This window comes from Syngnathus acus, chromosome 5 (genome assembly GCF_901709675.1).
Source record: "Syngnathus acus chromosome 5, fSynAcu1.2, whole genome shotgun sequence".
In the NCBI taxonomy this organism is placed as follows: Eukaryota; Metazoa; Chordata; class Actinopteri; order Syngnathiformes; family Syngnathidae; genus Syngnathus; species Syngnathus acus.
This window is the reverse complement of record NC_051091.1, coordinates 3,658,485-3,785,250: the sequence shown is the minus strand read 5'-3', so window position 1 is coordinate 3,785,250 and position 126,766 is coordinate 3,658,485. Positions and strand designations below refer to the sequence as shown.

The window sequence follows — 126,766 nt, the reverse complement described above, 5'->3', positions numbered from 1 at the left end:
TGCCGTGGTGAGGAAACTTTCACCTGGATCATTTTCAGCACACGTGAAGCCCTTAGCAGTCACAACAGCTAGTACATAAAAAGCAAAGCTATTAGAGGGTACGCGAGCAGCGACTACGTCCCAGACAGAATATTCATGTGAATCTCTCCAGGTTCCAGCAAATGCATTTTAGTCCGACATAGTTGAGTCGTGTATTTACTTTGAGCTGGATAAGAGGCGGAGAGGCTATAATCACTGATTGAAATGTAAATGTGAGGAAGCTAGCTGAAGTATTAGCGCTGGTGAGCACTCAGAGTGGAGCTATGAATTACAATCCGCCGCGCAAATTTTTCTCATCGGCCATTATGTAAATGGCGGTATAAGTGACCGGTTGTATTTGAAACAAAAATCAATGCGGGAGGTGATAAGTGAGAGTGGCTGACAGAGTGGTTGTAGATATTTTAAATTCAGGGATGATAATTTTATCATGCAAAGTATATTCATTACAAAAGGCTCCCTGCTTGCTAATACAGGAAGTTCATATTTACCATAGTTTGGTTGGCTGTTGGCAATATGGGGTGTTTTTCGATACTTTGGCAACTAAGAGCTGAATTAAAATTCAAGAAGTAAATCCTTTTATACATTGTTGTCTGTTCAAATAACAGACCCGCTGTTTGAATGAAAACCATCCAACAAATTTATGGATTTATCATTTGAAGTATTTAAACACAAATTCAGTCTTTCATTACTTTGTTTTGTGGGCTGAACATGCTTTTTTCAAATGAAGATTCTAATGCTGACCTGAAATAACATCGACACTTTTATCGTTACTTTTTCCTCTCTTGTTTAGAAAAGCAGCGGCCTTGACAAAAGAAGTCAAGGGGTAGGAGGGTGGAGGTACGGCGGGGACTAATCGGTCTGGACTAGCCCAGTGGCGTGTACCCAGCCCAGTTCCCCGTCTGTAAACAATAGGGGTGTGGATTAGTTTGGAAACAATGTGTTTATTTAAAAAGGCCGCTTCCTGTATGCACTCAGCAAGTCTCCCATTAATTTTATTGGCGACAGCTCCGGTTTAGAAAAATCATTGTTTAGAAGGGGGAGAAAAATACAAAACACACCAAGCGAAAAGGTACAATTTGCATCCGGGCTCGGTTCCTGTGTGATAGGACATTGGCGTTAATAGAAGTGCTACCGTTTTTTGTTTAATCATTGGCAGGGATCTTAGACTGAGAGCGAGAACAACAAATGTTGACGTCTTGTTGTTTTTGTTGTTGGAGCTGCTTCAATAGACACTTTCTGCTCTGTTTTACATTAAAAAAAAGAAGAGAAATCACTTTGTGCTTAGTCTAAAGTGCCTTCAGCAGTCTGCACAATGTGCCTTGAGGGGCCGACACGGAGCGCGTGTTGCCAGCCGCCAGCCGTGCCCGCTCTCTGCAACCGCCCAAAGCCACATCCTGTTCAAAAGGAAAAGATTTGCACTTTTTCTTCAGGAGAAACAAATGCATTAACTCAAATCTCAATTACTCATAAAGCACCGCCGTGCTCTCACTCACTCCCCTGTCTCCCAAACACGTAAACTTGCAGCTGATCCGGTGTCAACGCAGCTGGAAACAAACAAAACATCTCACGGGCCGTCAAGCCCAGCCAATTTAGCCATACTGAGCGGCCCCGGCGGAGTTTACGAGTTCATTTCTTAGAGTGACAGATATGAGGGGGGATGAAAAGGCATTAAGAATAAGCGGCGCGACCTCGGCCCGTGCAGACGTGCGCCGCGAGGCCAAAGAGTAACAGGTAAAGTCGGGGGAGGGCGCTTAAGCTCTCGTTAGGCATGTAAATCCCACCCTTTACAGGCAACGCGCCCCAGTAGATCCCTGTCAATTTCCTGCAGCTGCGTCCGGATGGATTTACATGAATACACTCTATCACTAGCGCTTAACCTTCTCTATTAGACATTGACTTCTTTTTGGGAGGCTGATGAAATGACTTTGATTTCTTGCCCGGCATGGTGTTATTTACAAGGCACGCTGCGTGGCGTCCTTTGTACGGCAACACTCGGGTTTTGTTCCACACAAGAAGGTTAGCGGGCTGTTTGGCGATAAGCTGGCACAACCCCTGCAAGGAGATAGCGCTCCGTGTTTCTGTCAGGCTTTATCGTCAGCTGGAGTGAAACTAAACCGCTGCTAAGCGAGAGTAGAGGGACCATTTGCCTGGATTACGGGCGTCAACTTTAATTTCAAAGACCAGTGGTGTATCCAGGGAAGGTGCAGGCTTCGCTTGGCACAGATTGGCAGTCGTCCCGTGATAAGCACCCGCCGGCGCTGTTTGCATTCACCGTGGGGGCCAATTGATGGTCTTGACGTGTGCTCATTTCGTCAAACACAATACGAAGAGCAGCAGGGCTGCAGATGCACCGCGAGTTGAACAAGAGAGAAAAAGGGAAGCGGGAGAAAGAGCTGCAAATTTTCATGCTTTTTGCTTTGTGTTGTAATCCCACCGGGCCATAAAGTCTCATTTTAATTACATGAGGTAGCAATGTGTGCATGAAGGATTTTGTTACGCTTGGGTCATGGCCGTTTACCTGTAAGCAGCCCGGTAACCGTGCAGCTGGTAAAATGATCTGCTTAGACATAAAAGACATACGAGTTTGGCTTACATTGGCAATATTCAATGAATTACCAATGTGAGCCAATTTTGGTTGGGTTGCACCCAGAAGGTTTTAAAACTGAGCTGAGCACTATTTAAAATTAATCCCAGTTAAGCAGAATTTAAAGTGATAGGGATAAGTGTGGATGAAAATTAAAATTGATTGTGTAATTAAATGTAAAGGATACACCACCGAAACCCGAGCCTGTTTCAACTTTTTCGATTAAACATTATGTTGTTGGTAGCTAGCAAAATTAGCTTGATCTGCGACGTTATGATTCGGCAGAGAAGCTCGACATTTTTTGCCTTTGACAAAAAAAAGTTAATGGAGGGATATGGGCATACAAGACGAGCATTTTGAATTTTGAATATGCTCTTCTGCACGATGGAACAAAATGTTTTCAGAGGATTCCTGCATCTCAGCACGAGTCCTTTTCACAGGACAGATTGAGATGAGAGCAGCCGACTCGTTCTCGTAATGTTAACCATCATGAACCTTTTTGCCAAATGTCTGACAGCAGCAAAATATTGTGCTCCTGCTTTTTGTTTTCAAAGATTTTTATGAAGCATAATCCCAACATGAGGGCCTTCTTGTTTCATTGTGTGTTATTATTTGGAAAAAACATTTCAAAGGAGCTGTCACATGGGAGCAAATATCATTTACAAACCACTAATGACTTGCAAACAGTCTTCTCGCCGCTGGTGTAAAATGCCGCCTCCTCGCAGCGGCTTCTCCGCTCGCCTCTCGACAGGGACGAGCAGTGGGACGCTGCGCGTTTCACAGTCAAACAGAAAATCTCCCCCCTCCTTTTTTGTCTTCCTTTAACTCTGCCTATAACCGTGCTGCTAACACATGAATTCTTAAAAAAAAAAAAAAAAGTCAGTCCATTTAAATCTGTCATCACTGTGTCCTTCTAATGGTTTTAAGGTGTGTGTGTTTGTTGCAAAAATTCAAATGAGACACTAAAATATGCACATATTCTCTGCCGAGATGGATTAGGGTTTGTGTATTAATAATAAAGCAGGTTTTAATATTATTACACTTTGCATTTTCGGAGTGGATCACACTTACCCGCCCTGCTAGTGGACTGCTAATAATGAGCTATCAATAAAACATTCTCATGTCACAAAGACATTGGTGGACTCTAATTGTACACAGGTCGAATTCGTCATTTGTCTCACACACACACACACACACACACACACACACACACACACACACACACACACACACACACACACACACACACACGAGACTTACAGAGGTAGGCTGATGCGGGCTGACAGTTGGCGCATCAAGCCTCAGCTTCATTAATGTTAATCATCAGATGATTTTCAATAAGCAAATCAACACACCTATGCAAATAGATGAACCTGTTTACTCTTTAATGAAATGTTCTCTTTCCAACACCGTGTAATGTTTTTTTTAGCCTTGGACTCCCCCCCCTTACATGCCTCTGTCATTAAATTGGCTAAAAGTCTGCAAGGACAAAAATGACATTAGATTCTTGTTAAAACTCAATGCAAAAGTTTTCTGCTTTAACTCGGAATGATTATTTTTTTAGCCTCATCCGGCTGTAATGAGAAACGGAACAAAGGGAGCCCAGGATGCTTTATTGCGATCCACATGGAATCAGTTAATGCAAATTGTAACTAGTTAAGCACCGCAAAATAATATGACACCATTGTCTGCAGCCGATTAGTATTATAATGTTAGGATGAGCAAATAATCATATTTCCTCGGTGATACAATTACATTATTTGTTCGGGTTGTATTATACACCAATAAAAGCAAACATCATATTAGGATTCATGGCACTTTCCGCATTATCTTATCAATATGCGGAAATAATTGTCTGCCGAGCGATTAAATTACATTATTGTGTATCTTTTTCATGCCTAATAAATAATGATGGATGGCTCTTATTTTCATCAGCACCTGCAACCATTTTGTCTTCTTCCCGCCACCAGTTAAAAATGAGAAGATAAATAAAGAAATCAGGTGATGGAGTGGGGAAAAAAAACAAACGCTTGAGTGATGCCATCACCGCAGGTTCTTCCCGATAAACTTTTCAGTGGCTGACTAAAGCAAAAACAGAGCAAACACGGATGCCAGACAGACACCCTAAAAGTCAACACACAATTGTTTATTCGTTGATTCATCTAACATTTATTTAACATTGAGATGAAAAATAAGTGACTGACTTGCTGACAAAACCTCCACAGCTTGACGTGCGTGTTGGCGTGTTGGCAAAACTCAAAAGTAAATACGAGTCGGCAAGTATTAAATCTTCAAGTTGGTAGGAATCGTCACGTCACTTCCAAAACACGTGTTGCTGGAGCTTTGCTGGAGCTTTGCCCAAGCCTTGCGCATTATCCGTTTGTGTATAAATGATGCGGCAGTTGTTTGTCTCCATATGTCAGATTCTACAATGAATTATTTGATGGTACATGCTTGTAAATGATAATAATAAAAAACGTAGGTGAGTAAGAAAAGAGCAAGTTGGCAGAGGCCCTACTGAATTAATCATCTACTGTGTCACCAGTCAACATAGTGCATAAAGTTCCTGTTGCATGTGCTGCATTTGTTGGCGTTCCCGCGTGGTGATAAAACAAGGTAAGCACTTTGCACCCCCCCACCCCTTGTTAATTGACATCAGAAAGAGAAATGCTGTTATAAGTTCATAACTCAGCAAGTCATGCCTTGTGCACAGCTAGCCGTACAGCCTTGTCGAAAAATTTACATTTTAATGAAATATTTGAATAAGCTCTTGAAATTCACTCTACCGGGTCTCCCCGTACTAAAACCAACATTTCATGTTTGTGTTTTGAATGGCAGCGTCAGAGAAATTAACATGCCAATCATATAGATTAGGGGTGCACCAATGTAAAGGCAAAAGCTTCTTTAATCAAGCTTCACTGCGGGTAAACACTGCTCAGGACAGGCTGGAAAAATAGCTCATTTTTCTCTCTGAAAGAAAAATATCATTAAATTCACAGAGGAAAAAAAAAAACGGTGCTAAGAGGAATGTATTTTATTTATTTATTTACTTATTTAAAACAACAATTAATATAAAATAGCAGAACCGATTTTCTCTCAAATTTACATTTAAAACTGTCTCTATATGAAACCGTCCCTCGATAGTTCAAAATGGGGTTTCAACATAGGGTCAGGTTTTAAAAGTAGGGTTTGAAAGTGTTGGGGTTTTAATTAAATTCATTAATTAAATTAAAAAAAGCCTTACTATACATGGTCATTTTTTTTCAACAAAAAAAAAGCCTTATATATGGTCATTTTTCATTAAATGTTAACCCTCATCTTGCAAGTAAAGAGACGTGAGAGCATGAAACCTCCAGCATTCACCCAATGAGGGTAATTATCCCTGCTTACACACACCATCACTGCTAACTGACGTGATAAGCACCTTTATACCCCCCCAATCCTCTTTTTTTTAATTGCCTGAACTCGCTTTGAGACCTGCCTGCACCTTCTAATAATGCAAAACACTTGGCCGGCTATGAATGAGTGAACGTTGTGCTGGCCTTGCCGTATTGTTGTGTGTGTGTGTGTGCAGGGGCGGACGCAGCGATGCATGCCTTTTGAACAGCAGGTGGTAATTGAAAGAAAACAAGGGCTGATTAGGGAAGCGTCTGGCAACTCATGATCCAAACAGCGAGCCGCAGAGGAGCCCAAACACAAGAGCCCTGGAATAAAGTGGTCATCATCTCATTAACAGAACACGTTTTAATTACAGAGTAAACCAAGCCTCGCACTGTGTCAATTTAACTGATGTGCTAAGTAGCGGTTTACAATATCCGAGACGGACAAATAATTGGAATGTAATTACGTGCAGGTCTATTGCGCAGCGGCGCGTGCCTGCAGCCCGTCTCAATAAACACATTTTCACACCAAACCACAAAAAGCAAACACGGCAGCACTGTTAATTGCCGGACTACAATGTTGGGATTCGGTCAGTGTTGGCTGCTGGAGGACACGGTGTTTCTTTTCAAATTATGTAAACAGTGACATGTAATTCAAAATGTACGTTTGAATTGCTTGTATAGATTCTTTTAGTCTGACATGACACCGGGCTTTTAAACTAGATTTCTAGGGTTGCACATTTGTCTATCAACGTAGGGTTGAAGTTGAAAACTTGGGTCAGGGTTCTTATGTGAAGACTCAAGGCCTCTGTGTTGTGTTCATGTCTTATTGCATCAAGGTTATATTTCAATTGTTTTGCGTAATTAGTATTTATCTTTGGAATAAATCGCACTTTTTGTTTCATTTATTTGAAATCTTTTTGGATCCTTCTATGACTCCGGCGATTGTCATGGAAACAACACGGCGTCGGGTACACAATTGCGCTGCCTGCACCGTGGCAGCGCCTCCAGCAAGGTTGCTCGGGATTTTATATTGTTTCCATTAAATCTTCTTGCTCAAAAGCCCTAATTAATAATCCCGTGACATTTATGTCTTCCAGCTGTAAGCTAAGCAAGAAACAATTTATGTCACCTAAAGCTTTTTAACAAATCAATGCAAGTATTTGTAATTGCTTGTTTCACAAGATTAAAAGTACTTAGACTTGATCTTTGCCTCCTGTTTAGCGGCCAGCCTGACCCGTGCCCTGCTCGTAAAAACACAAGTCGTGGTCATCAGCATTAGCCCTCAGCAAAATGCACGCGCTATTATATTATTCCGACACTTTTTTATGCCGCAACAATTTACAACTTATCAAATGCAGTTACCTAAATTGCTATGGGCAAAAGACCGTATAACTGTCTCTTTTTAATTATGATATCATTTAATGTCGAGCCAGATATTCGGAGTCGTGATGACAAACACAAGTCGCTATTAAATTGCATCGGATAGAGAAAAATAACGGCAAATCTAAACCCTTGTGGCACTATCGCGGTATTTCTGATCCTCCTACAACCAATTGTGTATTGGCGACTTTAAAACCTTCCCGTCGTATAAAATCTTTCACCTGCGGACCTGCATGATATCTCATGTTGGTGCCGGTCGGTGTTTCTTATGGTTTAGGGCCCAAAATGGGCTGTGGGTTATAATTAAGGGTTACAAACTCGAGTAAACAAGTGTTAGGGTTTCAAAGTAGAAAAATAAAATATGGAAAAAAAAAAAAAACGCTTGAACTCATCGTAATATGTAATCCCTGAAATAAAGCCAAGTGCAGGAAAAACAGATCGAGCCAGAAGAAGCGGACTTTACAACCAGCATTTTATTGCATGTTTAGAACGCTCACGTCAGTAGTTGGCACTGACTACAACAGAGTGGTCTGCATCGGTTAGATGAGGAATGAGGAGGTGACACATTCGTGGAAGCGATGCGCAAAAAAAAAAAAAACAACATAGTTCATCCTCCAATAAATAAAAGAAAAGAAAGACCGAGCGGCAAGATGAGAACGTGGCCCCGTGACCCACCAAAAAAGTGCACGGTAAGAGAGGCTGAAATCCAAGAAGCGGACTGAATGTTTGGCGGCGATGGAACTATGCGACAAGATTCTATAATAACCTCTGCCCACCGACAATGAAACTTTAAATCAGAAAATAAACAACAACGATAAAGGCTGATGAGGAGGGCAAATCTGATGCACCACTGATAATTCTCCTTTAAAAAATAAAAACAAAGAAGACATTATTTAACAATAGTCTTTACATCTTTTACATCTTGGCACTGCATATTTGTCTTTTTCCTATTAACTCCATATAAAATTATCATTGTTTTATTTTTAGGGGCCACTTCCACCATAAGACCCTTCCTTCTACACGAGCCGAGAGTTTGTCATGCAACACGTCTCCGTTTAAAGAGAAAGCTTCCTTTTGCACGTTTCACATAGAAGGCAGTGGTTGGACCATTCAAAGGAAGTATCAAAAACACAACAAAGGGAAAGTCTGTACAAAAAAATTCAAAAGTCAACCAAAACAGAGAAAATTCTGTTCCTATATTACAGTTGAAAATCCCAAATTGGGAGGAGGATCCTGCCCAGCTAGCCAGCCAGCCCCCAAATCTGCCATGATGATTTTTTGATTTGTTTAAATTAAGAGTTACGAAGTTGAATTCATGTGCGGCACAATTTGATATCCCAATACTGTTGAGAACGCACAAATCTATCTCTTGACAGAAGGGGAAAAAAATAAAAATTCAACTGAGTCATCAGAAAGCTAATTGTTTAAAATCGTTCTTTTGCTTCATCTCACACACACACCTACATACACACACACACGCACACGCACACGAGCGCAACCGAGTGCTTGATGCATGAGCAAATCAAAGACCGAACCACGAAGATATCCTCCACATGATTTTTGCCTTTTACTAAACACCAAAAATATTTTTTGTTGAATTTGCTCAATTTTATTTTGTCAAATGATTGCAAAAAACTGAACAAAATGTATCTGGATCCAGATGTTTTTATTTTTTACAACCATTTGACAAAATAAAATTAAGTAAATTCCACTCAACAATTTTCTTCACTTGTAGGCTGGGACTAGAGGTTGTCGGGCAAATCGGACTGCTCTCACCATCTGCCAGACTGGTACTGACACTGTGATGCCTCGTTTGGACAAATTGGCCTCTTCTACTTTTTTTTTTTGGGGGGGGTGGGGGGGATGAGCATTAAACGCATCTGTCACAAAGTACCTTCTGCCCATCTTAAATTGAATTGAGTGCTTTGTTTTTAATATAAAAAGTAATACAGAAACTTAAAAACAATCAGAACGTCTCATCTGTGTTAGGGTACATTGGAAGCCAGTCGGGAAGCAAAAACAGGCATAGAATCATTCAAAAACAGAGACATGAACATGGAATATCGAAACAAAACATGGCATGATTTCCGTGGTCCACTTGAAGTCAAGAAAGTTGTCTAAAATGGTCTTAGCAAAGATTTCGTAATTTTGTTCCTCTCCTTTCCTCTATAATATTAATAATATTATTTACCGCACTTACGTAGACAAAATGTTTCCCTAATTTGGTCGGAATGGCTGGTCAAAGCCTCTGGCTCATTATTTTTTGGTTATTGCAGTAGCCCATTTTGTGACACCTCCTTTAGTTCACAAATCGCAGTGGACTGAGCGATTTGAGAAAACTGGAGGAGGAAGCCATTTTGGGCCTGATCCACTTGCTGCATGGTTATTGATTTTGTATCTCTTTGGTAGTGTCAGAACACAATTTTTAGCACCCGATGATTCCCCAAAAGCCACATACAACTGCGAGAATAAATAAGAAACAAAAGTGGGATTCATAAAAGACCAATTTTTCTAACTGTGTCGATAAGTTGTCGGAAATGTGCATTTTCAGACCTTTCTCATTGGTGTGAAAATCTGGAACGGGCAAAGTTAATTGCAAATATTTAGACTCTTTCCCTTCCTGAAGTAAACCTTCTTCTGCTGTGAAATGATCAACACCCAGGTCAGAACAAAATCACAGCGAAAGAAAGTTTATCTGGACTCAAGTTAGAAATGACAGCGAGGAGAAACCCACACTTGATCAACAACGGTGGCTATGTTCAGGAATTAGTCCAAATCATTATCTTGCTGGTGCACGCCTGACATTTTCATTTTTCCCCCCTCACTAAACTGCTTGCAAGTGATCAAAAATTGTGTTGCAGCCCAACGTGCTCGGGTCTGTTTCAAAGTGTAATGTCATAAGGATAAATCAGAACCTGTATAATTTCTCTGTCATTTATTCACATCTTAAATTAAACTTCACGGATGCACGGAGAGTGCCTTCATCATAGGAATGCTGCAATGCCAGTGGACTTCATTAAAAGGGGTGGCGAAGGGGCGCTGAGGTGATGAATAGCTAGGCTACATTTTTTTTTCTTTTCGGCAGAGTAAATGACAGAAAAATGATACATTGTCAGACATTTTTTTTTTTTTTTAAAACAACATTAGAGGAAATCATAAACATTCAAGTGCGGAACACACACAAAATCTCCACAGCATGGACATGAGGTCTGATGAGTTTATAGAAAAGACCCAAACAAAAAAAAAAAGACAACATCAATAACAGCATTGGCTGATGGAAAGACATTGTGTTGATAAAATTGAACTGTCCCCCAACCGAAAAAAAACCAAAAACAAAAAACACCCCTCTCACAGTAGATGGACTCATCGTGATGCAAAGTATTGAAGGCAGTGAAAGCACATCCCCCGATTTGACATGTCAGTCACTTGGTCTCTGTCAATATGTGTCCTCACACAGGCAAGATGTGGGGAGAGGGCATAGAGTGGGGGTGGGGAGGAGCAGGAGGGCAAGATGTAACCCCGTCACAGTCCGCCGTCCTGCCCGAGTGCTGAGGGTCTTCGTCCCCTTCTGGTCTCTCATCGGTGAGGCGAGCGTGTCGCCGCGTACCAAACTCATCTATCCGTCCGTCGCTGGGTAGAAATCAAAGTTGCTCTGACTTCAAATGTCAAAAGAGGCCGGGGAAGGAAAAGAACCCATGTTTTTGTGAGTCACAATATGTTTTTATGGCACTATTCAAGAGGGACTTGGCGACGGCGGCAATCAAGCGTCCGAGACGGACGGCTATTCGCTGTGCGTCTCCCAGACGGATGCGCGGCTTTCACAGCATGTCATCGTGGCCCTGGTCGTCGTCGTAATCTCTGTGGTGGTCAAAATCGGGACTGTGATGGACAGTCGTTACCAGGGAGAGAGGTCCTTCGTGCTCCTCGAGGTCCAGTGGTTCCTCTTTGACGCTGATGTGATGCCTTGACCAGCAGAGGAGTTCAAAAATGAGAATATGCTTTGCTTTGTATCATAAAGCAGAGGTGCCAACCGAGAGAAATGTACTTCCAGAAATCTACAAACTCTTTTGGATTGTTGACAATTTGTTTGCGAGATTATGCGACGCAGGAGTTTTGAATTACGGGCGAAACGAGCTAGCGTTCAGTGATACGGACAAAACGTAACGGTTGGCAGCTGTGTAACCTTTCAGGGTGACTGTAAAGAAACGGGAACAAAAACAAATGTCTGGCATCATTTGGGGACCCCCCCCCCCCCCGCTGGAGCCAATGATCATTTCAGTTTTCTTTTCAGGTATTCTAATGCGGGAACGTGTTTTATTTTCATGGCAACCAAGAACCAGGTATTCACTCAGAATTGATAAATGAGGAAGATTAACCGCGAGAGACGGGAATGGGAGAGAATGGACTCCGCCGAGCGAGCGAGCGAGCGAGCGAGCGAGCTGTTGTCAGCCTTGCGGTGGCGCGCCACGTGTTCCCCCTTCCTGCTCGTTAACATGCACAACCTGCGAGACGGGTCTCCGGAGGATGACCCCGAGCCGGCTTCTATCATTAATCAACTTCAAGCAAACACAGCCCTCAGACACCACCGCGCGCGCTTTAAACCCCGCAATTAATGCATATTTTCAAGCAAGTGTCAATAAAGGAAGAAAAGCGCTGGCAGGGAAGGCGTGCAAAGAGAGCAGCAGCCCGCCCGCCCGGCCGGCCAGCGCAACTCTGCGATAAGAAACGTGGCCCTTAGGAGAATAATAACGCTGTCACTTGTAAACAAGGCAAAAACATGAGCGCCACCCCCCTCCAGCTCACAGTTTGGCCAAAAGAGGCACTAAAGAGATGAGATGTGCCAAATTTCTCATTACGCAAACAGAGCAGGAATAAAGCGTGAGGGGCGACGGTGAGTGTGGCAGAACGCAGGCGATAAACATTAAAAGCAGCTGCGGGAGACTCGCCGCGCCGCGCCAGGCCGCCGTCGTGGGGGCTGAGCGGCCCACTGCCGAGCGCTGGGCTCATTTACCCGCGCTGACAAGGGACTAACTGGCACTTGCTTCTTTTCTCAAGCTCGTGTTTGACAATCAGACCGTATGCTAATAAGCTGACATATTTTGTTGCAAATGTGGAAAAAAGGGGAGGGGCGGGGAGAGTAAAGTCAGGTTTTCTATCATTTTCACATCAAAGTAACCCCACAAGCGCTGTAGCCTGAGGCACGAGTCTGTGGCTGCAAGGCAGACATGAAATTGTTATCACTCGGCTATTGAACAGCATGCTGATTCAACACTTTGCTTATAATTAGCCTTCTCTGGATACCTGACGTTCATTTGGCTAGTTTAGAAAAATGCTCGTTGCTTGACTTTCAAATGTTAAGCTTGAACACATCTTGACTTTGGAACGTATGAATTTGTTGCACATTTTGACGTCAAGCAGTTTAATAAATACACATTTCAGGATGGGTTTAAACATTTCCCAAGTGTTTGTTTTTAATATTCAAAGTGTGCTCGTGGACTATAATATAATGTTATGGGTCTTGAATACCTTTTGGAAATGTTAATTGAATATAGACCAAGTCGGGTTCTCCAGACTACTTTTTATTTCTTGCCTTTAAATATTTTGTTGCCCACGTCATAACGACTGAAACTACTTGAGTTCTCTTTGCTTTGTGCGCTCCAAATACAGTTGCCTTGCCTTTAACTGACAAAAAAAAAAAAATCCATATTTATTTTCAGCAAACGTACTACATAGAGCTAATGCCAACGTGGATCGAATAAAAATCAAAAGAAAAGCGCTGAAACTACTTTTGTCTTGGCATAAAGCATATACACTTAATTATGAAAAGAAAGAGTGAGAGTGTTGAGCCTAAAGCGAGACGCGGAGGGGCAGAAGGGAGAAGCAGGCTGCCTTTAGGCCAGCACACCCATCCTGTCTCTGCCTTTCCTGTTCCACGGCCATGCTCACAGCTACAGTATGTTCTCTGTGATAAGGGATGGCACTTTCCTCTAGTTGGCCCTGAGCTTTTTTTTTTTTTTTTTTTTTCTTTCCGCGTGCGTTTTGTTTGCAGGCAAAATTTCGGGAGGCCATCCTCGAGTGCTGTGCCCTCACATCTGGAAAGCATGCGTGGCGCTGTATTATTTTAAGCTTCAAACAACTTAGTAGACACTCCTACTCAACAAGTGAATTGGGAACTGCGGTTGGCAGGCCAACCGCAACTTTCCAACACAAGAGCTTTGAATCCCCCAGACTAATTTTGCTTTTCGTGTTGTTTTTCTTTAGGCGGCTCCTCCGCACTGTTTAATGTGTCGGAGCTCATGTTTCACGATATCTGAGCCGACGGTTAACTCACTTTGCGCTCTGTCATTTGGAAAGTGTTACATTATTCTGAGTTTTAAAACGCAGTTTATAAATTGTTAAAATAACAAAGGGGGGGCGACTTCCTTTTTCTTCCTTGTTGGTTTCGACAGAAGCTCGTCAAAGTTTCAATTTCCCTTTTCTACTGGCACCATTCAATTTTGTTCATTGACAACATTTGCGGAATGGAAGATAGAAAATATTTTCAAGGGAATAGTATATGCCACTCACATAGTTGGCAGCGGCGAGCGTCCTGGGCTGCTGTCACTGCCGTTGCTGTTTCCATGGTCCATTGCTCCATTCATCTCTTCTCGGATGGCGTTTGCCAAAGAGTTGAGGGTGGGACTTCCAATGGAAGCAGTTGTGTATAGAGGTATGTTGTTCTCTGCCATCGAAGCCTGAAATGCAGGCAGGCCCCGAGCATTACACCGGGAACGGAAGAGAGTTGTCAGCACCTTCTCAGTCGCCCATCATTCTTTTTAGACAAATACATCGAGCCATGACTTTAGGTGACTGAGGAAATCAAACCGAGAGGCGTGTTTTGCTTCCCAGAGGTTGTTTTTCTATTTTCACCTGGAATGCAGCGGAGAGGGCCGGCCCATAGCCAAGGCTTGTCTGAATATTCTTCACCAATGCTGGACTCCTACAAACATAAAAATTGAATTACCGCCACTTGCTTGCACCTCAGTTACGGTATCATATTTGCTAAGAAGAAATCAATGCACTTGGCGGGAGAGCAAAATACATTTAGTGGTGGAGGAATGACAAAGTATCTTTCAACACACTGAAGTGCATGGCAAGCGAGAACAAGTTGAAGACAAAAGCGTGACGGTTGACCGCATTCACAGCAACACTGATGGGGGAGCATGCATGGTTGGGTGGGGGGGGGGGGGGGGGTGGCTTACTGTACAAGCAGCTCATCAAAGTTCACGTCAGCGGCGTATTTCCGAGGGCGGCCTCGCTGTACGTGTCGGCCGCGCTTAAACTCCTCATCATCAACGGTCCAATAGGACCCAAACTCATCTTCTACTCTCACAAAGCACTTATGCAGGGAAAGGTTGGTGCGAACGGCACCCTGGCAAAGCCGACCGGTGGGGGGACAGCCAGATGCGGATGCAGTGTGTGACGACACAGACCACGGACGGACACACACACAAACACAGGGGGGGGGAAGAGGATCACAATGAAAACAAGCCAAAGCCGCGGTGGGTTACGGTGCATCACCAAAAGCCTTCTGAGAGCATGGAGGGGAGGCACGTCCAAGCAAGCGGGGACTTTGGACGATGTGGCACACAGACAATGAGATGGAGCAGCAACAGCGGCAGCAGCGGCAGCAGCGGCCCTTTCCCATCGAGGAACTCAAGCAAACAAACCTACCCACTGATCTTTTGAGGCCGTCTCTTTTGGAACTCTATTTCGTCCACTGTCCACACAGCCCCTTTTACGTTTTCTACCCGCACAAAACACTTGTGTAGACTAAGATTATGCCGGACTGCATTCTGCAGTTGTGTAAAAACAAAGAGACAAAAAGGTTCTATCAGTAAACATCTCTGCATGAGGAACACCATTAAAAAAAAAAAATAAAATAAAAATACACAATTTGCAATCTTTGTCACGAGTAAAACTGGGCATTGATAATTTGCCTTTTTTTGGTCATGTCTTCTTTTTAAATTTGGTTTGGTTTTAGATTGTGCGTCTATGAGCTCATTTGTGGTTTATTGGAAAGTGGAGTGAAGCCACCCACCAAGTGAGCATCCCGACAAATTACAGCAAGATTGTTTATGGTCCATTTAAATGCAATAAGGAGGTCATTATCAGGCATTTGGTAAAAGTAAGGATCAAAGTTAATAAATCATTCTTGGGCGAAATTTCATTGTGGCAATATGTCATGTAACAGCTTGAATACGTCAAATGATGAACAGAAACGTTACCTTCCACGTCGCCGCATTGCGTCTGAAATATGCAAACATTCGTGTGAACCAGTTGTAGATTTCGTTTAGCGTTAGCTGCTTTTCTGGAGATTCGAGGATCGCCTGGGTAAGGAACAGTGACAGAAACAAATATTTCAAATGTTGCCTCCTTCACAAAGTAATAAATAAATCATAAGAAGCCGTGTGTGTGTGTGTCTGCAACAGACAATGCCCCCCCATCCACTTTTCATTCAAATAGCAGATTTGAATACATTTTCTTTTGTGGGTGTACATGAAGGGCATGGAAAAAAAAAAACATTTCTCAGGCAGATTACAGGGCAGCAATTATGGCCAGCTCAGATTAATTCCTGAGATTCCAGATTAGTGGGAGCAAGCCATAATTGACTGGCATTCTTAAAACAGGTTCATCCCTACTCTTGTGTGAAATGAATTTGCTTATAATCACCCAAATGCTTAATCACATGAAATTTTCATCTGCATGTTTTTGGAATCTCGTATGCATGCAATCACTTGAGGTTGACTAATCAGTTAAGTCTACATCCAATCAAATTTGAACATGAAACACAGAGAAACTAAAATGTCCCCTAAAAAGCTGAATTGAAATTATTGGAGACACTAAGGCCCTGATTTATTACAGCGAGAACCCAAATAGCGAACAGATAGCAAGCGTTGTTAGTGTGTGTGTTGAAAATGATTGACTAAGCTTGTGAAAATATTTTACAAGTACTCCAAATAGCGGCTGTTAAATTGCATGTTTGTTCAATTGAACATATTTCACGCGCTGCTGGCAACAGGTATAAAAATGGCGGTGATTTCTTTTGATAAACTTCTTTGAGAGTGAACAAAATGAACCACGTGGTAATTTAGCGTATTTGGCAAACGCAATTCTGGATGTAACCAGTTAGCAGAACAGTTTACATAACCATTTGCATGAGCGATTAATTATGCAGCAGTTTTTGCATGTGTAAACTGTAAGTAGATGAGGCCCTAAGTGATTCCTGAAGAGAAAATAGTACGTAAGACATTACCTGTCTTATTAATGAGGCGTATGTGAACGGTGGTCTAACATCTGCATTCATGTAAAATTCTTTGTTCTGGCTGAGATCTGCAATGACAGAAAAGGTTGAAGTAGCATCATTACACTGGGCAATACCATTTCAAAAAGAGAACATATGTTTGGGTACCTGGAGAGATGGGCATGTTGTATTTTTCAGAGTAACGCCGTCGCATGGGGCCCATGCTGTGGAGATTGTTGGCCGTGATGACAGAGTGAGTCTGCGAAAGGGGTGTGAGCGGCGCTGTGGGTGTGGTCGGGGTCTGGGGCAGGCTCAGCGGAGGAGAAGCTTCAGGAGGGATGGACTTTGACAATGTAATGTTGGACACCAAGTTGAGCTACAAGAAAGAGCAAAAATAAAGAGAAGCTCATTTAGTGCCTCCATGTTTCGGCCCGTTTGTTTAATCTTTTGTCTTTTTTTTATAAGTAGTCTGAGGCCTGTGTCAATGCTGGGGCTAAGTTATAATGTCAACAAGGCAAACTAATTATGGCAAGTGCTCAGAAGGTACAACATGGCTTGAGGCAGCTGGAAGCAATGTCCAGCCTGACAAGTGGAAAATTTGAGTCTGACCCTTGCTCCAGCTACTAATTTGCAGGCAAACGTATGGCACACTTAATTTGCAACACGATTGCTATTGTCAAATTAAACATTCCATCTGCAAGAATGTACAAAATACTTTTTTGTGTTGATAAACACATACGGCTGAAAGTTAGGCCCCAAACACACATTTAAGCATTTTAGTTGACAATCACAATTGTAAAACGTCATCAACCAAACAAAGAAAAAAACAATCTAAAGCACATCGGACCAACAAAATTGTAGCAACGCTGGTGAAAATGTACATTGAAGCACTCTCACCAACAGCAGCAAGAGAAAAGCTATTGCAAATGATGAAGCAAATAAATCACACTCGCACAATGCTATCAATAGTACGTTGACTTCTCTTGGTGAGGATTAGCCGGCTTTGTTTCTTCTTTCATCCATATTCCCCGGCCGTAAACACGGAGAGGTTGCAACAATAGGCCAGACAGGCTGGTAATAGCCTGGCCTTTGTTTGCTTCACCATTTGGACTCACTCCAGCGTACAGACAAAATGAGACTTCAGACTGAAATTAATTAAATGGTAATTGGTGATCTAATTATACTGGCTTTGACTCTGCAAGCTGCTAAAGAAAATAAACAAAAAGTCCCTCCTCAATTATGTATGGCGTTAAAAGGTCAGATTTCTGACAAGAATGCTTAGTGACACCCAGCGCAGGCACAAGCACGCGTCGGCGATGTAACGGGTTTGTTTTTAAAACCCGCAACCTCATCCCTCTTATGAGAATAAAATGAATCCTGCTGGCTTGATGTTTTACACACACGCCATCGGTGAGCATTAATCATAACCAAAATGCAAAATGACAATTTGCTGTTTTATTGTGTCACCTGGATACTTTTACCTTTATCATATAATATAGCAGACCATTGTGTAACAACCAATTTACGGGAGATGAGTTTGCATTCATTCGGCAGGAGGTTTTCTGGGGGTGTTACGATATCTCTCACTCACTGGGGGGGGTCACGTCCATGACCTGTGTAAATCCACCAATCACCCAGCCAAGCCAGACATCCAGTTACAGCACTTGATAGCAGATTACGGTGGCTAATGTAAGAACTTTTTATGAAAGGAGCCTATTCATTTGCATAAAAATCTGAGCTCCCCTTGAGAGCGTTCTTGTTGAGTTCTGACACAGCCATTTTCGCAGGCCCCGGGGAGACAGCGATGCTATCGGCCGCCTCAGCCACTTTTCATATACAAATGTCCCGGTGTCAAAGCCCACTTTTGGCACTCCAATCTACACGATCAGTGTGTGACACAGGGACAGCGTTAACAGACAGTCTTTTGTTGTTGTCTTTTGATGTCTCCAGGCAGGCTATGTTGATTCTTACTGCAGAGACAAGTGAACATGTCGCCTTTGCACATCAATAGGCCACTGTAAATAAATGATCCAAGCTGCACAGTGTCATGAGACACACGACTCTTGCTTGTCTATGGTCGGCGACTTTGGGTGAGTTTGTGTGTGTGTGTGTTCCGTTTTGAATTCAGGCACTACAGCACAATGATCTTTGGCTCGTGGTGTGATGAAAGAAGTGTCATTCAGACTGTTACATGGTCCCTTCGAAAACATGACAGAATAGCCCATCCCATTAAAATGCCACATGCTAAGCACATGTGTCAATAGGATAAGGATTACACTGCTGCAAGAAAGCTAATTATAAGAAATATATACGGTGTGTGTGTGTGGGTGTGTGTGTATATATATACACACACACACTATATACGTATAAATATACCTCAACTGGTTCCTCGCTGATCGCAGCTTTATATTATTTCTAGGAATTATTTCTTATAAAATGGTCAGTAAACCCTCATCCATCTATTTTAAAATATTTTATTTGGAAAAAAAGAGTGCTTTTTTTTTTTAATATATCAATTTTGTTTAGTTTGTTCATAATCACACCAATTCAAATTTTATTTGAACTTGATTATTACCTTCGTTTTAATTTTTAGTATAATTGTGTATCATTTGGATCCATCGTGACATACAGGTATGTTATCTAACAGGACACCTTACACGTTCTTGGAGATGCTTTAATGATGACTGTGATCCAGATGTCAATTATTTGGCTTTAATAATCAATAGTAATAATGATAAAAGATAATCTCATGGGGCAAAGAGGCAGAGCTTCTATTCAGTTACCGAGACGAAGCTGTTTGTGTGCACTTTATCTCTGACACCAAATTGAATCTTGGATGTCAGCAGATGTGCTCCCAACAATATCTACTGCCTCCCTGGAGACAACAGCTGTTTTTATTTAGTAGATAAAATAAGAAGACGGAGGGCCAGATTAATGGATACATATGTGCCAATTAAGACAAACAAAGGAATGGAGGGGTGGGGGGGCCGGGAGACGTACGATGGGATGGCTCACCGGTTGTGGCGTGGCTTTGGGCTCTGTCGACTTCACATGAAGGTGTGTCATCATTGCTTGCAGACGCTCTTTGTCCTTTGTGAGCTGGAAAGGAGGACAGCACATTACTTTTTTTTTTTTTTTTTTTTTTTAAATGAGTACAAACATCATTGTGACAAACATGTTTTTAACTGTGGTCAAAAGAATTTGGGTATGGTTTGCTGCTCATAGTCAACACCAAGCAAAAGAAGAACTGTGTGTTTGATAAATGTTCACTCCAGCTCTTGGAATATTAAACAACCAGAAAAGAAATAAAATGAAGCCACAGAATGAAACAATTTAGATGATTTTTAGTAGTACGGGTTATTTATAGGAGATACTCCCTATTCTAACCTGTCAATGTCCAATTGAAACTAATTTAGTAATCCATTTAAAGTCCCTCTAAAAATCTGACAATGTGAGTGATGGCTTATCTTAAATGTTATAGACTTTTTTTTCAGAAAATCTAAAAAACCTGTAATAAATAACAATCCAGAGATTTTACAAAGGAAAATGATCTTTTGTCTATTTCTTGTTATAATTCATCACTGAGTTTTTTCTTTCCATCAGCTCTATGTGAGAGATTTCTTATTTTATTGTCTGCGCAAAAGATTAGTCATAAATAACTTTTAAACCCAGTAATATACAAAACGTAATTATCTTCTCTACTTAGCTCCCGGCTCTTCATATATCTTTTTCTAGCTGTCATGCATTCATAACACATTTTTAATGACTGCTTACTTGCCAATGTACAAATTTATTTCATTGGGCGTCTACGGGTGACCCCGTGGTTGATGTCAGACGAGCTCGGGAGGGGTGGGGGGGTGTTCGACGCAAAAGCATTGTCAGGAGAAGAGGACATAAATATTTGGTCCAAAACAAAAGCCGAGACAATACCTGCAGCTCCAGCTGTTGCACGACCTGCATTTGCACCCGACACTGGGCGGTGCTCCTGTCATCCAAAGCGTGCTCATTGTTAAGATGCCTGGAAAACAAAACACAGAGCAAGAATAAAAAAAAAATGCATGTGTCACTTTCACCGTGCAGCAGCTTGTTTCAGTTGTTTGATGTCAGAAACAGTCCAGTCAAGTCGCTTTTAACGATGCTTGCGAGGAGCTGCAAATAGCTGGGAAGAGAAAAAGGCTGTATGGAGCTGAAATATATCCAAGCAAATTCCTTTTTAGTATAGATGGATGATAGTCAGTGTTATATGGCAGATAAGTGGAATGACTGAAGAATTGTAGAATTTGCGCTGGCATTCGGATAACACGACATTTGCATACATATCTGTGTCCCCCCCCCCCCCTTTATTTATGTAATTAAAATATATCTAAATATTTTAAATAAAACCCAGGCAAACAGAAGAAGCAAATGGGAGCTGTCACCAACTTGAGTTATGGATATAATTATACGTGATCATCTTATACAGGAAAATATATTCTCTTTGCCGCTACTTTTATAACTAATCTAAATAAGTAGCTCGGCAGGCTCCAGACAAGGTTTTCTTTTTTTTTCCCCCCAGTGATTCATATAAAATGGTGCAGATAAGGTTCACGAGTGAAGGAAATATGATTGGAGGAATTTTATCAGCCGCCGCATGAATTACTGTTTGAAAATGCTTATGCAGGGGCATTTCATTAATCATTTAATCATAATCCGAGCAGGATGTTTGAACTGATTTCACAAATACCCTTTCATTTCACTACTTCATTATGCTCACTAATGGATCCAATATATTATATATATATCATAAATTATATCACATCTTCAGTGACCATGTAGGTCACTGTCACCAGGCTCGTCTCGGCGGCGCCCGGCTTTAGAAATACACTTTTTGCTGTCGTTCACAGCAAATCAAAAATGGTCAGTGACGGCATCGTGGGGGGATGCTTTTTATCATAACTTGTATTAAATATATTTTTCCTCTTAATACCACTTGTAAAGTGACACATGGAAGGACATGATGAGACTGTTTGTGGTTTTCAACCCTCCTTTAAATCTGGTACTTAAAATTCATTATTGTGTTGATGCACAGCATTAAGATAAAACATTCTAATTTCCACTTCTACCGATTTCTACGAGCTTTCTGTTCATTTGCGTCAAGTAAATGTCCGTTCGATTTAAGTAGCTCTGTAAATGAAGCTGGTAAACATTTCGGTGTATAAAAATGTTCAAAGAAGAAAATAATAGGTAAGGATGCTTCAACTTCAATTTAAGCGGCACAGAGTGAATTTTCAATGAAGGGCAGCCGACGTGAGCAGCTTTGAAATTTCTCCGTTCATAGGCGACATATGCCCCGCTTCTTTTCATCCTTTGTTACATTCCACTTTATTTCTTCTAATGACATGGAGAGTCACAGTGCATAATTAATAGGAAATGAAATATTCAAATGGCCCTAATGCGGCCTTGAGAGAACTGTCTGGACACGAGAGCAGCGGCGACGGCGAATTGACAACGACAGAGACTATGAATGTTGGCGTGTGTCACTTTTTGGACTTCAAATGGAGCCACTTTTAAAAGCTCTGAGGCAGACTGACAATGTTTCATGTAAATGGCACAATGAAACAAGTCACTCAAGACAAGCCTGTGATGCAATCCTTTTTGCATGTCACTTAGTTTGCCCGTCATTTTTGTTCCTTTGCAATTACTGACAACAGAAACTAGACAAATTGATCTTAAGGTCAACATTTCTTTTTCCCACTGAATGTTTTGAATTCGAATTTACAAATGGATCATTTCCGTTCTATGCGTCATTTGATTTACAGCTATTAACACAAGAATGAATTTCATGTGAATCCATGTGTATGTTCTTTTTTAATTCCTCATTGCTAATCTCTGAATTGGGAACGTGCACGTGGATTTTGGCTTGCAGACAGAGCAGCACTAGAGGGCACTGCAGTGTTTTCCTGGCACTGACCCCTGGCGGGACACTGTCGATTTCGTTCTTGACCGCTCCCCCCTCTCCCCACCGAGCTCTTACCACACACACCCTGTGTGTTCAGCACAAAAACAGGAACGGGGATTTGGTGCTTTGTGTTTATCAAGATAGTGAACCAAGGTATGTCATGTTTTCTTTGAAACAGAATAAATACACACACAGTTTAAAACAACATTTGAGCCCGGTGTTGGTTGTTACTGTTGGCATGTGCCGCTGAAATGTGGTTGACATTAAAGTCCTTCTCACCTTTCTTTCTGTCTGCTAGGCAGTGTGTGTGCTGCTGACTCAACACTCACAGATTGCTAGAGCTTGACTTCAAGTTTCAACAATCTCTTCCATCCTCTGACATTTTAGTCCACTAAATACATTTTTGTTGTTATTGTCATTTTTATTCTTTTCACAGGCCCGCAGCAACGTTTGCCTGGCTTCATATGGAAGCGCTTAAGGCTTTGAGAGTTAACACCTTGGTGAGCTGCACGCACACTGGCCTGCTGTTAGACAAAGACGGCTTTGTGGAGACTCTCCCCAAATGTTTTCTTAACATGTTCCAAGCAGTTTGAGCAGGCAACTAAAGTAAACAAGATGTTGCCATGATAAAAACACTTGTAAAAACAAAGCCGAGCGCACTTACACACATTGTTAGGGAGAGTTCGACTGTGTGTGTGTGTGCCCAGAATTTGATTCCCTTTGCTTGTATAAACAAAGGGCGAGGCAATGTCAGAATACAATAAAGAGTGAATGATTTAAAGGCACCCCCAAAGGCAAAATATATGCGAGGGTATTTGGATGTAATGCACATTTTAATACAAGCGTTGTACCTGACAATTGGATGAAAAGCAAAAGCTACCCTTCTGTTTAGCAAACTGCACGGCACACTTTCTATTTATTAGCAAACAAGCCTCCGTCGTAAGCACTTCAAAGGCAAGCTGCAATGGTGTGGATTTATGCAAACGATCAAAAGAGGATTCAAAATATTGACAAAGCATCAAAACTCGCAGTCATCTCTTCAGGCTGCGCCGCACGACACCTTTGGCCCCGCGTCTGTTGGGAGGCTGTGTGAGCGCTTGTTTTGGGATAATGGAATTGTGTCATATCTTGTTTAAAGTGAGACTAATCCGGGGTGACAGTGAGCCATTGATCTGCTGCCACGCCGCAGATGTTTTCATCCTCTCCGTAACCATGGCGCCGTTATGAGCTGGATTAACAAGAGCGCACACCCCGAGCTTGATAAGCAAACGCGGGGTCTCAGGCGAGCCAATCGTGATGTATAACAACAACGGTCCGCGCCTGGCTGAACATGGTCTAATCTATTCCTGACTTGTCATTTCAAAGCAGGTGTTTCTGTCTGAGATAGAGGGCTAACACAGCGATGGAGTGGACAACAATTCAATTCAGAAAAAGTGGAGAAGCAGAAAAGGAGAACACTGGGACATACAGCGAGGAAAAGAAAGACAGAAATAGAGCACAAAGCAGTCAAAGGCAAACAACAAACCCCCGTGGTCCCCATGACAAGGGCAAACACGCAGCGCGCCCAAAGTGTGGCCTGCTACGGATAAACATCCTACGGTTGTTTGTTTGGGAAAATGCTCCCCGTCACCATGGGAACTGCACTTATCACGGGAATTAGAGGCCCATGGCGTCCTCCGAGGGAGGCCCGGGCTCCGTACCCTTGTCAAGAGAGGACCGTCCCATGCAGGCTCAGGAATAACAACTAGCTTTTGCGCGGATGGTGCCACAAAAACATGTAATCGACCCATCGCCGGGACACACGTTTGGAAATGGAGGAGAGAGCCGTAGCTCCGAAGATGCCTTTTACTTACTTCAAGAATGAATGGAAATCATCAAACACTGCTTCGCATCCGGGCCACTTGCAAACACCGTGACCATAGAGAGGATGGCTGTGGGGGTGGCATTCTTCAATGGTGGATCTGAAGGAGAAATGCAGAGGGGGGGGAAGAAAAATGCAACTTCACTTATTGCCACAATGTGAAAAGCAACAGATCATTTTCAAATTGAGCACAAACTGTAAACATTTCCATCTGGTATCAATTCACTGTACGGTATCTATTTACTGTCGCCAGCCATAGCAGGGACATCTTCGCAAAACTCACTCTACATCTTCCTTATGGCAAGAGGTGTAGCAGGAATGTTAGCCCAATATGCTCTTGAGAAAAGTGGAGAGGCTAGCATGAGAACAAGACAGTCCGCCATATGGAAACAAGCACGACACAACAGCCTGAGGGAGCGGCCTGTATCGCTCCCACCTGGGCTTCCCAATGGTGCATGGCGCTGCTGCTTCTCACCTCAGCTGATGCTTTCCAAATATTGTACTGAAAATGACACTATTTATAGTGTCTAATAATTGGTGTAAAAAAGTATACCGAAGTCAAATTCCTTGTTTGGCATGCTCAAACATGGCCAATAAAAATTCTTGAATCTATAGTGATTCATCTTAATTTACCACTATTTTGCTATTTACCTACGGTTCAAATTCTATTTTTTTTTCTTTTTACATTCTTTCTGAGCACTCTTGTTTGGTTGTATTAATCTGATTTTCAAACATAAACAGCAATAAGTATCAGCGTGCGCAAAGAAGGGGCATTTTAGAAGTAGAGCTTTAAATGTGATGTATACTTTCTACATTTTTGAGAAAAAAAATCTTGAAGAAAAAAAAAAGAAAATATCCCATGGTCCAATGCATTGTATTACATTTGATGTGCACCACTGACAAGTATTTCACGATGCTCAGTTATGGGGCAGCCTGAGGGTAGAACGCCTAAATTATATTATAACCGCGGGCAACCATGTCATTGGTTTCTTTTGGAGACGCGAGAAGAGCAAGAAACAAATCTAAAGCCTTTGCTGCCCAGTTTTCATAGGTTGTGATCTATGTGCAGAAACTGAGGCCTGTTCGGAGCCTGTTTGTTCTTCAAGACGACTCGGCGGCAGCACGTGCCGCGGCTTCGGCGTGTCAAGACGGCAGTGATTGAATTTCTCCTCCTTCCTCGAGACGGAAGCGCAAAGCCGATGAGTGATTCCTGTGGATGCACTTAAGGTTTTAGTTGCAGGCGTCGTCGTGCCTGGCCAGATTTGATATGACACATGAAACTAACTACACGGTACTTAGGGCCCGCTGTAAACCAATCTGAAGCCGGTCGGGAAAACAGGTCCATCAGAAGGGAGGCGTGTTGCTGTTGCCTGACAGAAGGACTTGCGAAACCACATCAATTAAAAGTTCATTAGCTTCAGCATCGGCAAGACGGCAGGATGCGCTCGTCATCCTTGTCAGACTGGAATTTTAAATGCGTAGATTACTAGGCGGTTCTTTCTTTGAAATATGATCAATAACAGTGTTGTGTAAATATAAACTTGATCTTCACAAAGGTAAATTCAACATGTTCAAATGTCTATTTCAATTTTTTTCAGATAAGGCTTTTCATTCTGTAGTATGTTATTTTATTATTATTAATTTATATTTTCAATGTTTTCATATTTTGTTATTTTATCTGCTGTTACATGAGCAATGATTTATGACACAATTCGGGCGAAAAGAGTCACCTGCTTGCTTTTCTGACAGATCTAAGATACGACGTATGACGACATGACCAGCCTGAGAATATTCCATCTGAATACTGTCTTCACCTAAACTTTCGTGCTAAACTGCCGCTGACATCTTTAATCTCTAACACTCAGCGTTCGCCAGCTCGAGCGCTATGTCGTCTTCCGTGTTTTTCTGCAACCGATGCTCACCTTGTTTGCTCACTTGTGACCATGTGCGATGGAGTGAGTGAGTCAATATCACCCGCCTACACGATGCTTCAACACACGAGCACACGCACGCACTGCTGTGAGCCAAATGAAGAACCGGAAGTCAGTGGATCGGATTATTTTCTACTGTATAAAACCTCGTGTTTGCACAGGGGAATCTTTGAAACTTGGAAAAAAATATACATCTATCTGAATTAAAAAGCCAGCCTTAAACCGACAAGTCCCATATAGGGTTACCAAATCGAAAGAACTGCAAATGTGTCGTAATGTTCTCAAGTAAAGGCAATCTGAATGACAGAGGCAGACTTGACCCCCTCATTAACACTACTGAAATATTAAATGAAATATAAATTAATCATAAACATGGCAATGCCTGTGGGGGACATTGCAATATGTGGAGACTGCAAGATTATGCGACTTAATGAGAAAAATGTAAGAAAGTACATTATATGAGATCTCTGACAATGCCGCTGTGTCCTCACTGATGAGGAGCCACTGTAAGATTATATAAAATTATATAAAAAGCAAAGACGAAAAGGGAGGGCTGGATAATGTATGTTCAATGGACATGTACATTAGGCACCGCCACCACTTAAAATTAAATATAACAATAATGCCCAGACGTTCTGCCTTTACACAGAAAAGAATTTCATAAAATAGAGGTCATCCGAATATATTTCGCAATGTCAAATTAATACCGTTCCAACTGTGCAAAATTAAATCACTCGGTAAAGGCAGAATTTTTGTGAACCGGCTTTTTGTGAGCGTATGCAAATGATGTCTGACAAAAAGGAAGGGCTTACATTTCTCTCTTATGACTCATGTACTGGCCGTTGGTGGGGGTATGCTGGTTGTGGAGAGGGTTCTTTGGCGGGGCCGGCGAGGACAGATCCAGGCCCCGGTGGCCGTTGTGCTCCTCCTTCACGTGAGCATTTGTCACCTCCTTCCATAGCTGTTGCAGCTCTGCGGGAATCATGCCTGCAACAAACAAAATTGGATCATCAAATCAATTAGCGGCTAATCCAACTCTCGTCCTCGCCGTTTAATTCAATCATTTGTCTGTAAACAAAACCGCGTATTAATTAGAATCCCAAGCAAGTACTTCTCCCCCCTCCTCAGTTCTCCTGTCATCTGGATAATGTTTGTGTACACAAATCCCTTCGTACTCACGCAAATTTCATGCCCAGAGTAAAATCATTAACATTCAGACAAGGCATGAAATCTGAATAATGGCCATCATTTCGGTGTCGTGCGCACACGACAATAAGTTTACGAGCGCAACACTAGAAAACATCCCCCCCTGCCTCTTTGAGAAACAGGACCCTGGGGTAATATTGTCAAAAGCGCATTAATGTGCAAAATACTTAAAGCTCTGCACCGCCTCCAATTGACACACAAGACTTAAACCTCATTTAACAAGTCAAGCACACTGCATCTCGCACAGCTCTTTGAAAAATAAATCCCTTCAAGACAGATGACATTATTGGTGTGTTGACAACGCATCTACAGTGTGTGTGTGTGGGGGGGGGGGTGCATATGTGCGTGCATATGTGCGTGCATATGTGCGTGCATATGTGCGTGCATATGTGCGTGCATATGTGCGTGCATATGTGCGTGCATATGTGCGTGCGTATGTGCGTGCGTATGTGCGTGCGTATGTGCGTGTTCCTGCTTTGGATTGACAGCAAACCTGAAACCCGGAGGTCAGAAGTTGAAATAAGAAGACATAATCCGGTTTTTGGCTTTTTTTTGTCAGTAAGCCATATACTGTAGTTTTTTTTTTCTCCTATAGCATTTTGTCACCTGAAAATAATGACTTAAGTCATGTTTTGACCCCAAATATTTTTTGTTTGTAAACATCTCATGATGCTCGCCAACCATATTAAAATCGGATACATTCCGATCAATTAATTCAAAGCATGAAATAAACCTATTAATAATATAATATATGATATAATATAATTTAAAAAAATGACCAAGGCCATTACTTTAGGACAGTGATTATTTTAACTAATTAATTGCGTAACCTGTTTATGACAGCCATTTAAAAAAAAAAAAAAAAAGGAAAATCTGAAACTGTGTGTTGCCATTCAAATCCAGTCTGCTGATGTAACCCACATGTTTAAAAGCTTGGCGGTAGAAGTCCTTGCATTTGTGGTGTGCAGAAAAACAAAACCTGCCAATCGCTTAACATTACAATTAATTAAAGCAATTCACCAAATGAGCAGTGTTAAATGAAAGATGATTTGCACGTGCTTATCTACTGTCGTTTCTGGTCTCCAGCTCCCCCTCCCCATTTCTCATCAGCAGCTCTATGGATATCACAAGTGCTCCTTTCAAGCACCAAATTGTCATACGGTCGTATGCAAAATGCTTCGTCTTCATTTATTCCTGTTGTGGAAAATAAATGTGAGGTGAAGATCTCAGTACGATCAGCAAAAATATTTTTAATTTGATAAGCTACTAAAGATTTTAATTATGCTGGTAATGGAGAACATTGGCCTAATGAGGCGGAGGACTCCAGAGAGACGCCAGGGCTAAGAAGTGTGAAATGAGTCTGATAGGATTGCTCGAAATTCACACCAGATCGTTTGCATATCAAAGAGCAGGAAATGATTGCAGGACATATCAATAACCTTTCCACGTTCCAAGGAGCGTCTTTCCTCATTGGAATATTTCTAGGCGCTGGCTGGCATTCCGCCGGGCGTGTGTTTTCCCTTTTTGCCTTCAGCGCCTTGCTGAGTTCGAATGGAAGTGCACGCCCGTGACAGGCAAAACATGCTTCGTATCACCGCCGGCATTTGAGCATGCAAATCCCCTGCTTGCCGATTTACAATCACATGACTAAATGTTCCATTCAAGCTTTGCGTGTTATGAAAGAGACTTTGAGGCAAAAGTTGCTTTTTGAGAAGAAAGAGAAGGTCACTGGTTGATGCTGGTGTCCTGCACTTAGACAGCGGGAACAATCATTTTCCCCCCACTTGGTGCCCGCTGACAGTGGGCGATGTATTTTTAGCCGATGTGCTTGACAGGGCGGCCCACACCGGCTCAATTACCAAGCAGTCCCGGTGACCCCAACTCGAATGTTTACTTAGACGAAAGCGCCACGGATGGAGGAGGCCGACGGAGTGGGACCAAGGTGTCTCTTTTTGGATCTCGTCTCTTTCATTTCTCACTCTTACCTTGATCTAAAACTCCAGCAACAGCTCTGGCTCGCGCTTTCACATAAATGACACTAAAACGTCATTACCCAAATTTCCCTGACGACGTTATCTTTTTATGCTCGAACAATCGAGTTGCTTTTGCAGATGTCTCCATCCGATTACAACCTCACATAACGACATTGATCCGTAAAAACCTCTCTCTTGCCCAGGCGGTTTGTCCGCCTTTCAACCGCCGGATTGGTTTATCTTTCCTCTTTCCATTTTTCAACACAACGATTCCACTCATTACAATGGGGAAATACGGACAAGCCCGTAAAAAATGTATGTTGGCGGGACACTTGATTGATCACCCGCCTCCCAACTCAATTTTGCCGCGGCAGGAAGCTGCGGCACGGAGACGGGCCGGGCACTTCAACCTCTTCCTGTCCTTGTCCCCCTGTACCCAGGTGACCATGTTCAAGCAAGCAGAAAGTTGATTTAAGGTTCATAATGACATCAGTTGCGGGCCGTCATCCTAGAAATAAAAAATGGCCCCTTGTGCTCTAGACTCTTTAAACCGGGCTGTTACTCCTCGCACACGGTGCCGGTGTCATGGGGAGGGGGAGGGGGGGAGTGACATTGCTATTAGTTTATTGTTCCGTCAGGCTGGGACCTTAGTGCACCCCTGTTTATGTTGCAGTAATCATTGGCCTGCTGATATGCACCCCTAGGCCAGAAATATGTGCCGCTTCTTGCTGCAGGAACTATTACCAGTAACCTACGGCTGCATGTATCAATCACTGACAGGTCGGCCACATTAGCCACCGCTGTCCCTGATGTGCTGCTGTTCCGTGGCCACTTCATGGCTGCCCACATTCTTTGCTTTCATATTACCGGCAAATTTGTCTTGTCACCGTCCCACCGGCCTCTCGGAGGCAACTTAAATGATGTTGTGCGGCAACGAGACCTCTCGCAAGGCGAACTCCGAGGGGCACCGGGCCATTTTAGCCACAGTGTGCAGATGTGGCATGTGTGTGTGTGTGTTTTGCATTTAAATGAAAACACATTTTCAAGCCTTCAGCAATGTGAGCACACTACTGGCAACTCTCTTATCAGGTCAAGAGGACGCGTGTGTGAAAACGTGTGTGCGTGTGGTGGCGGTGAGAGGTGGGTTGGGGGGGCTTTTATCCTCCAGAGCAAATTGTTATAATTTATAACAGATATCGTCTAACTGCTTCCAGGACTTTGAACATTAATGTCAAAAGAATTTACGGCTGCACAAACGGATAGTACGGAGGCTACCCAAATTGTGTTTGACTTTGTTATCTACAGGCTTACACAAAATTTCAACAGCCTGTTGGAAAGCATTAATTATAGGACATTAGAATGATACAAAATACATTAAGCTAAACAAAAGTGGTTTTATCTTGTTTTTTTTGTGGTTAGCGAGTTCAATAATTTTTAGACAGTCTAAGATCTCAGTTAAAGTGATTATTTTGTGAATTGTTTGATTTACACAGGAATAATTTGTGCTATTAAAAATACACACCATTTATATCTATTTATTCTTATTTTGACATTTGGAGAACTATATAAGACCCTACTTAGAAAATTATTTTGCAAAATACTCAATTATATCATTCGAATAAAGTACTCCATGCCTTTACAGCATTGGATATAAAAAAATATGAAAAAATAGCAAATATCCACACTTATAAACTCGACTGCCACTTTCCTGCATCATTGCTATTCATTAAAAAAAAAGAAAAAAATCAACATGTGCTCCACCTTCAGAGAACAATCGCTCCCAGGCAATTACCTCAGAATTTGGACAGGATATGATTTTGTTTTTTTCTTTCTAATTACTTAGCTTGACTTTTGGAAGAAAAAAAAAAAAGAATATAGTAGGCTGCAAGCAATAGCCTTACAAAATCATTGTATTCATAACATATTATAATGAGCAAAAGAAGAGTAAGATAGCCGTGCCAATTTATTACGCCCGAGTTTGAATTCGAGATAGAACCGATCAAGTCATCACTTGCGACGACGCAGCGCTAAACGCAAGGCGAGTAGCGTCGATAAGATCACAGCACCATAGGCCAAGACCACTCATGCGTGAAAGAGTTAAGTGATGTGGAAAACAGAAAGGTCATCAATAACTTCAAACAGTCAAGCAGAAAATGTGTTGAATAGGAAGACAAAAAGGAAGGGGGAGGGGGTGAGCCGAGACACTAGTTTAAGTCATGTAACAGCTGTCGGAAGCAAAGAGTAAAACATCAATGGATTGTGGGGACCGAAACTAAAGACGACACTACCTTAGGCAATGGCTCTAAACTAATAAACTGTAAATATTCTGAAAAACAGCGGCGTTGAAATTTGCATTTAACGCAAAATAGCAACTTCTGTCATTAACAGAGAATACTGCCATCACTGCACAATTTGCACAAATGTTGGTGAATAAACTCATTTATGTTTAAGGTAGATATGATTAAGGGATGTTAAATCCAAATACACGCACACACACACACGGTTGCCGATGACAGTCTAAACAGGATGGGACGATCGCAAAGGCTCCTAAAAGTACAGTATGCGTCCATATAATGCTTTACTCAAAGGGTGTGTGTTTGTTTGCCAGACATCTGACACAGAGCACACTCAACACAGCAACGCTCCACGCCTGTGCCCACGGCAATTGCCTGCAAGCGGATGAGTGATTCCATAGCCAGTCCAAACAATAACAGCACTGTACAAACGTGTTTGTGTGTGCCTATTACCTAAGCACCTCTGAACCCTCCTGTTTTTAATCACCCTTATCTTGTTATTTCAAAACTGTTTGTCTTAGCTGGGAATGAATAGCCAATGACATGTTGCCACAGTCTCTTTTGTCACAAGGCCACCACTCCTTAACAAATAATAAAGAAAATAAATAAAGACACAAAATTGTGAGCCAAACAGACACACTGGCTCCCGGACAAGCAAACATACACTTTATGAATGATAAATCCAACCTTGTCAAAGTTCTTTTGAATGCTACTGTTTACAGTCAGGTGTGGATTTGGCTTGGCAGGTTTCACCGTTTATTGCTGATTAACTTCTCTTCATAGTACGTATCACTACATATGATTAATTAATGATATTATATATAAATATCTATCTATCTATCTATCTATCTATCTATCTATCTATCTATCTATCTATCTATCTATCTATCTATCTATCTATCTATCTATCTATCTATCTATCTATCTATCGATCGATCTATCTATCGATCTATCTATATTTTTTTTATATTTATATGATTTTTTTGTTCTCTTGAGATTTGCTTTATTTGTCCTGATGCCAAATTAACTTTTCCCCCCCATCATAAAATATACTGGCTCTAATTTGGTATCAAGGTAATGAGGCATTTAAAACGGTACTTTGTTTGATCACAAAAAAAAAATGTGGCATAGCTGCATCGCATGCTAATTCAAACGGTTGCAGTGATATAGTGGACTGACCGTGCGTGAGGGATTGCAGTGGCAGGGCCGTTTGTCCAGGCTGAATGGTGAGCAGCCCTTGCCTCTGAAGGTTGAGCAGATGTTGCTGCTGGACCTGCTGGACCTGAAGGAGCTGCTGCTGGAAAGCCAACTGCTGCGCTGACACCTGCTGCTGAAGACACACACGTTCATATGGTCACAAAATGTAGTCACTCAAGCTCAAGAGCGAGTTCTTTTTAAATCTACAAACTGAGAAAAAAAAAATCAACAATGTATATTGAATACATTCAAAATAACGCAAAAAAAGAACTTATGACTACCCGTGTGATGGCGCTAGGGATCAGGAAACAGGTTTTTGGTCAAATCAATAAAGCAACCATTTTTGAACATGGCTAGTGCAAGCGGGAGGAGAGAAGGGGGCACTCAAAGCTGTGCCAAGTTGTGTACCGCACCCAGTTAGCTAACACAGGATATGCCGCACTTTTGTTTACTTCTCACAACTGAGAGTGCATATATAAAACGAAAACGTCTCGACACTGAGCAGCTGTCAGGTCGCTTGTTAGCAGCTCGGAAATAAAAGCCAGATAAGATGGATGTGGAAAGGGTGGAAAGCCCTTAGTTTGGATAAAATGGGAGAAGAAATCTCATCGGGTCAACTTTTGAAAGGTTCTTGAACCAAGCAAGGGTGACGGACAGAAGCTACAGATGAAATGTGATTTATCCAAAAGATGAGACGACAAAGACGAGATGACGGGTCCCAGGGAGGGTTCCGGCGTACATCAGGACGAACTGCGATTTTCTATCATCTGCCGTATTAATTGAAAGGTGGATGGCTCCTCATTTTCATTAGTGCGAGAGATGTTTTAGCGGTGTGCCCTCCGCAACTTCCTCACTGACAGTTTGATACAAAGAGTCGTACCACGGGGGTGGTAGTTCACAGGGAACGATGCCTTTCATCAAAAATCTTAATAAATACAAGTTGGCTTCTCTGAAAAAGAAGAGAAAAGAACCAAACACTGACTATTGCAAATTAATTTCAATCTCTTCAGTCGTTGCACGTTTTATCTTCTGGCGGTGGGAAGTGTGTGTGTGTGGGGGGGGGGGGTCTCCTGTGCACTCCCAGCATGCAGACGCGTAAAAACCACACGAACCAACAGACCAAATAAGAGGTTAATAAGAAGTGGCACAAGGGAGAGAAAAATATAGTCCCCGACAAATGATAAAGAGTGGCACTGGCAGGCCTTTCATTGTGGAGCTTCAAATATAAACTTAAAGATCTTTGAAAAAGCAAATTTTGATGTCTTTAAAATAAAAAGGGGGCACAAAGCAACAACGGGGGGTTATTGTCTGGCAGCCACTAGGGAGTCACAGCATAATTCTTATTCTGTCTTTTGATGGCTTCCCGAAATGCCACAGAAAAGAAATAAATAAAAGAGCGGCGAGAGACAGAGACAGCAGAGAGGGGAAGCCTCCCGGGGTTGCGTCTATTTCCTGTGATCACACATAATATGCTTGCAAAGTTATTTTTTTCTTCTATTCTCATGCTCCATTCAACTGATCAATTGGCCTTCCTTGGCTCCTCCACCCCTTTCCTTTTGTCTCCCTTGCTCCTCTTGTGTTTACATCAGATGCGACTTCGTGACAGGCCGAGGAGCCGCGCTGTCATGTTGATTTATGGGAGCATCACGCCACAACTTGTCCAAACTGAAGCCCGCAGTTCATTAATTAGGGAGCTTCGACTTTGAAGCTGCGAGCTTTGACAGCGCGCCGGCACGTGAGCGGCGTGGATGGCGAGCTGCGTTTTTCCAAGCTTCCTCTCCTCCGCAAACGCTCAACTCAATGGGGACCGGTGAAAATTGCCTGATTGTCTTTGAACTTCTTCTGACCGCACAATCATTTGCTTTGTCCATAGCGACGCCCGTATCCGCCAATCATTAGCACGCAATAAGCCGCTGCCTACGAGCATGCCCCACTGTACTTGGGGGGGGGGGGGAAGGGTGCAAACGAAAAAGATGGGGCAAGAAATAAAAACCGCAACACAGACAACAAAGCTGGGAGCGCTCGCCGCACTGATATCTCACAATTACATGCCTGCCCATCCGCTGCCATTTCCATGTTAATCACCAAGAAAAGCCTCTCCGATTTACATGCGCCCATTTTCTTGCCTCCCTCCTCCCCTTGCCTTCCATTATGTCCTGCACACGACTCTCAGGAGCGCTCATGTCTTTGTTGCGTCGTAGTAGTAAGGCTCCAAAGAAAAGCAAGGAAAATATCATACGGGGAGAGTAGGGGAAATAAAAACTTTTAAAAGTATTTCACATCATGACTCACTCGTCGCCATTTAAGCAGAAAGTCTGACATACTAATCAGAAGCATGGGTGCACTTGACTCCCCCCCCTCGCCTCCCCCTTTCCGTGCTTTAACCACAGTCTGGAGGCAGATGGCTTTGAGGGAGGGTGCACGCATGTCTTCCATGCTCTCTGTCTGCTCAGTGGTTTTCACACTGGCAGCCAGTTGCAGTGATGTCAGTCTTATTACCTCTTTATTCTGCTTGCTGCCTCCATGATGTTGGAGGAGCTGGAGGTGGAGCTGTTCCTGCTGCTTCTTGTAGAAATCTTGGAGTTGCTGCTACAGAGAAGACAGAGAACCCAGATGACATTTGGTGAGATTTTTTTTTTTGGTGTGAAAGGGAGTCGGCCAGCGTGTTTACCTGCTGTAACATGAGGGCCTGCTGCTGCTGGAGGAGAACCTGGAGCTGCTGAGGGCTCAGGACTTGCTGCTGAAGGATCTGCTGCATTTGCTGAGGAGTTATCACTTGAGGTGTCATCATAGCCACTGAGACTGGAACCTGTACAGAAAAAAAAAAAGCCAGGTTATCCACAAGGCTGTATTGTCCACCAGCCAATAAAACAACAACAATATCTCAGTTTAACGCGGCCATTTGCTCCCGAGTGGTTTCAATTTAACACTCCCTTACAACAATGCATATCAATTTTGCCACTCCACCTCTCCAACACAAAAAAAAAAAAAAAAAACGGCCAGGCAGGGATAACTCATGCCTGCAGAATATTTGTCCGCCCAAATCCATCCTCTCGCTTTCAGCAACATCCCTTCATCACGCGAGCTCACACACATTGAGAATGATCTGCATCTCTGTGTTTGCCACTTATACAACATGGCAAAGGCGCCGTACCTGAGGAGGCCAAACTCGCAGGACATGTCATGTGAGAACATTTCATTAGACTCGCTGTCAACATTGATCTGTTCTTGTGACAATTTGGAGTGCCCGGAGGAGGAGCCAGGCCGACGAACACGCGGGCCTCTAACAAACTCTTGGAAGGTGCGAGTGCGTGGCTCTTCAAAGCCGCTGATTTGTTGTGACACTAAAAAGGCCCCACAGTTGTCAGGGTGCCTTAATTGCTCCTGTGTCGCGGGGAACTCGCCGTCTATCTGCAGGCGGCGATGTGCGGCGCCATTAAAAACGCCTTTCCTTGACAAGTGAGACTTTTTAAATGTACGTCAAAGTGTTTCCCCTCTCGAAATTATTCACGTTTTTGCGTATGCGCGGGAATGTGTTAAAATGTCGGCCAAGCTAACGTTTGACAGTCAAGGTCGCTCAAACGGTACCGGAATGTCACGCTAAAATTATACCATTTTGATTTTTTCATCAATTTCTTGAGGGAATTTAGATTTTTTTTGACACACCAGCATACCTGAAACATTTTAAGTTTGACCATGTATATAATAAAGCAATAATAATTAAGAGACATACTGAGGAGGACTGTGCTGTCATTAATTTCTTCATTATATAAAATGCAGTGAGCTGTTTGTCAAGCCTCCAGCCAATGAATGAGATTCAACCTTAATGCAGGACTAACACGTTCTCTTATTTTCGGCGGTCGTAGCGGGGGGTTGAGGAGGAAAATGCAATATTAATCCCCCCCGCTCGCCCATTGTATCTTAATATGCAGTTCATCTTGAGTTTTGCACATGACTTGTCCTGTCATCTACATAGGCACCCTCCTTCTAATTCCCTAATTTCACAGTCATTTTCTTACAAGGTCTTTTTTCTCTCGGCATCACTAATTTTTATGAACTATTCTGAAGGTCAAGCGGGCGGCCCAATATTTCCGGCATGCAAATGTTAAACATCATATGATGCGAACGTAATGGATATTCATTCTCTCTTCAGTCTAGTCATGAACGCATTTTGTAATTTTATGAGCGCACATGTCACAGTGTTGTGTTTTATTGGATATATCAAAATGACATTAAAATAATGTTAAAACCCAAGAATGGCAAAAACATCCGGTTTTTACACACAAGCGCTTCAACGGTAACCGCAAATTTTAAGAGCTTTAATTCTTTACATCTTTGCGTGATTTCCAGCATCTGACTCACAGCATCAACAGATACTATTTTAGTTTGCTCTGAGCAACAGCCCAACTACAGCCTATTACAGACTCCCATTTTACGACCTATTTATTACCTACGTATATACGACTGAGGTTATTAGCAGCGAGAGGGATTGTCCGCTTCTTAACCTATTGATCAATGTAACTATGGCCATTTAATCCTGCGCCCAAGGAGTGAAAATCTGCCCAAAACGGGACGCTATTGAGAGGGAGGGCAGGAGGGAGCACTTTAACTAGAAAATATCGTCCTGGCCGCTGTATCATTCCCATTTAACGCAAACACAAGACGCCAGTCGCCATTTGGAGTACTCCCATATGGTGTTGGCTGTTATCTCTGGGATTAATCCAGATGATTTACAAAAGATACATTACCATCTAAAGATAGTCTACCGGAGACACTGGCACTAATAACGAAAGGGATCCAAAGAGCCCAGCTCTAATCTACTCACAACTATGAGTGTGTTAGGGGGGGAAAAAAAAAAAGAGGACATTCTGAGGAAGCCTGAAATAGTTGACGTTTATGAATTTTATGAAGGTGTGGCACTCTCCGACATTAACATCTTAAAGATTCTTGCAGAGCTGCAGACTGACAGAGGCAATCAAGTGTGTAACCTCGGGCCCGCTGGACAAATACACACACTCGTATACGGACACATTTGCACAGGGAGTTCATGTACACACATGTCCAACTTCCACAAATATGTCACATTCTGGACATCTAGAAATAATCTTGGCATGTAAGATTGACATTGATGGCCAAAATATTTCGGAGCACCCAAATTTATGCGCCCTTGTTGTCGAGGAGTTCACCTTACAACAAATATGAAAGATATTAAACAAGAGCTCAACGGCTAACACTGACAGGATTGCAAGATAATAAAGATGCTTCCGAGACCCTCCCGAGATGTGAGGGGTCACCGGGCTGCTAGAAGGAGTAGGAGATGACATAAAAAAAAAGGAAACGAAAAGAGAAAGGAGAGAACTTTTTTTTTTTCTTTTTACTTTCAACACAAGAGGATAAAAAAATAGAGACAACGAGGTGCCAGTGAGACTCAGACATTTCACTTGCCGTTTGGCTCAAAGTAAAGTCGAGGTGGGGGTGGGGGGGCCTTATCAATTTTTAATTTCTCACCTCTGTGGTCATCATGGCAAACAATTTTAACTGAGTATCCTGCATTCAAAATGTCACAAATAAAGATTTGATCTTATTACATAAGAACATTTTGGATTGTAATGTGAACACTTTGAACAATTTGTACCACCGATAAACTAATAGAATGTTACAAGCCAAAACATTTCATACCGAAGATTACAAATGACGAAAAATATTTGATATGCAAATTTCTTTTTAAATAAACCCAGAAAATGTCAAACACTTCAGATGTCTACAGTGCACATAAATGGGATCACAAACACATTTACTTTGTGATGAAATGTATAAATGTACTGTATAAAAACGGATTTGGACTCGCTTCAATCTACTTTTTTTTTTGGGGGGGGGCGGTCCCGCCGTTAGACTTAAATAAACAAACTGGTCGGCAAAGCGGGTGAGCTCATCCCAACAGCAGCTGAGTAGTGTGCCTCACCCTGGTTCTCACCACTGCTGATGACACCCAGCGCCCACACACACACACACACACACACACACACACACACACACACACACGCATGCGCACACACATTATGAAAATGTTCAGAATGTCTTGTAATACCAGATAGAGAATCATATTAAAAAAAAATATACAAATACGTCCTTCCATCCTCATTATTCTGATGTAAATGTCAAGTCGCACACACCTTCGAATATGTATTTGGGAGCCAGAAAATATTAAAAACATGGAGCTTGCTCACAAATTGGGAGAGGACTGTACTATAGTCCAATCCAACACTATTTGCTTATTTGATCTTTTACCGACAATATTGCACAAGTACACGCGTCTCATCTTTGCTACTCGGTTATGCAACGACATGTCTTTGAGACGCATTATTTTAGTCAATTGAGATTTAATTAAGATCGCAGCCTATGAATCCCTTTCAAATGAAACTGTAGTCACAAGACAATGGTTGACATCCTGCTGCTGATTGTTTATATTATCCAGCAAAGAACACCTAATCCTTGTTTCCATGACGGCAGACAAGAAGAACACAAATTGTGTCGCTCCGCCACTCTTTAATGTCGAAAGGTTTCGTGTGTTTCTGGAATTCACAAAAGTTGTGGCGCAAAATACGTCCTCCTGGGAGGTGCAACTTGCCAATATTCCCTTAGCCCTCATTCTTTGAATTATACAAGCTGAGTGGTGAAAATGTTGACACCTCAGTGACAATGTCGACACTTTACATCGATAAGCATCTCATGGTGGAATAAATCAGACCATCTAAAAGTGACAAGCACATTCTCTAAGCAGTAGTGACATTAAAAGAAAAAGTTGTTCTTTTTTTTTTTTTTAAGTATAGTTACACGTGAGGGAATCAAGGCAAGACTAAAAAAGGATCGGCTTGTGGCACACACATTTGCTCAACTATTCCCTTGTCTCTGCTCTTGTGTACTGTCAGCTGGTTTCGCTGCAAAGCAAAGGCCACATTTGTCCAGGATATCCTAACAAACCCAGGGACACACCTCGAATCTGTTTGCCGATGTTGTAGTTAAGAAATGACAGGTGCTGGCAGCCCCTCTTCTTGACAGGCCACTGCGCAAATCAGGCCCCCGCCTGAAAGGGCTAATGCACAACTAATGAACAATAAATCAACTTTGATTACAAACTGTCAAGCCAATCAGCTCGCACTCCAGCTCTCCCAAAGTGCGAGACTCGGAGCAGCTGCGCGGCATCGCGGTGCACGTTGCCCTGTTGACGTTCGATTCGGCTCAACCAGCTGACAATCTGCTCGACTGTTCTTTACTTATACTTTTCCACCTACCCACTTTTTGAACACTCAAATATGGTGCATAAAACTTGAGAAGTAGATCCAAAACTTTACAACAATTTTTTAAATTATGGGGAGAATAATGTCAGGCAATTAGACCAAAAATGTATCACCGTGCAATAATACATATGATCACACATCAAAGTACAACTTTCACGACACTATTCGTACGACTTGCAGCGTGCCTCCAAATGTATTTTGTAGTGATTGAGCTAAATACAAACTCTGATCATTTAATTTAAACAAAACCAAGCAGAACCTGGCCAATGACAAAATAAACAGCAGGCAAAAAAAAAAAAAACATACTTAAGACGTTTGATCAAATTATGAATGTCCAGCTTTGGCACTACAACAAACAAAAAGAAAATTCCACTGATAAAATATTTTACTTATAAACAACAACCGCAGAAATTATAGTGGAGACAGGCAATGTGACACCTGTTTTTCCAGGAACTGTCCATAATTAAAACATCATACAGAAGCTTTCTAAATCTTGTTTAACTGGTTAGCCGACTGTCAGAAAAGTAAACAAGACAAAAGGAGCGGGGGAAAAAAAAGTAAGATAATTTACTTCTAAGGACTTCAGTTCTTAAGACTGTTTCCTACACGAGGAGTAAAATGACAGATAAGCGAGCACACTTTCGAAAAAAGAAAAAGTAACTGCTCCAAACATCCCCATGAAAATATAAAACAGACACACGGAAGTGCAGATAACTGTTTTGGCTTCTCTTGTCAGCAGGCATGAGAAGCAAAGTAGTCAATTGTGGCTCATGCAAATGTGCATGACACATTTAACCCATTATTAATGGCAGAACATAACAACAAGCAGACAATACGTTTGCAATTTGGCCCCCCGGTCAAATTCAATTGTCAAGTTTCGAAGTAAAAACGCTCGCTATATCAAAGAACTCAATCATATTGACAAACCTGACAAACTCCATTTAGCTGGCAGGGTAAACAGAAAGCCGGGCCACGCGGTGTGGAGTGAAGCAGAGCGGAGAACAGAGCAGCCACGGAAAGAGAGAGAGAGGGGGGGGGCGGCACACAGTGGGAGTGAGAGAGTGGGTGAGAGAGGGAGGGAGATAGCGAGAGGCAACGCAGGCAGGCTGAGAACAAGCTCTGTTGTGCTGTAGCGTCTCCAACCTTCTTCGGAATACAGACGGATTGCACGCGCGAGGTGACTCCCAGGCTGACAAGATACAAAACTACCCAATCAACCACACCCTTCTCCACCAATCACGAGCATCCCTCTAAACATCATTAATTCAAATGGGGCCACACAATGGAGAGCTGGAGGCTGAGCTGCAGGTGAACCCGTGGCTTTGTGGAAGGAGGGGGATGAGGGGTGTCACTTAAAAAAAAAAAAAGGTTGACCCTTTGACCTCTGCTGGGACTCTGGCCATGCTATGCAAACAATGGAAGCCTATAGATGAGAAGCCCTTTAATTAAACAACAGATAAGTACACATTGCTATCCAGCGGAAAGAAAGAAAACTTGCCAAGCTATCAGCCCTTTATTGTTCTGCTCAATGGAAATATTTTGAGTGCCAGGACAAAAGATGTGACTCAACAACAAATGAATAAACAACTCTGACGCACTGTTGTTTACACAGTTTCCCAACTGCAGAGGGTTATCTATGACAAAAATGCCATGTTTGAGTGTATTGTGTCATCAAAATGAATATGAAGGTGACAAATTTCTCCCAGTTAGTGACACTTGCGCCTTTCGAAAAACTAAAAAGGGAGAGCCACGAGCAAGCAATCTCGTCAATGACATCCCAATGAGAGCAATTATTGCCGTGATAACGTCACACCATTAAAAACACCCATGTGCACTCACTGAGCAGCCAAGACATGAGAAGTAAATAGACCTCTGCCACCTACTGGAGATGAAGTTGAACTGCCCAAGGGGTTTGACAGCAAGAGGCAAAGCATGCCTTATGTGGCCAAACCTTTTTTTTTGTAGCACCGGCTTCATGTTATTACTCATCCAAGAGTACATCAAACCCTAATAAAAGGCTGAAAGTTGCCATTAAAAGACATTTTCAACAGTGATAAAAATAAATCTATTCAACAAAGAATACGAGCAAAGATTAACGCCTCACTTTAATGATTGTGAAAATAAACAGCAGGCAGCAACCGTGAGTTTTAACGCATCACATATCAACAAGCCATAAAGCCTTGGCCAAGGATGAAAGAATGTTCACGGGTTGCACTCCAGTCCACAAACACATTGGTCAAATAAACACCGCTAAACACAGTATTGGCATGACAAGCCACTTCTCTCGCCGGCTAATAACTAACAATGAGCAGGGCTAAGCCGGCCCGGCCCATATTAATTATTGAATGGGACACCTCAAGTGTTCAAAGTGACAATTCCATTGTATGTCACGCTGAATAATTAAACGCTGGCGAAGGTGCTTTTATTTTCTATCCGAGACGGGCAAGACAGCTCTCGCGCAACTGCATGCGTGCTCGCTCTCAAACGCACAGGCGGCGGTTGAGGCCAAGGGCCATCTTCTTCTTCCTCAGCATCCTCCCTGGGGTGGCATGTCGACGTATTCTCAATAAAACACCTTCTTAGCAGTAATAGGCCACTGTTCTCATTTCAACACTCCCAACGGCCTTGTGATAAATTTAGCAGACACACAGTTCAAGCATCTCCTCTCACACACGGTCTTTCTAATCCATTGCTTCTGTGCCAGCGCCATGTAAAATAATTACACTTTGGTGTCGATGGGATGCACGCTATATAGATTTTATTTCCCCGCGCGTAGAGAAACACCAGTAACCTTGAGCCTCGGACTGCATCCCCGGTGATAGTTTTCGAGGAGGAGTGAGTGTTTGTGCCCATGACAGAGTGAATTGCATTATAAAACACTCCCATTTCCTGCTTGAGTTCAAGTGAAAGTACTGTAATGCCTGGTTAGGCTCAGCCCTGCTCCGCTCAGGCTGAAGAAAACGATACGGCTCCAATTACAAAGTCTTCTCAAAACTCAAATGCGGCCAGGGTGGAAGATGCCAACCAGTGCCTCAATTGTCCAAAGTGAGTGAGTGAGTGAGTGAGTGAGTGAGTGAGTGAGTGAGTGAGTGAGTGAGTGAGTGAGTGAGTGAGTGAGTGAGTGAGTGAGTGAGTGAGTGAGTGAGTGAGTGAGTGAGTGAGTGAGTGAGTGAGTGAGTGAGTGAGTGAGTGAGTGAGTGAGAGAGAGCACAAACTGCTTGCAGGGAAAGGCGGCAAAAATGAAGGCCTGGAAAGGATAGAATGGCTCCCAGCGCTGTGACTGGAGCTGATTCGACACTCATCATATTGGCTAGGAGAGGAGGAGAACCACAGCAGCCCCCCCAAGTGCTTGTTTGCTATGCGGAATTGGGACAGATGACTTCATTCTGACAGGATTAGCCCAAACCTGGATTGAATCTATACAGTGCGCATAATGCATTTTTACAACATGACAATGACAAAAGACGGCAAAAGGGACAGCTTGATCCTGGGGTTTCACGCGAGCATCATTCTCGGTTTTGGGCTGATCATGAAGGACAGAGTGTCTCACCTCAAAGCATATAAACATGATTTCATTAGAGTATCACCTCCAGACGTAAAATAACAGACAGAAACATAGAATCAAATCTTTTGAGAATCTTCCACTTGAGTGTGGATTTTTTGAAACTGAGCAAGTATACACACAGGAAAAAAGGTATTCAATTTATTCCCTTTTTTTTTTTTTTAAATCAACTGGTTGCACAAATTGAAATCATTTGAATCCAGATATATTATTGAAGTAGGCGACTTAAAAAATGTATCTGGATCGAGACAATTTTATGTTGTGCAAGCACTTAAACTAAAATTACAACAACAAAAATCACTGCACATTTGAAAAATGTTTTTTCTTATAGCTGAGAAAATAAACGTCCGTTTTAAAAAATCTAGCAAGGGAGATCAAGTTGCAGCTCGTCGTCAGTCGACACAAATGTCTCCTTTCTTGCGCAATTTGCATTTCCCTCCACTGTTATGACTGTTTACATTGCACAGGCTCACTTATTCTTCTTTTTGGTGACTTCCTGTGGCAGCGTTAGCGGCACTTCAGGCCTGGCATATACAAAAGCAATTCAGCCTCTGTTAAAGGGAACATTTTGAAAAAGGTGGGCTCCGTTTCCGTGTGGACCGCAGCAACTATACTTCTGATGATATAATCTCATGCTCACTGCTGCTTGGCGAGCAGGCAACAACTACTTTGACACTCGTGGCAACTGGCTGACTTAGTTTGAGAAACACCTCATAATGCTGTCTCCGATCACCCTGCGGCACTGGCGGGCGGGGCTCCAGCTGACAGGCCTGGCTGGCCCAGTGCTCTAATGACTTACAGATTGGTGCGCTGTGGTATACATGTGTCAGGGCAATGCCACGGGCCCATTGCAGAAGCAGTAGGAGACTCAAAGAAAGAAAGACGGCAGCTCCTCCTCGTCCTGTCAGCAGGAGGATTGGCCCATGGATTGTGTCACATCACGCTTAGACCACAAACGAAGGATGCAAAAAGCGCATGCGCTTGAATGGGGGCGTTTGAGGGCCACGCAACTTAAGGGCCTTTCATCCTGGACACACCAAAGACATTATCTGTTGACCTGGAGATGCCCCTCAGCGAGGCACGACAACGATGGGGAACAAACACCAAGGCAGAGGGGAAAGAGGACAAAAGCAGTAAATAGAGGGGAGAAAAAAAAATCGTACTAACTTCTTCAAAAGTATTCATGTAATTCATACCACCATACACAAATCAAATTTCGATTCCAATACCTGACAAGGCGATCAGCACATTAAGGTGAAAGTCCACAAAAGCACTGAGTTCCCTTTTCTGGAGGAAGCAAACTACTTCTGCTATGATGCAACTCAAAACGGCCTTGTGGCTCATGCTTCATTTGTTGTGGTCGATGTATATTTCATACCAAATGTAGACACCTCCGAGTCAAGTCTGCAACGGGAACATGAGCTGGCCTGTGGCCGACCGATCGCTGTGCCAATGACATGAATAATGCCGGCCAATCCCGTCTCGCAAAGAAATGCAATCCGGGCATCAAACGGGTAGCAAAGACATCATGTTGACATAACGTCTTCAAGCCGCGCTGAATAGCGCTTAATCCCGCGACGGGAGGTTGATGCCTTTCTCGGGATCCCTTGCAATGACACCTACGAGCCCCCCCCCCCCTTCTTTGATGCCGGTGGACTATCAGCAAGGGTCCGACAGTGTTGTTCCTAATTACCTATTTCTCTATTCCTGATCCTACGGCTGGCATAATTAGTTACCTGGGGCTGCAATCCAATTTGAAGTGATGACAAGAAAGTGATCCATGAAAAAGTAATAAGTTAAATCCAATTTCAGCCGGCTTCTAATTAAATGCACAAGGAACTAATGAGTCAAGCCTCGGCATTTCACTGATAATGGTAATTAGCGGGGTGGGAGTCGCTGGCTCTCGTCGTCCTGTCACTGTAGGTGCGAAGCGTTAAAGGTACGAGTGACATGGGTTATTTTAATTACACATGTCATCCTGTCAATGTAATTCGTTGGCTTTTCGACCGGTCAAGTATGTTTTGCTGCACTCCATTCAGCGGGTAAGGAAGCTGTTTGTATATCGAGGATGATTAAGGTGCCTCAAGGTAAGATGGGATCAAGCGGAGGCATCTTTTATCCAGAGGCAGCAAAGGAGTAGTGCGTGTGCGGGCACCCTGGTTGGAGCCATGAAAAGAGCTATCTAATGTAAATCAAGCGCTCCACGTCCTCTTTGACTTACTACCACGAAAACCGCTGTGAAGTCACTTTATTTCCGATGCCGTGCGTACACTGCGCTTCATACTCCAGGCTGTTAGGATCCTGAACTCTTCCCCCCCCCCCCCCCCCCTTCTTGCTCCATTTTTGCTCCTCTTATTTGTTATGTTATTTATTTATTCATCACTCTTATTTATTCATTGTTTGTGCCTTCTTGTTTTGACTTTTTGTGTTGTTTACTTGTATGTATATTGTGTACTATGTCTTGTCACCGTGGGATAGTGGGAACGTAATTTCGATCTCTTTGTGTGTCTTGACATGTGAAGAAATTGACAATAAAGCAGACTTTGACTTCATTATTTTGGACTCGACTAAGAGTGAATTGGAAAGTACACCTCTAAATCTCCATCTCCAAATGAGTTAAAAGTCTCTAAGCGCATCTTCTTGTGCCTAATGGGAAGAGCACTGAGTTGAGCACAGCCTTTTCCACGCATCAGGTGCTTTTATGAGGTTTACTACACAGCCTAATAACTGCTGGATCATGCCTTTTATGAACTAGTCTGGTCCAACGGCAAATCATTATACAGGGTGTTCGTATAATGGAGACGGTGAACGTTCACGCTGATTGCAGCACCGGCGTGGTTTTAAAAGGGGACAGTAGATGAGTCGGCGAGAGAGAGCAATCTGAGATGTACTCACAACTCATGTTTACGCTCTGAATGTGATTGTGTGGGACTGGGATTTGTTTAATGAGCAGAACATGTAATTCAGAGATAAACACCCTCCGGACGTGTGGCATTTGCATTGCTGCAAATTTAACCCGGCAAAGGAGAACAATGGACATCAGGCAATTTATGCTGTTAGTAAAGATACTCCAGTAAGTCTGCGCTCTTTTCACACCAAGTGGGCATGAGTCGGGCGGGGTGGCGGGCAACTCTCTTTTCAAAAGCTGAGTGACAGCTTGGCCAAGCTCTCTGTATACATTAATAAATTAGAATTCTAATTTTGTCTTTGTCTGCCCAAGATGGCCGAGTACTTTACTGTGTACCAACAACTGGCTGTACGTAGGAATTTGCGATTGTGCTCCCCTCTGTTGACCTCTGACGCACAATTCCCTGCCAGGCTGGCGAAACTGTTGGGTTTGATCCCTTTAACTTATTTGAATCCTGACAAATATGCACATAACTGAAAGGTCACCGCAGTCATATTTCATCCTCTGGAGCAACTCTGAAGACATCTGCACAACAAAGAAGCTTTTTTCACAACCTGACATTAGACCTAGCCGCTACAATGGCTCATTAAAAAGGGCTCCCAATGGGACAGTCGGGGTATTAAATATTATATATACTACATGCACAAAGGACAGGGCCTCCCTATTAATCACCCAATATGCCCTGAAGTTGTTAGCAATTTCACACTGATACAAACAACTGATTCGCTCGTCCAAGCAAAGATACGTGAAGCAGCATACAGACTGAATGGAAAATTCAATCATGTCAACTTAGCACCTCTGCAGTAGCACCAGTCAAAACTCAGAAGCACAGATTAGAGAAAGAGGAAAAAAAAAAAAGGTAACTGAAGGGTGGAAGCGGTACCCAAAAAATTTGCCGGGCGATTCAAATGCGCTTGTGTAACCTTTGAGCATGTAGTAGGTAGACGCAATCCATTTACGTCGTACTGGTAACGAGCTTCGGCCGGCTAGAGAGTGTGGCTAAAAATAATGCAAAATCGTTATTGAATCGGTAGTCAACGCCTCCGTGGTTGCGCATATCTGCCTTTCAATGATGCATTTGTGTATTACAACGCATAATTAAGAAAAATCAACATTTGAGCTTACTTTTTGCTTTTAATTTGAGAAATAGAATCCAATGGCTGAGCAGACTGAAAAATGCACAAAATATTTCACAGTACCTGTTGGCTTTGGTCTTTGTCATTTGTTTTGGGGGAACTGCGGCCAGTGTTTTGTTGAAACTGCTGCTGCAGAAGTAACTGTCGTGCTACCTGGAGAGTCTGAAAGAGAAAATAGGTTAAATGATTTTTTTATGAAGCCCAACAGAAAAATTGTCAAACAGCAATACATCCCGTGAGTGCACACCTGTGCTCTTTTTTTTTTTTTCTTTTCAGTGCAGATGCTTCAAAAACAATATTGTCTGCCAATGAACAGATAAACACAGCAGACAATCGCTTGATACGCTCCCATGATATCATTTACCGGAGGTAAAGTTGGAATAAACAAAGATCGGATGACAAAACACAAACTCAAGTGTATCCAGAGAGAGACGTTCCGTTGAGAGCATTTTATATTGTCTGATAGTTATCAGAGATTTTGGCTCTCCTTCAGCTCTGCCAAACTACAATCAAGAAAGCAAATAAACAACTTTATGACGGCCTCAAATATCTTCTCGGTGGAAAACAAAATACAGTGAAGTCACATGTTTATTGCTCCAGCTACTCCCTTTTCCCTTACGATAAATAATCAAACATGCCATCCAGAGCAAACAAAGCTGACGAGTGCTGGGGGGGAAAAAAAGACTGCGGTCTCCAAAACGGTCAGCGATACCAAGAAAAGCAAGCCTTGTGTTCCCACAGCGAGCTGGCCTGTCTCACACCTCCACCAGTAAACCATCTGGGTAAATAACCAGCTTCATTCTTTCCATCATTCTCAGATGATTGCTCCCACAATGAAACAAAGAGTCAGGGGCACATCGCTCATCTCATAGTTGGAAAATCTATCAGTTCTCTCTTCGATTATTGGGATACATGCAGTGAATTGGCGCCAGAAGATACTGACGTGTGACTTAGGCTTTGAAAAAAGAGTCCAAGTCACATGGGTGCCTGGATGAAGAACTGAAGGATAACTTAGTGATGAAGAATTGAATATAATCAAGAAGCAAAGCAGTCAATGTTATTGAAAAGTAACCGACAGCAAATGTGTTCTTTCTTCAAAAGATGTCAACATGATTGTTTTTCCACTGATGACAAATGCAGTGAGACATTCAAATGTGTGTGCGTGTGTCTGTGAGTGTCAGCATATGAGTTGAGTCAACAGGATATGATGGAAAGTTCAGAGAGCAATGGATAAAGAAATGCATTTCTGAGTCTTCTTCCCTGACTGAAATGTTTGTAGATAAGTAAATAAGCGAGTATCAATTAACCTGTAGTGATTCTTTTGTCAGTAAAGAATCAAGTCTGTTGAAAAATAATGAAAACCATAACAAAATGCAAATTATTCATAACATTTGGTGGCTCTCCAAAAAAAAATGAGGTAGCGCCCTGCCTCAGGAACATATCAATTTAGCAAAGGCAATTTTGCGGGGAATTAGAAAGATTATCAGCCTCATTCTATTCATGTCAACGGTTATATGAAATCATTCTTCTAATTATAGCAAGGACAATAATTATGTGATCACACAATTGAAAACAGAGTCATGATCATCTTGACTTTGGCAAATTAAATTCAAATTGCTGCCTGACGGCACTTGACTATTTCTTCTGGGTTATAAGACAAAGTGACTTTTCAAAGGCGACTAAAGCACCAAATGGGACTTTTTCTTTCACCATCAGGAATGCTGCTAATGTTAGCATGCAAACTGCTTCTACAAGTTTACATAACACCCAGTCCACTATTTCAGAGCTTTCTCCTCCCTCAACTCTGCAATCTCATCTTTTTGATCTTCCATTCAGAGATACCGCTCACTTGTGTCACAACTCCATTCTGATAGCTGCTTCGGCCAAACGTGATAAAGCAAAGTGTTGACAGGCACAGAACACCCGTCACACCTCAAAATTTAAGCCGTTTTGTTTTGTTTGGACATCGAACGGGTTGATTGAACAAATCAATGCACGGGCAGAGAACAGTTGAGCCGGATAACTATGCTAAGCAGGTTCCCCTGAGAAGTGAACAGTGGAAAAGGCAAATAATGACCCTCACAATCACTATGGCCATACATTGTGGAGGAAAAAAAAATAATACAAATTCACACACAACTGAGGGGGGGGGGGGAAAGCTGCAGGGTTTGTTGATTATAAAACAACCTGCAGCACACGAGAAGCTTTATCAGCAACACATTTGTCCTATGGAGTCATCTTTTGTACTATTGATTCCCTGTGCTAAAATATTATCCGCATCTACTTTTCGCATCATATTAGTGTTTACACGGAGGCGCATCTCTTTTGTCCCCGGGGCCATCAAGCTGCGATAAGAGAACTGCTAAGTACTGGATGTCTTTATGTGCTGTCTGCACATGTGGATTATTTACAGGCTTTGGGGTTTCCTGCTGCTAAAGCCAGCTCTGGGTGTCTTACAAATCCCAGCTCAGAGCATTGCCACACAGTCGTGTTAGTACTCGGCTGAATACAACACATCACCCCAGTCCACAACAAAAGCAAACCAACTCCTCTGGGCACAAACATCAATAATAAAAAGAATATATACCGTAATTTTCGGACTATAAGTCGCACCGGAGTATAAGTCGCACCAGCCATAAAATGCCCAGAAATGTGAAAAAAAAACATACATAAGTCGCTCCGGAGTATAAGTCGCATTTTGGGGGGCAATTTATTCGACAAAATTCAACACCAAGAACAGACATGAACGAGCAACAACAGGCTAAACGATACGGTATGCTAACGTGACAAACACAAACGAGGAGCTGAGAACGGGCCTGACGTAACATTCAGTTATTTAAAAAAAACTATTACATAAATAACACGTTTATAAAACCATCTGTGTCACTCCAATTCATTAAATCCATCGATCGTCCTTTGTCAACAATGCCGTGTGCCGCGCCGCAGTTCAAATTATTCCACAGGCCCATACAACGATATATAAACTATATTTTAAATAACTATCACATAAACAACAATATTATCAAACCATTTGTGTCACTCCAAATCATTAAATCCATCGATCAAATTTCTCGTCCTTTATGTCATCCTGGTGACAGAGGACATGTCCAGAGGATATGGCGCTTTAAAGTGTTAATTACTTTATTTGATTTTTTCTCTTTATTTTTCATGTTTTGAATATGTTCAAGATAAAGATATCAAAGCATGTGAAGTGATCAACTATACTAAAAATAACATGTGAAGTGGTCAACTATACTTGTAAGTAAGTGATGTGTTAATGATCAAGTAAAAATGTGTGAAAAAAAACATAAGTCGCTCCTGAGTATAAGTCGCCCCCCCACCCAAACTATGAAAAAAAACGCGACTTATAGTCCGAAAATTACCATATTACTGCCATATGCTGTACATCATAATTGTTGAAAACCAAGCAGAAATGTAATTTAAGAAGCCAAAGTATGGATGAAATAAATTAGTTAGCAGATGTATTTGAAGGGTTTCAAACAGGATTGGTTTTCTTGGGCCGTTATTGAAGAGCTCTCTCTCTCTCTCTCTCTCTCGTTCTACAAATGTCTGTCTCCTGTCGCTACAGGTGGTGGAGACCTTGAACGTGGAATGATTTGAAGCAGATTGCTGCTAATTGCCAGACGATGTGCAAGCAGGTGTAACTTGATCCCTGCGGCCACGGCGAAAGGAGGAGATGGAATGAGATGCGCACGTGTTCCCACGCAGGAGCAGGCGCAGGCGGCGCCGTGTGTGTTTTGCTGTATTTACTTAACAGACACGTATCAGAAGACATTATTAGGCAAGAGATGGCAGCTCGGAGACAGCCAGCAACAACACGAGTAATAGGTTAGCCCTTAATGTAGTCCGTCTCACAAGATAGCGGGCCCTCTGGCTTCCGTCTGGGGCCTCTGCGGGGTTTTCGGCAGCATGGGCCTAAATGTCAAGGTTACGTGTTTGACTTTGCCACCGATTCTACAATCACCTGTCATTCTTCACTTCTGCTCTTTCCTTTCAAAGACAAACCAGTCTTTGGTCTTTTACTTTCAGAAGATCCAGGCCATGTGCAATTCTCACTTATTCGAGTAGAAAAATAAGTAGGGTCACACGCCGCGTCCGCTCCACTATTTCAGAAAGAATGGGATTTTCAAGTAACATGAAGTGAATCCAACTCGACTAACACGGCAGCAAACGAAAGAGTGCCCAAAGAAGGCGGTTGAGGCGGGTGGAGCCCGGTACTTGCGAGGTCACCCTTGCCCTCACGTCCCCGGCGGGGTCAGCCCACTTATGCAAGCCTGACAGCTTCCGTTTGCTGTGTATTCTGCATTTGTTTGGATTCCCTAGCCTCGCTTAGCCAGCAGCTTAACAACAGATGGCTAAAGAAGGCCTCTATTCGGAGCGGGCTGCGGGTGAAAATCACACCAAGGAAAGTACACAAGCTGCAGACAAAACACACAGACACACCAAAAGCCAGCATATGCAAATGACATGGATTGTTGAGAGTTGCACAGGCAGCAAATATGGGAACAGTAAATAAGCTTCTCTAGCAGTAACTTTTTGTTGCCAGCAAAAAAAGAAGCAGGCCAAACTGTGATGACACTCGAAGAGACACATGGAAGTGAACACGCTGTTGTCTGATTATGCCAAACAATGAGGATGATTCAATAACCGAGCAGATCTAGCTAAAAGCATTTCCTTCCTTCACTTGCCATTATTAAATAGACTCTGTGTTTATTACAACGTCCGTGTGGCCGTTACCTCGTAAACACACTCCCAAGTCTACGGTATATTGTTTCTCTTGTGAGTCGCTGTTCCGCCTCAATTACGCCTTTCAACTTCCGAGGCTCGGTATGATAAAGTGGCAGTAAAAATCATTCACATTAATACACCGTTGTGCATCTGCTGCTAAAGGTAATTAAAGAAGTAAATGACTCATAAGAATAGACATATTAGGCAACTTGGCTGCCTCGTGAAAATATGTACCATTAAGATAGCGCATTTTCTTCTTTAGCGTCATCAGCTCCAGTAGAGCTTACAGGCACTTGATGCTGATTTACTCCACTCCGGCGGAAAGTCTATCGCTGCTCGGTCGCGTCTCTCCACCTTGAGCCAAGTGCTGTGTTTAAATTTCAGCTTCGGATTTGGCTGGGAATGGCTCCGTAGTAAAGGAGGGAGGTCACACAGACAAATCAGACAGATGTGCCATTTTGCAACATGGTGACAGCAGGCAGATGACCAGAAAAAGACCATTTTCTTCCTGTAGGAGATTGTCAACGCGACCGTAAAAGATTTCAAAGCGATGCCGTGCAATGGTGACATCCACAGTACAGTCGGCCGAGTTCACATGGTGGACGTGCTAAAAACATGCTTTGTGAAAATATAAGGACGAAAACAGGAGAGTTTCAGTGTTGCCTTGTTGGCGTGCATCAAGCTCAAGCCCGTGAGAATTAGCATTTGGAGTGGTCGAGCGTTAACGGACATACGGATGGATTAAATTCATAAATAAGAAACTAAAAATAGAGATGATCGAATCATTGGAAACAATGATGACAGATATCAGGTACTTTTTCCCTTTTTGTTCCCAGTGCATGATGCCAAAGGATACTCAGAGCAGGCACAAAAATACAAATCAAGAAGTTTAAGTGAAAAAGACGATAGCTGCCAACTGTGTTGGACTGTCAGAAAACATGCGCTCCTCCGGATTGCATCTTCGTTGGAAGTCTTGCATCACTTGATGGGGGTGCGGGGGTTGCGCTTGGGAAAATGGGCACTTCCAAAAACCCCAGCGTGAGACCCTGAGTACGATGAGAGGATTTTATCATGCATGGCATGAATGCTATTGTTTAAAATGGGAGACTAACGTTGCCTTGTCGGTAGCAGACTCAACATGATACATTTGAAACTTTGGGGATATGACTGGTAAAATCCAGAAATCTTCCAATTCACTTGCGGTGAATATAAATGAATGTAGTCCATGTGCAGCCAGAGCAACCAGGAAGCAACCGAAAGGCAAAAGTTGCGTTGAGAGAAAAGGCGACGGAGACACAATGGCAATGTGGCAAAGAGTGCTTGAGCTCCCAGCACACAGTAAATATTTCAAATTATCCACATGGCAACAGCCACGAGATGCACGATCGATTTTCCCAAAAATCACAATTGAATTGAACGGAGTGTCAATTGTTATGCAATATCGCAGTGACTTTTGTAGAATTGTTTTTTTTTTTAAATGAGTACCCAATAATCATGAATTCTGCATCCAAAGGACCAGTTGGATGCCCGTCGACCATGTGCTGCTCAGCGTTTTAACTTCTCCTGATGGAAGACCTTCCACATCATAAACGTCCGGAAAGAATTCCCACCGTGTCTACGGACTGTGTATGAATCACAGCCACGTCCAATTGGCTGTGGATTGAGTTGCAGCAGTGAGATGGCTCCCTGGGAATAGCGCTGTCTCTGTTGAAGCCATTCCAAGATGGGAAATGTGATCCTGGGCCGAAAGAAATAAAAGAGAGAGAAAAGGAGGAGGGCGGGAGGGATCTGATTGCTTCAGCCACATAGAGGAGCAATCTCCTACAGAGTCTAGACATATCAATCGTCACACAAGTGTAACGTGTTAAAGTCTCGCAAGTAGATGATCGGACTCGTGGTGGTGGGGCAAAGTTTCTAGGTTTTGACTCATTTTGTATTTATTCATTACTCTTCTTTATAAAAATCAACGGGTGATGTACCGACATGGAATAGGATGTCGTTACCAATCGCAATTTAGACTTTTTTGACTTAAAAAGCAATGAAAAGGTAAGCTTGCAAGCATAACACTTCAGCAAGCCACAAGACTCAAGATGCCTGCCTAAAATAAAACGAAGGAGGGCCCAAGTTGTCCCAACAACAAACATTGCAGGAACCAAGGGCATGAGGGCTATAGAGATGTTGGGGTGGTGGGCGGCCAGATGACAGACTGCTGTTCAACTCCATTAGCCGCTGTGTGAGAGGGGCGCATCTCGCAGCACACGACCTGTGAAGAATCTTAGATCTCGCTCTATATTGGAATGGGGATTGCAGCATTAATTCCACCACTGTAATCTCTCAAGCACGTCAAATTACTCTCATTAAGCAAAGGAAGAAAACTACCTCTGTAATAAGTATGTATAAAAAAAAAAGTATTTATTACCAATAATCGCCTGTTTAATACGAGGTAGCTTACAACAGCTTTATTTTTTGCTGATTATGTTTAAAAAATGGCCAACCACAAAGGAGCACATTACAACAAAGCCAGAGAAATTTGTGCGTGTCGACGCACAGGCAAATACACAGCTCATGGAGTTTACGAGAGGAGTTGATACAGTGATTAAAGGGGAGGGGAGCGGGATACGGTGCTCGAGGGCCTTGGAAAGGACATGCCTCGCCTGCTCGTAAAAAACACACCTCTGTCTTTAAGCCGGGACCGGAATCACTCTCGGTGGGTTCACTTTGAGGTGAATCGCTAAAGAATTTACATGCTAAGTGGCACATGTCATCACCCAGAAAATGCACATCAAGTAGAGTAGTGCAACTTAACAAATAACGGACGTTCTCTGACCACAGCCTTTCCTCGCTCGTATTCTAATTTGCAATGCATATTTCAAAACAGTCAAATGTAGTATAACAGAGCCGTATTTTTTTTGGTAACATAGCACTGGTGGTATAAAATGAGCTCCCTTCTATTCTTCGTATCCCTCACTGTACTAGCGTGCGCCATATAAGCACATTGAGTTGCCTTGTGTATGAAATGTGTTGTACTGTAGAAATAGAAATTCTTTTCTTTATGTTAAAATGTTCAAATAAAGAGTAAAATACATACACGGCTAAAACCCCTCCCAACGCTTGAGACAAAAACACATCAAAAGGGATAATAAAATGAATTTCCGCTGCAAAATCAATTAAAACTGGGCGTCAATGGGTCATTCATTTACTCGTTCAGAATAATTACCTGGGTGTGTTTTTTTCTTATAGTAATTTACTTCTTTATTCATCTGGGGCACTGATGTCCCTGCAAACCAAAAGAACACATTTTGTATAATTATTCAAATTAAACACAGATTCCTTAGAGAAAACGTCTGACAGACCACGACGCGGCAAAGCTAATGCGCTCCAAAAACATTCCCTCCCCTGAAGGTAAATGAGGGAATCTATTAGGAAGCGGGCTACATACTGTCAATTCTGCATTACTTGCTCAATCAATTAATACATGAATTAGCTTGAGGTGAATAAAAAAATGAAGACTCAAATAAAATGTGGATAAAGGCGAGTGCCTGTGTACGGTACTTCTTGGCTGTGTTCGAAGGTGTGAAGTGGATTCTTGTCCCTTAAAAAAGTGTTAAAAGCAAATCTTGTTTCCCACATAATCCATCTCGCTTTGTAAGCATTCAAGCGACACAATGCAATGATTTTCAGTATTTGTTTTTGTTTTCATTCTCCAAACAGATGGTGAAAAGAACACACTGGCCTCCTGGCCGCTGGTCAGACGTTTAAAATAGTTTGCCAGCCAAACACACACAACTGGAACGGTGTGGTCGGAAGTCAGCAAAAAGGATGCACCTGCCTGACAGAGCCCCATACATGTTCCACGTCAACGGCAGGACATGTGGTGGGAGTGGAAGCTTTACTTACAGCCGGCCCACAGACAGAAGATCAGGAAATACATCAAGTCCGTCAGCGGTCGGAGTCATACGTTCGAGGCGATTGTAAATTCATCAAGCCTTTGATGAAAAGGCAAAGACAAATTTTGGCATCTCACCAAATTGCACATCTAAATGCGCTCATGATAGTACCGGCGCGTTTCCTCGTGGGTTTTTTTTGTTTTGTCATGGGGCACTTTGAAGTGAGCCCTCAAGAGCTCCGCAAACTGTGATAATTGATCAAGTTTCCGTGAGCACCAATTCTCTTGTCTCGCGACCTCCAAATCCCAACAGCCCTTTTTTCAATTAACACTGGACATAACCAGGTCTCACTCATTGCGAGGCGAAGACACGTCTGAGACACTTTTTGAAGCAAAGCTTCCCGATGATTAAAGAAGGAAAACGCTTTCTCTCTTTCCCGCCAGATGCAATGTGATCTGGGCATCAATTTCCTGTGTCAACTTCCTCACCAAATCAATCCCATTTAATCCACAGCCTCAAGCTCCTATCTTGATTCCTCTCCCGAAGATAAGGACACAATTTATTGTTTTCATTGAGCATGAGTGTTAAGACAGTGAGCACCAAATTACTCGAAGATTGAGATAAATGTTGCCACAAATCGCTAATTCAATCACTCCTAAACGCCGGTTTTATTTTGAAGAGTATAGTCTCAAAAGATCGCAGTGTCAGAGTAGACTGGAGGTGTGATAGCACGTCACACCAAGAGGACAAATCCGCAGTCTTAACCATCTGAATTCTCTCGAAGTATCGAGCAAATGGATTTGTCGGGTTGGTTGTGGGGGACAGTGGTGGGAACATTCCGAACGTTTCCTTGTCTGCTGAACGGCAGGATTGATCAAACATGTAATCAACCCTCGCTACTGAGGAAGCTCTTAAAGCTAATTTACAAGCAAATAGGTGGACAGGGTGACACCTCGAATGTATTCAAGCTTCGGCAAACAATAAAGGATTATTTATTTTAAAGGTAGTCTGATGTGTATGAGAGTTCCTAATTATTAAGAAAAAAAAATCATCCATTCATTATCTGTACCGCTTGTCCCCACGGGGGTCACGGGCGTGCTGGAGCCTCTCCCAGCCGTCATTGGTCAGTAGACGGGGGACACCCTTAACTGGTTGCCAGCCAATCGCGGGGCAGAAAAATAAATAGATGGATAAATAAATAAATACATAAATAAATGGACGGATAAATAAATGAATGAATGAATAAATAAATAAATAAATAAAGCAATTAATCAGTCCATCCGCTCATCCATCCATCCATAATCAAGTCAACCCTATTCAAAGACAGAGCCGACAATTTGAAAGCTTGTTGATATTCTCTACGTAGCATGAAAAGGTTGAACCAAACCTAATTTCCAGTGTGGAGAACTAAATATAACGTTGAGTACGCGGATAACATCTTAGTAATTAAGTGTAGGTGTCATTTGAAAAATAAACTTAGACGACTAGTTTGATTCCTTCCATATTGCCCTCCAGATATTTTACATGTTTGAATCCAAAATACCATCTTTCTGCTTCTAACTTTTCTTTTGCATGTTAATGTTTAATTGGAGCCCTTGGCTATCCATGGGCACAATCATTAGATATCCACGGAGAGAAATTGAAAAATTAATTATATTCTCCATTTTGCCCTTGTAGATGCGTTGGAAACTTGTCTGAGATGGTTGAGGGTGCATCCGGGTATCAAACTGGATTGTGATTGGATGGATTGTTTGATTGGACTGTTAAATGATTACTACATTTTCTCAATACTTGTCATACTCAATTTACTGAAAATTACAAGGAAATGTAGGCTTTTTTTGTTTTCCAAAAGAATCATTTGGAAAAGAAACAACTAAAGAAACTGACCTGCACAAAAGTGATGAAACCCTTACCAGTGCTTTTGCTTTAACATAGGAATAGCGACAATGAAAAAAAACCGACCATGATATCTTCCCGATGGTATTCTTTGTTTAATGTGAGCCCAGAAGCACAACTGTCCACTCAATGACTTCCAAGTCCTGTCCTCCAACTCTAATCAAGCAGAAAATGGTCATAAATATTTCTTTCTGCAAGATTTCACATTCACATTTCACACAGTGCCCCGATATTTTCCTCAAACCTCCAGGGAGCACCTAATGTAAAAAACAGTTACTTATGTTCAAGGCTCATGTTTCTTCACTTAAATGCAGACCATAGCCAGGGAGGGAGGGAGGTGGGCGAGCGGGAGAAAAAGAGGGAAGACATAAAGGTCTTATTTTCTGTGTCATTTACCAGCAAATACTTTCACCCAGCCATCCCATTACATCTTGTGGAAAGTCGTAAACAAGTAAATAACAACAGCCATTACTGTAAAGGACATGCGTACGTCGTCCTTTTCTCCTGCTGGCAAATTAAGTCAAAGTGATGTTCTTCTCGTCCATTGAAAGCGGACTTGTTTTATGTACAAAGAAACGCGATGGGATTTATATGAACCGTTGTCTCTATTCTGCCTTAGGTATTTACGGCACCTGTCATTCAGATGATACCGCGCTAACGTCCCGGTTGTTTATGACGAGGCGTCTCATCATGCTATATCACGCGGTCGTTTGGCCGCCTTCCACGTCTCTCTCAACCACGAGGCGTGTCGCTGCTGACTGTGCACAGCAGATGCCGTTCATCACAGGCACGTTCTGTAATGGTTGAATGACAAACTATCACGTTTACCTTGAGATGTACACAATTTGGCTGCCTATGCATATTTACGACTAGGACTACCGTATTTTCTGCACAATAAGGCGCACCTAAAAACCTCCAATTTTCTCAAAAGCCGACAGTGCGCCTTATAATCCGGTGTGCCTTATATATGGACCAATATGGATTCGCGGATGAGGACTAATTTATTAAAGTAAGCTTTACGTGTTTATTTTGTGTGTTGTGTGATATTAACGTTTGAGCAACGTTGAGTTATTGATATATTGTTTTCACTATTTCGAGTGTTACTATATTGTGAGTGCATTAACGTTTGCGCCACATTGAGTTATTTATTCTGTGCACCTTATAATCCAGTGCGCTTTATATATGGACAACGTTTTAAAACGGGCCATTCATTGAAGGTGCGCCTTATAATCCGGTGCGCCTTACAGTGCGGAAAATACGGTACTTTTATCATCACTTACTGATCGCCATATATTTTACAAACACCGCTTTTGTCCACGTCGAGTAGCGATAATTATGTTTGACTCGTCTACTCGTTAATTCTAATACTTTCGGACGCAATTAAAATTCTTGTCTCTGTGAACATGGATTAAAAAGGTTTTGCAAATAATTGTATTCTGATTTGATCAACATTTTGCACAAGATCTTAATTTCATTGTTTTTCCGCTGGATTTTTGAGTGGCCATGGGCTAACTCGATGGTTCTGAGCACGTGTTCTCGAGATTGAGTCGTTTCATCAGCAGCTGAGAACGTGGTTTGATCTCACGGAAGGTAGAAAAGCGTCACGCAAACGTTTCGCCACGATGCAACGATGATGTCAACTGACAGTGGAATCAAAGTCCTCTGCTGATAATCACATTGAACTGCGATGCAGCAAGAGGTTGAGTGGGGCTGGCCCTGCGTGTGTGCTGAGGCGCAAAACCTGCAAGCTGTGTGCAAACAATCGACAGCGTGGCATCCCCCTTCTCTTCACTTTGCTCCCCTTGGACCTGCAGCACTTTCTCTGCCACTCACAAGACTTGTGCAAAACAAAAACCTCTGTGCCGAGAGATGATGAATAAGATATAAAAACTCAACTTACTACAGGAATTTCACATCAGTCGGCCAGTGAAGGTGATTCCCTCTCTGCGTACGTCGACCCCCTCCCGCAGCACCGCCACCTCAACAAAAGCGCACACACACACTAAAATCTTTTTGCTTTTATGCCAGGCCCCGAACGCTGCCTTCATCAGACAAGGATTAGGGCCGAATGAAACAAATAACGTGTTTTAAAAGAAGCCAGCCCAGCTATCAATTTCAATGGCTTACAGTATCTGGACATTTCCTTTGGGTCCATTCTATGTTAATTGGATCTACATTGCATTGGCATTGGGGTGTTAACAAGCACAGCCTATGAATATTAATTACCCTCAAGTTTTATGCATAGGAAAGACTTCACTGATACATATTAATTCTGTGAAGTTTTCAAAGTAGTGCTCTCATTAAAAATGAATAGGCCCTGCGCCTCTGTTTTCTTAAGTCTCTCAAGTGGCGGTCCTTAAAGGACGCCCGCTCTAAAACGGGTATTGTTACACAACTAAATGGGTGAAAGGACAGGTTTGGAGTAAACAGTGTTTTGACAATAAGAGACTACTTTTTAAGTTGTGCAGTATTTGCCATTCTCACTAAATCGGGCAACATCGTAAGTCGTCAGAGGTCCAGTCTCAAGCAAAAAACATGGTCAACAATTTTAAATTCTTGCAAATGTAGTTCCTGTTTCTGCATTTTGTGCAACTTTTCGGAAAATTCTAATCAGCTCCCAAATGATATGGCCTCCCTTTAAGGTGTTTGCATTTGGAAGCTCCACTGTAATAATGTCCTTGTTTTTCAAATCATTCCCATCCCTTTTTTTTACCATCGCTGTGCATCTGTGATTAATAATCAGATCACACATCAATTGCCAGAACCAGCAAAGAAATTTAGCTTGTAATAAAACTGTCATGTGGTGTGCTATAAAGACAGATGTTGCCAGTTGTGTGATAACATAATTAATCTGTTCTGTGAGGGATTCCATGAAATTATTCAAATTGGACGAGCACTATCATTTTACCAATAAAGCAATTTAAGGCAATATGCAGTGTCATAACACTGATGTTATCCTCTTTCACTGATTTTCCAATAAGCTGGATGCAGAAGCTCTGCCGGGCGGGCCTCATGTGATATTGGGACAATATGAGCAGAACAGGTGGAGATACCTGAGATTCACAGAGAATTCACAACCAGACTGGGGAAGAATGATTTCAGCAATTTGATAGGGAAGGCATAAGCTTTTGTAGTTTGAGGCGTCAGGTTGTAAAATGAGTTTGTAATTATATCCAAATGTTTTGAGATCATAGTTTGGAGTTTAAACTCTTTTGATATTATAATTATTAGAATACGTAGAGAAGAGTAGAGCTGCCAATGCGGAGTAAAAAAAAATTGGACTGGCAAATACGTTCAAACGCATGCGGAAGTAAATAGCCCGTTGCATTAAGGGGGATGCTGAATGTAAATTAGGCATTGCAGCCATAATAAAACCAGAAAATCTTAAATAAACAATTTACATTTTTGAATGTATTCTTATAATGTAGACCAAATGCTAAAAACAGAATAGCTTTTTATTTGATCTATTTATTTTTAACTTCTGCTTGCGCACGTTGTGGTAAGGTTTTATCACCAAGCTCAACAGGATAGCGGCCGATGACGGCGGGGTTGAAAAGTGCATTTTCACTTTCTCGGGCCTCCACGGGGAATCATGTAGGACTTGTATTATGCAAAGTGGAAATTTGTAGCTGCTCAGCTCTTTCTGCAGTCTGTTATGCGTGTCATTCTCTATTCCCTCAACACGCAATACTACGTCCATCTTGGCCATTCAGTACAAAAGCAGAAGAACAGAAAGTGAGCTTTCAATTTGTTTGCCTGTCATATTTACCACATAACTCCTCCGGTTGTCAATTTAACTTTTGTTGTGGTGTTAGATCATGCTTAAAAATTTCTCAGAATGAATATCTATTGATTTAAAGAATCAAATAACAGGCGAGTGCATTTGCAAAGTGTTTTTGTACAATTGTTTCCAAGACTATCTTCACTTCCTCATGCGGGTCTAGAGTAAGTAAACCACAGCTTCTGCAAAACAAACATACGCACATTTTAAGGGAGTAAGTCTTGTGAAAGCATACAGCACACCCAATTAGAAAAAAAAAAAAAAGTTCTGTATTTGAATCTAATATCATGAGTAGACATGCTTGAGTTCAGCTCATGGTCCACTTCCCCCCGCAGATCTGACTAGTCGACAAGATGAATTCCCCTGTCAAAATCAAGATGATCAAACAGATTACAATTATTTCACCCCCCGTCTTTATTAATGAGGACTGTCTTTCATTGTTACATTGCCTAATAAGAATAAATGAAATGTCACTGCCAGGTTTGTTATGATTGCGCAGTTAAGTGAGTCCATGACAATTGTATTTGAGGACGAAAAAATATTTCAGATTGATTTTTTTTTTTTTTTAAATACACTTGAAACAGATTATTGGATGTTTTGGGGAGGTAATTTGATAGATGAAAAAAAGTGAAATAAACATGCACAGTATGTTACATAGAGGTAAAAGATTTTGATTGATTCCATCAATTAGGGAATTTTTATTCCTTAACACCCAAGAATAAAATTGTGTCATCCCCCGCCCGTCATCCTTTGACATCGCCTCACATGCAACCGAGTCATCTTTGCACAGTGAACCAAAGTAAATGCCTCTGGTAAAGAATGAAGGAAAAAGTCAACAGGAATTTAGTTTCAGCACAACTGTTTACTCAAGTGTGGCCCGCAGTTATTGAAATTTCATCCGTGGTTTTCTCTGACTACTGCAGTAATGAATTCAGTATGGCTAGGAATTTCTCACTGACGACATTCTCCTCCTGCGATGGAAAAAAAGGGCCGAGATGAAGAGCAGAATGAGGGGTAAAGGCTGAACACTAAAACTGAGGACTAAGCCACTTTTGGACACACTTTGGGTTGTGACCCACGACAAACATTTATTTCCAATAAGATTCTTGAATTATCACTCCATTCTTCAGCTACAGTATTGTTGCGCTCTCGGAGCAAAAGTTGACGGATGTGCTGTGACAAGAGTCAGCTGCACGGAGCCTGCGCATCATCACCAAACAGCTCGTGACAACAGCCTCCGTTGCCCTGTCGGCGAGAGCGAGATAGCACAAGACACACTGATCTTTTCAATGTTGTTTCCTTAAACACGCTGTCGTGTGCCACACATAACACTGACACCAAAAGAAAGAGCCTGTCTTTCCGCCTCTAAACTGAGATGGGAGAAAATGTTTTGGGCTTGGCTGACAAGCACACTGATGCGCCACTCTGCACCTCGTTGGTTAACACGTCAGAGCGTGGCATTTCCCGTGAGTGCAAGGTTTGTTTACAGCCATCCCAAGAAAATGCTGTCATTCCATTGAATGTAATATCCCCCCCCCCCAACTGTCAGCAAGATCTTTTTGCACCTACACACTTAAAATATGTCCTAACATCCGTATAAATATTTCAAAAATTCAGATGCCGCATGCTACGGTAAACACATTAGCAACCAAACACAATCACACACAGAGAGCACTTCCCCTTATTTAAATATTCAAAAAGTGCCTCAATATACATAAATAATAATAGTAATGTGTTTATGTACTAGATGTACTTTGAGGATGAATTAAATATGAACTGGCACTTAAAGAGGTGCTGTTGGCCTGCTGATGACATGTCTTAATAAAGTGAAGACAGGTATGGGCGGGGGGGCTGCCCTACCTGGTGCTGTCGGAGATGCGCGAGATCGGCTGCAGTCACTTCCGCCGACGGCGTGGCGCTCTTGCCTTGTCCTTCCTTGGAATCGCTCTCTGTGCTCGCGCCTCCATTTTGATTAAATGCTCCATTACTTGTTGTCGCTGTCCCAGATTCTTGCATCATGACTTAAAAACTTGCCGAGAGAAAACAGGGACAGGGAGGGCGAGGGAGAGAGAGAGAGAGAGACAAGGTCAAACAGCTGTTAAAACACAGCAATCAGGTTGTGTTACAACTCCAGGACAAAATATAAACATCTGTCATATCCTTCCTTTAGAATTTCACTTTTATTGCACATCTCCTCTTTGGTCTTTGCTTGCCTGTATCTTGTTTGCTCTTCTAGCACTGGTATGGGAAATATGGAGTCAAACTGGGGTTGTGTTTGTGTTCGCCATCATGAAGTATAAATATGGTTGCTCTTCGGAGAGGAACCCAGCCTGGTTGAGTTAAAGCAGGGGAGCCCAAGAAAACACCGGCCCTCCAAAACAAAACAGAAAACACGTCCTATGGAAATGGGTATATTTACTCGCATAGCTCCCAGAAGAACCGCTGCTCAATGGCCTTTTAATGGGAACCAGGGCGAGCGACGACGTGAGGCGTGCCAAACGAGCTCTATGAGAAACATCCAATGCGTGGTTGAGCGAAAACAGCGCAATTCTCCAGGGCTGTTTAATTAACACCAAAATGCAGTTTGGAATCGAAATAATCCCAATGGGATGATTGGGAAGAATGTTGAGAGCAACAAATACATTTTGTTTCATGGTTTAAGTCAAATCGGTAACCAAGAATGCATACTCAGCTACGTGCCAACATTTTAGCTGTAATGGTCCGTGTCTGGATAGTCACATACAGTAGATGATGCAGCCATTTCTCCCAAGGGATGCGTCCTCATGACACTGGTGTGTATCAGCGCCTCTATTTTTAAGCAGGAGGGTGATTTACAGCTGCTGCGCATGGCTTGCTCGCCACACTGGTGCAACTCACCGAGCCTCCCAATTCCGGGTTAATGAAGCTGGCCAAGTCAGGCAGAAGCTAATCTACTTGCCCGATTAATTATTTATTTGAAACGGAATAATTGCCTTTAAAACACAGGGCCTCATCATGAAAGCCAGAGAAAATGGAACTAAATACAGATTGATGGGCTTGCGTTTAAGGCGTCTAATGGGGGTGGCCGACGTACGTTAATATCTACTCGGTGGCTCGGACGGATCGAGCCTCTCTGGAGGTGCGGACGGAAACAAGATACGGACATACCTCGACACTCAGGCTGACAGACAGGAAATTGAAGTTGACAACTTGTCAAAGGGAAAATGTGAAAAGCATAGGTGAGATAATCATCTCAACGTAGAAATATTTCAAGGAAAATAAACAGCAGGTTTCTATTGAGGTCGTGATTTTCAGGAAGCGCTCACTGTGAACTTACAACCCAACATAAATTAAATACAGTATGGCTGCATGATACTACACAGCCCAACCTAGCCAAGAGAGTCATCTGACACTGTGGCCTGTACACACACACACACACACACACACACACACACACACTTAGAGGCCTGTCTGAACAGCCCCAACCAGCCCAGCCTACAGGCCCTGTTCTCCAGGCTACTCCCTCTCTAGACAGATGTTGACCCAACTAACCCCTCCAGTCTGGCATTGACTCCCTCCATAATGGGATTTTCTAAACAGGCAGCAGGCAAAAAGGAATACCGTGGCATGGGACACATCGACTAACAACTCCATCTGCAGGCCACTGCAAACAGTTTCTTCTCCACGAGCCACTAAATCAAAACAGGCATTCACGTAAAGTGAATGAAGTGACGAAGGCACCGCTAAAATGGCTGCCTATATAATTTTGTTTCATTGACAAATAGTACCCATCAACTGGCATTAATTTTATCATTGAATAATTTAAGGTTGCAATATCAGATACAACAAAATTAGAGATGAAACGAAATCACAGATGCATCCAAAATATCAAGTCGACGCCAAGAAAGCGACGCCACATCAGGGAGCTCCAGTAACTCTGCCCTGCATTTTTCTTCATATGATATATTTATTTTCACTTAACTCAAGGGACGGCCATGTTTTGTGTGCTTTTTAGATGTTCCCATTAAACTCATATGCTTCTAATCTTGCCGGGCAGCCGTAATTATAGGTCAGGTGTCCAGAAAATATATAGTGCTGCACTCACTGAGGTAAAGAACATGGGAGTTCCTACTCCAAAAACAAACATACTATGTGCATACAGAACAATCATAAAACCAGATCTGCAGGGTTGAAATTATGGCGAGCGATGTTTATTTAGTTAACCTTTGAGCTTTTTGTAAATATATGTAAACATGTTATCATATACTATTAAAGACTTTCCAAGGGGTATTAGTTTTGGAATAATACAAGTTTGGCAAAACTTGAGTTATTTTGCTGTTAGCAGGTATTGCTATCTCTAACCGCTGTTATATGGTTTCATATTCACATTGTAAAAACAAAAGTGACATATTCACCTCGCGCAAGGTTTCCCAGAGAAAACTTCTGTCTAACGTTACAAGTTTGGATCATTTCATCGTCAGGTCTGTGCTGTGTTTTCCGACAGTATCCATTGCCACTGTCAAAATGTTGCATGAGAGCAGAAAGAAAGATTTGCTTCTAAATACGATGTTTCATCACAAATTTAACCAGCTAATATGATGATATTCAGACTCTGTGCGTCATGATATAATATCCGGTTCATGAGTTACAACTTCTAGGTTTAGCGGAATGCGGCAAATGAAGCACAAGAGTGTCAAGCATTTTTTTTTTTCTTCAAATAATTAGATGAACTGTGACATTGCAATGATGACTAGATCAATGATCCCTTGTACATGGCAAAAAAAGTAATTTGCAACAAAATTTAAATGAAATAATTTTAGCAAGAGTGGTTCAACCCACAAATGGAAATCTGGAGCTCTTGAATTAGAAATCCGAATTTTCGACAAGCTCACTAAAAGACAAGTATCATACAAAAAAAATGTGTCACCTCCGTCTCCTAGCTGAAGGTTAAGAGAACGTGTCCGGAGCTCATTCACCTTGCTGCTGCTTCTTCCTCCCCCAAAAACATTTTTCTAGAAACCAAATCCTGGTTTGTGGCTGCTCAAGCAAGACCGCAGTCCACTCAAGGTAGGCTCGACTTGCACAGCTGTGCTTTGACCCTTCTCCATGTTGTGTTTTTCCTTAATGCTCATGACAGTCAAGCCCAAGCAGCCATCTGCTACAATTCAACCAGTTCTCACACAAGCCCTGTTTACACAAGCACACAACAAGAGCACAATTCTTGAGTGAGATAAGGACACACAAAGGAGGGGACAAAGGGGAGTCATTCACTTTAGAGTTCTTTGGGTTCAGCTCGCTTGCTCGTCTAGACAACACAACAATCCGTACGACAACAGAATCTTTCTCAAGGCTTTTGAACAACTTCATGTTTTGCTGTATTTTGGCTTCAGATTCTTGGGAAAAGTCTGCAGATGTAACACAAAACAAATTATGGACAACTCAGAGTGAAAAATCTGCTGTGATTTGAGAACTGACCAATATTTAGCAATCATTGTCGCACCACTTCAACGATTTAACTTCAAAACAAACGTGTTGTTATGGCGACAGTAAACAAGAGAAGCAGCTTTTGTTTTTTTGAACAAACAGCTCTCTTTTGCAAGCAACATTCAATATTAACCAGGTAGAATGATCAGCCGATATCCTCCCAGGCTTTCGGGGGCAGGCAGAGTGTAAACAGGTCCAGATATGTGGGGGCGTATCTTTAGGGAATCATTGTTGATGCAGATGCAGCTTGGGCTAGAATAAACAGCGAGGCACAAGTCAAGATAAACAAATGGCCGTTCTTCTGACATTTGAAGACTCAATACAATGGCGTGTCGCACCTGCTTAGCAAGACGGTATTTGAGAAAAAGCCACGTTGCGGTGGGCAGTCAACAAGGTGAGCTCCTGCCATCGTCAAAGCAAAGTACGCGAGTGTTTCTCCCAGCGTGCATATGTCGCGCAGTGGCTCCTCACAACACAACAGCAGGAACTTGCAAAAACATGTTAAACATTTACTTATTTGAATTATTCAGTAACTACAGTTGGTTCAAGGAAACGACAATAGGTCCTGTGTGTCGAATGACTCCCGAGTTTGATACTGACAACATCACGAGATGCGGTTGGAAAAATACATACACAAAAAAAAAAAAAAACTCACACATTTTATAGAAAACCCACAGTTATAATGTCAAATACTAGTGGTGCAATAAAATAAGCACATGACATGGGGAAAAGATTATTTGGTACGACAATGAATCTTTGATGCACAGAACTGCAGAGCAGAGAATCAGAATCATCTTTAGTATGTGAAAAACACAAGGAATTTGTCTCTGGTAAATATGAGCCACGCTAGTTTTACAACAAGCAACTGTAAAAAAAAAAAAATTTAAAACGTGACACATAAGCACAGAGAGAGTCATCAAGCTGAAATAAAGTCGCAAGTCGCACAATAATTACAATAGCATGACAATATGCACGTCAAATATAACGATACATTTGCATTACGCAAGGTCACAAAGAGTTTCATTATGAATACTCCAGATAAGAAGCTAAGCAAGAAAAGAAAAAAAAAAAAAAAAAAACACTTAACGCCGACAACAGCTCACCATAAAGGCCCACTGTGCCCAGACGATGACATGTGGCAAAGTAAGGCAGGCCATGGTATTTTTAGTACAACTAGGGCAGAGTGGGAGTAAGCAAATAGAAAAGTTTAATGACTTTGTATCTGCTTGTACATGAATGGAATGGCAATTCTGGGATTTGGAGCTTCTTTCAGGAGATGTTCCCCGCACGTTTTCTCCTTCATTTGACTTTCATCATTTGGCTTGCGTGTGGCTCATGCCCATCAAGACGGCAGCAAGAGGACAGACATCATGAAATAAAAGATGCGCGGACCTCTTCCCTCAATCTGAGGTAACCAATTAGACCTTGAAGGCACCATTAGAAGGAAAAAAAAATACCTTCAGTCCATCACCATCCTTTGGGATCTATAAAGCTACTTATTGTTTTAACATTACTTAAACGGTGTCATAGTTCTAATCATCTTGACAAGGAGTCATGTAAGGAGTCTTCCCAAGCGAGTGGGGATGCAAACTTGTGGAGATGAAATATGTCAAACGCATTTTCTTGGGAAAACCGAGGTTAGCTTTGACGAACTTGTCTAATTAATATTGTGTCCCCGTGTAAAGAAGGGACAATATTATTAGAGCTACTGTCTTTTGGGACCAATGTCCTCTGTGTGAGCTGACAATGAGTCACCTCATCTTTTTTTCTTTTTCCTTCTTTTGATTCTGAGGCCCTCTTATACCAGTAGCACCCTTGAAATGATCACGCTAAAGAGCAATTGGCGTTTGAGTAGGAATTTAGCAGTGTGAACAACTGGTATTGAGCTCACCTGGCTGCTTGAGTCCAAATCTTGTGTCACCCAATCACAGGCCGCACTGCTCGGAGACCAAAGGCGTGATAGCCACAAGATTGACTAACTGTCAGTGTCGTAAAACAATTGCGGCACAATAACTTTCAATTAGGCATCTAATTGTGCTCACTTCATCGGTACGGGAGCGCTTATTACTCTCTGACACCTCGGCTGGCTTCTGAAATCACAAATCATCTTCAACAATACACCAGGCTCATTTAAGCCTGTGAAGCATGTTATTATTTTAAAAGCCACAACTTCCCAGCAAATGGACAAAGAGGTTAAATGGAAGAAAGTCAGGGCAGTTGTAGGGTGAAGGACAACATATCAGAAGACCTGACATGGATTTCTGCCTTTTAATAGTTTTTTTTTTTTTGGTGCTCCCCATTTTATGTTTCTTTTTTTAAATACAGCCCTTGTCAAGGGAATGTGTCCTACTCATAAAGCAGCAAAACGACAATATACAGTGGCACTAACACAAGGACATAGTTCATCATGACATTTTGTGCAATTCCCAACTGATTAGGGTCATTATGTTGGAGGCCTGATTTATGTTGTCATTTCCTCTCAGCGAGCCTGCATCAATGAATCTTAATGAATTGGTAAATAAGGGTGAAGATTACACTGGATGACACTGGAACATTTCTCACCCTCAACTGACTAGATTTATGCGGCCAATTAGAGACGAACAGAAAATTGTCCAGCAAAAAAAAAATAATAATAATATTCTTGATGATATAAATAACGCTGGAGGAGTCTCAGCAAAGGGCGATTGTGATACGAGAGTAAAAGCCCATAAAGCATTCTCTTTCTCCAGGGCACTCTCGGAAATCATCAGGAAGTACAGTGCCGTGAAAAAGTATTTCTATTTTCTGCATTTATTTTGTGCATTGATCACATTTAAATGTTTCAGCTCATCTAACTAATTTCCTTCCTGTGCACAGTACACAAGTTGATCGTATCAACTGCGGATGAAAGATGGTGTGAGACAAAAGCAAGCTTTTCTGTCAGCACCAAGTACGAATAGCTTGCTAGCTTATTAATAGGAACTTCTTAAAAGAGCACTTAGGAGGCTTTATGGACTACATATTGTGAGTAGATTTAGTGCGGTAAGCAGCTGTCGACATCAAACAAGCTGGTCTGCTATTAGGCACAGGGGCTGAGGGATGCCGTGTGAAAAGGAGTGGAAAATTAAAGCTGAAGCAACACAGGAAAGGGCTTAATTTACTGGCATGTACAGTATGCAAATGAGATTACTCTCGGCTTAACTGCATCATTTATGTCCATAATAACGGCATCATCATTACGGGGCTCAAATTAAATTACATTGTAATTAGCATATCAAAGTGATTGGTTGAAGTCGAAAACAAATACCCAGTTTTGTTAATGAACAACGGTAATTACAGTCAGGGAAAACATCCACAACAAATACCAGAAGTGTTTTGAAAGAGGGGGGGGGGGGGAAAGGGGAGGGGGATATTCCTCCTAAATGACATCTCGTGAGAGCGTATGGCTGGATGGGGGTATTTTACCTGGAGAGCTCAACACACTCAGAAGATATTTCCCAAACTCGAGGAGATCAAAGATCCAATTTCCCACACTTGCCACTTCAAAAACTCATCAATAAAATACAAATCACTTCATGCATGATTTCTAGAATGGAGTCACCGTCAAAGGCTTAGACTGACTTCCGTATCGTAAAAAAAAACACCCCAGCTCTGACTGTCAGGACGGCAGAAAGTCCACATGCACTTCAGTGTAGACATTTGTGCCGTCAGCTTTATCCCGCGAGTGCTCTTTAATAAATGCGGAGTGTTTCAATTCAAGCACTACAGCTTAGATGCCTCTTGCAAATCACACAGAAATTGCACAAAAATAAAAATCACTTTTTAATTATTATCTCTAATGTTGTTTTTAGTAACTAATTGTCTTGTATTTTTCTTCCCCCAACGGGCTTTTCAATCCCCCCCTTCTTGGACGACCACTGCTGATCCGCACGATCGGCACTCCAATTTTCAACATGTAGCATCTTTATTCTATTCATTAAGAAATCCATTAAAATGCCGGATTCCTTGCAAGTATTTAAAAGATGTGCCTTTCAAGGTAAAGCTCGAGCAAATCCTCTCCATCAGCTAATGACGGCACTCATTACACAGAGAAGCTGGCTAATGAAGGCACAGTCGCTGCCCGATCCCCTCACCCCACATAAAGCCCAACCAAATGCTAATATCTCACTTCTAATTAAAAGGAGTTGAAGTCCAAATGCACCTCCACGGCTAACAGTGGGCTCTTCTTATTATAACATTTGACAAATGAAAACGCAGGCCAATTTTTCATCGCTTGAGAAATGTGAGCAAGTGAATTGCTGAACTTGATTTTGTATGCCTTTACAGTGTTGACAAATCTTTGGCTGAAAATATGTTCACGAGCGTTAACTGCCTTTCTCAGAAAGTGACCTTGAGGCCTTCCACAGAGTTCATTAACATCAAATAAAGGTCAATTTCATCTGCCTATCACATAGGGCACGTGTAACAACAACAGAACTTTATTTTTAGTCTTTGAAAGCAAACAGCACACAGTAGGATCATTTGCTTAAGAACCAAGACAAAGATATAAATCCCTAAATTAGCTACAGACAGACATTTGGCCTAGGTGAACTCACCTGATGAAGGTATCAGTTCAGTTTCAATGCCGGTTTGGATGGACACTGGAGTGACACTTGGCAGTGACTATGATCTTGTTTCATAGAGCTTTTTTTTTTTTTTTTTTTTTTTTTTTTTAATCGAGACAAGGACATTTCACATGACAGTTAACCCAGATGCACTCTCCAAACCAGGGCCAAAAATACATTTATCATCATGAATTTTCTAAATGTCGACGTTATCCATATAGTGCTCGATTTGAGGGGCAGAAGTAAAATGAATGAATCTAAAGGTCAGTGTTATGAACATATTGCATGATGTCCGTTTGATCCGAGACCAAGTCTTTTCCCAGGGATTGTGGGGCTGTACGCTGTGTAAATCACGGCGTATGACCTTCTACATTCCACATCTTCGGCGCTCCCATTCATCCACAGGCACAGATAATGCTGGGCAAATATCATAAACGTGAGGATTTTAGGATTTAACTGAGGTTGCCATCTACCTCCACCAGCTGGGGAAAAGAAAGGCTATGCATCTGATGAAGCCCGATTTCCTCCGCCAGAAAAAGGTTGCTGACCTCTTTGCCAAAACCCCAGTCAGAGTATCCTCAGTGGATTGCGCTGCTAAAGACAGACAGCAATGGGACCTGATTGGTCATATTTTATCAGCATTTCCCTTGCACAATTTAAGTTTATAACTAAACTGAAACCCAAAAAGTTGTTTTGGAGTTGAATCAAGCTCTTGTCTGTAACAAGAAAGAGCAGGTGGAAGGATCCGAAGCAAAAAATATAAAATAAATAGAAAACAAATCGAGCGTGACAATTGATTTTGTTCATGAAGCTTCATTTCAATCCTGCAAGCATGACCGTGATGAACAGACACAGCTTCAGTTGGGCTATGACGTGCAGTTGAGGTGCGCTGTGCCTGCATAGTGGCAAAAGCAACAGCGACTTCAACAGCACAGCAATCCTTTCTCCTTCTAAACAACACAGCGAGCAGAGACCCATCATTCAACCTCCACATAGCTAACACCAGGCCACGGACACAGATCAATAGAGAGATAGAGACAAACAACGACAGAGCAAAAAAAAAAAAAAAGCAAGAAAGACAAGTGGCAACACAAAAGTGGACATGTCACAATAGAGAGTGCTTACACAGGGGAGCCGCAGTCAAACACAAAGGAAGGCCAAGTACTGTAAGAAAGTCAGGCAGTTTTTTTTTCGCCCAGCTGTGACATTTGTTTCTTATTGTCGAAGTGACAGCTGAAAACGTCTCCCCTCGAGGGCCTCTCGGATCGGCCGTGGCCAGCTTTGACAAAGGGGGGGTAAGCGTATTAGAATACGTACGCGAGGGTAAACAACAAGATTGATGGAAGCGTTTTGATAGAGTTTTGCACACTCTACCTTTTATGCAAGAACCACACGTGAGACAGTTGGTCCATTTTACGCTTGCAAGCGGAGAAAGCCATCAGCACCCTGTGTGGTAGAGAGGTGCTTGAAAGCAGTCTGACTTATGCCTCAAGAGAATATTTATTGAGAGAAAGCAAGGTGGGGGTGAGAGTGAACAGGTTTCGGGGGTCACCTTTGCAATCTGGTTAATCAGTGCAGAGGGTTTTAGCTCTTTATTTTATAAGGTTTTGGAAACAGAAACTAGATTTTTACATTTTAGATAATTAACTAAGCAAGAATGGTTCCACATCATTTGGAAAGTTTCAAAAACTGAATGTGGAAACTTTCCAGAGTCAAGGAAAGGTGTAAGGTTTTAACAAACTTAATGATTCTAATCTACATACCAACATAATCATCCGATCAAAATAATTTGTCAACCCTAACACGTTTCAGCTCATGGTGTTTGTCATTCCAGTTTTTGTTGCAATGCTGGCTTTGTGTTTTTCTAGCCAGCCACGGAGATTGTTTTGGAAATAAACTCAAGATTTGTTGTTTTCAAATGATCCAAATCCATTTTATGTGATTAAATAGTAATTCACATTGTATGTACATTTCCCTGTTAGTCACACTCAGACTACATTCTGCATTTAATTTTGGTTCGGTAAAAAAAAGGTATTTCGTCATTAATGTCAAATACATTACAACACCTTTCGATAAAAACAAAAATAACCATTTTGTAAAATGTTGACTGGTTTTAATCCATTTTATTTTTGTTCCACACATGATAAAATGTTTGTTTATATCTTTGGGCTGATATCTCCTCATTCAAAACTCTACCTGGAGATTTACACTTAAATTATTTTGTTGTGTATACAACAATAATACAATACTAAAGAATACCTGCAATGCCAGAACTCATTCAAATCCGAAAGAAAAAAGTATTCAGCCTTGTATGATTGCTTTCACTGTTTATCATAACTAGTGATTGTTAAGGACACAATTTGCATTATTACTACATTTTAAGCATTAGTTAGCAGTTAAGACAATATACTGTACATCTCATAGAAATGTGTTCAGCTGCTGGTAGCCGGTTGATATTACCCATGTCCAAGTCAACACAGAAGGTGTGAGACCAGGAGTGCAAATGGTCTTTTTGATAGTGATAGAAAAATAAATTGATCCTCAGCAAATGCATTTTCCTTCCCAAAAGGAAATCTTCTTGGAGATGACCATCTATACAACAAAAATGTGATTCATTCTACCTTCCAATACATACAAGAGCACCACGTAATGTAGGAGGAAATGAAGCAGATTTTTTTTTTGTTTGTTTGTTTTTGGACTGGAAATGTATTTTGATCAACGTATTGTTGAAGGTCAAAAGAGTAAACTTTCTGAATTATTTTTTTTTTTGGTTGAACACGCAAATGGAAAATACATGCAAAGACAGCTGAGCCAAAGCAACAATAGCAGACAGCAGGCTAGCTGTTGTTCAACACATCATACAATATTTGTAAGGCGATCCTTCCAACTTGCAAAGGGCCTCGCATTTGCTTTGCTGTTTTATTTTTTACACAATGGCAGCAATGCTGAGAGAATAGATGAAGGTACTTAAAGCGCAGCAACAACACTGCAAGTGACAGAAGCGGTTCACTTTGTTGCCAGAATTACCCCCACGAGGCACTTTTGCTACAGTTGTTTATTATGTTCCAACCTAGGCGTAAACGATTAAAGAGCTTTGTCGAATCAAAGTCTTATAAATGCATTGAAAAACAGACGGCAGTAAATGCCACCGAATTAGAATCTTAGCAAGCCAAATACTAATACATGAACAGTTCCGTTTGATGCTGATATAAAGAAATTACATTTTAAAGCAGCCAGTAAAGGCAACAGAGTAAATTAAACTGAGCTCCAAAATGTGCACACAATCTTTTAAGCCCAAATTGTTTATTTTCACTTGTAATATTTTTCTTTTAATCAAAACACTATCATTATTTTCAAATGTTATTGCATGCAGTTATGCATTACGTACAGTACGCCTATCACTCAAATGCCAGCCCCAGTGTAGTCCCTGAATTTGGGAACATTGCTTACCTTATTGAAGAGCTTGCTTAGTCAACGCAATCTTCTCTTCCAGCGTTGGCAAAACACTGAATGCAGCCTAGACCAAAGAAATGGAAAAATAAGGTTAAGGCTTAATTGTCAACGCAACCAACAAATTCTTTCCTTTACTCTATTTGCAGAAGCTTGTGTGTTTTCTTTTTAGGTAATTGGGTTTATCCTCCTGTGAAGTTAAACATCAACTTTTTACAAATCCTTTCATTTCAACCCGATTATAACTGCACAAATTAAAAATTGTGTTGGTAATTTGATATGGAAAACATCTTTCTGATGGAAAAACACAACCCCTTGTGGTTAATGTGACGTGCCAGTGTGCGATGCATTTGACGCGGCTGGTGTGTTTGCACAAGTCTTTCCCAACTGAGCACTCAACCCGAGAAAAAGGAAAAAAGCTGAAGGAAACAAAATTGTATTTTTATGGAAAACTTAAATGTCACTGTGGGGTAAGATATCAGGTGCATTTGAATAAAAGCATTAAAGCGTAACCAAATATGGAGGCGGATAGAGGAGAAAAAAAAATCTCACAACCCCAAACCCTCCCTGTTTTGTCAAACATTTGACAGTCAAAACTGCGACCAAGAGTTGGTATTCATCGAAAATAGACCTTTGAGTAAAAAACCCACCAACGAGCATCGAAACGGGTTGGACGGAAGGACAGACAGACAGACAGACAGACAGACAGACAGATCAAACAATAACAAAGGCTGGCTCATTTCAACTCAAATACCCTCCAATTATTGTGATAAATTACACGTCAATTAACACATCACCAGTTGAATCATCAATCAATTGCAAGTGGTGACAAATGAAATGAATTAATTTCAAGCTCCAAACGTGTTCCATCATTTTCGACGACAGCAAATTGGTATTTGCTTGGAACAAACGCGCAACAACTAGATCCTAATAGCGAGGGTGGGCACACCTCTTCTCTGTGCCCTGTAAAGACAACAGCGGAAGAGCTAATAAGAGAAAGATAATTGCCTCAATTTCAAACCGCAACAGGCTGCAAAGTTGCCATTTAGATCGGTAGGGGAGCAGGTAACACACGGTGAGGATAAACAAGGGGAGCTTGCGTCAGAAGTCATCACACATTCCGACATCGAAATTTAGGGAACGGAACAAATTATTGTCGAGATAATTATCCCCCCTAGGTGGCTTAGTTGAATGCTCTGTTAGACAAATAAATTACAAATATCAATCAAAGGAACACATTAAGATGTTGTTAATACGGCACATTAAAATGTAAAATATGTATAACCGGCGTGTGCAAAACATTCTTTGCTTATTTGGTGATCCAAATATTTTTTTTTCAGAAAATACAGCTCAACCATTGTGTTTTTTTTTTTTTTTTTTTGTGTTTTTACATTTTAAGAGGAACTGGACAACGAGATGCTAATGGACAACGGTGGACCCATTAAGCCCACAAACCTGTGAAGAGGACTTTGCTTCACAATTTGCTCTCTCTCAGCCCAGATTTGAAATCAATGGGAATGGCTTTGTTGTAAGGTTATGCTCATATGTATTGATACCCCTCCATAGAAATGTGACCAATCCCAACAATGGGCTCAAGGTCCTCTAATGGACAGGCTCTCATCACGTTTCACACTGTGGAGATAAAAAGATGAGAGCTCATGAATATTTACATTAAGTAAGATATTCCATTAATTTCTCTAAGCACTCTTGATACTGTCTGCGGTGGCTCGTTAATGAACTTCACACATCACCATCATATTAATTCATGCTAAAATCAATAGCCCCTTTTACGGCCATTTCACTGCAGAAGTGGGTCGCCAATGTTACACCTCACTATTCTGTATGAACAACCGAGTGGCGGAGAACTGATCGGAATATAAATAAGACAACTGCAAACGTAGGGAGGACAGCAACGTGCTCATTGGCAGCCTTATGTTGCTATTGTAGAGTTCGGTACACCAATTTTTTTTAGACCAGTTAAAATCCTTCCGTTTTCCCAACAATTGGCTTTTCGGTTCGTCATCTAATAATCCTTTTGATGATGTTCAAGTTCTCATTCACATCACTAGCGGGCATCTGATTTCGTGAGATCAAAAACAGAACTACTTCCTGCTTTTGCGTCAAACAATCATGCTAACCAATCACTAACCTAATGGTGCAGTCACCATTTAGACCCGTCATCTATCAAATAAACATACTATGGTCCACTTTGAATAAACCATTGAACATACAATGCATCAATGTCAATACGATGTCCACTGATTTCATAATAACTATTTGTAAAGCAGTGTTGAGCTTCTAAATCACATGTGTCAAACTCAAGGCCCGGGGGCCAGATACGGCCCGCCACATCATTTTAGGTGGCCCGCGAAGACAAATTGTGCATCAAATTCGTGTGTCATTTCTAGAATTGCAAATTGTCTTCACTTTTAATAATTTCTTCTTTTTTTTAAATATTTGACCAGTTTTTACTCATCTGATTTGTTTGTTTTGTAGCTTTTACTGTATATAATATGAGGTGCTCATGCATTTATTTGGGTTGACAGTCATAATGGCCCTCCGAAAGAAGCTATGACTACAATGAGACTTTGTTAAATCCAAAAGCAACACTTGCCACCATCAAATTCCATCAAAGTTATCGTAAATGCCTGGCCGAATTACAGAACACGGCACCTTATGAATCTTTGAGGAGTGATGTGAACGGTACCAAGGTCTTTTTTTTTTCTGCTGATCTGAACGTCTTAAACACAACGCAGGGAGGTAGTTAGATGAGTGACAAATTGTGGGGTCAGAGAGAGTACCAGACAACAGAGAGCATAAGTGAGACCTCTGGAAAACAAACACGGGATTTGGTTTCAAAGGCAAGGGGGGGGAAACATGCATTCCATTGTTGAAGCCAATTATCAATGGAAAATAATAACAACAGATGGACGCAGAGCAGACAACTAATGCAGAAGCACCGCAGCACTGGTGGACAGAGGATGAAATGCGAGAGTGGAGTTGGGGGAAGGGATGTGGGGGTTGTTGCACACTACACACACACACACACAAACACACACACACACCAGATGTGAATTTCCACAAGGACAGTTTAATATATGCACTGCTCTCTGGCCACCACTTGTGCTTTTGGGTCAGACAACGGCATGGCTAACACCTCAATTTGTGTTAATAAACAAGGTGTCTGCTCTTTGCAAGAATTAATGTCATGCGTTACAAGTCAAAGAACAACTCGTTACGTTTGAATTCCGTGTTTCTTTTTGTTGCTGCATTTGTGCTAACTAGTAGCCAATCAGGGATTTGTTGTCCATTGTATTTACCGTATTTTCCGCACTATAAGGCGCACCTAAAAACCTCCAATTTTCTCAAAAGCTGACAGTGCGCCTTATAATCAGGTACGCCTTATATATGGACCAATATTGAGCCACTACAGCAGGCGTGTCCAAAGTCCGGCCCGCGGGCCAAATGTATATATCTTATATATGGACAAAGTTTTAAAATGGGCCATTCATTGAAGGTGCGCCTTATAATCCGGTGCGCCTTATAGTGCGGAAAATACGGTACATAAATGTTTTTGTTTTTTTCTTGTCTCTCACTTATTGTTTGTAGCTTAACGTTATGATGTATATTTTATTATTGGTCACCTCAATGGTTTACTGTTAGAGAGTCAGTGATGTAGAACAATGATTACATAATGATGGGTGATTTATTAATAGAATTAATGGCATTTGTTAGCCCTTGGCAGGTACGTGCCAGCGACGTTTATCCTGGAATTGATTTTCTTTTCCAAATCCAGACTTATCCCATGTGACTTCAAGTGAGTTTTTCATGAGATCGCCACAGACAGGCAGATGCAGAGAAGGCAGACCTCGATGATTTTGGCTCCACTCGCAGCTTACCCGTATCAGCCACAGACTGACAGCCAGAAGAGGTGCTTGTAAGCCAAAACAAAACTAATTCACAGAGATGTCTGCAGATATTAGGATGAAGTTCCCCTTCAAAAGCAAAGAAAGGTTTTCATTTCATTAACTTTAGTCTAAAGCCTAATTATCTCCCCGTAGGCCTTGATCGCCAATAGGAGAATAGGGGGAGGGTCGATTTCAATCATTAAAGCTTTTTTTGTTGTTCTTTTTCTGCCTCAAAGTGTTTAAGATGAGTTCATCAAATAATGTAAGAATTTATGGGGGTGCAAGTAGCACAGTCATTTAGAGGGCCAGAGTAAAAGGTTATGTACGCAGCACCTTTTTGGCCTTTCAAAGCTTGGTTTCAATTGTTTTTTTTCGCAGGTAGCTACTTAATGTAACTGTACACCTTCAAAGGATAACTCGAAGACTATAACAAATTAAAAAAAAAACACTTGAAATAAATGTCTAGATTTAATTAGCTTTTGAGAAATAATTGCCATTAGCAAATCCCATCAAGTAAGGTTGAGGCATTTTTTGTGGGGGAGGCGGGGGGTCTTATTTTTGGACAATGAGGAGACAAAAGGTTTTCAAACAGGAACTGACAGGCCATCAGCCATTTTAGTGCACTGACACCGAGGTCGAGTTAATTAGACTATTGTCATTTTAATCAGGGCAGCTCAGTGGCCATCACTTCCTAAAAGAGCCAGAGGACTTAAAACGGCTGAGGGATTGTTGGCTATGTGTGTGCGTGCATGTGTGATGTCACCAATCTATGGGTTATGGAGTATGGTCTGGTTTGCTCACATGCTTAGAACATTAATGAGCTGGAGACACACCAAGGAAACAAAGGCGCCTGGAGGATCACCAGGGGAAAGTACTCGCCTCTGCTCTACTCATGTCTCTGTTAATTTGAGAATCATTTCACAATATTTGAAATTATTTGCTTTTCCAGGAGTATCAGATTTTAAATTCAAACACTTTCATGTCTATATATAACATCACTGGCCTGAACATATATATATATAGGATGAAGATTAAATGATACTGTTTGTATCAGTATATATTAGTGGCAAATTAGGCAAGGTGGACACTGGTACTGCATCTTTGTTCCGGTTTTGTTCTTGACAAATGGTGAGAGAGTGAGCGAGGAAATAAAAAAAATTAGACGTGTAATGAATTCATCTTTTAAATGGCAATGTGACATCTCACTATATTTTTTTTCAAAACAAAAAAATAGGTTTCCCTGGATCAGTTTGCCAAAACCCACCAATGAATGAAAAGAGAAACTGACATAATAAAAAAAACACCAGCTAAAAATACATATTAAATATGAACTGACGCCAAACGCTGTCTGATCAAATTTTACTTCACATGTTACCTTTTTGTGTTTCTGTTTATGAATATAATAATAGTTCTGTAAATTCATAATTTTAAAAATCAATCAATATTTCATAGGGACATAAAATTAATCTGTACAGAAATTATCCTTTTTAAATAATTAAGTATCTATATTAATATTTAAAGACCTGAACGTTAAGCTAAGATGAGCAAAAATCTGGCGATATTGTTAATGAAGCAAAAAAAAAAATCTCTTACAGCACAAGCATCTTTACATCTCAGATATTTTTGATCAGCACTAAAACATTGGCGCAAACTTTAGACATCTGCAGTGGCATACTTCCACTCTCTTACTTTATTATGTCCAGAAACAAAAAAGTATCATTGTTGCTGCCTTTTTGTTTGTTTTTTTTGTTTTTTTTTTAAACCACCCGAGCTCAGAGCAGCAGACCTGTATGCAAATACTAAAAGCCAAAATGCATGCCATTACTTGTGCGTACATTTGAATATTCAAATGGTGTGTTTTAGATCTCAACATCACCATTTAAATTTCCATCAATGTAACACAATAAATGTAGACACTTTTTTTTTCCACATGAAAATGTTGCAGTGTGCACGCCCGCTGGTACACTTTGTGGCTTGGCTAAATGTGTGATCACCCACACGAATGCTACGTTGAAAATGACACATTGGATACGGCAAATTTAGTTACATGTGTTGCTTAGCATGATTAGTGTCAGTTATTTGTGAGAAGAGGCACCTTATATCGATCAAAGTGGTCAATAATATGTCTGTATTATAAGTGATCTTTAAAAGACCCGAGTTTGCGTTTTTTATTTTTTCTTATTTTAAGGGTAAGGTGGTTTACAGCATGAGTGAAGACCGTGACTGCCGTTTTGAGCGGCCTCGGCAGACCACAAGTCAACATGCAGCAGCGTGGCGGGGAGGCACTTTGCCGCTATGGGGCTCTAATATATTCAAAATAGGGATCATTTGCTTAAGCCTTGCATCCAAGAATCATTCTGGCCTTCATTAGCCTCAACCTGACATGGATGCGAACAACATGTTATATCACAGGTTGTTAGCATTCCGTGGAGAATGTTACATACGTGTACACTTAGGTCTTAATTAGGGACACTATTTGATCATACAGCAGCTAGGCTTTATTAAAAGTATGACTTTGCATCACCCTTAAGTCTCCTTGGCTCAGAGCTCACAGGAGTATAATGTTCATATAAATATTCACTATTTGATATTTGGAATCCCTGCTATGAATTTCCATACAAGAGCAACGGAGCATTTACACATTTCACAATCATTTGATTTGCTACAATACCCGAGTTGTTATTTTTTTTTTTTTTAGACAAACAAGAAAGAAGTGAAAATCGGCTATTTTTTGTTATTGTCCTACAGATGTTAGTATATTTGTGTGATGACCTTCAGTTAGCCAAAAAATAATATGAATGTCACGTAAGCTATTTTGAAGAAATAATAAATACCATTAACTCAGTCAACTCTACGTACATCTATCTGAATAGGTTTCAACTTTTGACCTCTATTTGACTTCTCATCAACTTCTTCTAGACTTCAGGCCATTCTGGAAAAAAAAAAAGGGACTATAGACCAAAAAAGAAATACAAAGTGAATCCCTCAAAAGTCAACATAATACAAACAATACAGTATGTCCACGGTGTAGCCTTTCGAGCATGAAGGTTAGTCATTTGTGTGTTTACACTACATTGCGTAGCTTTGAAATTGTTTTTGCGGTTTGGCGTCTGCGCAGGGTCATTGTTTGTTTTCAACGTGTTTATATGCCACACAAGGAGTAATGACTTGTGGGATAGTTAGTGAATGCCTGCTCATCCAGACCCGGAAAACCGTCTCTGATTCCCACCACATATCTGGATAATAATGTTTTTATTATCATGTGTTATTCCTTTAGAAATGCTTGTGAATGCTGTGATATATTATTGCCATGCTCACACAGAAATAAACCACATTATTTAGACAATTGACTGAAGGAAACCTGGACCTAATTTATTTTTATGTGTTAAGCTTTCAAGAGTCGCACCACTGCCAGGAGACATAGTGCAGACGTGTGTGTGCGTGTGTGTGTACATTAGTCGTGCACCTCAGAGAGAAATGTTAGCGGACTAACATGGGGATAGAAAACAGGTCACTTTCAAATTACGATTCATTAAAGCTGAATGAATAAATAGATTTTCCCATTAGCAGCAACACAACCCTACCCCCAATCTGGTATGTGCACACACACACACACACACAGCAACGTGACCCCCCTTGATTAAACAAATAATGACACGTTTCAAAAACTGTAAACGAGTCCAAATTAATTTGCGCTTTGCTCTAATTGCGGTTAAACACCGCTCCTCTCTAACCTTGGATCAAGCACTTCTTAATTACGGCTTTCTGAGGACAAGTTCCCAACAGAGTTGTTGTGTTGTTGGGGGGGGGATGGTTACAAAATGATTGCAATGGTTAAGTTCAATTGTTGTCACACTGATGTTGCCACATCTTATTAGCTCATTGCACAAAGCCACGGTGGTTGCGCAACAAAAGAACGGCCAGGTAAAATCATATCACAACTTTAGTGTCACCAGGAAGCCAGCTCGTTGCCGTCGCCTACTTAAAAAAAATGGCAAGATGTGCTTCCTGAAAGAGGGGAGAGGTGGAAAAGGCCCATCCTGCCCTTGGAATCAGCGCCACCCCACAAGAGCCGCCGCCGCCGCCACTGGACTTTCTGCACCGACAGCAAAACTTCCCTGAGAGAAGAGCGCGTGCCAACTCAAACACAGCTCGTATTCCTCTTTGTGGACGCCGGCCGCCCGTGTGGGCCCGCGATGTGCTTCCTGAGGGCTCGCTGCAGCTGGAGCGCTTTGAATAAAGGTAACGCTAAATGTCACCGCTACTGTAAACTTGTTTGGCTGCTCTTGTCAGCAGGACACGTCCAAATCAAAGCAGAGAGTGCCCCCCTCGAAAACACAGCACATTGTTTTGCCCTACCAGCAAAAAACAACAACCCAAAAAAATGAAGCTTCCTATGAGTCACAAAGACACAAGCAAGAGGGCAACCACTGTTCCCGGATCTTGCCAAACAAAATGTCAAGAGACCGGGATTTCCATTCCGCTCTCGGACGTTGAAATACGAGCGATTGGAAAACTATTACAGTCACATTTTATTGTTGAGCGCCTGACACAGGAGAGGAAACCAGAACAATCAAGCAGAGTGCTATTTTTTTTCCGCTGGATTTAGTAACACTAATTAGTTTTGCTCTCATAAAGCCAACCTGAAAAACGACCAATTAGAAAGTGAAAATGAGACATGCAGACGAAACAAGAGCTTGTCATTTCCAATCTTCGAGTCCCTTATGTACAACTTTACCGTGGGATGACTTTCACTCATACGCTCCGACGGAAAATGACTGGCAGGGTGCCTGCTATAGTCAATGTCACGCACAAACCAATTTGTTAATGGCACTATACGCACCAAATAGCCGAGTACTTCGTTAAAGCGGAAAGCGTTAGAAATCTATACGGCCACATCAAAGCCAGGCCGAGCAGCTTGTCCGTGCAGATTTCAGCAGCACCGGTCCATCGAGAGGAAAGCGTCCGCCGGGCTGACCGCAGCACCAGCTGGTTCCAGCTAAGGAGTGGAGCAAGCAGAGCCAAGCAGCTTGCCTCTCACAGGTGCTTTATTTATACGAATGCCCGCCCGCCGCTCGGCAGTAATTCTCCTGCATGCCTTGCAATGTCACACCGACGACGACGCAGGTTATGTTCGGAGTAAATTTCACGACTCCCGACGACGACTAATGCAATTTGCTCGTCGAGTCACAAGTGGAAACTGCCAAAAGCCGGTGCGCCTTTGCCAAGATGTGAAGATGCCAACGGCAGTAAACAAGAAGAGAAAATGAACAACTGTCCAATTAAACGCAACAAGATCTATACTGTTGACTTCCAAACAAAACAAAGGTCAAATTTGCCCTAAAAAGTACAGACACCGTGTTATTTGTCACTTTCAATTTACCGAGCCTATGTTTAGTTAGGATTTAATCGATAAATTAGAGCTGTCAGAATGCACCGATTAATCGACAAAATTTGGCCTTTAAAAATACACCGCTGGGGAGTCAAAATGTCAAAAAAGGTCACCCCTGCCACCACTGAAATCTAAAACCACAATAATGTGGGGCAAAGAAAGTGAAAAAATAGCAGAACTTTCTGTGTGTTGGTTAAACCTGTGACTGGCAATAAAATGTTAAGAAGAAGCAACTCTTGCTTTTTGACAAATAGTCACCCATAAAATATCTTCTAAATCATGAACCATATTTTCCTGATGACGGGGATTGTTGGTTCATCCTCTCAATTAGAAATAAACAGAAACTCCACGGAATTTGCTGCCCTGTGTATGCCCCAATAAACAGAAGTGAGTGTTTAATCACTGTCAAACGGAAGACAGATAGGCTGTCCAGGCAGGACACAGCTCCTGGGCTAAGATGCGGCGAAAAAAGGTGGGGGCTCTGATTTGAAACCCGTGCCTTTTACCGAGAACAATTCTCAGATGCCAGGTCACTGCCAACGTCCTTGCAGCCAATGGCAGAGAGGCCAGCAAGTTCACATTAGCTGCAGAGTCGAACTGCACCGAACATCTGCTCATGAATGAGAGCGCTGCCCACCAGCTCAGCGAGTTGAGGCCCGCTGATAAAAAATTCAACATTCTCCTTCCTGGCACGCTTGTTTTGGACTATTCTCCTGAGCCCGCTGAAATATATTAAGAGAATTTCAGCACAGAACGGCGTATCTGAGAGAACAGCTGGCACCGAAAAGGGATCTCCTGCTCAACCAGAGCTCGGGGACTCTACGCTAGAGCTGCCTTCCCCAACACGCTTTGTCCTTGACTATGAATAAATATATATATCAAATTTGGTCAAATGCCCATCTCTGTTTTGTGCTTGGTTATTAAAGGAAAGGGAAACAAAATACACTTGGCTTGAACGAGCCTTTAAGGAACTGACTACTCACAGCATGCACAAGAATAAATGATGACCAAACGCAGTGATTTCACTTCTGTCTTTTGAAAAAAAAGAAATGCTAACAGATTTCTTTGTCAGCACAGAAACAGAGTTATTATTGTTTCGGATTTTTCTTTTGGAGTTAGCCTGGGATTTCGTTTTGACTTTTGTTTAGCAACTTGATCCAGTTTCACTTTGTTTTTGAAATGCGTTGGATAGTTTGGATTTGGATTTACACAGACGAGTTCGTTGCCACCTGATGTTATTTGAGCAGAATGGTATGGTATGCTTTTTTTTTTTTTTTTTTTAAATAATTCCCAAACCACCATTTTGCATCTTGTACAGTTGTTATTTATTTATTTTTTTACATTTATTACGTAGTGAGCTTTTCAAAGGAGACGATTCTCAGTAATGGTGTGGAAGCTTCCCAGCATGCCTTTTAACCTTTTGGTTTTTCACTCTCTCCGCAGGAAGATGTCCACAGGATATGCTTTATTAAGATTCCGCCGACATGAAGAGCTCCTGTGACTTACTAGTGCATTACAGCCTAAAAGGCAACGTTATTTAGACTGATAAGAGGCTAATATATTGTTGAAGTGGAATTACGCAGAAGTTATCTCAGCCTGACGAACATGACCACAACCCCTGATGTTGTTTAGATCAATAAAGCCCATTAAAGTGGAGACCTCAAACACAGATAAGGCTCTGCAACCACAACATAAAAGTGTTGTCAGAATTTCACTGCAAAGAATACAAGACAGTACAAAAGTTAAAAAAAAATAATAATAATATTTTTGCAGGCCAGAAAAACAAAGATTTTTGATGAATTAATGAATATACTGGACAAACTATTTATGGGAAATATTCAATATTTCTGTCCATTTATATATACTAACAAAGTTGTTACATTTTTCCACTGGAGTTATAAAATGTGTTGAGATAGCTATATGTCGTGTATAAAAATTATATTTGAAGTTTTGTGAGTTCATCACGTAGAGGTGTTAATGTTCTCCACAACAAACCACAGGAAACAGCTCTTGACATCATCGCTACATGCAAAATGACATGTCTGAGTACACCATGTCTTCTTACAAAAACACTCAACATCAGCAGATGCTACTATATTATCCAAAATATTAATCCATGTCCAAATTTTTCATTGGTGTGCATTTTCAACAAGCAACAACAAGTAACTCGTAAATCAAAATCAACTGTGCGTGTGGTTTCAAAAAAGAAATGACTAACTACTCACGCCGTTCCCCCAAAGGGCAAACGGCTTCGCGGCACACCATAAAGGAATGCTAAGAATACAAATGATGGCAATATGCAAAACAATTTGATAAAGTAAAACGTGACGTGCCTGGGAGCTTGTAAAATGCACAACTGTGTCACTGTGACCATTAAATAAATGCATCGATAAAAATATACAGTATTTATATTGAAGGCCTCTGCGTCAACGTGACTGACGTTAGGCGGAGAGAAGGCCTGCATAGTGAACTTCTGAAACATCAACGTAAAGGCCACACAATGCATTGATTGGAGCAAAACCACCTTATAAACCAAATTCAGTATTGGAGTCATAAATTCAAACATGCATGTTTGGTTCAAGTCAAAACACTGCTCAATTATACTACCACAATGGAAGTGTTTGAAAGTTAAAAAAAACAATCGGAACAAAATATCAACTTGAATGTGGTGATGTCTCCGACTGCATTCTGAACTCAATGATGCCCCGACGGACGGACACGTGCGTCCGTTTTACAATTTGGACTTGAACAGATGTGCTTTTTATGTGGCAGTTGAAATGGCCCCGTCCACACAGATGAGGCCGTAAGGCAGACCATAAAGCCTGCTGCTGAAACTTGGAGAAGACTGTCAACATGGCAGAAAAGGAGAAAAGCTCCACGTAGTTTGTTTTTCAACGAGCAGGCCCGGATCATTCAATGATTTTTGGTGATACGGTTCTTTGGTTTGCATTAGGAAATGTTCCAAACATCTCTTATGACAGTGAGGCCAATCAAATTTCATGACATTGCAGTTTATATTTTGATTCTTGTACCGTTTACTTTATCGACTACGCACAATCCGTAGGAGGTTCTCAACACACATTATCGCTCCCAAATAAAATTCTTTCTCTTTGGCGCTTCATTTTGTTCCGGTGACATTAGTGCCAGTCCTGGGCCGGGCAGGCAGGAAGGCAATTTGAGTAAGTCTCGTCCTGGCTGCGTCCAGACCTTGACAGTTACACAATACGGAGGGGCAAAGCCCCCCCCTCTCCACTAGAACACATTCCCCCATTCATAATCAAACCTGCAAGGGTGGAGATGAGAAAGATAAGATGAGCTTTGGAGCTTGGATGTTTGTTTTGTTTTGTTTCTTGGGGAGGGGTGGGGGGGCATCCTGCGTAAAACCGCATCCTGAACAAGCATCACTGAGCCTCACTGTAAATAAATACTCTCTCCTCTGCCTAGCTTCCGTTAACTGTCACCACCTTGGCTCTGAATCACCTTCAAGTCCAAACAGGAAAATGCAGGAGATGGCAGACGGAGGTTGATGTTGGACTTGGACCGACTGTACATATTGAGTCTCCATCTCTTGTGGGTGCCGCCGGGCTTAGTGAGCCGTGCTCGCCGAGGCTGTAGAATGTGTGCCAAGTTATGCCATCTTGATCCGCCGTTTAAAGGCGCTGTTCTTTTTGCCTGAGGAGTCTCGCTGGTCAGATGCATTACTAAAAGGGCAGCATCTCACTGAACTCATCTGAACCTGCCCAAGGGGGGCGTGAGTCTGCGTGACTCTGGCCGTGTTTACGCCTAATCCAAAAGAGCCCCGATTGTTGTTCTTTTCCTGTGCAAAGGCAACGATAAGAAAAAAAAGGGGCCAAATGCTTCGCCCGCTTCACGGCTCTTTTATGCACAAGTGGTTAACCACAGAAATTATACAATTAAAACAATTTTCTGCATCTATCAGTCAGACTGATCTAATAAGCCATTCAAATGACACTAATGGAGTAAGCCGCTCTCTCTATCCTTCCCCGAGCAAAGTATTTTCCCCTATATGACACAATGAAGGCAAAGCCTCTGCATCAGTGGAAAACAAAGAGAGCCAAGAGGAATAGAGTTACAGTGCAAGCCTTTAGCAGGATGTTGGTGAGCAACTATGCACATTTGAGACGGGGCATCATCTGGGTACTTGTTCAAAATCCATCCCAGGCAGCAGAAGAGTGGCCATTTAACATTCGAATATTTTCATTGTCACAAAATACCAACAAAGCTGCTTTGAAAAAATGCTGTCGGAGTTTATGGATGACAAAACCTGGCTCGACTGCCACGGACTGCAGACACACAAGGGTGTGGACAGAGTGGGAAGAAACGAGACATGCCCAAACCTTGACCTGGATATCCTGCATCTCTGTCCACCCAGTGTTGACAAGAAAGACTCCTACACAAGTTCAAGGGAAGTGCTTTCACAGTCTACGTGTCCTTTTCAACTCGCTCTTCCAAGCAAAATGGCAGAAGAGCTTTTTGTCTTTATGATCTATAACTATCCATTAGATACAAGTCCTCCTATAGAGGCTTTGCAGCTGACGTCATCAAGCTACCCACATTAGCTTGGCGGCCATCATGGCGGTCAACTTTTCAGTGCCGGTCAACGACTCACACACGCTTTCTTGTTATATCTGCTGCTATTTGAGCTTAAAAATGCCGGATACCTGCTGTGCTGTTGGATGTAGCAATAGACGAGGCGATAAACCAAATCTTAGCTTCTATAGATTTCCGGCGAACATGAAAAAACGTGATAAATGGATCGCGGATATTCGTCGTGAACGATGGAAACCTACGATTTACACAAGGATATGCAATGAGGACTTCATATCAGGTATGTAAACAAACTATTCACCCCTGATTTGTTTCACAAAATATGAAATAATACAATATGGGATGATACAAATATGATTGTTGAAAATGCTGGGTGCATTTTTAGAAAGGCAGCAAGAGCAGCAAGGCAGGGAATGGGATGATTTCTTCAGTTCACCCCCCCCCGTTTTTATTTTGTGTTTATTTTTTCATGATGCTTGAAAACGTTATCAATGTAAATATTGAATTATATTTATTGGTTAAGTTTTCAAGCCAATCAGATGTGGCATCATGCAAAAATAAACAAATAATAAAAATGGTAGCAACTTGAACAGACAGGTACAGTATCTGAATGATTTCACTCTATTCAGTTTTTTAATATGTCAAGTTATGAAATGCCATTACAAAACAAATCGACGAGGTAATTATAAATATCTGGATATGAGCGTTCAGGCAGGTCGGCTGTTGCAAAATGCTCGGGCGATTTTAGCATGCTTCTCGGTAAAAGGTACGGATCCGTTGTGCCAACAAGGTTCAACTTCTCTCTGTGACGATTCTTGGAGTCTTCATCCAAATGCCTAACTTCGTTGGATAGCAAATCAGCCATAATTCGGAAGAAATCGGTGAAAACGTAGCGCAGAAATCAGACAATCCATACAAACACGTAGGAACGAGCTGACTAGTTGACCGCCAAGATGGCGGCATAACACAAAATCACGTGATAAAACCACGTGACTGCAAAGCCTCTATAGCCTCTATATTGCAGATAGTCAATCCAAGGGGGGAGTGCTGGTGCCCACAAGTAAGTGCCCCATCAGCAGCTAGAGAAAAGCTGCCTTTTATGGTAACAGATCACAGACTCAAGCCATTGACCACAGAGCCCACAAATGAGGCGTTAAGTGTCATGGCGGGGCAAGCGCGCAAAAGGAGCAGAAAGATATGACCCTCTTCTCATCCATGCGTGAATCTCTCCGACGTTGCTTTCTCACTTGAACGGGCTCCTCACTGGGAAACGTTGTCAAAACATGCTCAACTGGAACACAAATCTATCGCCTAAAAAGATCAGGAGCGATGTGTTAGTCTCTCGTTCAAAGGTCATCTATGAAAGTTCATTTTGTGGAGAGATTTGGAAGACTCCGTTTATGAAAAAAAACACGCTGACGTGGAGACAGCGGGAACAGCAAAAGCCCTGCTGTGTTGGATTTATGGTCCGGCCAACATGCACCCCTGCTGATGGGAAGGGAGCAGTCCCATATTTAATTGCAGATTACATGACTTTGCACAAGTGTCGCATTCTCTCCTGATCAGCGGTTACAGCAGCCACTGGCGGCATGTAGCCAGATACAGAACGTGTTCACAAGTCATACGGCAGGAACAAGAGGAACATATCCTCGTATTATACGAATAACTGGAAAGGCATTCGCGGGAACGGAAATATCTGTTCAAAGAAATGTCTGCTAACGACTGAAAGCGCTACTTTGTGTCTTTACAGTTGGTCAGCGGAGAATAAATGCGCACGTCTGTAATTCTCCGCACTCAACCAACTCGTGGCAAGCAGCTGAATCTGACAGTTATCGGAACCAGGGAAGGTCCGAGACAGTCTTAGTCATTGTCTAACACCTCAAAATCCGACAAATCAACTTTTGCACACAGCTAACAAACACAGTCCCACAGAGCAAAGATGGATAATATAATAACTGGCAAAGGTGGATAATATAATTATAAGTTTCAGTAATATGTAAAAACCCAGAGGTTTATTGAAAATAATGGCAAAACTACTTATATATAACATATGAAATTAATATAAAATAAATATCAGTAATTAGTCAAATGAAATGGAAAGAAGAAAGAGTGGGCTAGTTTTTACGTACCCAAATCACGCCTGCTGAATTTCCAGGAACGCCATTCCACCAATCAGAATTGAGTTTGATGTCTTAGACCAAGAGCACTGGCACATCTAAAATAGAGAGAGGGAGAGAAAGAGAGAGAGAGAGAGAGAAAAAAAGAAAGGAGGGAAGGAAGCAACACCACAATTACAAACAGGAAGTAAAAAAGGTGTGCGTGTGTGGGGGGGAACCCCTACAGTCGTCGACTGAGCCAAGAAATGACATTAAAAGGGGCAAATGTGATTTTTTTTTTGGTTACCAAATTTGACATTATGACACATTAATTCCTGGCCTACATGCATAATTTTTGTGTCATATCGGAACCAACATATCAAAGCAATTTTGGCCACAAGGCTTGTGTCTTTAAGCACAGATACTGATTCATTGCTCATCTTAAAACAATGGAATGCCACAAACTGACTCATATCATTTTTGTGTGCGTGTGATGTGGACCACACATTATTTTGCATACAGTTGTGTGTGTTCAAATGTTGAGTCAAATGTCACTTGACAGCACTGTGCTTTTTTCAGATATGACTACTGAAGATCATTGGAAAATACATTTCATTTGAATATAGTACAAATAAACACGCAAATATGGTCAGCTGTCAAATGTTAATTTGAAGGCATGCTCTGTGGCAAACACGCGTCTTGGTTCTAACGGCAGCTTTACAAGCAGACAAATAACAAAGCAACCAATGTCCAATGTCCCAACTCTCCATAATTCATCAGAGAGGAATTCAACCATCTCCACTTGTAGCTGTGTTTCCACAGCCTGTCCACATTCTTGGGCTTGCTATTGGCCCAAGATAACACCCGTCTGATTACTCGCTGGCATGCTTGTCATTATTTCCAAAAATATGTTGATCCCGACAGGCGGCCATACCGCGTGGATTTGTGGCTACACAACTGTATTTACATGTCCATGAAACAAGCATGTCCTTTTGTTTGTGAGGTCCTGTCACCTTGGATCAATAGTAAAGTGGACTTTGCAAAGAGGTGAAACTTTAAAAAAAAAAAAACGTTTTTTTCGTATCCACAGTGCAAAGACATAGATCAATCACCTTTTCGTTTTGATAACAAACCAAAACATCAGTTGCTGTGACTCGAAGGCATGGAAGGGCACCGACCGGCGTTGCTCGGGATCAATGGCTTGACCTGTTAAGTAACGCCGCTCTCAGTAACACATCCAATAAGTGTTGATCTTTGGGAACACCCCGAGCTGACCCGCGGTGCTGGGAACAATTACAAGAGAGTGGTCTTTCTGGGCCGGTGCCCACTTGACCCGGTGGGGTAAAGACACGACAGAAATCCACATGATTTAAACTCCTCCCCAAGACGTGCTGACAAGGTTAGCGGGTCAAAGCAGACATTAACAGGTCAGTGTGTGGCCCACTTGGGAACAATTACTCCTAGTCACAGCTAAGTGGACACTTGATTGAACACGATCGAGGCAGGACACACTTCCCACAGATAACAATTCCCCGAGCCATTTAGGATAAAAAGCCCTTGTGATACAGCCTTTATGGGCAAAATTCATCTTCCTTTTCCCTTTTAAAAGAATGTGTGATCGAGAGCCATTCTCCAAAGAGATGACTCAAAGCATTTCCATTTTGCAGCAATAGCGGGAGCTGCTTATAACACCGAAACAATTACAAGGTGACGGTGAAAAAACCAAACACTATGAGCTGCTCCAATTAAATGTTCAACCCTAATCCGAACCCTCCTTTTGGATGAATTGCTGGTAGCTAAACTCCAACACGAATGGCAGCAACAAAATAGAAAAGAAAATGACATCTTGCTACATGAAAGGAAAGCATTTTGCCCCCTTCTCCCTAATGTGAACATTTGTTGTAACTGGTGAAAAAAAAGAAGCACGTTTATGAGGGTGTGTGCATTTTTGCAACCATGCTATCAAACTGCCGTAAGTGATGGCTAGGTTTCCCTCCGACACGTTCCTACATATTGGTTTGGGCAATTTACAAAATGCACATTTATGATTTTACATTGACTTATTCTTCTCCATAAAGTGAAATATTTCAAAACAAAATAAACTCTGACCATAGTGGTTTGGGAATGGCACCCCACCTTATTTACAACTCTGAGAGCAAAAACAAAAGTGCCTCTAAGGAGCTCCGGCGTTAAGAGGCAAACAATGTCTGAAACTCTACTGGGAAAGCAAGCCAGCAAATAAACAACAGGCAGAGTATAAACAAGGTCTACACCTCTTTTGGAGGGGGGAATTGAGAAAGCAAGAGATAGTGTCTCTGAGAAATATACCGAGATTGTTTGGACATGAAACCGAGAGACAAAATAAATCAGATGGCACCGCTATCTTGCCACTTCTTAGGTCAACTGAATCATGAAGGGTCAGGGAAGATACCGTCATCCTCCGTGAAGAGCTCACACACACACAAGTATGACTTCATAGTAGTAAACCCAGGAGGGCAAAATGGATTTCATTATTCAAGCACCTTGGCATAAGGAAATAATCCGTTTTCATTTAGGTCATTCTCAGTGAAGGAGTAACATTCGTTCAATTGTCACTTAATGATTCGGTTTTGTTCTGGGGGACGCCGTTAATGCTCGGGGAAAAAAAAAAAAAAGGTGCAACAATAAAAGCGGCCTGTGTTTGACGCTCATATTGGACACCATAATAGTAAACAATGACATTGTGTGTGGGACAATGGGCCAATTAGCAATCTCCCCGTCTGCTATCAAGCAGCATGCGAGATTATAATAAGAACCTGCAAACTTTTATCTGTGCTGCGCTCTCATCTGCCTGCTAGCACCTCAGCGCTGCACAGCACTGCATCTTGGGTAATTACGACCTTCCAATTACGGCCCGGCTTGTAAATATATATCAAATAAACAAGCAACAACCAGTCAATTAGGAGCTCCCTTTCGGAACAGGGCCTCACGTTGATGTTTTATGCAGTGATAGCGGCAGTAACAGTGATCACACAACTCTGCAGTGAACTTCTTTTAAAGTGTTGTTGGAATGCACCGCAAATTGCGAAACGGAAGACAAGCACACTTCTGACACTCACTGGTTTGATCTTCAAAGACAAGAGAAGAGTAACAAAAACAGCAGCAACAGCCTGTCAACAACATTAGCATCGCTCGGCTCATCCCTCTTCCAGCCACAGAGTTGCCGACTCAAATTTGAGCACGCTGATGGTTTTAGAACATAGCGAGTAGCCGGCTTAGCCAGAGTGATGCATCCAGAAGACGGGATGAAAGAAATCCAACTTTCCAACCAGCAATGGCAACGGAACGACCCTGACTTGTTGGGTTTCCTGTAAGCCAACCGGGTAGACAGACAACTTTAAAACCTACTGCCATTTCATCTTATGAGGCTTTGTTGATGTCTACGTTAACTGGGAATTAATACTCGTCAGGTTCTCTACTTTGCCAATGATTTATTAGTCATTTATTCATCCTATAGACCACAGGTGTCAAACTCAAGGCCCGGGGGCCAGATACGGCCCGCCACATCATTTTATGTGGCCCGCGAAGACAAATTGTGCATCAAATTTGTGTGTCATTACTAGAATAGCAAATTGTCTTCACTCTTATTATCTTTTTTTTTTAATATTTGACCAAGTTTTACTCATCTGATTTGAAAAAGAGTTATTTGTCAGTTTGTTTTGTAGCTTTTACTGTACATAATATGAGGTGCTCATATATTTATTTGGGTTGACAGTCATAATGGCCCTCCGAAAGAAGCTATGACTACAATGCGGCTCGCGAAAAAAATTAGTTTGACAGATGGGACGGACTCCTGAATAAGCAACGATAAACAAGTTTTTTCTTAAAAAAATGCGCAAGCTTGATTTCAGTGAGTCGGTTGGCTTGGCACACATTTGTTTTGCTTATTGTTTGTTTGATTGGACCTTCCCACGTCACGCTTGCATTCTACACATGCATAATTGAAAGCCAGAGCGGACAGCTGACGGGTGCTAAGGTTTCGCTTGAAAGCGGTGCACAGCTTCCAGCATACGGGTGAGCCCCATAAGAGTGGATGCAAATATTTCAAGCCTTACCCATCATTCTACACATTCAGACTATGAACATTCATACGCATTTATTAGTGAATGAGGCCTAGTGGCTTACAGATGTCGGCAATAGACAATCTACGTTTGACTCCATCGGACTGAATGTCAGATATCCAGGTCAAACATAATGGCCAGAGAATTTACAGAAAAACAAGTTTTCTTTCAAAAGTTGGGTCCCATTTTTTGAAGGTCCGTTTCTGCATAAGTGAGCAAGCACACTGACCCCAGTGGCTGTTCAAATAGTGTATGCCCCCCCCCCTCCCTCCCTCAGGCAGCTCATGACAACAGCCCAGCAGCAGCACTATTTGATCTCTGATGTTTTCCTTAATCTGGGTTGTCAAGGTTCGCCTGTTGGAGTGTATTTACTTTCCTTCTTCTATCAAAAAGTATTTTTCCCTCCTCTCTCAGACAATGACTAATCCAAAGACGAAGGAGGAGGGAGCACTGCCATAAACCGTCTTAAAGCGGCAGTTTCTCTTTAACATACTTTGAAGTGATTTCAGAAACAAGTGGGGGACAAAACAAAACAAGGGGGGTGCGGGTGCAATGGTAATGCTAATAATCTGTCAAAGTGATGAGTCCACAAAATCTATACACGGCTGAACAAATCAAATTACTGAAAAGTTAAAGCCAAGTTTATTGTCGATTGGTAATGCACTTGCTAAAAAAGATATTTTAAAACACACAAAATGCTTTAAGTAAAGTAGTTCTGAATTGCAGTTAGAAAGTAACAAAACAAAATGCGTTTGACAAAATATTTGGCAATTATGAATTAATCAAGTGGTCAGCATCTTCTGCATTTAGAAATAAAAACAAAGTGGCTCAGAAAACGAGTTAAACTTTATTCATACTAAACACACTAAATGCTAAACGTAGGTAAATTATCAAAAGTGACAGTTTTTAATTACTTATGCAGTGCCTGAATAAGAATGGCAAATAAAAGCCGAACAACTCTATACAGTATAAGATACCAAAAATAAATCTTTAAAACCCTGAAACTCTCTAAATATGTGCCAGTTGTAGTGTCTTGACTTTGAGGGACAGTAAACACGTGGACAAAAGCTGCTGCTGCTACTTTGCTCTTCCTGCAAAGAAATCACTGCAAATATTCTATTGCATGAGCTAAAAGATGTCATTTTATCCAAAGATGTCAATGGGACGTCATGTCGTAACTAACTGCATGCACACAGTTTACCTTGCTTGTAAAAATACCCTAAGACATTGCCATCCTATGAAGTTCGCCAGAACTTTCAAAACACCGCAAGAACACAACGTTGGTGAAGTTTTAAAGTACACTTGATTGACTACACGCCACACCGACATAATATCCTACGAGTTTGTATTTATGAGTTCGCATTAGCCTACAGGTGTGTGCGTGCATGTGTGTTATTTGTCCATTTCGTTCTGCAAACTTCTAGGCGACAGCCATGTGCAAAAGAAATGTCTGTGCGCATGCACTTGTGCGCGCCGAAGCACAAGGCATCGTGATAGGACACAACAAAGATGAAATGTTAACATGGTTAGCGCGATAATAGAAACTTACCATGATCCGAGTGGCTTTAGGGCTGCTATGGGCGCACGCGGATGAACACAACTTGTTAGGCTGCACGCCAGCTTGTGTACGGAGACCGCGTGCGATACAAATCACACCGTAAACACCAACAAGATTACTCCGCCAGCCTTTTTTTGGTAACGGTGGCGGGGGCACTATCTAACTTCACACCTAACTTAGCGTATCGGTCGCTGAAGCAAGCACATAGTTTGTCGTCCAGGTGGATGAAAAATACTCGTGCTCCTTCCTGGGTGTTGTTATAAGATATGAAAAGGCAAAGAAACGGTGCAAGAAGCGCCGATTTAGATGTTGTTGTTTTGATGTTCCAGGTCCATGACGTCATATCCACCTGCTGCGTAAACAAGGTTCATTTGCATTGCAGCGGCCACAATACTATTCAGATGAAAAGAGCTCTAAGAAGCAATAAGTAGCTTCTTTCTATGGGTGGGGGGGTGTAATGATATGCATTTTAGCAGAAGGTGCGCGCAGGGGGGGGGGGGGTCAGGAAAAAGTACGTCTATTAATTATAACACAGAGGCAATGAACTAGGTATTATTTTCAAAATGCCAATAATGTTTCTTTTTTATTTCAGTTATTTCAAATACTTTTATAATAGACTTTGACATACTACCAAATACGTTGGGAGGAGTTTAAAGCTTCCTGATTGTAAAGATGAAGTACATCAGGCTAAATGGGTCAGGTGCATGCAGTATTTTCATTGGTTAGTGTCCATTATTTGCCTAGTTTTTAAATGATCAAGAAAGACTGGTTATTGCCAAATTTGGTTGGGAGTTTTTGCTTTGCCTTGGGCATGACTGATGTTACAGCGGGTGTATTTTGCTTGACTCGGAAAGAAATTACTAGGGCAGTTTAACAGTCCAGTTAACACTAATTGTAAAGCAACATTGATTTGATTTCACGAGAAACTACTTTAAGTCGCTTTTTGTCCTTGATCAAGGTCTGAGAAGCACAGCCCTTTTCATTATGGAAGACATTACAAGTGTACATCTTTTTTTATTCTGCAGCTGAGACCTGCTGCTGCTGCTGCTGCTGCAGTGTGTTTCTTAGTAGACAGCGCCACCCTTTGATTGTAGGCGACAGCCCTTTTTTTTTTTAACATGAATTTAGTCCATGCTGTATATGTTCATGACAATCTACCTGCTACTTCTGAAATGGACTGTTTATCTAAAATTGCCTGAACAAGCGTTTTGGTAAAATAACATGACGAAATAAGCAAAAAATAAATATTATGCTATTGAACTTTTAGACTTTACTGGCCAACATTAGTTTACCCCAATTGGATTCTTCCATTTGCTGATGATGGTTGTGAATACATATTTCAGCAAATTTATGGTATTTCAATGCACACTTTTTTAAAATTTCCTTAAAATGGGTGTAGTTGTCTTTTTGATAAAATAAACTACGGTTTTATTGCTTGGGTTCTGAACATGATTGGCTGGCTTGATTTAAACAATTTAGATGTATGTGCACTGTTGTATAAAGTCAATTTTGCAGGTAGACTCGCTAATACAAGGTCAACAAGGCGAGCTCCCAACATGCTTGTTGGCCTCCATTTATTAGCATGTTTCCTCCCGTGTCACCATGCCGCTGCGCTGTGTGGATTAAGGGCCCATCTTGATTGGGCACAGTTGTAAATTAATTGAGGATCACTATCAGTTACGTGATAGCCTCTCTAACGCAAGCATGCAGACAACAAGTAATTAGCGTTCTGTTAATTAGGTAATTAGGCTAATGAATAGGAGCCGCAATGAATTCTGAAAGAGTTCCAATGGCGCACGCACACACACAGATTTTCTCTCACTGTGGTGGGGACAGAAACATTCAACATGAAATAAAAGCCAAGGAGAAATTCTGATCGCTCGTGAGGAATTTTAAAGTAGCACGTTGTATTCATGCCGTCGCTATTTTAATTCTATTGCTATACTCAAAACAAATACTGCAATGTTAACTTTGTATAGTAGTGTGAGGTGGACAAAATGGGGTATGGACAAAAGACATACTAAGATTTATTGGTACTGGAAACAAGTACTGACAAGTACTGACAAGTACAAATCAATGTGCAATTTGTGTTTAACATATCAAATGATCCATTTGTGAAAGTGAAGTTCTACTTTTCCCACTCAGCATTCAAAGAGTTTGCCAAATGTGCTGCGGTAGGTTGGAACATTCAAAGAGACATTTCGGCGTTGAAAATCTATATGACGGCTGCGTATGGCTTTCCGAGTGAGAGGACTGACTCATTCAAGCGTTACCCCCGATTTTAACATTTCACATCCAACTGATGAAGACAAACATTTTCGTCATTTGCGATTCAGTTTGTAAACTGCTTTGGTAGCTTAACAGCATTCTTAAACATTGTACGAGTGGATAAAGGCAAACATTTGTTGAAAGTAGACGAGAAAATAGCAGCTAACTTTATACAAGGAAACGACTGTACGAGCTGTGCGACAGTGACATGACAAAAACTGTGAAAATTCAGTCAATGTTTCGATGTACATTCTTTCAACGGTCCAAATAAAACAAGGCATCGGTTATTTGATCGCTACAAAAATATATTGATAACACCTTTGATTCTCTTGTGGACAGTGTCATTCAGTCAAGGCAGGTGCAGTTCTGATAAAAAATAATAATAATAATCATAGAAAATAAGCGTACACTATCTAATGTCTTGAACGGCTTCTTTCAAAGGCATGATGTTCCATGTGAGCTGTAAAATGAAAAATAATTCAAAATCACAATGAAAGTCCAACAACATTTAAAGACTAAAACGCATACTCACGTTTATAAAAAACTGCTTTAAAAGATATGTCCGGGAGAAGCTCGTTGATTTTTTCCAAGATGGTCGCTTCGTTAGCAAGAGAGGCGTCTTTATTCCAAACTTGTACGACATCCTCTCGATCTCTGACACTTACGCTGACGCCAACAACCTCGTCATCTGAAGGTGGGAAAAACAAAAAGAACAAACAGACAGTCAACGGATCTAAATCATCAACGTCAGTCTTATCATTTGAAAAAGTAGAGCTCGCCACCTGAGGCACAATAATCAGCAAACTGTTCCCCGATGATGGCAAGTAACAATTCTTTCCAAACTGCAGACTGAAACGAGAAAAAGAAGCAACTCAAAAGTGAGAACTTGACTCGAGTCCGTCCATTCAATGGCATCCACATTTTGGCCAGCTGGCAAGTGCTCTAACGTTTCCTTTGCGATTGCTCAATGTGACCTCTTGTCAAGCTTATGGCATCTTTTGCAGCAAACACCTACCGTGCTTTCTTTGGGTACTTTCATCTTCCACACACCTCCTTTTGCGTTGCTCTCCTCTTCCCTGACGGAGGTCAAAGAAAAACAAAATGTGAGCAGACATATTTGCTCTTGGAAGGAATAAAAACTACTTATAGAATATTGGTCTTGGTCTATTCAATCTTGACAGTAACATCAGCGAAGTGCTGTGCAGGTGTACTTATTATAGTGTCCACTGACTGTTGGGACAACAATTTTGTGCCACGGGTAATTACTAGCCAGGCAGTATTACTGGTCAAACAAGCTTAACTCAAGTATGAATAAAGACAGACCAGAGTGGCCTCCGTTCTCCCCGCATGAGGTGATAGCTACACCTCAAAGGAAGGGCCGTGACTGGTGGGATGTTGTTGTAGACGCTCCAGAATAGCTGCCGACAACAACAAAAAAGTACGTTTGGCAAAGTCTTTCTTTTAATCATGTGCGTGCAACATGTCAGTTGCTTACCTGAACACTTGTCACTGTGTAGATCTTCTTCAGATTGGATTCGCATTCTGCTGCTGTTGTGCCTGGCAATGACCTAGATCAAGGTATTGAGTAACCACCGTGTCATATTTGCTGTGCATTTTCCTCAACCTGCAAGTCTATGCGTGCTATTCTCAAAAGTATTTTCCAACATAAGTGGACCTGCAATTGAAAACTGTTTTTTTTTTTTCCCCTTTACGGTAAATTATCTAATCTAAAACATGGCTTCAAACTGATTCCACAATAAAGACATCCATTTGGCCAAAACGATGTACGACTGTACGACATCATTCTTTAATTCAAATGACCTGGATATATTTTGGATGCGTGGATCGTGTGGAAAACTGACAAAGACCTTTTCGAGTTCACTAAATGACAGAACTTTCAACTTTGGGTTTAGATGACCATGACGGCGTCTTCGTGTCTAGACTACCGTTAGAGAGAAAATGGGACAACTCAAATAACAGGCCTGCTCGAGAGCTGCAGCCTTCACCAATATTTCACCCGTGCCCTTCCAGGAAAGCGAAAGTTTTTATGACGACGCGATCATTTCACTACCTGTCCAGCCAAAAGGTCCAAGGTGAGTGCAACGGCAGCGTTGAGTTGTCTTCTCCGGCTCGGTGTTTCTTTGTGATATTCTCCAACTCTTCCTCGTCGATATCGATGCTGTTATCGGACGGAGCACTCAAGGATTCTCTATCCATTTGCAGGTCCGCCTTACCTGCAGAAAGCGCCATTAATAAATGTGTGTGTGAGGGCAAACTGTTTTGAATCGCCTTATTATCAAAACACCGCTTTGGTTACGTCTGCTGCTCCAGAAACGCTCTTTCCGCACACCGACAATGACGTCATTGCGTCGCTGGCCAGACGTAACTGTCGCTCGGTTGCGGAGAGCACAAGAGGATGCGAAGATGCTTTACTCGAAGAGATTTTTGTCTGCTTAACCTGTGTGCTATTGACAAACGTGCTTACGTCTTGTAGTCGGGTAAAGTACATGTATGACACTGCGACGTCATAAAAACGGTGCAAGTGCGCGGTGCCAACAAGCGTCGCATTATGTGCGGAGTTGATAAGATGTTGAATATTAATTCTGGTGAGTTGAGCATCTTCGTATTGTTTGCATCTTTGGTTACCTCTGGGCCACTTTTTGGACAGCTGCTTTTTCTTTACAACAGTCCGTCAGGTAGCTCTCACAAGTAGCAACAAGTCAAGTCAGACAGACGCTTATGATAAGTCACAAGCAATTAAGTCACAAACAAGAGTGCATTGTATTGTGTACTTTCTACTACATGTCACGTTGGGCGACCCCATCCCTCTCCTGCATCCCACAGCACTTCTGGTCTGCAGCAGTGTGGATGACTTGCTCAAGCTGGACCAAACCCCATCACCTCCATCCTCTCCATCAAGGAGTTCCGGATACGCTTCAGAGGCTGCTTGCCTTGTTGCCTAGCAACATACATGCCAATGGAGCCATTCTGTGGCATTTGAACTGACGCGATGACACCCAACGCCCAATAAAAGAATGACCACCCCCAAAATGCCACGACTTTCGTCATGTTTTTTTTTTTTTTTTTTTAACCTGTCCAAAATGTAAATTCGTGCTTAGTTTTAGTTTCCATTAAGGGTGGGTTTCATTTGAAAATACACAGTCCTGCATTGGGATCAAAATACAAATTTTCTTTTCTTTATTCTTTTTTTTAATCTGCGTCTAAGGCCTATTGTCGTATTTATTATTTTTTTCCCTAGGTATTTCAAGCATTTTTATTAACTCGTATTGGAAATGTGCCTCTTGTTCATGCAAATGGACAAAATAAATAAAATCAGTCAAAGGGAATAATTTGGAATTACGTACTTGCATCTGCCATGTAAATCAAGGCTAAATCACAACATACTTTCTAATCCTTGATATGAAACACAAGAACAAAACATGGATATTCAGCCGGAGTGGAGAATTGAACCCTCAACCTCAGAAGTGTGAGGTAGACATGGTCACCATTGCCGCCGTATCAAATATACATCGCTCATTGTTATTGATATTTGAAGGAATACATGAACAGCGGCAAATCATTTGCAATCATTGCCCGTCAGATGTAGTCCTGATCTCTTTCATATGACGGGAGACATTTGGATTGTCCCTTGTCCAGAGTGATGCACGACAGGTTGGGTAGACACGGGCAAGTGTGATGAAGTCTTTTGCCAATGAAAGGAACCTGCGGGGCAAAAGAATACACAAATTATTTTGTGTACAACAGTTTCATGCTCGCTAGAGGAAACTCGGTCTCGAGATGGTCTCACATCGTGGCTCATGGGGTGACAGTCATCTCCTTCCGTTCCCATCAGCGTACACATTCGCAGGCTGCGAAACCACAAACTCACAGCGCAGCACATTAATCCTCCACACTTGGAGTCCTTCTCACATGCCTGGACACACACACACACACACACGGATGCGATTTATTGATTCAACAATTCAATACTAATAAAAATATTTGTGCTTTTATGATAGCCCTGTGCACAAAGTGCATTCTAAATGGAATTCAACTGGTGACACATTTAAATACTTCAAATCTGATCCTGATTTCTTCTATTATTATTTTTTTGTGTTGTCCAGATATAAATGATGGCCATACATGATGCAGTCCAAGCACACATTTCGATGGAGCAGTTTGTTTTGACTCACCCCTGTGATGACGGCCGAAGACCCGAGAGACACCCAGAGCAGGAAGAAGAGCAGTAGAAAGGAAGATTTCATGATGAAGAGGCGTCTCAGTGCCCTTCAAGGTAGCAACTCAATCAAGCTGACAGGACAAGTCAGACTTTGCCCCACGTGCATGTGTGACTGGTGAGGGAGAGAAGCCACCCTTATAAACCCGACCAGCCATTCAGAATCATTGTGACTCACTCACATCAGCATAGCAAAATAAATAAATATATAAAAACAATGACTTCATGTCTTTTTCCCTCTTGAGCTTCTGCAGCATCAACTCTTGATCCACCTGATATTTCTTTTCTTCTCATTCAGAGTTACCTTTTCACATTCCAAGGCCGAAGCTTTCATGGCATCCTTTCACATCCACTTGAAGCGCATTCCCAACGAGCGTACCTTCATTTTCAATCAATGAATGTCGGCTGCTTTTTTGCCGGTGGTTCAGAGAGGAATGCGGCTCTCCAAATACCTAGAGGCCCATTCCTTCATGTTTGGGTTGAACAAAGGAGGAATGAATCAATATTTACAATCATCAAATTGACAAAAAATTGCATTAAACTACCCACGCTGCCAATACCAGCAAGGTTTTGTGTATTTTCAGGCAACATGTCACAATGTCTTCCATCACAAGCAGTGTACAAGGTCACAGCTAATGCAGTCTCTCTTTCTCTTTCCCTATTCACCCCTCACCCCACCAGTCAGTTGACATATATACATTTTGAGTAGGACGACTGTATTGGCCCTTAAGACCAAATCAGTTTTCATTCCAAAAAGTCTATTCTTGTACTAAAAAATAAAATGAGATACTGCCATAACATTTTCTGACACACTGAAAGCCTGTTGATTGCTCGTAGTAAATCCATCTATCCATTTTCTGCGCCTTATATCCAGTTCAGGGCCATCGGCGAGCTGCCGTCGATCCCAGCGGAGTACAAGGAAAAAAACATGACAAAGTCCACAGAGAAAAGGTCAAAGCTTTGAGTAAATATCAAAGTTGTTGATGTCCCTACAGTAACTCAATGGTAAATATGGAATGGGGTCTATAAGCAGTTTCCATGGTTACCAAAATTTCAGTATGACCTTCCTTTAAACTGCACTCCAGCAGTTACCAAACATAGAACAAAAGGAAGCAATCAGAACTGCCAACTGAACTAAGCTTTACTTTCTTTTTTTTCTCTTTTTGTCCTTCATGTATGCGGGATAAATGGCAACCTAATTTGAAATGAAGTTTACGACATCCTTTTGAAACGTCACACGTAACTGACTGCAGTGGAGTATTAGCCACAAGCAAACAAAGTGACAGAAGTGATGATCCAATTTGACGACGAGCATATCCAGATGACTGAAAATCAAAGACACAAATCTCTTGTGCATTCAAGAGAATTAATTTTTAGCCATACCAAAAGGAGTCTCGACTCATTTGTGAGGACACAAAAAAAGAATATTTTGAGGCATTCAAAGTCTGACTTCCTTTGCTTTACTTGACGTGAGCAGAGCTAATTGACTGGAGGGAGCAAAGCTTTATGTAAATGAGCCACAGAAGACCTCAAGGTCCAAGACAAATAGAAATTGCTTCTGTGCACTTTGAAAAGAATCATTCTGGCATATATACAAAGACACAATTGACCTTTTCAAAAATATATAGATTATTATTTAAATGAAAGTCAAGCGTTTGCTCGGAATTGCATGCTTTATGTATCACATTGATTGCAAGGTGTACCTTGATATAATGAAACCTTTAAAGTAAAATGATTTGGCTGTCACTCATCAGCAACCTTTACATCGAGTACATGTTTGAGTTTTCATCAAGTCAATCCATTCTGACCTCACGACCCTGATTTTGCATTCTGTCGATTCAAAACACACTTAACACCGATCGAAATATAACAAACAAAAATACGATTGTTTTCTCAAACTCTCAATTCTTAATTTATGCTCTAGGTTTTAGGTTTACTAACGGGGTTACATCATCCTTTCCATGATGAAGGTATTTCATCGCCATCGTCTCATCACCAGTATCTTACATCATCTTTGCTAACTAAATTTATTTTTTAAAGTGAACTCTTCCTCTTTTCTTACTACATGTACTTGATGATCATTATAATCAATAGTTCTACCTTTGGTATAATAACAGTGGTTAACTTCAAAGCTGCAAGCTTCGATCATTATTTTTTTTAAACTCCTTAATCATTAATAGGAATAATTTTATTTGCTATATGAGGCTGTCTGTTTTTTTATGTTTTCCTGTCGAGGGTGTCTAGAGAGGCCACTGGCTGTGATGGTGCTAGATTAGCAGCAGGAGTGACACATCACCACAGGGTGTCACCTCTGATCACATTTAAGCATCTTCCCCTCCACTCCTGACATCTCACTTCAAGACCGAATAAACTGAGTCATATCAAGTTTCATTGCTAAAGGAAATAGCTGTCTCCATCTACATTACTGGCTTGATTTATTTCAGGGCCCAGCGCAGCCCTCGCTCAAAGAAAAAAGAAAAACGACTATACAACCAGAAGATGGTGCAATTGGACTGAAAATGTGAGACTGTTTCCTCAACAGTTATGTGACGTCACTTTGGAGACAGGGAATTGCAAGCCAAGGAGGCTGCAAACGTTGCAGTTGAGTCAACAGGAAAAACAATAAAGAAATACAAAATGGAAATGAAGAAAATGCAAATTTGAAGACATGCTTCTTGCTTGCTAGACAGTAGAATATGCTGCTTGAATCAAATCATTTATGAATGTTACATCCTGTGTATTTTCTATAAGAAGGAGAGCAGAACGGTGCAAAAAAGTATGTATACAGTGATCCCTCGCTACTTCGCGTTTCGTTTATCGCGGCTTCAATACATCGCGGATTTTTCTTTTTTTCAAATTAAAAAAAAAACATTTAAAAGTCAAAATAAAACTTCTAAATTGAGGAAACGTGTGTCTAACCTTTAGGACAATGTAGTATTGCTCCAAATGTTCGTTTTCGCGTGTTAGCACGATCGCGAATTAACATATTTCCGCTAATTCGTTAGCCTGCCCAGTACTTCTTGTTTGGTGACCGATTTCACTTATCGCGGGTGGTTTTTGGAACCGATTATCCGCTCAGCCATAATCACTTTGCGTGTCGTGCTCACGGGCCAGTGTGGAAGGATGCAGCCACCTTGACGTTAGTTAGTGCAGGGCTCAGCTTGCGTCTCCGACATTCCAATTCGAGCCCATTTGTTTGCTCGAGCTTCGTAACTGATAATGCGTTGCTGCAACATTCCCTTCAGTGGCTATATCTGTCTCAACCCTAAATCTCCTCTCCCTGCAACAACAACAACAACAAAAAATTGTGTCATACACGCACGCATTGGCAAGTAGCAGCGAGCACATAAATGATTCACCGGCTGGCTGACTCGGAGGATCCCATGGTGCTCTGCAGGAGGGACGCTCCATATGCAGCACCACAAGTGCCACTTGGCGACAGCACGCCACGCCACGCTGCTCGCGCTCGATCCTTGTAGTCTAGCCTGCTACTGATGTTGGAATGGAATGGAATGGAACACCCTATATGCCCCCCCATCCCAACCTTATGAATCCAGACCCCCAAAGCCCGAAGCAAGACAACGCACTGCATCTCCTCTCAACATCTTATTATGCTCCCCGCCGCAGAGAAGCTTTTCCCCGCAACTCGTAAGACTCGCTCAATAATCACGCAGCAGCCAAAGCACAATCGCACCAGTGCACAGCAAGCCCTCACTTGCGGATTTAATATCACAGCAGAAGCACCTTTATTTTGCCTCCACATCCCCTCAGGTTTCCAATCTCCCTCCCTCTTTGCCTTTGTTATCTTCATTATCAGGCGGTGTTGAGCGCGGCACAGCTGTACCAGCTGCAGATGCTTCACTGCGCCGCTCTTCATCTGTGACGATCGCACAATCAGAAAAACTTGCAAAGACAAACAGCAGTGGGATCTCACAAGACATTTTACAGGCAGATGAAATCTCGCGGTGAAAATCGCACCCGATTGCATCGACAAACGACAACGTTGGTAAATAATCATCGTGGATTATTAATTTGCAAAAAAAAACACACTGGCATTCTTACTTTAATTCATTCTCATGCAAATGTGCCCTTAGTCTTCAAGGTTACATGCAGGCCCTGAAGTGAAACTGTGCATGATATGGAGTACACACACAAAAAAAGAAACGGAGGGAGTGATGGTTTCTTCCCCCTGCCGTTGTCATTTTTCATCAGCGAGGTTAAATTTATTGTCAGTGGACAAAAGCCCATCCGGCAGTAATTGTCACTTTAACCAAGAGAGGAAACAATAGACTTGTTAGTGGCACAATATGAAGAGGAAGTGACTTCTTTTGACAGCAGCGGCAGCAGCAGCAGCAGCAGCAGCAGCCATTCGGATGTTGCTTCCAAGTCTTCCATTCAACACTTGATTTTCTCATCTGTGACTCACGCACATGCCGGCTGTGCTCTTTCGCTGGAGAGTCATCTTGTTAATGCGGCAGGGAGCTTTTAGGAGGAACACTTTGACCTCGGATCGGATTCCATTTTACCTGCCAGAGGTAACAATTGACAGTCCAGGGTCAGCCAAATGAATGAGTCCATGTTTAGCCTTCGTCTGTGCTTGGCGGAGCACTCGCTGTTTTGTTTGGAGCGCTCCCAAATGGAACGGCACTTTTGGAGTCAGGCCAAATTGTCAGCCTTACGCACGGATTTTGGGAGTGAGCGATGACTGCTGCCGGCTTGAATAGAATCATCATCTGGGCATTTTTAGCAGAACAAAGTTGCAGACCTGACCTTACGTTCAAACATTCACACAAAAGAGAGTCCACAGCTTTTCTTCCCACATGTCAAAAGTCGTTAAATCACAAGGTTTAATTGTAAACTCGTGTCATGGCAGTACACCACTATTAGAAGAATGAGTCAAAAACTCCCCATATCAAGACCTTCAGTAGGTAACTTATTTAAAAGGAATAAGAGTAGCTTTTTTGAGTGAAGCTGGCTGTGATCACTCCCACAGCGTCGCAGCCATCCCTCTTGCAAATCTGACCGCTCTGTGCTCATCTGTGAGATTGTCTAACCTGCCTCCGTTTCGTTTTCGGTTAAAAAAAAACACTTTCTTCCACAGTGAGACTTCTCAGTTCTCAGTTCACAGCCATGACTGTGGTGCCCTTGAGCAAGACAGCGAAACCTGAAAATAATAAATCACTCCTTGCTCCTCCTACAAAGTGCGCTCCTGACCGCAATGACTTGCAAAGGGCAGATTATTTTCCAGAAGAATGCTGACTGTTGTTTTATTACTTTGATTGGGCCATTGCTTTCCTACGCGCCTATTTGAACGACACTATGTACAACCGACAATTTCCTAATTGTGACTCCCCGTTATCCCCCCCCCACACACACAGAGTTGTCAGTGGGCTGTGAAAGCGCAGTTATCGTCACCTCCTTTGAAATGGATATGCAAATCCTTCACAGTTTAGTCCCGTTAATTATTAAACAGTGTGACTATTATTCAGTGGCATACTTACAACAGGTCAAGACTGATTACACACTTTTCGGGTTGACAGACAACGAGAAGGCATTTGTTCAGCGGTAATTAGGCAAAATGATAACACAATGCGGCCCCATTAAGCCGGAACACTCTGGGGGAGCGGAAGCTTTGGCAGCAAGCCGTGCCCGTATATATCCTCACTCCTATCAAAATGGCATCTGAATTTCAATAAGTGTTACATTCAAACAAATCAAACCTGAGGCAGTTGCGTTTATCGAGACGTGCAATAGGTGTCAAGAAGCTTCATATTGCAGCGTACGGACCTGCAGGTAAAATGGCTTTACAAGCCTCTCAAGGTCCGAGGTTCATCAATGATTTACTGCACGGCCGCTCTTGTTAGCGCTACACTTATGCACACTTATGTGCCGCTGAAGCGCACATTCTGCATTCATGCATAGATCAAAGTGCTCGTTCGCAAACCTTGCATCGTTTTTGTTACGCAACACATAACAATAAAGCAAGATTGCTGTCAATTAGGTGGAATTCCTTTCAAATATTCCAAATGGTGACCTTATAAACTGCATCCAATTATGGAATGAATTGCTGCTTTTTTTCCCCTTCATCTGTTCTACATCTTTTTCTCCGTACATGTTCAAATGAAGCAATCAATCGTGCCACGGAACAGACGATTTGCAGCAGCTGTTAAAAAAGAAAAATACTCCCACAGACAGACATGAGGAGGAAGAGGTTCTTCAGCTGAGATTTAGTGTTGCACTTTATGAGCACCGAGACTGCAGCTCAGTAAATCCTTCATCATTGTGTTTTTATTTGGGAATTTGATCTCTTCGGGCAAGCAGGGGCCCCCTTAGAATGCTTTGTGTTGCTCGGGCCTACAAATTGACTTCATCCAACGTGTCCGACATCCACGCAAGCGTGTGAGACAAATCTGCATGCACTGCAATTAGAAGTGAGACGAGAGCGTCGAGCTGCTGCTGCAATCGCATGCTAATGATACGCAGCGGGAGGGAGGCCGCGCTTGAACGTAAAGGAGATTGTGAACAACGGCGTCGCCCTCTTCCTCCTCTCCTTTAATCGTTGTAATTACTTGCCGCATGGACGGATGGTGGGGATAACGCTACAATTAAGTATGACTTTCCATCATGGATTAATTATTAAGTCAACGCTTTTGACAGGGTGCAATTTACGACGCAAGTCATAACAGTTTATGACTGCAGCGGTAGGAACCAATGAACCTGGTAGGAACCCATGTACATTTTTTCAGATATTTGTACTGCATTTGAGTATTTCTTTTTCTGGTGATTCAGTCATTTTGACTTTTGGTCCACGTGTTTAAAAATAGTTGTCTGTATTTTCTAAACCTTACTCTATCTACATGGGTGTCAAACTTTTTTTTCACGGTCCGCATTGTAGTCATAGCTTCTTTCAGAGGGCCATCATGACTGTCAACCCAAATAAATGTATGAGCAACTCATATTATATACAGTAAAAGCAACAAAACAAACTGACAAATAACTCGTTTTCAAATCAGACGAGTAAAACTGGTCAAATATTTAAAAAAAAAAGATATTAAAAGTGAAGACAATTTGCAATTCTAGTAATGACACGAATTTGATGTACAATTTGTCTTCGCGGGCCACATAAAATGATGTGGCGGGCCGTAACTGGCCCCCGGGCCTTGAGTTTGACACCTGTGCTCTATCACAATGGGCAAAATAGTGCATTTTAATTGAGAGTAGCAGTATCTATACTTCTACTTGCATAGTGTCAGTAGCCTACTTTGAATCTAAATTGCAGTGAACACTTACCTAGTTGAGGACCCAAAGCAGTGAAGCAGGGCAGGATTGCACTTGAAAAATCTATCTAATCTAAATAAGGGCAAGTAAGAATGGCACATGGAATAAGAAAAACAACAGTCAAAAAATACAAGTGTTTAGGTCACAAACTAATACGGACTCACCACAACGCAAAGCAACATGTCGACTGAAAAGAACCAGGAGCCAACTGAATGCAAGCAAGTTGACGAGACAATGAGGAACATCTGGACAAGACGCGAGTGGCCGACGGAGGTGATTGGTAGATACAAGAGACCCCCGCGCTGACGAGAACAGTGTGACACAAAAACGTAACGAGAGAAACAAGACATGAAAATCAGGGACATGGGAAATATACTGTATAAAACTAAATCCAGTCAAAACTAAATGAAAAAAGAGATTTCAACACAAAATGTCAATTAGTTCAGGAAATTCCAAGGCAAACTTCATCATGGTACCTTCAAAGTCTTGCTGTTTGGAACATGTCTTTAACATCATGGGTTGTGACCTCAAACTTGAAGCAAATGTTCTTTTTGTGTAATATACTCACCGTATCCCTCAAAGGAGACATTCGGCGCTTCCTCGTCGGCGTTGTGGAAGCGGACGTAAGTCAAAGAGCAGGAGGAAGGATTCCAGTCGTCGCCTTCAGCATCCGGCTTGAAGCGACACCTTACTCATATTACAGACAAGTGTGTTTCCAGCTTGAACGACGGCAGACTGCAATATGAACCCAGAAGCCTCGAAACTGCTGCTTTGATTCACAAGGGTGTCATACATTCAGCGACATATCATACAAACAGCAGAAAGCTGCAATATAAGATAAAGCTCTGTTTGCTTTCAATCCCACATGATTGAAGGTAGTGATGGGAAAATGAAGCTCCAAATTTGCTTCATGAACCAGTTGTATTCTCTGACATGATTGGTTTAATCAGTGTGCCGTTAAAGGAGTAAAAAAAAATACTGTTTCGTGAAGCAGATTTGAAGTTTCAGTTTCCCATCACTGTTTGAAAGCTCAGAGGTATTGTTGATGTGAGATTTGAGATGACACACTGGATAAGCAGCCTACGGAGGGGAAGATGATTGACAGCTCTTGTCAACGTGTGAGCTTGTCATGGACATGTCATGTGTGAGTACGCTTTTGCCGACAAACACAACACAGGACGGACGGATCAATCAATAAAACGCCCACCTCAGTCACAAACAATCTTTCTTGATGCAAACAGAGGCTGAAAGTTCAGTTTGTGTGGAAAAAACACAGCGCAGACCCCCAAAATAGATAACTTCAACAATTTTATTTGTGAAAAACTACAAGCAAAATTCATAAATAGACATTTCTATTTGAAGCAAGAAGGAAAATGATCAGGTTAGCCATTAAGCGCAAAGTCGTGCACATGCCAGGAACATGTCTTATTTCAACATTAGAAGCTGGACCAAGAAGCTGTGAGCTGCTGAAAATGCTACGTACATTTCCACACCAGAAACAGAATGTGAGCATTTCACAAGGAGAAACAATGACACGTCAGCTAAAAGTTAAAGAAACAGGAAAACGTAAAGAATTAAACAAAGAATGGATTATTTCTTGTACTGTCCTACAAATGTTCCCACATTTCTTTTTCAACAGAGCAATCATTTTCAAAAGCATTGTACAAGACATCTTATAGGGAGGAATGAGTTTGTATAATACACTGAGTGGAGGAATTCACGTTTAAGATATACAGTCAGTAAACAAGCATTCTATATTTGGATCTCTGACAAACAAAGCTAAAAAAATGTAACCATCTTTACACAGTAAATTAAGGTTACTGGTCGCACACAAGAACAGAAATGCTTGCGCGGAAAGGAAACTAGGAACAAAAGCTTCGACGCCATTTCATTTCGTAGTGTTTGCAGATTTGAAAAGTATGTACAAGCAATGCATCACATGACCATTTGTCAATAATTTAACAAATCTTTTTACTTGCGCTACTAGGTGGGTGCGGGCGGATAAGGCAAGTGAAGCGATGGCTTTTTAGGCCCATTTTGGAAAGGTTGCGTTACAAAACTGGGTTGGGTTCTTTTGTGTAAAGTAAAAAAAAAAAAAAATTCCAACATTTTCAGCCTCACTTTAGTCGCCTGGCTTCTTCCCACTTTGAACACTGACGGCGTTTTTTGTACGCAACGAAGTACATGATTACATTTGAACCACTTGTTAAGAGCAAAAAAAGAATCAAAACACGAGTTACAAAAACTGATTATCCTCATGAGAACGCATATGTGAAGTTGTGCACTCAAATGCTGCTGTGATGGAGGTGGTGTGCTGATGGGCGGAGGGGAGGGGGGGGGGGTCACATCTACAATGTTCACTCGGCCCGCCCGTCACCACCTGCACGTGTCCAGTGTGACGTGCCGTGCACAGTAAGAACACCATTAACATGGATTATATTAGTCTTTCTTTATTTAAACTGTTATTCATCTCAAACAATTGCAGTAATTGCATTTCAAATTGTTATTCATCTATGTATCATGTCAATATGAAATTCCTTTGGTCCTTCAATAAATAAAACTAAGATATCATATACACATTTATTCTTTATACAATTTCATACAGTTGGAAAGGAAATTAGGTGGTTACGGTATCAGCTACGAGTGGAAATGAATGAGAAGGACCCTTGGATGAGCCTTGCTGTTCGCAAATAAGAGAGCACCATAGTGATTTGAGTTTCACCTCCAATGACTGTGGTCTTTAAATTACTATTTGGCAAAAATGAAAAGAGGACATTAAACTCATTTGCAGTGGCAACTGGCTTCTATCAGGACAAACGCGCCATTTCCAAGTGTCTTCGACAGCCCCGTACGGTTTCACCGGAGGGACCGTGAGCACCCGTCCTTCAGAAAACTCCAATTTGAGAGGCGCACCGCTTCACCTTGAGCCGGGAAACGCGACATTTGCGGAACAGAACGGAGCAAATAGCGACAGCTTTTAGTGTTTTACACAACAGCCTACACTGTACAGTTAAGGACGCACAATACTGAAGAAGATTATGAGTTGACAGTTTGAGGATTTGGACTTGTGATGCACACAGCAGCCACGAGGAAAGTCCTAACAGTGTTCAGAGCGAGACGGGATTGTTGAGGAAACGGGAGTGACAATCGGATTCTTCATCACATACAGTGACTGGGAGATCTGCAAAACTTTTTCACAGTGTATCTAGCACCTTCGTGTGTGTTGATGTGTGTGTGTGTGTGTGTGTGTGTAGTCTGGCATCATTTCAAACGGCAACAAAAACACTGAGGGAACGATGGGCCGGCAGAGCTACGCAGCCAAGCTTCAACATCATAAGGAAAATATCAAAGTATACAGGTGCAACAGGTAATAAATAAAGGTACAAATAATAATAACAAAATAAGGGTGGTTATTGTGCCTGGTGGAGAAATGTTCATGACAAAACAAAGAAAATAAAAAGAAAATAAAAAAGATGGACTTGGCCTCACATCCACGTCCAAATATAAAACAATACATACAAGCGTCTTGGGCGTTAACTCTGTATAGTCCGCAGCTCCTTTTCCTCTTCGGCCGGAGGCCTTCATTTGCGCGTTGGGCGCGCTGCATTGCCTTCATCCGGGCTGCCTCCAGGTTGGTCAGAGAACAGAGGCGGCATGGCCGTGGGGGAGCTCCAGTCTCTCCCCCTTTGGGATCCATAGTGTCCAGTACGTGGGGTTGAAAAGGGGGTTGAGTGGGCGGGGTCGACGGAGAACGGGCCGGGCCCTCAGAAGGACTCGTCGTGCCCCACCGAGAGATCGCCGCCTTTGGGCGTGGAGGCGCGCGACGAGCCTTTGTCCATGCTCTCGGAGCCCGAGCTCTGATGCTGCTGTTCGGAGCCCACGCTCGACGTGATGGTGGACGAGGATGTGGACGAGGAGCGGCTCTTCTCCTTAAAGTCTGTTATGATCACTGTCACGTTGCCCACGGTGATGGCCAGCTGCTGCGCCGTGCTCCGGTCGATGTTCTTCAGCTTGGGCCTGACGGAGAGAACGAGGGAGAGAAAATTCAACAGCGTCATCGGAAGCGTGACGTCGTTACCCAAAGAAAAAAAAACAATCGCAATATCGAGCTGAAAAATGAAACAAATCAGAATGAGATCGTTTGTGAGATCGCTCAGGCCTGCTTACGAGTTGAATTCCCCACCCACCTGGAAATGTGACTGTCCTTGTTGGTCTTGCTTGCAGATTTGCCGGACTGTATACTTTGTTTGTCACTGGGTGGACTCTGATGGCTGTCCGATTTGGGTCTGGGGGAGGACAGATGAAAAGACGTGAGACGCTGCCACCCCGGGCGAAAGGTGTCCATCCGGCCCCCCGTCGCCACTGACCTGCTCTTTTTAATGCCGGGCTTCTTGGCGACGGCCGGGACGACGTCTTTCTCTCTGTCGGCTTTGTCTTGGACGGGTTGCTCCTTGTCACTCTTGTCCTTGTCAGGAGGAGGAGTGTCCCTCTCGGGCCTCACTATTTCAGGACGCTCGCCTTCGGGGCGAGCCTCCCCGAGGGCGCTCTCGCCTTCGCCGTCCGCCCGCTCCCTGTCTGCACGCTCGCTCCGCTCCCGTCGCTCTTTTTTAGCCGGGGGCGGCATCGGATACTGCTGGGCCACCTGCTGGGCCACCAGCTGGGAGTTGATCCTGGGTTTCCTGTGGAGTTGAGCCAAATATGGATTAGCCTCCCGACAGAGCCCACGGCCGACCACGCTTGCGTAACAAGCAAGGGGGCTAGCGTGCTTGAGCGACGGCTACTCGCAGGCGGCCTGTTCGGGAGCTAATCTCATTAGGCCACGACCGTCATAAAATGAATGCTTGGGATCGCAAGGTGGAACATTTGCAACACATCATTTAGCTCTTCTAATCTGATTAGAGCACGCGCAGCCCCATTTGTTTGTCACAGGCCGACACTCTGCGGGGACGTGATGGAGCTGCCGCACGGCCGAGACTCTTGCCGGTGCCTGCGGCTAAATTCTACCTAGCATAAATGTCGTCATTCCCAAACCAAACCAAATAATAATATGAAACTGAACACAATTTGATTTGACTTTCAAGAGCAGTGTATTAAGAACCCCTTTTAGTCTGCTTGGCCAACACTTTCGAACATGACAGTCAGATTATCCAATTTATCTCTCTCGAGGCCGCAACATGTAATCTCCTGCTGCCAGCTCTTTCAGGCAGTCCTTCTTCGCAGGGAGCGGGATTGTGTAGCTGACCACAAGTCAATCTTGTCATGATACTCGCACCACTCTCAAATCAATACAGCAGCTGTGGCGAATGGTGATGAGCCGCGGGCCGTTTCGCTGCGCATTTCCTTGGCGTGCTCGTGTGTTAAGTGCCCACACGGGGCCGTTAATGGTTCATAAGAGATGCTAATATAGACCGAAAATGTTTCTCTCATCTCCGATTGCAGTTGCAAAATAGAACGTCTAGCCAAAGAGTCCCCCCCCCCCCATCTACCAGGCTGCGGAACAGTACTTTATGGAGAGGAATGTTTTTCTATCATCACAAAAAGTGTGCAAATTCTGTCCAGAAGTGAAGCCAAACTATGAGCCGCTGGTCAACAAGTGATTATCTCAAGCATTTGCCTTTTTTACACAGATTCAAGTTCAAGTAAGAAAATGATGTTCTGCGCCAGTGTTTGCTGGCTTGTGGTTAGATTTTGGGCTCAGCGGTTTTGTGTTGCAGTTGCCACCACTGTGTGTTCAAACATTTACTTACTGCTTTGCAATTTAAGTCCTTAACTGGGTCTGAAGTAGCTCCAGTCCAGGGGATAGCATCTATAATAAATATTTTTCGAATTTTTGCTTCATGCTTCATTAATGCAACAACCAAAACCGATTTTTCCTTTTTTTCTTCACAACAATGAATGAAATTGAGAGCAGAAGCAGGAGTGAACTGTTGAGTGCAACGGTTACAACTGCATTGGGCACAACAGGCGGCTCAGCTGACAATCCGTTCCAGGCCAATCACGGCAAGTGAGTGCAAGCTCTCGCAGTGGGAAATCCTTGTCCGCTACTTTACCTCCCCTTTGCACCACAATGCACTATTGACAGCCGCCCTCGCGTTTACTCTTCGATTCTGCTGCTACTGTTGGCAGTATTTGTGCCGCTCTTCACAGGATGCCTCGAAATGACCGTCATTACCTTGAAAAGCTCCTCACTCAGTCCCCGGGGGGGGGTTCAACAAACTCGGCCAGGAACGATTTATTCTGTTTCTGATCCTGAAACCAAACGCAGGCTTCGAAACTCTCTGAACGGGACGCCCGAGTTCGATTCAAATGAAGTAAAAGATGCTTGGCAAATGACCGTGAAAAGAACACCGTCAACAGACGGTAAACAGAGATATGCCACAGTTATCATTTCTTCTTAGCAACATTTTGGAAATGTTGATTTAGTTGGGAACATTTGCGACTCAGCCAAAACAATCAGACGCCACCGTAAAGACTCAGAACAACACTAACGTTATGGCAATGGGTGACAAAATACAAACAAATCAGGATGCTTGGCATGTGTGTGGATGTTAAGCATCCGAGCCAGACATAATTACCGGCTATCTAGCGCGCGTAGGAATTACAAGTACGCAAAATGAGACACGGCAATTAACAAAAAGGTTGAGTGGAAGAGATTGAGACGCGACAGGAAAGCGTGAGTTAGCACGGCTCTTGATTTCAAGTGGCGAGGACGAGAAGCAATTATTTCCTGCCACCATGAGTGAAGGCAAGGGGCAACACGAGACTAGTATTGTCAAAAGAACCGATACTTTCGGTACCAACGAGCAAGAGCGCTGGAGTGGGCGGCGGCAGTCAAAACGCAAAACCCCGGACAATTTTGAAATCCCCCCGGACATTTTTTTAGGTTTCAAAAGAAGAACATGTCTGGGAAAACGAGGATGTCTGGTCACTCTAAACCGGAGAAATAATAGATTCGAACAGGCCAACGTGCAAAAAATGCTTGAGCGGTTTGAGGCTTGAGAGGCTCCATGCCACTGCTGCTCTTTTTAATGTGTATCGTTGAATATTGTTATTTATTATCAGTCTCACTTGTTTTCATAGATGTGACTTAAAGCCTCCATGCTGCTCTTTATCAATGTATAAAGTTTACTATACGGTTGAAGCAGTTTGAAATAAATGAGTGATTTTAAAGTGGATTCTGTTGTTTTGTTGCTTTTTTTAACCATGGTACCGAATTAGTATCAAGAATCGTGGTAAATCACAGGTATTGGTACCGACTACTGAAATTCTGGACAGACAGAGAGAACTTTGACAGTAACCATTACGTTCATTTTTTTTTTTTTTTTTTTTTTTTAGAACACATTCATCAAATGACGGCAAAGAGGCGAGGCTTGTTTTTCATTTGCGCGCCAACTGGGTTGGTCTCTAAGCTTGGTAGCTGCTGGCCACATGACTAGCATGTATTCCTCCACGCACAACACGCTCGCACACTTCGTCGGATCCCGCAGCACATCACTGGCATCTCGGATACGAGGAGGCTCCGGGGCTTTGTTTAACTACAAAAGATCCCCATCATGTGCTGACAAGCATGAACCAACAAATGATCATCACGCATTCATCTGTGTCAACACTTGTATTACACTTTGAGGATTATGTACAAGCGTGGGAGGCTCTCCCTTCCCCCACCACGGCGAAGGGAGGGTAATGGAGCAGAGCCGTGTAACGCATCTGTTTTTTTTTTTTTCCTTTTAAACGCATTAACCGGTCATCGGATATGCCGCTATTTTCTACGAATACTCCTCGGTGACTGAGTACTGTTTGGTCCTAATGTGTTCAAAAGGTCACAAATTAAAGACACAACAAAATACAAGATGGATAACAGCACGACAGTATGCCGCTTCATTCCCCGCAAGTGATAATAAGCAGATGTGACATTGTTACAAGTTTACTTGGATGCATCGACGAAAACAAAAGCGCATCTCGCGTTCGCCCCGAGCCGACGATCAATGGCGGCAACTGCCTCAGCGTTGTCACATCGGATCAAGTATTTTGTGTGCGCGCTCAGCAGGTTAAATGAGGATGGCGCCTGAAGAGGAGCTTGGGTCTGGACCGCTTCTCTCTTGGTTCTCACTCACCCACGGGAGCGTTTTACATCCCCGCCGCCTTCTGCGCCTTCCTGTCAGCATTTCAGGCGTACGTTTTGGGGAAGCCAACACTTTGTTCTTTTTTTGAGCACGTTTCGAGACAAAGAATCAGAAGAGCCGTTGCCGCAGCTTGGCTGCGTTCGGCTTGATTTCGGATCCGTGCTCACCCAAAATTGGTTGACAAGGTTGCAAAGTGCCCGGAAGTCCAGGCAGACGGCAGCGTGTCATTGCAAAGTCTGAGCCGCTTCAGGCGGTATTGCTCACATCACTCATTTGTCAAGCTCCTTTCTTTAGCGACACTTCATCGTTCTCCCTCTCGTCTTCTTTCAGCCTGCCACCGGCCGCGCTTTGTCGCTGCACATTAGCCGCCGTGGCTACCTTTTGCGAATCGTGATGCTTTGTCTGCCTCCCTTCTTGGAAGCCTTTCTCTTGCTGAGCCGATCTTTTGTTGGCACGAGTGACATGCCGGTGGACATCTGCCGCATCTGCTTTTGCGTCTGTGTCAAACATGCCCTCTTTTGTCAAATCAAAATGAAAGTACTTTCTTGTCATTTATCTTGATCAAGAAATAGAAAAAGGTTTTAATAAATCAGTTTAAAAAAATGCATTGATTCATCAATAGTGTGTCATCAAATCAACACCTCACGCTCTCAATTGTAACTTAAGCAAATCTCGAGGGAAGAGTTGCACATCAAGTCATCATGTCTTTCCATAATGCACATGGGATGTGTTGTTCCATGATGCATTCGAGTCTCGGAATCAATCGAAACCAACTGGGCAGGACACACCCATCGGAATCTCGCGCATTCGTTCAGCAGCAGCGCTCGCTGTGAGGAAGCATTGTCCGCCCGCATTGTTTGGACAGTGGCAGACAATTTGCCCCGTGGCACGTTCGTCAACTCCGAGCTCAAGTCGTGCAATCTTGCCGCGCGCAAACCAACTTCTCAAACAAAAGATCCATTCAACTACAACAATCGACAGTGGACATTCCTACCCTCCCGTCTGGAAATTTCAACAAATTTAAGAGGGTCTCAAATTTGCATGACACAAAACAAAGATGCAAGAAAGTATAGAGACAGCGGTTATGAGATTTGCAACCCAGCAGGGGCCCTCTTGTAACTTTGTCCCGGCTCATCTCGTTTGCAGTCGACAGGAAATATTGCATTTCAATGTCGGCGCTGCAACTCCTCATTGCGCCTCGCGAGCGTGGCGGCTCTTTATTGTACGGCCAGTCGATTCCCCCGCCAAGCTTGATGACGCCGCTATGAAGAGAAAAGAGCGTCGGCTCCCTCTCAATGGATAATGATGCGCTTGACTCTGCTTTGGAGCCCCTTGAGACTCTTGGCTGAATGGGCATATCCTCCTTAAAGCTATGCCGACCCCCCCCCTCCGGTCTTTTCGGCAGCACGCATGCACACACTCTCAGTGACGTTGAAACAAATCTTCACCTCAAGTAAAAATCTCATCCTTCTGTGCACGCTTTATGTTTTCAGCCAGCGGTGACTCAACACATCCAAATGCCCTCATTTCCCCCTTGTGTCTTGTTCTGAATTCTTTGGAGACTCTCTCCCCGCTCTGCTTGCGTGATTGCGTTCCCCTGGACGCTACGCACCACGACTCAGCGCTCAACATTTGTCTGTTTTGTCAGACTGCCAAATTGGCAATTGTATTGAAGCACGCACGGATGCTCTGCCAAATCTCGCAAAGTCATTAAGAACGTTTAAAAACATGTAAAGATTGGGCCACTGTCCATGGCGCACACACAGGGCCTGCTCAGGTTTGAGTGCTGATGCCAATAAAGCTGAAGAAGGTTTCCTGTGAGCAACATTTGGGGTACCCCCATACACCCACCCACCCACCCAACATCTCAAAGCGTCCGGCAGTGAACGGGCTTGTCGATGGCCGTGGGGGTCAGGTGCCAAAAGGCAGCGGGCGTCCTTGTTGAAGAGGCAAGGCTCCATTTAGCCTACTTGGAGATCGAGTTACATCACGGCGCGGGACTGGGTCAACAGGTTCGCTAGGCTGCGCTCTGACGGGGGAGGAAGTGTCCCTCCGTGCTCACGTCACAGCCGCGGTTTGTCCTTGTTAACACGCATTCTTTGGCTGGAGAAACGCAAATTAAAACGGGGACCTACCGCTAGCCTGCCCGCAGCTCGTTTGGACGTGAACATTTAAACTCAGACTGCACCACGTCTGAGTTTGAATTAATCAAGTCATGCGGTTGTTATTTTAAAGGAACACCAACATTGGTTCAAGTGTCACGACTGTCAAAACAAGCAAGTGCTCTGCAGAAGTTGACACTGGCGTGCATCTTGCTGCTTTCAATGAGAGCACTTGCAGTCTTTAGTTTCCTGGTCAAAAAGCTGCCAATTAATTAGCTCAGAAGAGCACAAGTGGGAGCTAATCCGAAAGGGTCAACCGCCGCCTTCGGCGCTGCCAATTTGCCGTAGCATTGTTAACCGACTGCAACATTAACGAGTGGATGCAAAGTGCAACTTGACTGCAAAGTTGTTCTCTGATATTATGACTGATCTGATCACGTGATTGGAAAACACCAGAACGACTTTGCTCAACACAACAGCGCAAAGGACAGCTGGCACGAGTCGACTCGGAGATGTTTGCAAACAGGTTCTCTATCCCGCACCCGCCGATGACGAGCTCTGGATGAGCGGAAGAGTGTCGGCGTTTCAAACGGCGACCTGAGCCGCTCGATGCGAGCTACACCGCGGCATAAAACGCCTCCGCCAATCCTCCAACCCTAATTGAATTCAGCGGGGAGCACTGGTACTCATTAAATTCAAAGGCCAACCAACAACCCAACAACTGCACGAATCAAAGGTTCTGTCCTCAGATCAAACAGACGTACACGACAAGCGCGAGCGACAGTGTTGTCACGGGCCAAACACAAACATGCGGACTTCTGCCAAGACGCTACGATGCAGCGGCTACAACACGCTTATCTGTTTCCTGCTTCTGCAGAGTGCGCATCGTCAGGCGCGGTCCTCAAATGGACGCGTGGGGGAGGGGAGCAGGACAATTAAGCCATGTTTGCGCTCCTCAATAAACCAGCAGAGGTACGTATGCTCTCCCAGTCCTGACGGGTGGTGGTCGAACACTCGCTGTAGAATTCGAGCGGTTAGAATCTGAAGGAGTCCGCAGCAAACCACAAATGACTCATCTGTCTTTCAGTCTCATGACGTGCAAACGAAGTTGTGGTGCACACACTTATTTGTCATCAAAAACACTCTCTGCCAGGAAAGCGGGGGTGGTATTATTAAGAACCTGAAGGGAACCCCATCGTGATATGCAACTGTGATTTCATCTCAGTTTCTTCTTCTGAGAAATGTCCCCACAAGTTTGATTCTCACTGAAGACACGTAAGCACGCTTATAGGAATCATTCAAATACTTTGACTAACTTAACTTGAATACCTCAAGTGAAGTTAGGGGGCATGCAATGGAGAATGACCGATGACAGCCGTCACGTCACGACATACCCACAGACACGATCAAAATGATGTCCAATTCTTCAAATGTCCCGTAATTAAATGGCAAATACAGACTACGGACGAGCACACCTTTCTCCTTATTTTTCCGCCCCACTGCTGTTTTCAAGCAAGCATGCACGCAAAGCACCCCCACCTCTGCTCAGCAGCAGCATGCCTTCCTTACCTTGGCAAAAACCCTCAAACGAATGAGCTCAACGTTTGCAGAGGTGACCATCAAAAAGTCCCACTGTCCATCAAAGTTGCATTCCTATAAATAACGAAGCAACACCAGTGCTTCCAGGGGAGAAAGGGAGATGGAGAGAGAGAGAGGGAGGAGAGAGAGAGCGCCACAATACCTTGTTGATGTGCCCTTCCTCACATCGCAGATGCTGCATTTAAAAGCCTCGGCTGTGTTCCGATAGGTGCACACGCTACAGTCCCAGTAGCCATCGTCAGCTTGTTTGGCTTGTCTTTTTGGCCTGACAAACAACAAGACACACATTGTGCTGAGTTTGTGACACATTCACGAAAAAAGAACCAAGAAAAGGCGATTTGGGATGAAAGCGACGAGAACGAGCTACGTTCAAAGGCACGGCGCGAAGCAGCGGGGGTTCGTCCCCATATTTTTTTTTTTTTTTTGCTTCGCGACCCGCCAAGTGGACCTCGTTGCTTATCTCCTAATTGCTGACTGCGACCAGCGTCCGATTGCGGGTCGCCAGTTAGCCTAGCGCAGGCAGCGCTGGCTGATCTTTTTCGGCACCGAAGCGTTAACGTGTCGTGCCATACGAAACAATGTCCAATTCGACATTGGACCGCCCAGCACGCTGCCTAGAGACGGAAGAGCCTTTCGGAGACTGCCAGGCGTTTCCTGCGAAAAAATCCCTTTGTTAAGTGACTGCCTCGCAGGGCGCGAGAAGCCGCCATAGTGACTGCACTCGTCTAGCTTAGCTGTGGCAGAGCGAGTGAAAAAGGGGAGAAACGATCCCCGAGTGAAGGAAAGGCGTCCAAATAGCGAGCCCGCGGCGCCTCGAGCGAGAGCAAATTGGTCAACAGGCGGTCGCATTACCTGGTAGGGCTCTTTTTGTCACCCATGGTGAACAATAATCCGCGGCAAATAAGAAGGGGGGAAAAAAAAAAGGGGGCCTCCTTGAATTGTCAGCGAGTGCGCCGGGATCCAGATCGAGCCGCTGCTGAAGCTGCTGGCAGACAGGCTCCACTCAGCGCTGGCTCCAGGCACGGCACAGAGACTGACTGCACTGCACCACGTGATCGCTCTCCGCCAATCACAGCGCCAGCAGCTTTAAAAGTCTGGATGGAGATTTCACAGCGCTTTTAATAACAGCCAGTTACTACTGGCATATTTGACAGGCTCACCTTACCTCAACCCGAAATCATAGACTGAAGGTGAAACAAGCAGGCTTGATGTGTGTAAAAACAGCAAGCGTGCCAATTTACCTGCTTATGTATTCAGTACATGTTCGAAAAGGAGTAGGAAGAAATATGAACTTTCCCGTCCTCCTTTTTGAAGCGGTATTCCATCATCGGTTCATTAAAATGTCCTTATGCTTTTCATATACACTCATTATAATATGCTAATAGTTTCTACAAGGAGTATCATTCGATATTAAGTAAACGTTTTTTTTTTTTTAAATCACTTACTTTACAATTTACTGCAATAAAAAAGTTGTACAAAAGCAGCCTTAAGTATGACATGATGAATGTTTGCACGTGACTCTTGAGTGGTTCAATGCCTCCGTTAGACTTTTCCAACTTTCTTTCATCCATCTTCTGCAAAATGACACTTTTCATCACTCCTGTGTCTCTGTCAGGCAGGGTCATGGAATGTGTCGCTTCACTCTGCCCAAGTCAAGACTCTCTGTGGGGGAGAGCTTGCGTGAATCTCGTCTGCTCATTAGCTGCTCTCCACAACTGCCGGTCCCCCCCGTTCTGATTCAAGTCAAATTTGTCTGTCTCCACATAAGTCGGCCCTCCACCCGATAATCACAGCTACTTATCTCGTTGCGCTAATTGGGATTCATCAAAATGGTCAACTGAAATTCAGCCAAATCAACCTGGGACCTTGTCTTACTGCTCCTGTAATTAATTCCTCCCAAAAAGTTTAATATTTATTTTTGCAAGATTGACAAATACAGCCTATTTTGCTCATGATTGACAACATTGAGTTTGAGGGCCGTACTACAGATTTTCTTGACTTGTGCTGACCCTTAAGCACAGATCCTTCACTTTCTGGAGAGAAATTGAGAAAACAAACAGTTGGGGGCCTTTTATTAATTAATTTGAACAAGTGATGTGCACATGGTGAAACAAATCTGTATCAAAACAAAAAGCCAAGCATTCCAGACGACAAATCTGGTGCCTGTGGTTTTAAAGGCTGTCTAAAAGAATGCCAAGATGAAATAAACAAATTAGTGATGGCAAGATTGTTGATTTCAATTGTGGTTGCGACAGCTGCTGAAAGCACCGTGACATGTAAAAACGTAATTTTTAAAGCTATCAAGGTCACAAGTCATGTCTCAACAGCTGCGATGTTATTCGCGTCTGTATGCTTAAAGCCTTCTAATGTTAGATTAGCTAGCTGGTTGGAGGAAGTGACGATCTTCCCAGTCACCAATGCACTCTCAATAGTCTTAATGTCATGATTACATTGTTCCAAGAAAATAATTTTTCATACAGCTTGGCCAACCTTATTTTGACCATAAGGCTGCTGTAGTTCTCACTTGTGGGAAGTCACAAAAATTCTCAGTGCGCTTTCCATAATCAAGGTCATTGATTCTGAAATTAGGGCATTTCTTGAAAATGGTGACGACTCATTTCATGATTGCCAGCCGGGCTCAGCAAAGTCATACATTTACGAGTGAATAATCAGTCTGTGTCATTTGTCCAACATTAAGACGGATACTCAGATGTGATTCGAATAAAGCTGAACTGTTTACATTTAGACACACTCATAACATTTTAAAGTTGGCTTCTTCGGGTTCTTGTGAAATACGAGCAAAAGCGTTTGACACCGCACGTCTGGTTTCACATTGCTCGGGGGTTTGGGGGGGGGGGGGGTTCGAAACCCTGACGTGAAAGGCTCAGACCTGTGAAAGCAGCATATTTGTTGTATACGTAACCAGACAGACATTACCGCTGAAGTATGATGCAGTTACTTCATGACTCTTGGACAGATTTTATTTGCTTTGACACAAAGCCCTGCATTCAAAGCTTTGGCAGTAAAACTCAAGTGGAGTCCTAAATGGGTAATGTGCCAATTAAACAAAAAAATCTAATCTGAAAGTGCTCAAGCAGCCGTATCGGGCCCCATTAGATCATTTCTGTCACTTAATGTGGGCCAACATGAGAAAGCACACAAAAAGTAAACACATGCAGCCACCATTTGCACATTTGCATCTTCCTCCCTTGAAAAAGTGCAAAACTGATGAGAGGTGTTGAAAAAGCAGCGGGTGAGCAGACGAGAAGCACGTATCTTCCGTCTCTGGCAGCAATCCAGACGCACGGCGCAACAAAGTGATTTATCACCTCACGCAGACTTTGCTCATAACGTGCTACTATTGATGGACCGCTCGCTGGAACGGAGAACTCTTGCACATTTTAAATAACACTCTCAATTATTTAAAGCCCACTCAAGTGATCACTTTTCCTTGTAAATGTTTGTTTTAGAAATATTCTCCTGTGGTGGAGTTTTCATAAGCCTAGTAATTATACCCCCCCCCCCCTCACAGTTGAACCGCCTTTGTCATTAGGAGAACACCCAAGCGGCTGTTAGTTCTAAATTAGACCTACTTGACCTTTCACCGATTCTGCGTCTAATAGTGTTTTTCTGTCGTCGAAGCATTTAGCCTCCATCTCGATGTGCCGTCTCCAAAGCGCTCCCGCACTTGAGTGGCTACGTATGATCATCCCACGAGCTGCTGTCGGGACTTCAGAGACTTGTTTTAGTTAAG

At 42.4% G+C, this 126,766-nt stretch overlaps 4 protein-coding genes and 2 long non-coding RNA genes across 16 annotated transcripts; 2 read left to right on the top strand and 4 right to left on the bottom strand.

Moving 5' to 3' along the window:
* Positions 1-7,841: 7,841 nt before the first annotated feature.
* On the bottom strand, positions 7,842-97,730 carry foxp1b (forkhead box P1b). Of its 10 annotated transcripts, none has more exons than XM_037250856.1 (19): positions 97,397-97,730; positions 91,781-91,866; positions 75,783-75,849; positions 64,147-64,315; positions 48,037-48,135; positions 35,741-35,878; positions 35,569-35,655; positions 33,052-33,199; positions 27,212-27,386; positions 24,461-24,568; positions 20,600-20,687; positions 19,685-19,768; positions 16,838-17,045; positions 16,682-16,758; positions 15,654-15,755; positions 15,100-15,221; positions 14,296-14,365; positions 13,954-14,120; positions 11,205-11,349 (listed from the first exon to the last, which is right to left on the bottom strand). In XM_037250856.1, the coding sequence occupies exons 4-19, from the start codon at positions 64,303-64,305 to the stop codon at positions 11,205-11,207; spliced, it is 1,977 nt and encodes a 658-aa protein (XP_037106751.1). In that variant the 5' UTR covers positions 64,306-64,315; positions 75,783-75,849; positions 91,781-91,866; positions 97,397-97,730. The 10 variants fall into 10 exon arrangements, with proteins under 10 accessions (XP_037106744.1, XP_037106751.1, XP_037106750.1 ...); XM_037250855.1 differs by having other exon boundaries at positions 33,052-33,202; positions 97,397-97,729; XM_037250848.1 differs by having other exon boundaries at positions 33,052-33,202; positions 35,569-35,658; positions 75,783-75,842; positions 91,780-91,866; positions 97,397-97,726.
* Positions 22,283-26,264, top strand: LOC119122544. The gene is made up of 2 exons (XR_005097907.1): positions 22,283-22,760; positions 22,906-26,264. It is a non-coding gene; the product is annotated as an uncharacterized LOC119122544 (long non-coding RNA).
* A 1,684-nt stretch (positions 97,731-99,414) lies between the features above and the next one.
* On the bottom strand, positions 99,415-102,058 carry LOC119123308 (eukaryotic translation initiation factor 4E type 3-like). The gene is made up of 7 exons (XM_037252308.1): positions 101,745-102,058; positions 101,169-101,241; positions 100,997-101,091; positions 100,689-100,749; positions 100,456-100,522; positions 100,206-100,361; positions 99,415-100,133 (listed from the first exon to the last, which is right to left on the bottom strand). Exons 1-7 carry the CDS (start codon positions 101,921-101,923, stop codon positions 100,087-100,089), a joined length of 678 nt encoding a protein of 225 aa, XP_037108203.1. The 5' UTR covers positions 101,924-102,058; the 3' UTR covers positions 99,415-100,086.
* Positions 101,623-102,729, top strand: LOC119123310. Its single transcript, XR_005098030.1, has 2 exons — positions 101,623-101,766; positions 102,518-102,729. It is a non-coding gene; the product is annotated as an uncharacterized LOC119123310 (long non-coding RNA).
* Positions 102,730-102,934: 205 nt separating this feature from the next.
* prok2 (prokineticin 2) lies at positions 102,935-104,721 on the bottom strand. The gene is made up of 3 exons (XM_037252309.1): positions 103,867-104,721; positions 103,482-103,607; positions 102,935-103,396 (listed from the first exon to the last, which is right to left on the bottom strand). The coding sequence occupies exons 1-3, from the start codon at positions 103,936-103,938 to the stop codon at positions 103,271-103,273; spliced, it is 324 nt and encodes a 107-aa protein (XP_037108204.1). The 5' UTR covers positions 103,939-104,721; the 3' UTR covers positions 102,935-103,270.
* A 7,758-nt stretch (positions 104,722-112,479) lies between these two features.
* Positions 112,480-124,057, bottom strand: rybpb (RING1 and YY1 binding protein b). 2 transcript variants are annotated; one of them, XM_037251933.1, is made up of 5 exons: positions 123,865-124,052; positions 123,155-123,277; positions 115,556-115,867; positions 115,376-115,474; positions 112,480-115,205 (listed from the first exon to the last, which is right to left on the bottom strand). In XM_037251933.1, the coding sequence occupies exons 1-5, from the start codon at positions 123,888-123,890 to the stop codon at positions 114,953-114,955; spliced, it is 813 nt and encodes a 270-aa protein (XP_037107828.1). In that variant the 5' UTR covers positions 123,891-124,052; the 3' UTR covers positions 112,480-114,952. The 2 variants fall into 2 exon arrangements, with proteins under 2 accessions (XP_037107828.1, XP_037107827.1); XM_037251932.1 differs by having other exon boundaries at positions 115,376-115,867; positions 123,865-124,057.
* Between the last annotated feature and the right edge of the window lie 2,709 nt (positions 124,058-126,766).

Bases quoted from the DNA above. Each gene is read 5' to 3' on its own strand.
- rybpb (XM_037251932.1), bottom strand. From the start codon at position 123,890: ATGGGTGACAAAAAGAGCCCTACCAG. The intron at 123,278-123,864 runs GTAATGCGACCG...GTTGTTTGTCAG, and splicing joins GACAAAAAGAGCCCTACCAG to GCCAAAAAGACAAGCCAAAC. The intron at 115,868-123,154 runs GTATTGTGGCGC...TCAACTCCACAG, and splicing joins AGGAAGGGCACATCAACAAG to GAAACCCAGGATCAACTCCC.
- LOC119123308 (XM_037252308.1), bottom strand. From the start codon at position 101,923: ATGGCGCTTTCTGCAGGTAAGGCGGACCTGCAAATGGATAGAGAATCC. The intron at 101,092-101,168 runs GTAAGCAACTGA...TGTTGTCGGCAG, and splicing joins ACACAGTGACAAGTGTTCAG to CTATTCTGGAGCGTCTACAA. The intron at 100,134-100,205 runs GTGAGTATGCGT...TTCATTTTACAG, and splicing joins TAAAGCAGTTTTTTATAAAC to CTCACATGGAACATCATGCC.
- prok2 (XM_037252309.1), bottom strand. From the start codon at position 103,938: ATGAAATCTTCCTTTCTACTGCTCTTCTTCCTGCTCTGGGTGTCTCTC. The intron at 103,608-103,866 runs GTGAGTCAAAAC...GTGTGTGTCCAG, and splicing joins CTTCGGCCGTCATCACAGGG to GCATGTGAGAAGGACTCCAA. The intron at 103,397-103,481 runs GTGAGACCATCT...TTTGCCCCGCAG, and splicing joins GTCACCCCATGAGCCACGAT to GTTCCTTTCATTGGCAAAAG.
- foxp1b (XM_037250848.1), bottom strand. From the start codon at position 64,305: ATGATGCAAGAATCTGGGACAGCGACAACAAGTAATGGAGCATTTAAT. The intron at 33,203-35,568 runs GTAATAAGACTG...GTGTGTCTTCAG, and splicing joins GCAGCAAGCAGAATAAAGAG to CAGCAGGTGTCAGCGCAGCA. The intron at 16,759-16,837 runs GTACCCAAACAT...CTGTCATTGCAG, and splicing joins CAACATGCCCATCTCTCCAG to ATCTCAGCCAGAACAAAGAA.